The sequence below is a fragment of the Condylostylus longicornis genome, unplaced genomic scaffold (assembly GCF_029603195.1).
Source record: "Condylostylus longicornis isolate FDR11 unplaced genomic scaffold, ASM2960319v2 ptg000155l, whole genome shotgun sequence".
Classification (NCBI taxonomy): domain Eukaryota; kingdom Metazoa; phylum Arthropoda; class Insecta; order Diptera; family Dolichopodidae; genus Condylostylus; species Condylostylus longicornis.
The window spans coordinates 22,342-161,229 of NW_026578123.1; the positions used below are offsets into that span (position 1 = coordinate 22,342).

At 28.5% G+C, this 138,888-nt stretch overlaps 1 protein-coding gene across 1 annotated transcript; it reads left to right on the plus strand.

Annotated features, from left to right (window-relative positions):
- The first annotated feature begins 24,826 nt into the window (after positions 1-24,826).
- Positions 24,827-109,528, plus strand: LOC129615955 (neuropeptide CCHamide-2 receptor-like). The gene is made up of 7 exons (XM_055531397.1): positions 24,827-24,952; positions 73,143-73,532; positions 89,755-89,974; positions 93,409-93,590; positions 102,955-103,148; positions 103,265-103,385; positions 109,072-109,528. Exons 2-7 carry the CDS (start codon positions 73,291-73,293, stop codon positions 109,520-109,522), a joined length of 1,410 nt encoding a protein of 469 aa, XP_055387372.1. The 5' UTR covers positions 24,827-24,952; positions 73,143-73,290; the 3' UTR covers positions 109,523-109,528.
- Positions 109,529-138,888: the final 29,360 nt, after the last annotated feature.

Genomic DNA, 138,888 nt, shown 5'->3' on the forward strand with positions numbered 1-138,888 from the left:
TTTTTGTGATCACTGGGAGTCCACAGAATCTGCCAATATATGATAATAGGCTGTAGCAAAAATATTTTTGGAGATATTTAAAAAAATCTTTTGCAAAACTTTAAACGCGTTTTCTGGCTAAACTAGAAGAGATAGAGCGATTTTACGTGTTTTTTGTGATCACTGGGAGTCCACAGATTCTGCCAATATATGATAACAGGCTGTAGCAAAAATATTTTAGGAGATATTTAAAAAAATCTTTTGCAAAACTTTAAACGCGTTTTCTGGCTAAACTAGAAGAGATAGAGCGATTTTACGTGTTTTTTGTGATCACTGGGAGTATCACTGGGAGTCCACAGATTCTGCCAATATATGATAATAGGCTGTAGCAAAAATATTTTTGGAGATATTTAAAAAAATCTTTTGCAAAACTTTAAACGCATTTTCTGGCTAAACTAGAAGAGATAGAGCGATTTTACGTGTTTTTTGTGATCACTGGGAGTCCACAGATTCTGCCAATATATGATAATAGGCTGTAGTAAAAATATTTTTGGAGATATTTAAAAAAATCTTTTGCAAAACTTTAAACGCGTTTTCTGGCTAAACTAGAAGAGATAGAGCGATTTTACGTGTTTTTTTGTGATCACTGGGAGTCCACAGATTCTGCCAATATATGATAATAGGCTGTAGCAAAAATATTTTAGGAGATATTTAAAAAAATCTTTTGCAAAACTTTAAACGCGTTTTCTGGCTAAACTAGAAGAGATAGAGCGATTTTACGTGTTTTTTGTGATCGCTGGGAGTCCACAGATTCTGCCAATATATGATAATAGGCTGTAGCAAAAATATTTTTGGAGATATTTAAAAAAATCTTTTGCAAAACTTTAAACGCGTTTTCTGGCTAAACTAGAAGAGATAGAGCGATTTTACGTGTTTTTTTGTGATCACTGGGAGTCCACAGATTCTGCCAATATATGATAAAAGGCTGTAGCAAAAAATATTTTTGGAGATATTTAAAAAAATCTTTTGCAAAACTTTAAACGCGTTTTCTGGCTAAACTAGAAGAGATAGAGCGATTTTACGTGTTTTTTGTGATCGCTGGGAGTCCACAGATTCTGCCAATATATGATAATAGGCTGTAGCAAAAATATTTTAGGAGATATTTAAAAAAATCTTTTTCAAAGCTTTAAACGCGTTTTCTGGCTAAACTAGAAGAGATAGAGCGATTTTACGTGTTTTCTGTGATCACTGGGAGTCCACAGATTCTGCCAATATATGATAATAGGCTGTAGCAAAAATATTTTTTAGAGATATTTAAAAAAATCTTTTGCAAAACTTTAAACGCGTTTTCTGGCTAAACTAGAAGAGATAGAGCGATTTTACGTGTTTTTTGTGATCACTGGGAGTCCACAGATTCTGCCAATATATGATAAAAGGCTGTAGCAAAAAATATTTTTGGAGATATTTAAAAAAATCTTTTGCAAAACTTTAAACGCGTTTTCTGGCTAAACTAGAAGAGATAGAGCGATTTTACGTGTTTTTTGTGATCATTGGGAGTCCACAGATTCTGCCAATATATGATAATAGGCTGTAGTAAAAATATTTTTGAAGATATTTAAAAAAATCTTTTGCAAAACTTTAAACGCATTTTCTGGCTAAACTAGAAGAGATAGAGCGATTTTACGTGTTTTTTGTGATCACTGGGAGTCCACAGATTCTGCCAATATATGATAATAGGCTGTAGTAAAAATATTTTTGGAGATATTTAAAAAAATCTTTTGCAAAACTTTAAACGCGTTTTCTGGCTAAACTAGAAGAGATAGAGCGATTTTACGTGTTTTTTTGTGATCACTGGGAGTCCACAGATTCTGCCAATATATGATAATAGGCTGTAGCAAAAATATTTTAGGAGATATTTAAAAAAATCTTTTGCAAAACTTTAAACGCGTTTTCTGGCTAAACTAGAAGAGATAGAGCGATTTTACGTGTTTTTTGTGATCGCTGGGAGTCCACAGATTCTGCCAATATATGATAATAGGCTGTAGCAAAAATATTTTTGGAGATATTTAAAAAAATCTTTTGCAAAACTTTAAACGCGTTTTCTGGCTAAACTAGAAGAGATAGAGCGATTTTACGTGTTTTTTGTGATCACTGGGAGTCCACAGATTCTGCCAATATATGATAAAAGGCTGTAGCAAAAAATATTTTTGGAGATATTTAAAAAAATCTTTTGCAAAACTTTAAACGCGTTTTCTGGCTAAACTAGAAGAGATAGAGCGATTTTACGTGTTTTTTGTGATCACTGGGAGTCCACAGATTCTGCCAATATATGATAATAGGCTGTAGCAAAAATATTTTTGGAGATATTTTAAAAAATCTTTTGCAAAACTTTAAACGCGTTTTCTGGCTAAACTAGAAGAGATAGAGCGATTTTACGTGTTTTTTGTGATCACTGGGAGTCCACAGATTCTGCCAATATATGATAAAAGGCTTGTAGCAAAAAATATTTTTGGAGATATTTAAAAAAATCTTTTGCAAAACTTTAAACGCGTTTTCTGGCTAAACTAGAAGAGATAGAGCGATTTTACGTGTTTTTTGTGATCATTGGGAGTCCACAGATTCTGCCAATATATGATAATAGGCTGTAGTAAAAATATTTTTGGAGATATTTAAAAAAATCTTTTGCAAAACTTTAAACGCGTTTTCTGGCTAAACTAGAAGAGATAGAGCGATTTTACGTGTTTTTTGTGATCACTGGGAGTCCACAGATTCTGCCAATATATGATAATAGGCTGTAGTAAAAATATTTTTGGAGATATTTAAAAAAATCTTTTGCAAAACTTTAAACGCGTTTTCTGGCTAAACTAGAAGAGATAGAGCGATTTTACGTGTTTTTTGTGATCACTGGGAGTCCACAGATTCTGCCAATATATGATAATAGGCTGTAGCAAAAATATTTTTGGAGATATTTTAAAAAATCTTTTGCAAAACTTTAAACGCGTTTTCTGGCTAAACTAGAAGAGATAGAGCGATTTTACGTGTTTTTTGTGATCACTGGGAGTCCACAGAATCTGCCAATATATGATAATAGGCTGTAGCAAAAATATTTTTGGAGATATTTAAAAAAATCTTTTGCAAAACTTTAAACGCGTTTTCTGGCTAAACTAGAAGAGATAGAGCGATTTTACGTGTTTTTTGTGATCACTGGGAGTCCACAGATTCTGCCAATATATGATAATAGGCTGTAGCAAAAATATTTTAGGAGATATTTAAAAAAATCTTTTGCAAAACTTTAAACGCGTTTTCTGGCTAAACTATAAGAGATAGAGCGATTTTACGTGTTTTTTGTGATCACTGGGAGTCCACAGATTCTGCCAATATATGATAACAGGCTGTAGCAAAAATATTTTAGGAGATATTTAAAAAAATCTTTTGCAAAACTTTAAACGCGTTTTCTGGCTAAACTAGAAGAGATAGAGCGATTTTACGTGTTTTTTGTGATCACTGGGAGTCCACAGATTCTGCCAATATATGATAATAGGCTGTAGCAAAAATATTTTTGGAGATATTTAAAAAAATCTTTTGCAAAACTTTAAACGCGTTTTCTGGCTAAACTATAAGAGATAGAGCGATTTTACGTGTTTTTTGTGATCACTGGGAGTCCACAGATTCTGCCAATATATGATAACAGGCTGTAGCAAAAATATTTTAGGAGATATTTAAAAAAAATCTTTTGCAAAACTTTAAACGCGTTTTCTGGCTAAACTAGAAGAGATAGAGCGATTTTACGTGTTTTTTGTGATCACTGGAAGTCCACAGATTCTGCCAATATATGATAACAGGCTGTAGCAAAAATATTTTATGAGATATTTAAAAAAATATTTTGCAAAACTTTAAACGCGTTTTCTGGCTAAACTAGAAGAGATAGAGCGATTTTACGTGTTTTTTGTGATCACTGGGAGTCCACAGATTTTGCCAATATATGATAATAGGCTGTAGTAAAAATATTTTTGGAGATATTTAAAAAAATCTTTTGCAAAACTTTAAACGCGTTTTCTGGCTAAACTAGAAGAGATAGAGCGATTTTACGTGTTTTTTTGTGATCACTGGGAGTCCACAGATTCTGCCAATATATGATAATAGGCTGTAGCAAAAATATTTTAGGAGATATTTAAAAAAATCTTTTGCAAAACTTTAAACGCGTTTTCTGGCTAAACTAGAAGAGATAGAGCGATTTTACGTGTTTTTTGTGATCGCTGGGAGTCCACAGATTCTGCCAATATATGATAATAGGCTGTAGCAAAAATATTTTAGGAGATATTTAAAAAAATCTTTTTCAAAGCTTTAAACGCGTTTTCTGGCTAAACTAGAAGAGATAGAGCGATTTTACGTGTTTTCTGTGATCACTGGGAGTCCACAGATTCTGCCAATATATGATAATAGGCTGTAGCAAAAATATTTTAGGAGATATTTAAAAAAATCTTTTGCAAAACTTTAAACGCGTTTTCTGGCTAAACTAGAAGAGATAGAGCGATTTTACGTGTTTTTTTTGTGATCACTGGGAGTCCACAGATTCTGCCAATATATGATAATAGGCTGTAGCAAAAATATTTTTGGAGATATTTAAAAAAATCTTTTGCAAAACTTTAAACGCGTTTTCTGGCTAAACTAGAAGAGATAGAGCGATTTTACGTGTTTTTTGTGATCACTGGGAGTCCACAGATTCTGCCAATATATGATAAAAGGCTGTAGCAAAAATATTTTTGGAGATATTTAAAAAAATATTTTGCAAAATTTTAAACACGTTTTCTGGCTAAACTAGAAGAGATAGAGCGATTTTACGTGTTTTTTGTGATCACTGGGAGTCCACAGATTTTGCCAATATATGATAATAGGCTGTAGCAAAAATATTTTTGGAGATATTTAAAAAATCTTTTGCAAAACTTTAAACGCGTTTTTCTGGCTAAACTAGAAGAGATAGAGCGATTTTACGTGCTTTTTGTGATCACTGGGAGTCCACAGATTTTGCCAATATATGATAATAGGCTGTAGCAAAAATATTTTTGGAGATATTTAAAAAATCTTTTGCAAAACTTTAAACGCGTTTTCTAGCTAAACTAGAAGAGATAGAGCGATTTTACGTGTTTTTTGTGATCACTGGGAGTCCACAGATTCTGCCAATATATGATAACAGGCTGTAGCAAAAATATTTTTGGAGATATTTTAAAAAATCTTTTGCAAAACTTTAAACGCGTTTTCTGGCTAAACTAGAAGAGATAGAGCGATTTTACGTGTTTTCTGTGATCACTGGGAGTCCACAGATTCTGCCAATATATGATAATAGGCTGTAGCAAAAATATTTTAGGAGATATTTAAAAAATCTTTTGCAAAACTTTAAACGCGTTTTCTGGCTAAACTAGAAGAGATAGAGCGATTTTACGTGTTTTTTTGTGATCACTGGGAGTCCACAGATTCTGCCAATATATGATAATAGGCTGTAGCAAAAATATTTTTGGAGATATTTAAAAAAATCTTTTGCAAAACTTTAAACGCGTTTTCTGGCTAAACTAGAAGAGATAGAGCGATTTTACGTGTTTTTTGTGATCACTGGGAGTCCACAGATTCTGCCAATATATGATAAAAGGCTGTAGCAAAAATATTTTTGGAGATATTTAAAAAAATATTTTGCAAAATTTTAAACACGTTTTTCTGGCTAAACTAGAAGAGATAGAGCGATTTTACGTGTTTTTTGTGATCACTGGGAGTCCACAGATTTTGCCAATATATGATAATAGGCTGTAGCAAAAATATTTTTGGAGATATTTAAAAAATCTTTTGCAAAACTTTAAACGCGTTTTCTGGCTAAACTAGAAGAGATAGAGCGATTTTACGTGCTTTTTGTGATCACTGGGAGTCCACAGATTTTGCCAATATATGATAATAGGCTGTAGCAAAAATATTTTTGGAGATATTTAAAAAATCTTTTGCAAAACTTTAAACGCGTTTTCTAGCTAAACTAGAAGAGATAGAGCGATTTTACGTGTTTTTTGTGATCACTGGGAGTCCACAGATTCTGCCAATATATGATAATAGGCTGTAGCAAAAATATTTTTGGAGATATTTAAAAAAATCTTTTTCAAAAGTTTAAACGCGTTTTCTGGCTAAACTGAAAGAGATAGAGCGATTTTACGTGTTTCTTGTGATCACTGAGAGTCCACAGATTCTGCCAATATATGATAATAGACTGTAGCAAAAATATTTTTGGAGATATTTAAAGAAATCTTTTGCAAAACTTTAAACGCGTTTTCTAGCTAAACTAGAAGAGATAGAGCGATTTTACGTGTTTTTTGTGATCACTGGGAGTCCACAGATTCTGCCAATATATGATAACAGGCTGTAGCAAAAATATTTTTGGAGATATTTTAAAAAATCTTTTGCAAAACTTTAAACGCGTTTTCTGGCTAAACTAGAAGAGATAGAGCGATTTTACGTGTTTTTTGTGATCACTGGGAGTCCACAGATTCTGCCAATATATGATAACAGGCTGTAGCAAAAATATTTTTGGAGATATTTTAAAAAAATCTTTTGCAAAACTTTAAACGCGTTTTCTGGCTAAACTAGAAGAGATAGAGCGATTTTACGTGTTTTTTGTGATCGCTGGGAGTCCACAGATTCTGCCAATATATGATAATAGGCTGTAGCAAAAATATTTTAGGAGATATTTAAAAAAATCTTTTTCAAAGCTTTAAACGCGTTTTCTGGCTAAACTAGAAGAGATAGAGCGATTTTACGTGTTTTCTGTGATCACTGGGAGTCCACAGATTCTGCCAATATATGATAATAGGCTGTAGCAAAAATATTTTTGGAGATATTTAAAAAAATCTTTTGCAAAACTTTAAACGCGTTTTCTGGCTAAACTAGAAGAGATAGAGCGATTTTACGTGTTTTTTTGTGATCACTGGGAGTCCACAGATTCTGCCAATATATGATAATAGGCTGTAGCAAAAATATTTTTGGAGATATTTAAAAAAATCTTTTGCAAAACTTTAAACGCGTTTTCTGGCTAAACTAGAAGAGATAGAGCGATTTTACGTGTTTTTTGTGATCACTGGGAGTCCACAGATTCTGCCAATATATGATAAAAGGCTGTAGCAAAAATATTTTTGGAGATATTTAAAAAAATATTTTGCAAAATTTTAAACACGTTTTCTGGCTAAACTAGAAGAGATAGAGCGATTTTACGTGTTTTTTTTGTGATCACTGGGAGTCCACAGATTCTGCCAATATATGATAATAGGCTGTAGCAAAAATATTTTTGGAGATATTTTAAAAAATCTTTTGCAAAATTTTAAACGCGTTTTCTGGCTAAACTAGAAGAGATAGAGCGATTTTACGTGTTTTTTGTGATCGCTGGGAGTCCACAGATTCTGCCAATATATGATAATAGACTGTAGCAAAAATATTTTTGGAGATATTTAAAGAAATCTTTTGCAAAACTTTAAACGCGTTTTCTAGCTAAACTAGAAGAGATAGAGCGATTTTACGTGTTTTTTGTGATCACTGGGAGTCCACAGATTCTGCCAATATATGATAACAGGCTGTAGCAAAAATATTTTTGGAGATATTTAAAAAAATCTTTTGCAAAACTTTTAAACGCGTTTTCTGGCTAAACTAGAAGAGATAGAGCGATTTTACGTGTTTTTTGTGATCACTGGGAGTCCACAGATTCTGCCAATATATGATAAAAGGCTGTAGCAAAAATATTTTTGGAGATATTTAAAAAAATATTTTGCAAAATTTTAAACACGTTTTCTGGCTAAACTAGAAGAGATAGAGCGATTTTACGTGTTTTTTTGTGATCACTGGGAGTCCACAGATTCTGCCAATATATGATAATAGGCTGTAGCAAAAATATTTTTGGAGATATTTTAAAAAATCTTTTGCAAAACTTTAAACGCGTTTTCTGGCTAAACTGAAAGAGATAGAGCGATTTTACGTGTTTCTTGTGATCACTGAGAGTCCACAGATTCTGCCAATATATGATAATAGACTGTAGCAAAAATATTTTTGGAGATATTTAAAGAAATCTTTTGCAAAACTTTAAACGCGTTTTCTAGCTAAACTAGAAGAGATAGAGCGATTTTACGTGTTTTTTGTGATCACTGGGAGTCCACAGATTCTGCCAATATATGATAACAGGCTGTAGCAAAAATATTTTTGGAGATATTTTAAAAAATCTTTTGCAAAACTTTAAACGCGTTTTCTGGCTAAACTAGAAGAGATAGAGCGATTTTACGTGTTTTTTGTGATCACTGGGAGTCCACAGATTCTGCCAATATATGATAACAGGCTGTAGCAAAAATATTTTTGGAGATATTTTAAAAAATCTTTTGCAAAACTTTAAACGCGTTTTCTGGCTAAACTAGAAGAGATAGAGCGATTTTACGTGTTTTTTGTGATCGCTGGGAGTCCACAGATTCTGCCAATATATGATAATAGGCTGTAGCAAAAATATTTTAGGAGATATTTAAAAAAATCTTTTTCAAAGCTTTAAACGCGTTTTCTGGCTAAACTAGAAGAGATAGAGCGATTTTACGTGTTTTCTGTGATCACTGGGAGTCCACAGATTCTGCCAATATATGATAATAGGCTGTAGCAAAAATATTTTAGGAGATATTTAAAAAAATCTTTTGCAAAACTTTAAACGCGTTTTCTGGCTAAACTAGAAGAGATAGAGCGATTTTACGTGTTTTTTTGTGATCACTGGGAGTCCACAGATTCTGCCAATATATGATAATAGGCTGTAGCAAAAATATTTTTGGAGATATTTTAAAAAATCTTTTGCAAAACTTTAAACGCGTTTTCTGGCTAAACTAGAAGAGATAGAGCGATTTTACGTGTTTTTTGTGATCACTGGGAGTCCACAGATTCTGCCAATATATGATAAAAGGCTGTAGCAAAAAATATTTTTGGAGATATTTAAAAAAATCTTTTGCAAAACTTTAAACGCGTTTTCTGGCTAAACTAGAAGAGATAGAGCGATTTTACGTGTTTTTTGTGATCATTGGGAGTCCACAGATTCTGCCAATATATGATAATAGGCTGTAGTAAAAATATTTTTGGAGATATTTAAAAAAATCTTTTGCAAAACTTTAAACGCGTTTTCTGGCTAAACTAGAAGAGATAGAGCGATTTTACGTGTTTTTTGTGATCACTGGGAGTCCACAGATTCTGCCAATATATGATAATAGGCTGTAGTAAAAATATTTTTGGAGATATTTAAAAAAATCTTTTGCAAAACTTTAAACGCGTTTTCTGGCTAAACTAGAAGAGATAGAGCGATTTTACGTGTTTTTTGTGATCACTGGGAGTCCACAGATTCTGCCAATATATGATAATAGGCTGTAGCAAAAATATTTTAGGAGATATTTAAAAAAATCTTTTGCAAAACTTTAAACGCGTTTTCTGGCTAAACTATAAGAGATAGAGCGATTTTACGTGTTTTTTGTGATCACTGGGAGTCCACAGATTCTGCCAATATATGATAACAGGCTGTAGCAAAAATATTTTAGGAGATATTTAAAAAAATCTTTTGCAAAACTTTAAACGCGTTTTCTGGCTAAACTAGAAGAGATAGAGCGATTTTACGTGTTTTTTGTGATCACTGGGAGTCCACAGATTCTGCCAATATATGATAATAGGCTGTAGCAAAAATATTTTTGGAGATATTTAAAAAAATCTTTTGCAAAACTTTAAACGCGTTTTCTGGCTAAACTATAAGAGATAGAGCGATTTTACGTGTTTTTTGTGATCACTGGGAGTCCACAGATTCTGCCAATATATGATAACAGGCTGTAGCAAAAATATTTTTGGAGATATTTAAAAAAATCTTTTGCAAAACTTTAAACGCGTTTTCTGGCTAAACTAGAAGAGATAGAGCGATTTTTTTGTGATCACTGGGAGTCCACAGATTCTGCCAATATATGATAATAGGCTGTAGCAAAAATATTTTTGGAGATATTTTAAAAAATCTTTTGCAAAACTTTAAACGCGTTTTCTGGCTAAACTGAAAGAGATAGAGCGATTTTACGTGTTTCTTGTGATCACTGAGAGTCCACAGATTCTGCCAATATATGATAATAGACTGTAGCAAAAATATTTTTGGAGATATTTAAAGAAATCTTTTGCAAAACTTTAAACGCGTTTTCTAGCTAAACTAGAAGAGATAGAGCGATTTTACGTGTTTTTTGTGATCACTGGGAGTCCACAGATTCTGCCAATATATGATAACAGGCTGTAGCAAAAATATTTTTGGAGATATTTTAAAAAATCTTTTGCAAAACTTTAAACGCGTTTTCTGGCTAAACTAGAAGAGATAGAGCGATTTTACGTGTTTTTTGTGATCACTGGGAGTCCACAGATTCTGCCAATATATGATAACAGGCTGTAGCAAAAATATTTTTGGAGATATTTTAAAAAATCTTTTGCAAAACTTTAAACGCGTTTTCTGGCTAAACTAGAAGAGATAGAGCGATTTTACGTGTTTTTTGTGATCGCTGGGAGTCCACAGATTCTGCCAATATATGATAATAGGCTGTAGCAAAAATATTTTAGGAGATATTTAAAAAAATCTTTTTCAAAGCTTTAAACGCGTTTTCTGGCTAAACTAGAAGAGATAGAGCGATTTTACGTGTTTTCTGTGATCACTGGGAGTCCACAGATTCTGCCAATATATGATAATAGGCTGTAGCAAAAATATTTTAGGAGATATTTAAAAAAATCTTTTGCAAAACTTTAAACGCGTTTTCTGGCTAAACTAGAAGAGATAGAGCGATTTTACGTGTTTTTTGTGATCACTGGGAGTCCACAGATTCTGCCAATATATGATAACAGGCTGTAGCAAAAATATTTTAGGAGATATTTAAAAAAATCTTTTGCAAAACTTTAAACGCGTTTTCTAGCTAAACTAGAAGAGATAGAGCGATTTTACGTGTTTTTTGTGATCACTGGGAGTCCACAGATTCTGCCAATATATGATAACAGGCTGTAGCAAAAATATTTTTGGAGATATTTAAAAAAATCTTTTGCAAAACTTTAAACGCGTTTTCTGGCTAAACTAGAAGAGATAGAGCGATTTTACGTGTTTTTTGTGATCACTGGGAGTCCACAGATTCTGCCAATATATGATAAAAGGCTGTAGCAAAAATATTTTTGGAGATATTTAAAAAAATATTTTGCAAAATTTTAAACACGTTTTCTGGCTAAACTAGAAGAGATAGAGCGATTTTACGTGTTTTTTTGTGATCACTGGGAGTCCACAGATTCTGCCAATATATGATAATAGGCTGTAGCAAAAATATTTTTGGAGATATTTTAAAAAATCTTTTGCAAAACTTTAAACGCGTTTTCTGGCTAAACTGAAAGAGATAGAGCGATTTTACGTGTTTCTTGTGATCACTGAGAGTCCACAGATTCTGCCAATATATGATAATAGACTGTAGCAAAAATATTTTTGGAGATATTTAAAGAAATCTTTTGCAAAACTTTAAACGCGTTTTCTAGCTAAACTAGAAGAGATAGAGCGATTTTACGTGTTTTTTGTGATCACTGGGAGTCCACAGATTCTGCCAATATATGATAACAGGCTGTAGCAAAAATATTTTTGGAGATATTTTAAAAAATCTTTTGCAAAACTTTAAACGCGTTTTCTGGCTAAACTAGAAGAGATAGAGCGATTTTACGTGTTTTTTGTGATCACTGGGAGTCCACAGATTCTGCCAATATATGATAACAGGCTGTAGCAAAAATATTTTTGGAGATATTTTAAAAAATCTTTTGCAAAACTTTAAACGCGTTTTCTGGCTAAACTAGAAGAGATAGAGCGATTTTACGTGTTTTTTGTGATCGCTGGGAGTCCACAGATTCTGCCAATATATGATAATAGGCTGTAGCAAAAATATTTTAGGAGATATTTAAAAAACTCTTTTTCAAAGCTTTAAACGCGTTTTCTGGCTAAACTAGAAGAGATAGAGCGATTTTACGTGTTTTCTGTGATCACTGGGAGTCCACAGATTCTGCCAATATATGATAATAGGCTGTAGCAAAAATATTTTAGGAGATATTTAAAAAAATCTTTTGCAAAACTTTAAACGCGTTTTCTGGCTAAACTAGAAGAGATAGAGCGATTTTACGTGTTTTTTTGTGATCACTGGGAGTCCACAGATTCTGCCAATATATGATAATAGGCTGTAGCAAAAATATTTTTGGAGATATTTTAAAAAATCTTTTGCAAAACTTTAAACGCGTTTTCTGGCTAAACTAGAAGAGATAGAGCGATTTTACGTGTTTTTTGTGATCACTGGGAGTCCACAGATTCTGCCAATATATGATAAAAGGCTGTAGCAAAAAATATTTTTGGAGATATTTAAAAAAATCTTTTGCAAAACTTTAAACGCGTTTTCTGGCTAAACTAGAAGAGATAGAGCGATTTTACGTGTTTTTTGTGATCATTGGGAGTCCACAGATTCTGCCAATATATGATAATAGGCTGTAGTAAAAATATTTTTGGAGATATTTAAAAAAATCTTTTGCAAAACTTTAAACGCGTTTTCTGGCTAAACTAGAAGAGATAGAGCGATTTTACGTGTTTTTTGTGATCACTGGGAGTCCACAGATTCTGCCAATATATGATAATAGGCTGTAGTAAAAATATTTTTGGAGATATTTAAAAAAATCTTTTGCAAAACTTTAAACGCGTTTTCTGGCTAAACTAGAAGAGATAGAGCGATTTTACGTGTTTTTTGTGATCACTGGGAGTCCACAGATTCTGCCAATATATGATAATAGGCTGTAGCAAAAATATTTTTGGAGATATTTTAAAAAATCTTTTGCAAAACTTTAAACGCGTTTTCTGGCTAAACTAGAAGAGATAGAGCGATTTTACGTGTTTTTTGTGATCACTGGGAGTCCACAGAATCTGCCAATATATGATAATAGGCTGTAGCAAAAATATTTTTGGAGATATTTAAAAAAATCTTTTGCAAAACTTTAAACGCGTTTTCTGGCTAAACTAGAAGAGATAGAGCGATTTTACGTGTTTTTTGTGATCACTGGGAGTCCACAGATTCTGCCAATATATGATAATAGGCTGTAGCAAAAATATTTTAGGAGATATTTAAAAAAATCTTTTGCAAAACTTTAAACGCGTTTTCTGGCTAAACTATAAGAGATAGAGCGATTTTACGTGTTTTTTGTGATCACTGGGAGTCCACAGATTCTGCCAATATATGATAACAGGCTGTAGCAAAAATATTTTAGGAGATATTTAAAAAAATCTTTTGCAAAACTTTAAACGCGTTTTCTGGCTAAACTAGAAGAGATAGAGCGATTTTACGTGTTTTTTGTGATCACTGGGAGTCCACAGATTCTGCCAATATATGATAATAGGCTGTAGCAAAAATATTTTTGGAGATATTTAAAAAAATCTTTTGCAAAACTTTAAACGCGTTTTCTGGCTAAACTATAAGAGATAGAGCGATTTTACGTGTTTTTTGTGATCACTGGGAGTCCACAGATTCTGCCAATATATGATAACAGGCTGTAGCAAAAATATTTTAGGAGATATTTAAAAAAAATCTTTTGCAAAACTTTAAACGCGTTTTCTGGCTAAACTAGAAGAGATAGAGCGATTTTACGTGTTTTTTGTGATCACTGGAAGTCCACAGATTCTGCCAATATATGATAACAGGCTGTAGCAAAAATATTTTATGAGATATTTAAAAAAATATTTTGCAAAACTTTAAACGCGTTTTCTGGCTAAACTAGAAGAGATAGAGCGATTTTACGTGTTTTTTGTGATCACTGGGAGTCCACAGATTTTGCCAATATATGATAATAGGCTGTAGTAAAAATATTTTTGGAGATATTTAAAAAAATCTTTTGCAAAACTTTAAACGCGTTTTCTGGCTAAACTAGAAGAGATAGAGCGATTTTACGTGTTTTTTTGTGATCACTGGGAGTCCACAGATTCTGCCAATATATGATAATAGGCTGTAGCAAAAATATTTTAGGAGATATTTAAAAAAATCTTTTGCAAAACTTTAAACGCGTTTTCTGGCTAAACTAGAAGAGATAGAGCGATTTTACGTGTTTTTTGTGATCGCTGGGAGTCCACAGATTCTGCCAATATATGATAATAGGCTGTAGCAAAAATATTTTAGGAGATATTTAAAAAAATCTTTTTCAAAGCTTTAAACGCGTTTTCTGGCTAAACTAGAAGAGATAGAGCGATTTTACGTGTTTTCTGTGATCACTGGGAGTCCACAGATTCTGCCAATATATGATAATAGGCTGTAGCAAAAATATTTTAGGAGATATTTAAAAAAATCTTTTGCAAAACTTTAAACGCGTTTTCTGGCTAAACTAGAAGAGATAGAGCGATTTTACGTGTTTTTTTGTGATCACTGGGAGTCCACAGATTCTGCCAATATATGATAATAGGCTGTAGCAAAAATATTTTTGGAGATATTTAAAAAAATCTTTTGCAAAACTTTAAACGCGTTTTCTGGCTAAACTAGAAGAGATAGAGCGATTTTACGTGTTTTTTGTGATCACTGGGAGTCCACAGATTCTGCCAATATATGATAAAAGGCTGTAGCAAAAATATTTTTGGAGATATTTAAAAAAATATTTTGCAAAATTTTAAACACGTTTTCTGGCTAAACTAGAAGAGATAGAGCGATTTTACGTGTTTTTTGTGATCACTGGGAGTCCACAGATTTTGCCAATATATGATAATAGGCTGTAGCAAAAATATTTTTGGAGATATTTAAAAAATCTTTTGCAAAACTTTAAACGCGTTTTCTAGCTAAACTAGAAGAGATAGAGCGATTTTACGTGTTTTTTGTGATCACTGGGAGTCCACAGATTCTGCCAATATATGATAATAGGCTGTAGCAAAAATATTTTTGGAGATATTTAAAAAAATCTTTTTCAAAAGTTTAAACGCGTTTTCTGGCTAAACTGAAAGAGATAGAGCGATTTTACGTGTTTCTTGTGATCACTGAGAGTCCACAGATTCTGCCAATATATGATAATAGACTGTAGCAAAAATATTTTTGGAGATATTTAAAGAAATCTTTTGCAAAACTTTAAACGCGTTTTGTAGCTAAACTAGAAGAGATAGAGCGATTTTACGTGTTTTTTGTGATCACTGGGAGTCCACAGATTCTGCCAATATATGATAACAGGCTGTAGCAAAAATATTTTTGGAGATATTTTAAAAAATCTTTTGCAAAACTTTAAACGCGTTTTCTGGCTAAACTAGAAGAGATAGAGCGATTTTACGTGTTTTTTGTGATCACTGGGAGTCCACAGATTCTGCCAATATATGATAACAGGCTGTAGCAAAAATATTTTTGGAGATATTTTAAAAAATCTTTTGCAAAACTTTAAACGCGTTTTCTGGCTAAACTAGAAGAGATAGAGCGATTTTACGTGTTTTTTGTGATCGCTGGGAGTCCACAGATTCTGCCAATATATGATAATAGGCTGTAGCAAAAATATTTTAGGAGATATTTAAAAAAATCTTTTTCAAAGCTTTAAACGCGTTTTCTGGCTAAACTAGAAGAGATAGAGCGATTTTACGTGTTTTCTGTGATCACTGGGAGTCCACAGATTCTGCCAATATATGATAATAGGCTGTAGCAAAAATATTTTAGGAGATATTTAAAAAAATCTTTTGCAAAACTTTAAACGCGTTTTCTGGCTAAACTAGAAGAGATAGAGCGATTTTACGTGTTTTTTTGTGATCACTGGGAGTCCACAGATTCTGCCAATATATGATAATAGGCTGTAGCAAAAATATTTTTGGAGATATTTAAAAAAATCTTTTGCAAAACTTTAAACGCGTTTTCTGGCTAAACTAGAAGAGATAGAGCGATTTTATGTGTTTTTTGTGATCACTGGGAGTCCACAGATTCTGCCAATATATGATAAAAGGCTGTAGCAAAAATATTTTTGGAGATATTTAAAAAAATATTTTGCAAAATTTTAAACACGTTTTCTGGCTAAACTAGAAGAGATAGAGCGATTTTACGTGTTTTTTGTGATCACTGGGAGTCCACAGATTTTGCCAATATATGATAATAGGCTGTAGCAAAAATATTTTTGGAGATATTTAAAAAATCTTTTGCAAAACTTTAAACGCGTTTTCTGGCTAAACTAGAAGAGATAGAGCGATTTTACGTGCTTTTTGTGATCACTGGGAGTCCACAGATTTTGCCAATATATGATAATAGGCTGTAGCAAAAATATTTTTGGAGATATTTAAAAAATCTTTTTCAAAGCTTTAAACGCGTTTTCTGGCTAAACTAGAAGAGATAGAGCGATTTTACGTGTTTTTTGTGATCACTGGGAGTCCACAGATTCTGCCAATATATGATAATAGGCTGTAGCAAAAATATTTTTGGAGATATTTAAAAAAATCTTTTGCAAAACTTTAAACGCGTTTTCTGGCTAAACTGAAAGAGATAGAGCGATTTTACGTGTTTCTTGTGATCACTGAGAGTCCACAGATTCTGCCAATATATGATAATAGGCTGTAGCAAAAATATTTTTGGAGATATTTAAAAAAATCTTTTGCAAAACTTTAAACGCGTTTTCTGGCTAAACTGAAAAAGATAGAGCGATTTTACGTGTTTCTTGTGATCACTGGGAGTCCACAGATTCTGCCAATATATGATAATAGGCTGTAGCAAAAATATTTTTGGAGATATTTAAAAAAATCTTTTGCAAAACTTTAAACGCGTTTTCTGGCTAAACTAGAAGAGATAGAGCGATTTTACGTGTTTTTTGTGATCACTGGGAGTCCACAGATTCTGCCAATATATGATAATAGACTGTAGCAAAAATATTTTTGGAGATATTTAAAGAAATCTTTTGCAAAACTTTAAACGCGTTTTCTAGCTAAACTAGAAGAGATAGAGCGATTTTACGTGTTTTTTGTGATCACTGGGAGTCCACAGATTCTGCCAATATATGATAACAGGCTGTAGCAAAAATATTTTTGGAGATATTTTAAAAAATCTTTTGCAAAACTTTAAACGCGTTTTCTGGCTAAACTAGAAGAGATAGAGCGATTTTACGTGTTTTTTGTGATCACTGGGAGTCCACAGATTCTGCCAATATATGATAACAGGCTGTAGCAAAAATATTTTTGGAGATATTTTAAAAAATCTTTTGCAAAACTTTAAACGCGTTTTCTGGCTAAACTAGAAGAGATAGAGCGATTTTACGTGTTTTTTGTGATCACTGGGAGTCCACAGATTCTGCCAATATATGATAACAGGCTGTAGCAAAAATATTTTTGGAGATATTTTAAAAAATCTTTTGCAAAACTTTAAACGCGTTTTCTGGCTAAACTAGAAGAGATAGAGCGATTTTACGTGTTTTTTGTGATCACTGGGAGTCCACAGAATCTGCCAATATATGATAATAGGCTGTAGCAAAAATATTTTTGGAGATATTTAAAGAAATCTTTTGCAAAACTTTAAACGCGTTTTCTGGCTAAACTAGAAGAGATAGAGCGATTGTAAGCGTTTTTTGTGATCACTGGGAACTCACATATATTTGAGAGGAGAAAATTTTGCTTTTTTTTTTGAAAATGATTTTCGTATTTTGTCCATTTGCAAACGAATGCAAACGAACATTTCGTAACGAATGTATCAGTTTTTTAAACAGCACTACAGGCGACCAAGTTTTTCTCAAACCATATAAATAGTTTTTTAGGGAATATTTCTTAAAAATAATTTAATATTACGTTAACAGCAATATTTTTATGAATCAGACATGTACACATCCATTCGCATTTTATGTAAAACGTATAACATACGGTGATAAAACCAAACGTAAATAAAAAATTTTCTCTTACTCATCTTAAGTACACGACAATTTCTTGTATTTCTCATCATTTTATAAAAGCTATCACTGTCCATCTAACTGTATTCTTTAATATCGTACTATCGTGAATTATGTAGCATGTATGTAGATAAGGTACGTTACATAAATATATGCATATACATATGGTACACGTTATGTTTGTATATTTAATAATTTCGAAAGAAAATTTTTTTTGTTTTACTTGGACATGATTTTTAAGTTGGCTATCATCACCTTAAAACCTTTAATATTTAATCTTAAGTGGATATGTATAAAATAAAAAAAATAATATTGAATAAACATTTTCATATAATATTTTTTTAGAATATTTTGATTGCTATATAAATATATTTACTTATTCGTTTTGATTAATGACAGTTAATGTCAAACTTATATACGAACTTTCGAAGGGTATATTAAATTTGCCTTACTGTTTGTAACGCCAAAAAAAAAAATGTTCTGAGATATAGACACAAGTGCATGCTTTTGATCAGCGTCAAATTCTGAGTCTATCCGATCGTCCATCCGTCTGATCCAACAATAACTCAAAAACTAATTGAGTTAAGCTTACAAAATCCGAAATAACAGTAGTGAATGTCGGAATTCTATTTAAATGGGATATGATCGAGGTACTGGTTCGAGTAGCTGCCATACAACTTCAAAATTTATTTGACTGTATTTCAGAAATTATTCAGCGCATAATTTTAAAATTTTCGGCAAGCAAATATATTGCTATGCCGGTTAATTTTTCGACTGTTTATGATGGTTATCATAGTACGGCTTCATAAGTTTTTTACTCATAGTCCCGAAACTATTGAAGCTACAAAACTGAAATGTTGAGGAGAGTAATTTGGGGATCTGGCTATTATTTTTAGTATGGTAACTACCCCATATATATATATAAAATTTTGCTATATATATAAAAATCAAGAGGTTGTATAAAACTATATGTGATATTTAAAATCATTTATTCGTACGGGTATCGTAGAGTTGACACAGTCAACTATATCTGCCCTCGTTTTTTTTTTTTTCATTTTCAAGACTTAAGTTTTATGTAATGTTGAAGAAAATTCTGAAAATATTTTTATTTTGATTGGAAAAATAATAGTGACAATAAACTCGAATGATGTCTGAATTTTTTTTTTTTTGAATAAATGCGCAAATTCATGCTAAAATATACGTTATTGTTTTTTATGCGGGACAAAATTGATATATTGATAATTTTATTATGTTTTTAATACTATCCACTTGCTTGTTTCTCCATTTGTACGCCTGTTTACGAAATTGTTTCAAAATTTAAGAAAGATAATTACAATGAAGGTGAAATTATACGAGAAACTTATTTTTTCTGCTTCATTTCTTCCTCCTTAAAATATCATAATACGTCAGATTCCGAAAAATGCCAATTTTTGGACAATCTTCTTAATAAGACAAATTAGTGATTAAAATTAACCAAAATGATTGCAATTTCTAGAAATTAATTAAACATTTTTTTTTTGATATGTAGTCTCGCAAATTGTTCGGAACCAAATATGATTTTACAAACATTTAAGCAAGGAAGTAATGTAGCATAATCTTGAAAGAATTTCTTAAAAAAAAAATATCGAGCTTATCTAACAATATTATCTAAGGAATTCAATTAAGAACTTTATGTATTATCAAGTCAAGTTCAATTAAATATAATTATGTATATAATATAAAAATCATATACGTTTATTTTCAGGAAACTTTTTTATATAAATTTTCATATTACAATTTGTTTCGATTATTTTAGCATTCGATATCCTCAATTTTTCATTTAATAATTTACAATTATTATATTGAAAATTATAAAATAAATTCATACCACATTCTTCAGCAATTTCATTCATATCATTATTTGAACATAACATTACCACTAATGGATATCCACGTAAATTTGCAATATTTAATGATTTATCAACAAGTATACAAGATATATTGTGAGCATTTAAATCTGGATGAAATGATTTACTATTATTTTCATTAACAAAAACATGTGCAATATTAAATATTCTATTTGTATTGAATCTATAATAGGAAAACAATTATTAGCAAATCTATTGTTTGAGCCTATATACGAAATAAGCCTCTATAGAAGATAATTTAATAAAATATATATTTATTTTCATATACATAATATGTATGTATATAAATAAACAAAAAATTCATTGAAAGTTTTAATAATCAAATTTAAACGTGTAAATCAGAATTATTTGCGAAAATTAAAATTCTAAACAAAATAGATTAATATAGGAATGGAAACTATCACACCATAAAGGTAAACTAGAAAGTCTATTTATTGAAAATATTTTTTATAGAATTTTTTGTATATCTAGAATATATACACATGGCACATGCTAAGAATAATAATGTATATTAAAGGGATTTTGAAAATTTCACTTTTAATTAATTTACCGCGGCACGTTCTTTCAAATCATTATCAAACCAATAAATCAAATGGAAAAACACGAACCAAAAAATTTACATCTCTATGCCCCAAAATCCTCTTTTTAGTTTTTGATTTTAGGCTCTTTGATATATGTATGTATGTATATAAAATAGAGAGAATTAATTCCACTTTTATAAGGAAAATTATAAAGAAATAAAAAAAAACAAAAAAATATAAACTAATTTTTATACTTACTTGGAAAATATCTTGGAATTATTAATTAAAAAGCCCCATAATGTTATAAAATCTTTTGTTTTCGGACATTTAATACATTCTGAGAAATTTCTCAAAAATTTTAAATCCCATTGTAAAATTTCTGTATTTATAATTATCCCAAAAGATTTTAAAATATCGGTATTATGTGTTGGTCGCCCAATAAAAAATGTTATTCCATGGTCAAGTTCATTACGAATAAATCCAATTAATGATGTATTGAATTGATTATTTCCAATAATTAATTTTTTTCTAAATTTTTCTTGTACTGCTAGTCTATCACAAATGTATTTCATTGCTTTATTTTTATCTTCTGATTTCAATTTATTAATTCGTACTAAAATAAATTTAATAAATTATTTATTGTATAATTGTGAATCAATTTTAAAATTAAAATTCTGCATACGCGTTACTAAGCTATAATTACGAATTTTAAAACAATTTGAGAATAACAAATTTATATTTTCCACCAATTTGTTGTTATATGAAAATTTTACTGGAAATTTTGAAATTTTTGAAAGCCAAAACATTATTAATTGAGTAATTAATTTTATTTCTTTTACAATTTAATTTTTAAAATTTAAATGACAAAAATTTGAAATTAAATTGGCCTACATTATTTTTTTCTTAAACAACAATAAGTAAAAAAAAAAGGACTACTTTTCTTTTAAAAATATAATATTGAAAATTTTATGTTAGGTGCCTTATAAGTAGGAATAAGTTCCGAGAAAGGCAGCAAATATATTCGAATGTAGCTAAAAATGGGTTACCCCGAAATCCCGAAATATTTTGTTCCGAAGATGAATGCTTAACGAAACGGTAAATAATTGTAGTCATATAAGCTACAATTGAAGAGAAAATAAGATCTGAACAAAAAACAAAATAAAATCAATTGGATTAGCTACACAAGAATTCTAAAGTTCTTTATATAAGATACGAAAGATTATTATTAGAATTTTAGATAATGAATTTGTTGGAAAGACCGCGAGGCACTCTACATTGAGGTACTTTTATTATTTTAACTCGAACATAATTTAGATGCGTAATTATGCATTGAATATCAAAAATTTCTTATACCTATGAGGTTCGAATATTTGAATATGTGTGAATTTGTCTCTAAGACAAATTTTTTTTTCTACTAGGTAAAAAAATCCCGAAAGACGAAGAAGAACGCCCTGCCTTTTTCCTCCAAAAGTGAGGGGACGTGATTCCTACCCTAAAAAATCACCTAAACTCTGAACGGATAAAACTGGTCCTACAGACCATTGCTATTCCATTGCACGTCAGCGCTAACTTGATTTTTCCGTACAGGAAGAAGGTATTTGATCTTCCATAAAGGAAATTGGTATTTCGTGTTAAATCGAAAGGTCCTGTTCGTTTAAGTCTTAATGTCATAACTCCATTGTCTAGCAGCCGAGCTGCTTCTATATTTTTATGCTGTTCTAGACGTTATGCTTTGTAACATAACTCCTAATTTCATCTACAACCAAAGGAACTCCTAACTTCCTGTCAATGTAACTGTTACGTATATACTATGGCGCATTTACCATGCCCCGTATAATTTTATTATGGAAGATTTGAAGTTTGTTAATGTGAGTCTTCTTGGCAAAACCCCACAGTTGTCTAAAACAAATAAAACATAAAATTTTTTTTTTAAGAAAAAGGTAGAAAATTTAACAAAGGTTTTATGAAATTTTGGAGAGTGAATTTATCGACCTTATAAAACTTATCGGTTTTATAAAACCTTATTACTGCATCTTCGAAATATAATAATGTGTACAATATGACTATTCATTAAGTGTAGAACTATGTCGAAATATATTCTGTTTGGTATCTGACATTTATATTTTACAGCAAACATCGGCAAACTTTTGTGGGTTATGGGCAAATATCTACTTTATGAGTATGAGTATATGGACCATTCGAATTTCTTACATTACCTACTTATAAGGAGAAATGATATTTTCAACTGACCTTATAGATCGGCTCTGTTTCGACAAATACTGAATTTGTATGGAATTTTATGTACCCATACCTATTATCTATGGCTGAGTTCTTGAATTTTTTTAAAAAATTTTAATAGTTGCAATCCAATATATTATTTTCTTGCAAGCAAAATGATGAGCCGTATCTTAAAGTTAAATGAGCCGCATGCTACCCATGGACCGGACTTTGTCGACGGTTTTTTCACAGCATATAATTGAAATCAAGAAGAATTTATATTCTAAACTTTATTTCGCGGCATATTTTTAAACTAGATTTTCATTAATTTCAATGTAGCCCGCTATATTCATCTCTCTAGCAATAGTGTTTTCACTTATTTCATTCACATATTGAAAATAACAAATTTTTATATATATATATAAAATTATCCTTCTTCGATTGTTATACATTTATAACGTATATAATTCTTAATTCACCTATGTATTATCTTTATATCTATACCATCGCATGTAAATATATCCAATGTAAAAGCACGTGATTTACAAAACATGCGCTTAAACTAAATTCCACATTGTTTACATTTTCTTCCTTTTCATTACTATTTCCATATTTTCCACGTATACGCAACAATAAAAATCTTATGAATGAAAATTCATTCATCATCTGTTTAAGTAAGTATACAATATTACTTTCCAATAACGGTTAACGGTTTTTTTTAACATTCCAATCTGATTTAAATAAATTCATTGCATTTTGGAATATGACTTATGTTCCACAAGTCCTTAATTTGTTAATATATTAAAATATCCTTTTGAATATCAATGGAAATGGATAATAATTCCAAAAATGAATTCATGATTTATTGTGATTCATTTAATTTTCCAAAATTCATTTGTATTCATTCTTGAATCCTTTCCAAAATTTTATATACACAATAATAATATGTGGATCCAATGTAGTTTATTCCTGTAATATAAAAAGTATCGTCACTTTTAAACAAAATTAATATTACCTACTATCAAAATATTTCTATTATTCTTTAGTCTTTTGCAAGAATGCATCTTATACGGTTGTCTTTACGGAAAATATTTAAGAAATCTTATAAAATTATCAATATATTGGAAATTTGTAAGGATATCGGTTAATAATAATTTTCGGAAATATTTAAATTAAATTTTCTTTTTTTTTGTTTTTGGGCGAAAATTAATTTTAAAGTGAAATCGAGAAAAATTAAAGGGCATAGTATTATGTCAAATAAATTAGAGTATTTTTCTTAAAAATCTCTATTGAATAGATAAGAATGTTAAGATTGTGATTTTAAAGAAGAAATTAAGCAGTATATTTAAAATTATTAATAAGAATTAAATTTGAATCAGCTGGGGTGGGGGTTAGCAAACAATTAAATGAGCAGAAATTCAAATTTTTTTTTGAAAATCAACATTATTGAATTGGGAGCCTCAATATTTCGTGAATTATAAGAAAATACAAGAAAAAAAATTAGAAAACAAAATAAAATTTTATAAATTAAAATGAAAAAGTAGTAAAAATTCATTCTGAAAAAATAACAATAAAAAATAAAGCCAAAAATTAATAACCAAACGATTATTTAAAATACCGTTACCTTTATAATACACCCATCTATACACATATATACTTCGAAATAACTGTAAGTTAAGGATTTAAAAAAACAAATAAAATTTATTACTTTAACCTTAAAGGATAACAAAAAAAAAAAAAAATACAAAAGTAAAAGCAACCCGAATTTGGCGTTCGTTTTTCATTTACTAGCGGGGTTCTTACTCTTTCAAAAAAAAAAAAATTATTTTTTTTTTTCTGTGTATATTTTTAATTAAAAATTATTGTTTTTTCAATTAAAAGTAACCTTTTTTTTGTCTCTTGTTTCTGCTCTTATTGTTAATGTTGTTGTTGAATTGCTTTGACAAGCAGTCATCTCTTGTCATTTATTGTTATAATTTTTGTTCCATTTTAAATTAATAATAAAATTTTAAATAAAATTAACAGTAAAAATTATAAAAAAAACTATTTCAAATGTGTATATGGTTTGTGTGCGAAAAAGACAAAAAATAACAAGTAAAAATAAAATGGTGAAAATTTTATTTGAGTAATTTTAAGTTGGTGGTGATTTTATTAATAAAAATTTTTATGATTAATTTTATAGCGGGTTCAAAAATAAAAAAAAAAAAACAAATTATAAGAGAAAAATAAAATTTAATTTAATTTTATTTAACAAATTAAATATTGGTTATACTACTGTATATATATGTGTGTATAGAATAAAATAAAATGAAATTTATTCTGGTGAAATTTTAATTAGTTAAAATTTAAAAGAAGAAAAAATTCTAGATATAAAAATAAAATGATTTTGGGAGAAATGAATAAAAAATAAAGGTGAGTTTATTTTAATTTTTTTTTTGTTTTAAAAGTGCATAACAAATTATTACATTAAATTTACCGTTTCTTAACCCATTTCAAGAACGATATCGCCTGAGTTATGTCGCCGGGTGTATACTTGGTAACAGGATTGAGTACATATGTAAGATATATGAGAGGACTACAACTCTGTTTTGAGTCGAAATATTCGTTCGCCCATATTTTTCTTTAGTAATCTGCAATCTATAATGTGCAGCCCATTTAAATTAATTATAGTAAAAAAAATTCCTGGACTATTTGAATTGTAGAACTGCTTGCATTATTTATATTTTTACACAGAGAATAAATTTAATTAGAATAGCCATTATTACTACTATATCTTATGAATTATATTTGCAAAATTTCATAAGAAATAATATTATTTATATTATAATCTAAGCTTGTTGTGCTCTGTATTTAGACATTTTAAGAATATGCTATTTTGCCTTATTTAATTCGAAGCGATTTTAATACAGCCTAAACTTACTTGTTATACTGAAGAATTATACTGAAGAAAAAATCGCAGGACTTCTATGGTATTTCTCAATTTGTTTCAATTTTTATGACGCGGTTCTTTTGTCACGACCTGCCCATTTTGAACAATAAATTGAACTATAATTGACCTAATCTATATGAATATATTTTACCATAAAAGCAAAATATGAGAGTAATCCTGTTATTTTGGTACAAATACAAATAATATGTAATCAAAAGTGTAAAATTTTAAATGTAAAAAAAAATATAAAATTATTAATGTAAAATTTTATACATATATAATCCGAGAGAGGCCAGGAATATAAAATTTAATTTATATCTGTTTTGCACAACATATAATTATATTTAAATTCTTACGCTTGCATAATGAAATTTCTATTAAATTTTTTAATAAACCAGAAATAAATACCAAAAATCTAATAATATTTAATAAAAATATTTTTAATTAACAATTTCAATAGTTGCTTTTAAAAACAGAAAAGTAAATAATTTTCATTTCCTGGTATGTTCTTGGGAAATTTAATAAAAGGCAAAAAATTTTATGGCAAAAAATTTTACTACATTTTGTATATAGTGCAGAAATCAAAACAAAATTCTATTTCTATATAATCTCCACAATAGTTTTTAAATTTCCGAAATTTTCTGTTTTTGAGGATTTCTTTTGTAATTTAGTATTGTAATCTTATTTAACCTTCATTTATAGATTTCTTAATATTATAGATTAACTATAAAATTTTATTGATGAAAAATAATAAAGGTATTAAAAAAAAAGGAAAACCCAAAAACTAAAATACATTTGGGAATAACCGCAAAAAAAAAATCAGAACTTCAAGTTCCTAAAAGCAAAATGCAAAAACTAAAACAAGTAGAAATTCTTGAGTTAAAAAATTAACAAGTTTGTTTTTGACTATAAAAGGATTCTAAACATAAAGAAAAATGGTTTTTCTAAAAATTCGATAAATTTATTTTTTCATTTTCTCATAAATTATGGGATTAACCCGGAAATATTTTAGTTATGTACGAACTGTGCCTAAGAGTATACGAATCGAACGAATTAATATAGATTAGGTTTCAATATGAAAACATTTACTTTGTGTTTATTGCACTCTTGTCTTCAAGATAAATAAGTTCTTTTAGTATAAAAGAACTTATTTTTTTAAATAGGTGATTGTAGGCGAATATATTTTAAACTATACGCGGATATCTTGATTCTAAAACCCGTGACCGTAATTGGTACTTCATATTGTTGATTCAATAATTTATGCTAGTTATCTACTAGAAATTAAAAATTATTGTTACAGGCTCAAAAACTTACATTTTTTCTTGACAACAATTCTTAATCAAAAAGGTTGAGTTTATTATTCAATATTTCTCCTATTACTCCAAAAGTTAGGCAATATCTAATATTACTCCTAAGCTTAGGCAACTTTTTCCTTATTCTTAAAATATTTACAAAGCAAACAAGCGTTGATTTGCCATTCTGCATCGGATATTGGGATTTCAAGAACTAGCTCCTTAAACAATAGTGATTGCAAACTTACAAATGTTAAGTATATATAATAATTATGAATTGATTATGTATATGTGACCTCAAATGATAAGGTAATAATGTCAAATGATTTTTAGATCTAATTTTATTAATTTAAACTTAAATAGTGTAAAGCTACCTACCTTATATTATTAATTTTAACAACTATTACTCCTAAGGGTAGGCAATTTTTTCCTTATTCTTAAAATATCAAATCATCTTCGTGTTTCGAGAATTCTTATTTTATTTTGTTGCTATTGATGGACAATTTAAATTCTTGCGTTAATAAAATAGCACTTTATTGGCCTAGTAAAACAAAAGAAGAAAAATTCAACTAACCGGAAATTTAATTTAGTATTAATTTAGGCGTTATAGCCTACATACAAGTTGTATTTTCAAATTATTAATTTTATTTTTAAAGATAATAAACAAAAAAAAAATTGTTTTTATCAAATTTTCGCTCCTATTGTAAAGAGGCATTGATCTTCTATCAAAAAATAGATTAATTTCAAAATTTAAATCGGATTAATTTTAATTTTTTTCTTTTATATTAATTGTCATGTAAAAATAGAACGATTTTATAAAAAAAACAGGAACAAGTAATCAACGGAAACAATTAGGGCTTGTAAAATGGTACGTCATTTCCTTTAAACACTTTAACGACTAGAACTTATATTTATGGTCGTAATTTATACCGAAATAATAAATAATTCACTATTGCATACATTTAGGAAATGTATTTTTTTATTAGTATTAGTATTAACAAAGAACGTTTTCGAATTGATTAAGAAAGTCGCTTGCTGGTAAGGCTTTTAAGAGTCTAAATAATTTAAAAAATATTGTAATTGTAATATAGCGGCTGAATTTAATATTTAATAAATTATTATAATAATAAATTATATTTATAAATTAGGGGATATAGAAAAATTTTATTTAGGAAACAAAATTCACAGAATCTACAGAGACTTTATTAGTTTTCTCAAGCACTCTGCCAAAAAATTCGGTAAGCAGACGTGAAGAAAGATAGATGAATACGCAAAGTAATATACCTTTTCCATATATATACTTTTTTCAAATGTGTTAGAAATATTATTGAAGATATTAAAAATTCTCACGTCTGATAACATTCCAACACCCATGTGAGGGAATTTTTTACAAATTTCAAGAAAAACGAGATTAAAAAAAAAATATTTGAAAATTTTATCGTACATTGAACTCGTCCATTTCAAAATTAATATTTCATTCAACATAAATTTCATATTATCAAAGGAATTAACGTATAGAATAAAATAAAGTGGGCAAAGATTCTCTCACTTCATATAAGAGTTTTCTTAACAAAATCAAATTTTCTTTTTTTCATTCTAATTTTAATAATGTCCTTTAGATTTAACATCATTGTTATATTCCGGTTTCAAAAATAATATTTTATAATGATGACTCGAAGTAATTTAGAACCAGAAAAAAAATGAAACTTTTTTCCGAAAAGTTATACAAGTAATTTTAGAGTCAATTTTATAAATGGATTAAGGGTATTTAAAAAAGCAAAAAAAAAAAAGAGAGATTTACTCCGATATTGCTTAAAGATTTTTTTTTTACAAATTTTTATTGTTCTCTTTTACAAATAAATTTCATTTTATCCTGATAACTTTGAATATAAAAATTTTAATGTACCTATATAACAGTAATATTTTATATTGTATTATACTCTCTATAAATGTCTAAAAGTGTAAGGTGTCTATATAAAAGAAAATATCCTGTTGATTTTTTTTTTGTTTTTTTATTATTCAGAAGAATTAAAAGATTTATTTAAAATTTTAATGGGGTGTAACAAAATTATATAACGATTATGTGTAATATCTATTTAGAGATATTATGTACTTTGAAAGGGCAACAATGATGATAAGCCATCGTTGAAATTAGTTTAATCACCAAAAATAATTGTTATTTTCTACACTTTTTGACATTTTATTTTTTTTTTAAGAAAAATTTATTATATTTAACCCTAAGTTAGGTGCATCAACAAAATTACACATTTAATCTCTAGGGGCCTCTAGTGATTTCATTGCTATAACTGATTCAGAAAATCAAAACATAACTCTTAATTTAATCTTAAAATAACAAGAAAAATATTAAATTTTTCTTAAAGCTAGTAATTTTTACTTTAGCCGAGTTAAATGTCAAATCCGAATCCGAATTAAGTCCGAATTATCACCCAGATCTTTTGCTTTGAATTCGAAACAAAATACTAAAAGTTGTTTAAAAAAATTTTAAGATTTTGAAGAAATTTACTTTTAGAAAAGAACGTTACTTAACGCGGTTGTGCGGGGTCAACACCCAAATGGAGGCATAGAAATGTGTACTAGTATATACTAGTTCAGGTTCTGTTCACAACTAATTTTTGTAGTTGACAGAAAATTAATAATAGATGAACTAAAGGCAGGTTCGAAGTTTTCTTACATATTTCAAAACTATGATTACATAATATGAACCTAAGTAAGGTTTATATTGGAACCTACATAATACACCTTCATTTTTAATAAATTTTTGATTACTAAGGACCTTGAGTAAAGTACTGAACAAAATAAAATCTCAAAATGTAATCTATAACTTCTACTTCCCAATAATATAAATCTGTATAATTCAATAAATTTTTCACAAGAAATTAACTCGTAAAATTACGATTATGTGTAATAAACTCCTTTCCTGTCCAGTGTTGTTGTAACCCATTCGGCAGGATGTCATTAAAATTTTTTCCAATATACATTTAAAAATCATTGTATATACAATTTTTTTATCGAATTAAAATGTGTCATCATAAACGCCAGTTAATTTCCAGCATTTCCTATATTTGAACAATTAAATTTAATTGAAAATTTTTTTTTTTATTTTTTAAAATATTCAGACGATAAAAAATATTGCAATACGTAATTGAATTTATTGAATGACCTTGATTTTTTTTTTACTCGTTTTACAATAAATCTTTAAAATGCAGCGGAAATTAATTTTGTTCATAAAATTTTATAAGTAATTTATTGTTGAGGAAAGTGCTTATTTTATATGTAATATATTTGAGTATTGCCATGCCAATTTAATTATCGATAATATAATAATATAAGTGTTTTGATTCAGTTAATGTGATATTTTAATTTAAACCAAGAAATGAGAGTCTACAGCTACTCATTATTGGATATTCAATAAAATTCTTTTAGGTTAACTTGTGAAGTTAAATTAAAGCGGAACTCGTACTTTTTCAACTCAAAAATATTTTTAAACTGTTTAAGCTCTAATCCAAGTTATCCCTTATTAACCAATTTACTCTCAAATATATTTTAATACTAGTTTCAATATCTTTCCTCTCTGCTCTTTTTTCAATTTATAAACTTGAACTGTAAATATTAGCATTTGAGTTGTTCAAATAAGAAAATTTCTCTAATAATTTCAAATAAAATATTGAACATTTTTTTATCTGAGTAAATGAGTAAATTACTCAATTACAGTTTTTGTTTATTTATTTTATCTCTGTTTCACCTATTAATTACATAAAAATAATAATAAAATAAAATAATTTAAGTGAACTCAATCAGAAGATTCTTTTCCCATATCTCCAATGTATATGTGAGTTTTCACTGAATATATACCGTGTATAGGTATTAGACAATGTGAGTTTCTTCTTTTAGGTAAGCAAACTCACTGACATGATGATGATTTAATTTAAAGAAAAAAATCAATTAATTAATGCCACAAGAAATAATTTAAACCCTCCGGAAATAATTAAAAAAGATTTGAGAAAAAAAAAAGGAAAATACAAATATCTTGATAACAATTTAGAAGACGCCCGGGAAGCATGTATAATTAATTTTTTTTTATTTTATTTTGGCAATGATTTTTGTAAAAGAGAGGTGAAAATAATTAATTGTATTTTTTTTTATTTAATTCTCTTTAAGTAAGAGAGTTATTTTCTTTCGGTATAAGGCAAAAATTTAAAAAAAAAAATTCATGAAAATAAAATTCAAAACATGAGGAAATTTTTCTAAAAGTGAAAAACAAAGCATTTAACGTTAGTTACAGGTTGAAATTACCTGAAATTTTTAATAAAAAAAGTAGTAAAAAATTTCGTTACGGACTAACTTACATAGTCCATGAGTTTAAATTGACCCTCTACGACAGTGTGGACCTGTCTTCAGAAGGAGGGAGGATAACATACTTCTTCTTGGGCCGGAGCCCTTCTGCCGAATCGGACCACTTACTATTTGTTGAGAACGAACAATAGAAAACAATTCTTCGGGGGCTGCATGCTACGGAGCTTCTGAGAGACTATGACCAGAAGCGATTTAAAAGATTTTAGGGATCTTTCTCTATCAGGTAAGAATTATCACCGTGTAGTGTAACTACAAACCTAGGGGGCACCTCAGTGGGCTGGACCTAGTAACTTAAAAGACGTACAGGTTCTGTGGGGAAAAAGGTCAGACTTCAGTACATCTTCTGGAAGAGTGTGAGAAGGTTCTTATACGTGGTCGCGGTGCACTATTACCCCGGTTTTACAAGTCTATAAATTTAATGAGACTCGTAAATAAAAGGCTTTCGCATATCAAAATGGTATGTGATAACATCAAATTTCTGATGTCAAGTTTCCGGTGAAAACTAATTTCTCCATAAATAGCTTAAATAGACTATTTTTATGAAGATACTAGGTCTGCCGGTTTGTTTGTGTATTCGTACATGTTAATTTCGGCTTAACCGATTTTGATCAACAAATATGTATACATAATTATTTTTAAACGCAACTTAGAAAATCTTATTTCTTTTGATTCGTTACTTTGCAATTGAGAACATTTGTATAATTGATTTACAAATTAAATCTAAAAAATCGTAGGTGTCTTGTTGCTCTAACAAAGTTTTTTTTTAAAAAAATTTTTAATTCAATTTTCAGTTCAATTAATTTAATTAATTCCAAATATTTTAAATTTCTGTGATATTAAAAAATGTTTGCCAGTAATAAAGAAATTAAATTGATAAAAAATTTTTTCTAATTAATTTCCCATGGGAATTGGGGAAGGAAAAACGTTCATTTTCGATTAAATTTTTCAAAATATCACAAAGAATTGCATTTGCAATTGGGACATTTTTTGAATGAAAATTAATTAAAATTAATAATTTTTAAAAATTTAAGTTTAAATATAAATAAAATGGTGGTTTTCATACGTTCCGCGTATGTTTACATATTAATTTAAATATTTTTATTTTTATGCGAAATTTTCGAAATTCAATATTTATTTTTAATATTAATAACGAAAAAACAAAACTCAAACATTCTATTGTGGTAAAAATTGTGATTGTGTACATTAAGGATAATAACGTATTCGGAAAGTATGTAATACATTTTGCATATAAGGTACTCGGCATGGTATTATCCATTACCCTTAGGTCCTGGAGTTTTTAATATTTAAATATTTACGTATATTTTAATTATATTGTTATATGTATAATTTAGCCACCTCACTCACCCTACAACCGAGCAATTTTCTGTGAAACAAAGAATTTCATTTATTAATATTTTGGTTTATACGAAATTATAAACATGCACATTATATGGTTTAAGTTATATAATTCCATAAATTTATTAGAAATATTATGTGAAAAACAATATATGTCAATAGTACATACGTTTTGCTTTAATGATTCAAGATGAATTAGAAAAAATTTTAGGTATTTTCCGGAAAATAATTTTCCTGTTGCATCCATCATGTTTATCATTAATTTATAACTCATTTTAATATTGGTACAAGCAAAAACTTACAATTTTGAGCTTTAAATAAATTTAAAAATTCAGTATTCAAGAGCAATACCCAAGCCAAATTGTTTTTGTCTTGGAAGATTTCACCTTCAATTCAAGTCGTATTATGGACGCTTCAATAAATCAAACCAAATTCAAATAATCAAAATTTTTATTAGAGAAAAAATAAACTTTTTAGACTATAGATTTTAAGGGAATCGAACAGTGGCATCCACCTCATCACACACAGCTCATCGTCAAGAAAACAATTCCGATTTGTTGTTTTTATGTTTCAAGTACAAAACTAGAACTATCTGTAAGTGAATTGAACAGAAGTTCCTCAATGTTGAAAAAACCCTATTCAAAAAACGTCGTTGAGTTAGTAGCGGGCACTCAAACAGGCGCTCGCTTCAGTACCCAACTAGAGCTATCTGTAAGTGAATTAGATAGCAGTTCCTTAAAGTTGAGAAAATGCTGTTTAAAAACAGTTGCGATATCGGAGAGCTAGTACCGTATACTCAAAAAGGTACTTGCTTCAACAGAACATAATATATTACCTTTTCTTGAACTCTGAACGCCTTCAAAAGTGGAATTCATCTTTAGGCTGAACTCAATCTGAAATTGGAGAGTCTATAAAATTTTTCGAAATATATCTAGTCTCAAAATGTGAGAACGACACATATTTATTTGTAATACGCGAAAATTAAACAATAAGACAAAATTATACGGCGATGCTCGTACTACTGTAATTTAGAAATGAGTTAAGCATGAAGACTGTCAAAATAAATTTGAACATAAACACAAAAAACATACTAGCTATATAAAACTTATGTATCCAGGTAATAATATTTTATTATAAAGACTGTAATCCGATTATATACGAAGATACGAAGATTTTCAATCAGCTCAAAAATCATTAATTTTGACATATCACTCTTTGCTCTAGTGTCTTATACTTAAAATACATCCTTTTTTATATAACTTTTTTTAATAAATTTTATATTACTCACAAAAAAATATATTTTTATGAATCCAATAATTTGTTCAATGTCGAAACTTTACATTCAAATTCACTTAAATGGAAAAACAGTAGTAAGAATGTATGTATAGTAGGTTTTTCACCACCATTACAACGTTAATATTAATTTTTGTTTTGTTTTTAGCTGGAAAAAATTTATTCAACCAAAAAATAACATTTTTTTTTTGCATCCAATTTTGGTATTTTTAGTGAATTTTTTTCGTAATTTCTTCAATCCATTAACTGTTTTTAATTTAATAAAATATAAAAATTATTATGATCTTAATAACGTTTTTTCTTCCGTTATGGTTATAATATGCATTAAAAAAATTAACAACAACACAAACCGAAGAAAAATTATTAATCCAAATATTCAATTGTAACCAAAAACCAAAATTCTATAATAAATTTTTCAATTTATGAAGACGTTCTGACATTCCAAAAGAAGAAGAGGAAATTTATTATAAGAATAACGAAAATTTTCAATAAATTTCAGCAACATTTAGTATGAGGCCCCTATAATGAGCGGGAGCCTCTCAATTCCAAAAAAGTTTTATAAGAAAATCATTTTGTATATAAATCGTCGTCCATTAAAAGTGTTGATAGCAAATAAAATATTTTTATGCTTAATATTTTGTATAAATGTTTCCAAGTATAATCATTTTTGTGGCCTTATAATGATGCTTTTATGATTAAAAATATTAAATTTTTATCTAAAAAAAATATCAACATTAAAAAATATAATTGAAAATTTTCATTCAGGACCACATAAATTAATGCAAAATTTTTTCCAAAAATGAAATTTAACAGTCTTTTGTTTTAGACTACTTGTTTAATCCATTAGCGGACTATGAAATTAAATTTTTTTTCTGTACACTTTAAGAATTTCAAAAATTCCAAGAAGAAGAAAATTATTTAAACGACATTATTATAGACTTGCTTGAGTATAAAATGGCGTCGATATAAGGAAACGATAAAAAAAATTGAGTTGATTGTGTCAACTCTGTGATACTCGCATAAATATTTTTTCAGAATTTAATGATAAAAGTTCACATAAAGTTTCTTCAACAATTTAATGGAAAGTTGCTTCTATAACTAAACTTATTTTACTGAAGTTTCAACACTAAAATTTTTAAAATTTAAGGTTCTTCCTAGCTGCACCAAGGGCTATTTTTTCTTGTCAATGCCACTGCTTCATGGGTCAGGAGCGGCACGCAGTCATTGTATACATCCACAACATGATAGACGGGAAATACTCGCACGACTTGCCCAAGATGGTCCTATATAAACCATAAGCCCGGACACATACAGCTTCCATGTGACTTCGCCAAAGGAGCTTGGAATCAAATATCGCACCATACCTGTTGGAATAGTTGCTCAGTTACTAAATTGATGATTGTTATATGCTTTACAATTTCTAAGACATTACTGAATTATTTTGGAAAATTATTTTTATTTTGTTACAGTTACCGTACATACATGATCGGATCCGAATTAAATAGAGTCCCTGCCTCATAAGCAATTCGTATAAGATTGGTCAGCCTGGTTTAAAGTTTTTTCGAGTAATTGCTAGAATTACCTCTCAGATGTCTATATTTTAGCCCTATAAATGGAGTAGTAAATGTATAATACCACTCGAACACTCGTTCGTTTTGGTATAATGAGAATTTAAAATTTTTGGATGATGGTATTGATTTTCATTTTTAAAGCCGTATTAAAAAATTTTTATTATAAAATTCTAACAGTAAAGTTATCTATGATACTCTTATGTATGTAAAGTGTATTTTAAAAATTCTTTATGCAAATCACGTAAATTTGGTATCTTTTTCACAAAGTCACATATTTTCTTGAGGATCTATTAAATAAATTTGACTTTCTTGTTTTTATTTTTTTTTTGTTATATAAGATGCCTTGCTAAATTTCATTTATTATCTAAAATTATTTTAAGAAATTTGAATTAGAAATTTCAACATTTTTTCACACTAAATACTTACGTCCCATGTTATACAATTTAAGGTTTGTTTGAAAAATTTTAATTGATGAATAAATTTACTATTGATTAAAATCTATATTTAAAACACATATGTATCTAAAACACATTATAATGTACACAAACAACATATCTAAAACACATAATGTGTTCAAAATAAACTTGACCTGCTCAATACAAAACAAGACATTTCCGAAAATTTTCTACAGCTATAAGTATAAAGTTATACGAGTATTAACAAAATAAATATATTCACCTCTTATTTCATCTAATTCATCTCATAAGTTTTGTATCCATACTATTTCTCCTTATTTGATAAGCATTAGAATCACACTCCATGATGAGCTTTATAATTATTCTCCCTCTTACAATCAGCCTTTTTTATAGTTTTTCTCCTGGGTGCTCCTTGTTTCGCTTCCCAAGAAAATATAAACTGTTGAATAAATGAGCCTTGTAAATCTTGTAGATTCGTCAAATCTGTACTTATCTAGTATCATGTTGCTTGGGGTGAGTTATAGGACGGAATGAAATTTATTTGAGCGGTCGATTTTTAAGGCGTTCTTTGCCACATTGAAATTTTATGAAAAGGTTACTTTACAGTTGCTGTAAAGCATGGTTTTAGTTATTCCGCTATACTTGCATATAGTTTGGGTAGGAAGCCCATGTTGAAAATTCGAAGACTTTATAATAAATCTTCAGTTTTTTATGATTCTTCTTTCATAAACAATAAGTTTTTGCGAAATAATAAAGAAATAATTTTTGTTCAAAAAAAAAAAAAATTCTATTGAATTTTGACATTTTCAAGAAAATTTAATTGCGAAACCTGAAACTTTATTCGCCATTTTTTTCTATTTTTTCAAGTTTTGAAATTATCAAAACCTCAAATTGTTTGGAACTTTAAAAAATTTATTTATCTGGAGATAACTTTGAAGAACCAGATTTTTTTTTTGCATTTGCATCTTCTTCAATTTTTTATCGCTCATTTGAAATTTAAATATCCTTAGGTAAATTTTGCACTATAAAACACTACAAAAAAAAAATTTTCTCTTTACTTTCGTAAAACTATTTGAAGTACTTTCTTAATTTCAAAAGAATGAAAAATCTTTATTTCGCGTAAAAATTCAATCAGAAATTCTAAAAACGAAAAATTTTGCGCATTTACATTTTGAATGGGAAGGGGTAAAGCAATGAGAAAAAAAAATATTAAAGTTCGAAGTTCTGAATAAGCACTAAATTTTAATAACTATCATTCTATATAGATAGTAACCGTACTGTTTGACATTGTAAAGAATTTATTGTATCGAATGGTATCATATATGGGAGGACTCGTTTAATAATGCAGAGCGAGAAAGTATATTGAGCTGTGTATATAGACGAGTGCATAAATTCTAAAAAATTCTGCTCAATTCTAAAATAATGAGAGTACCACTCTCAGTATAGCCAGTAAAGTGGTGAACCTAATATTTCATTTTAAATTTAAAGAAACAGTGCTAATAGATGTTGCAACACTGAGAATACCCCAGAGTTGCCATATTCAATTGTGTTTCTCTTTGAATTTTTTTCATGTTTGCATCCATTTCATTCTTTTCGTTATTTTCATCCTCTTACCAACTAAAATTTTCGTTCTCATTTTTTTCTTTTTTCATTAACTAACTTTCACAATCTTTGGGTATCTGTTTCATAACTTTTGTTTTCTATTATTAAAAGTAAATTGCAACTCTATGATTTTCCCAAAATAATAAATTTCTTGTTCTACTAAAATAATCTTTCTTAATTATCAGATTTTTTATTGAGTGAATCGCTAAAAGAAAATCACCATTTTGTTTATTTTGTTGAAAATTAAATTTCATTAGTGGAATTTACTGGTACAACAGTAATTACAAAAATAATTGCTGTTTAAAAACTTGATGGTGTACCATAAGAACTCCTTTTCACGATTGTTGTATGCTGGTTGGGGAAGGTTTCACTCTTGTGCAGGAATTAGTGCTGTTTTTTTAATTAATAATGAAAAAGTATAGTTTATAATTAAAATTGCGTTTTATGGAAATATTGAGTGATTGAAGTTTTAAAGAATTATGATTTTATTATTTTTGTATACATACTTTGTTATTTGAAAAAAATTTCTAATGATTCATTAAAAACATTAAATGAATTTATAAGAAATTTTTAATTCTACAAAATTTATTTAAAAATTAATTATATTTCTGGTAATTTTATCGTTATGTTCAAAAAATATTGCTACCAAATATTGAACAATAAATAACATTTCCGAAAGATGTTTACAATGGTAGCAGTAATGACAGCAGACACAATTGCAACATTTTATTAAGTAGTTAATGTAAAAGAAAATGATTCGCAATTAATATTTACATGCGGCAAGTAAAATATTCCCACTGCATAAACGCACTGACACATCAATAGAATGGCGGGTCGATATTTTGCTAAAAATAGTTTATCTACATTTTCATATAATACTGAAGAGTATTGCCGCCGAAAACTCAACATACGAAATTTTGTGCCATCACATATCCTGTCTTATTACGTTATATATAACACTGTCATTAAATAGAGAAATCTGGGAAATTCTTATATTAAATCCTGCATTTAATTTCGTTTTCCTCAATTAGTTTTAGAAGAATTCTTACAAAAAAATTCCCAAGTTAAATATATGATTTAATTATTTAGAGTTTGACTTCTCTGTTTTTGCGTCACTTTATCAATCATGTGGGAATAGCCGGAAAAAATTTGTAAATAGAATTCAATTTTGTATTAGAAATTCATTTATTTAGGAATAATAGCTCTGGAATTTCAAAAAATAACTTCGGAATTAAATTATTAAAAATTTCGCATTTATTTCCCATATCAAAAAGAACAAAAAGAAAACCCCATCTACCGGAATTTTGATACGTAAATGCTACTCTCTCTAATAATAATGAAGTAGTTGGAAGTTTTATACACACCCAATACAATTTTAGATTGGAACACAATAATGATTTAATTTAAAAAATAGAACGCAAAAAAAATTTTTAAACCTATGTTATGTAAAATTTATTTTCTCTGAGAATATTTTCACAAACCCCCAATACCTACATATAATAATTTCGACAATAATTTTGAGAAAATTTACGTAATTTTCTAACTTTAAAATAAAATATAATTATAAAATTTTATTACATATTAGCAATTCACAATAGAATCATGTACATTATAATATAATAAATATTTACAATAATATTATGTAAATATTTTTGAACAACAGCAATATTCTTTATTGTTTAAAGAAGCACATTTAGAATTTCCATATTATATAAGTATGTACCTATGTATATAATTTAAATTATTAATTTATTTCGAAAATATATTCAATATACATACGTATATATACAATTTAAATATATTATGTATTTTATGTATATATAGATGTAAAAGTTATGTAATCAATAAAATTATATTGTGAATAATAAAAAATGTATTTTACATTATTAAAGTAATTTTCATTAAAATTTATTAGAAAAAAAAAAAAAAACAAAATTTATACAATAACTTGACTTGTTTTGTGTTTTTTGTTTATAAATAATATTAAGCTTCCCCTACTCCCTACCCGCTCTACCTCACACTCGTCTTCACCCAAAAATTTAATTGTTATTAGAATATAATGAGGTATTTTTTATTTTATTATTTTTCAAATACATTATTATTGATAATGTGAATAGGAGCAGGAACCTTGTTAAAAGACTTGTTAATAATAATTGCCATATACAATACTTGTAAATAATTAAATTGATGTTTTTTAATAGGCGTTTATAGGATCTGAATTTTTGTTTTTTTTTTAATAACTTATTCCAAATTAATTAATTATTATTTGAATTTTATCAAGATGTCAGATCAGAAGAGTGAACATGAAGAAAATTAATAATAATATATTAAAATTAATAATATGTTGATTTTTAACCTTTAAATCTATAAACAAAATTTCTAATTTGTACGTCTATGAATATATTTATAGGTTATTGAATATTAAGAGCCTTCAATAAGGATAATTAATTGTTTTTCATTAATAAATAAATATTTATAATAGAAATTGATTTTTTTTTTGGTTTTTTCAATTTGAATTATTTTATTTAGTGTGTGTGTTTTTTTTAAGGTTCTTATGTTACCAAACGTTCCATTATAATTTGTTTGTTAATGTATAGATATATACGTTGTGTCTTGCATCGCAGATCTCTTATTATACTATAAAAACCTTGAAATTTTCTAAAGAAATAATTATGCTAATATTCAAATGATAAATTTGATGTGGTCAGTATATAAGAGACTGCATGGTATATTTTCATAGTTTAGCTTTTTGAGGGACTAACAAAGCTATTCTTATACCGGAGCACTTCTCCGGAATCGGGTCGCATACTGTTCGAACAGATCTAAGAAAAGAATCACGGAGGAGGCGGTCAAGCGCTGGAGAAATCTTTTGGAGTTACGACAGTTCAAGGAGCTTCTGAGAGACTATGACCAAAACCGATTTAAAAAAATTGTAAGGTTGGGAAGGAATTATGTAAGAATTCTCATTTATCAGCTTCCGCTGGTAGGGGAAGAATCAGAGAACGGATACAAGAAATCCTTTCTATGGTGGTAGCGATACGCTGTACCCGTTTGTAAAAATCTGCGATTATGAACACGACCTTTAAACATTTATTTCGAATTCTAACCAGAGTTTGTAATTTTCTAAAATAAATATATAAATTTCGTTCTTAATGAAGGTTCATGATATGGGATCCCTAAAATTTTCGACTCAAATTTGGAATTTAGATTTTCAATTTCAAGAAACGCCATTAGTTAGTTCCTTAGAAATATGTATTAAACATATCAAAATTGGCCCTTGTAATAAAAATTCGACTTTTGAGCCCTAGTATTGCTGAAATATTTTCCAGTTTGTTGTATTAACAATCTAATTTGTTTGTATATCTCTGAGAAATATATTATCGTGCCATTACATAACTTCCCTTATTGTAAATAGAGGAACAAAATTAAGTATGAAATATTTAGGAAAAGAAAATTTTTTTTTTGCCACAATTTATGGTAATCTGATTTTAAGGACATTATTTTTATTTAAGATTTAAATTGTTATTAGATTTGGTCTTTTTTTAGATCTTATATAATTTTAATTTTTTTAAATACCTATTTACATATTATATAAATAGTGTGGGGTAATTTTTTTTTGTTATTAATTTATAATAAATCCCGAATTATTTCATTCTTATTTAGTTTTGTTGTAAAAAAATTCCAGGAAATAGGTACAATGTCTAGGTGTTGATGAAAATAAAATTTTGAAAAAAAATTTCGTATATGGTATAATAATTTAGATATGAGAATGATTAAAAGATTTTCAGAGAGGGCCGGAACTTGCAATCAGAAAACAAATGTTCGAGAATGATAAAATCTGTCCGGAATACACTACATAAAAATGTGAATTGGTTCATACAATTTTGGTCTAACCTAGATTTGGGTCGCATGGCCGTTCTGATGTTTCTCCCTCGGAGTGACATCGAAGCTGTGATAGGGGTCATAACTGGGCACAGTCTGATTAACGAATATGCCAGCAGGATTAAACGCCTTGGTAAGGATCTCTGAAGGATCTGCGGTGACGAGGAAGAGAAGGAAATGGTGGCTCATCTTCTGTGGTCATGTCCGGTTTTGGCAGGGGGGGGGGGAGGGGGAGATATAATGAATACAATATAAGTTGGTAATATTTTGAGATAAAATTAGTATAGAAAATTATTATATAAATTAAACCATTTAAGGCTTACATTTTATTCGAATTTTTAATTAAAATTAAATTTTTTAATTTACAACAAAGCAATTTTTATTTAAATTACATTTAATTTAAATTAAATTTAAAATTTTATTATTCCGATTATTGTTATTATTTTATTTCAATAAAATTAAGAAAAAGGTCGAAAAAAATTTTGCTTATTGAACCCTTCGTAATCATTTCAAGGGAATTGATTTAGATTAAATAAACAAAATTACAAAAGGCATTTCTTAATAGAAAATTAATATATTTTTTAATAAAAAAGTTAAAATTAAAGACTAAGGATCCTTATATTTTCCATTTCAAGTCCTGATATTGGTCATCTTATGACTCAAATCCATAGTATGTTCACAATCTTCAAAAGAAATAAAATAATCCCAAAATTTTATTGATTTTATTATTAACATTTTTCCTATTTAACATAAATTTTATAAATCTTACGTAATCTATAGCAGCTTAACACGAGCAGACGTATTTCTATATGTAGTTTACGAATATTTTCGACAAGTCTGTATTATAAAATGAAGGTTACCTTAAAGCCTTAAATTGTACTAATATTTACGATCATTAAAAATTTTTTGCATTATCATTTTTTGTAATTACAAAAATCTTTATTTTATATAAGGGTTTTTTTTTTCCTATAAATTCCTGGAAATATTTTTTTGGGTTTTTTCTATATTTTTAAGATTTTACTTTGAAGTACAAAGAATTCATGAATTACATTTGAGTATTAAAATCATTATATTCACATTATGATTAATATATAGAAAAAGGAAAAACATGTAATAATGCAATTATATTTGACTATAAAAAGAAAATCATCACCTATTAAGATTAAGATGAAAATTAAGATGAGTAAATATAGAAGATGGGACTTAAATATTTTCACAAAAAAAACAGAAATGTTTTCTTTGTATAGTATTCAAGGAGATTCAGGAATAATTACCCATAAAATTAAATTAACAAAGCGATTACATTTACGATATGCAAAATTATAGTGTAAAAATAATTGTTTTAAGTACTTTTAAAACAAGTACATTTAGAGTCTGTTTGTATAACTATAATAAGAATACAATTCAAGAGGTTGTTATAGTCATAGTGTATTTGCTATAAGTATTTATGAACCATGGTACTTGGTGATTTTTTTTCATATTACTTGTAAAATAAAATTGTAAAAATTAACACAAAAATATTAATTTATTTTTATTGATTACCAAACTATAACACTTCTGCTCACAGAGAAGACGGACTTCAAGTAGATATCGAAAAATAGATTCAAGAAAACAACAGTAGTATTTGGTAGATTGGAACCGATATAGTGAAACCGTAATACATCCAGGTCAATCAAAGACAAAATATTCTGTACCCACATAAAATCGATTCTGGTGTACGGCAGTTAAACTTGATTTATTTCAAAATCGAATAACCAGAGGTTGTTCCTCAATGATGTGAAGATAACAAATTTTGGTAGAACAGTAAGATATCCAGGGCAATCAAAGATAAAATATTCTGGTCCACCATAAAATATTCTGTAGTTATAAGCAAATTTTGGGTGAATGACTTGTGAAGAAGCTATTATGCAACCATTCCCGTAGACCATTAAAAATTCATGGAATGCGGAAGCCAAGTTTATTTGATAAAAAAACTCTTTACGATATAGTGTACGCGTTAAAGATTTGTCTAAGACAAAAAAAAAAACTAATACTTTAATATTCCTACAAAACTCTTTAAACTGCAATATACAAAAAATGGGACTGTTTAATAACTGAGTACATATTTAATAAGTATCATTTATTATCATTATCATCATTTAATATTATCATTATTATTAAATCTAAAGACGACTGTTAAAACCAAACATAGTTAAGGATTATAGTTCGTAAACAGGGATAATAAAGTTTTTTGCAAAAATAATCTTCATCATTTTGTTGGCATAGATATATCATAGTTATTAAATTTATATTATAGAAGATTATTATAAGATGATTATCATTATTATTATGAATTTAATATAGTTTCTTCTTTAATAAATTCATTTATTATGTATATTAGTACATAAAATTAAATTGAAAGAAAGAAATGATATATTTTATTATAATAAAATCGTAGACGAAAATAATCTACTTCTTAAGTAATTAACATTATTTTCAAAATGAAACTTCCCATAATACCCTAAATTAATATCATTTTACTCTTCTTTACAAACCTAAGAATAAATACAGGTCTATTGTACAGGTATCATTGCGTTTCTGGCCAGTGTTTAACTTGCCATTTTACTTGAAAATTTAATTGAATATTTAAGGTATTGACCATGCAAGATAGTCATGCAATTTCTTCATGCAGTTTGGTAATACAATTTTTTAGATCAGGTTGGTAATACGGTTTAGTTATGTAAGTTAGTCATACCTTTATGCAAATCATTTGTACTATTATTTCGTGAAGACCGGTCATACAATTTTATTAGATAAGTTGTTTATGGAAATTGGTGATGCTGGTTACTAAATAATATCGTTTTTTCTAATTCTGTTGCTTCCTAATGCTTTAACACATACACGAAGTCTTACTTATTTGGAGAATGTTTCTTTTAACGTTGTTTCATCTATTCAAACGGGAGTTTTTATGTTCTTAATTCACTTAGTTTAAGTTTGTCTGATCTTTGTAAATGGCCCAATTATAAGATTACCATACTATTCGATTCACAAAGTCATTCACATATAGATTAATATTATTGATATCGTATTTACCTACCAATTTCTCTATAGCATTATTCTCGATCTGTTCGTTAATTCACGGAAAATGCTAGAAATTTTGAGTTTTCATAATAGCAGAAGCGGACCGTTTAGAAGAACATTGCATTCTCACAATTGTAGGTCTTTGCATTTTATTTCTATTATTATAAAGTTATTCTTATGGCTAGACTTTTCAGAAATTTTAATATTTTTTTCTGTAAATTAATCATACCTCCCCACTTCTCATAGATGATAACAGTGTTGCTTAATAAATGATTAAACGACGTCTTATCCCTTCATCTTTTCGCACAATAGTTAAACGTTTAATAGAAGCAAATCATTTGTAATAAAAATAATTTTTTATTCAATATAATTTTCTGGCACATGACGTAGATTAGTTTTGCAGTGGAAAGGTCGCAAAGAATTCTGAGCACGAAATATTCATTTACTTTTACTCGTATTATATTGTTTTTTTTTCTAAACTTTTCTATAATAAAATTTATAACAATTAAAATTTTCATGAAATCTCATTACATAAAATTTTATTTTTAATTGAATAGCAAAAAGAAACAAAAAATCATAGTAAAGAAGCGCCAATCAAATATGATTGAAAATTAATTTCCGTTATCAAAGGGAACCTTAAAAAAAATCAAACATAATGATTGAAAATTCTAAAGAATCTTGCTGATTTTATTCAAGCAGACACATAGACTTTAACTTCTACTTTTAAACATTGTTGTTAAACTTAATTAACATAGCAAACAATTGGCTGTCAAATTTAATGTTGATGAAAAATCCTTGAAGATTCAGTCAATATTGAAACCATTACACAATAGAAATATTCAATTAGATTGAAATGAAATTTCATTTTTCTTTACTTTGTTAATCCTCCATATATATGTACATAAAGTTATTTGAATGCTTTCAACGCGAAATGTGTGAGCCGCAAAAATACAATTCGCATTGTGCCATACAATGTTTGAATTTTTATTTTTTATTGGAAACATAAAACATTTCTAATAGAATTAAAAATAGAAAACAATAGCTGCTATATTCGTCGTTGAATGGATTAGAGAAGGTATTGTGATCGCATTAAATTTCACGTATCATTTTTAGAAGATCATAGGTTAAGGCGAGAGGAGGGTGGGGAGAATTGCGGTCGATATATTGACAGGGACATTACAGACTTAAGACTTGTCTCGGGAGGCTGTGATATATGACGCAATCAGTTGACACAAATCAGAAGAAAAACGGGAATAAACAAAATTTTGCCATATTATGCAAATCTTCTACAATTTGTTCTGTTATTCGAAAAGTTTAGAATATTAATTTTCTTTATAAATGAGTAATGAATATACTAATTAACTTCTTTGAGGCAATTTCAAAATAAAGGCCCTCTCTTATTTTACATTTTTAAAATTTGAAGTCTACTCATGTTTATATATAAAATATACCCACTTTTAATTTGTAGTCTTAATTTAAAAAATCATTTAAAAATATTTAAAATTACCCTTTTGAGAAGGTACCCAAAAATATAAGATTACAATTGATTGGTAAAAGAGAATTATTGATGACATAGGTCTTTTGTTAAGGTTGCAAAAAAAATTATATACAGCCATCATTAAAATTAATTGGAATAAATTGGTCTCGCTTATTTTTTATAAAATTCTCTTGATACTGAAAAAGGTTTTCACTAAAATATAAGTACATTTCGATAAGGGCTACAAAGACCCTGTGTTACCTTTTGGGACAAAAATTTTAACAACAAATAACAAGAAGTGAGTATGACAACGGTATTAAATGTCGATTAGCAAAGGATCTTTGAAAAATATTTTTTGAATAAATTTGGTATCCTTATACCTGCACTAATTTTGTTTATTTTTAATTGAATCCAGTAGAGTACAAGTTATGGAACTAGACAGCATTGCCACCCATATGAAACGAGTTATTAAAATCAAAGGGGAGCTACTCGAGCTAAATTAATTTCTCGCCATTTTATATATATAAAATATCTAAATCTTTACTCGTACACTAACGTTCCTATACTGAATTTTGTTACCAACCTAAAAGTATGCAATAGAACGATTTTTTAATAATATAACACTTATTTACACGGAACTTCGTTTAAACAATAAAACCTTATTTATTATTGTTGAAAAAATTGTTTCTACTATATACAAACTACTGATTTGATTCGACCTTTTGATCCGATTTACAAAATCGATTTTAAATGTTATTTCACTTGATTCCATTACTTTCAATATCCTTAAAAAAAATACTACACATTCATATAAACACATTTTGGTTAAAAAAAAAAAACAAATTTATTCCACAAAATTTTCAAAATTGAATTTTAACTATACAAAATATTTCATTTTATAATATGTGTGAAGGTCAAAGAAAATTTTAGAAATTAAAAGCCAAAAAATGATTGTTGATAAATTTTCAAAGTGGAAAAATAAAAATCCGATTAAGTGTAATAAAAAATAAATTACGATATTAGGATTTTATATAAGAACCCTGTTATTTTATTCAATCAGCCTAACAGTAATAATTCGAAACAGTTGAAATGGGTTGTAGTGTAACAAATTCAGAGAATAATCATAATTTTATTCTTCCATTTTCAAATTAACAAAATTTTAGTTTTAAAAACTCGTGTTAAAATTTTTAATAATAAAAATAAATTACGATAAAACTTTTAAATTCTAATAATTATTGCAAGCAAACTTAAATTCTATTCAAATTTAGATCAACTTCAATTTTAAAAATCTTATTTTATATATTTTTTTCAATTGTATTTAAATTTATTTAAAAATATTCTTGTACAAACTTATTTTTTAATAAAAGCAAATAACAACCATTTTTATAACAATTTTAAATCGTATCACGTATTGTACATACAATAATCAAAGTTCAACGAGTGCAATTTTTTAAGATAAAATTAGTTACGTTATTGAATTTTGCTACGATATACTTTTTTTGATTCAGAACTATAAATATAAACGAAATCTGATGTGAACAGCACATAATTGAATGAATTGTGTATTTCTTAAATTTTATTGAAAAATTTTCAATAAATCTTTTGTTATTTGTTTGACGCAAATGGTAGGTATAACAACATTTGCATACACATTTAAAATTTTTAGAAGATTCGTAATTTTCATATATTGTTTTGGGAATTATTTTGCTTAAAAATTATTCCCCTAACAAAAGTTTAGGTTCCGAACCTTGAATCCTCTGATATTTATGTATAAATTTCGTTGTCACAGTTGAAATGAAAAAATTTTAAAGAATTCAAAAGTTTTAAAAAAAATATTTTAAAAATTTAATATCGTCTCGTAGGAAATATACAATTAATGGGACTTAATAGACCCAAAAAATTATCGAGTTTGTAAATCGATATATTACAATATCTCTAAAGTATATTCAAATATTAAATACAACAGTTCACAAATAGGCCGATAAAGGGACCAGTATACTGATAGACCAGGAAATCAGTTGCCTCTCTTTGAAAATAAACTACGCTTCTATATCTTAGGGAATGTCATTCTTGTTGAAAACGTGATGTGCGAAATTTAGTACAATTACAATACCTTCCTTATTTAACACACGTAGGGAGAGGGAGGAGACAGAAAATATTCTATTCAGTTTATTTTTAAATTTGTTGATTTTCTTTAAACAAATATCAAATAAAGATGGAACTATAATATAATATAGTTTATTTTGAGATAGATACATACATACATATGTGTTGATATTCATATACGGGGAACAAGTAGTTGATATACGAAACAACTCAATAACTGAATAATTTCAACTTTTCAAGTTGATTAGAATTGGATTTTTTTTTTTGTGGAAACTTGATGATAAATCTTGATTTTATTTATGGAAGAAATCTAAATTAAGTTATAAAAAAAAAATATTATTCAATGTAAATTTCAACAACTAGTAGCTAGTTTGATGATATTTTAAAATGAAATTTGTATATAAGTGGAAATAAAATGAAAATTTCATATAGTAGGAGTAAATCACATTCAATTTAAAAATCACTGAGAAATCATTTTGATTTGAAAATGAAAAATCAGACAATTTATATTATTTATGTATATGTATGTGTGTACTTGTGTATGTGAATATAAATATACTATTTATTGTTTTATTTAATTTAAATAAATTGGTCCATAAAACAAATTCAATACCACAAAACTAGTTTAAATAAATAAATACCATCAATAATTTCACAATTGAAATTTTTGAAATTTTTTTGGATTTATTCGAAATATTACTTGTGATAAAGCTCTAAATGACCTGATACATGCGTACATACGTATACATAATATTAAGAGCCATTTGCAAATACATATTTACATTTCACCAAACCCTTGGAAATAGATAAAATCCTATAACATAAGAAATGTTTCAATGATTTGTCTGATGAAAATTAAGATAATTTAATGATGAAATAATTTGTCTGATGAAATTTAAGATAATTTATTATGATATTAAGATAAATAATGACACTTTTGGAGGCGCACACCATTTGCCGTTAGCTTATAAAATAGAAAAAACTTAAAATTATGGAAATATAAGGGGTCGAACATTCAAACTCGAATTACGAGTTTCGAGACTCAATAATTTGAGAGAAAATGAATGTGAAAACAAGTTTCTTGCTCAAGCCGAAAGTTAGGTAAGCAGATGCATTAAGCATATTTTAATTGAGGTTAAATAAATTCATTTTTCATGAATTTTATTCAAAATTTGTACATGATTCTTCTAAAATGTACGAACAATAAAATGGTAATTTAGAGGAACAAAAAAAAATTTTATAAGTTTATATGCAAAGCCTTCTCTCCTTAAATTTAGTGAGAAATTAGTGCATTCTTAAGCTTCAAAAAAAAAATTTTCGTAAAATATATTTAATGAGTGAAAATTAAAAATTTATTTTTCAGTTGAAAATTTACCGTATTGTGTTTCTTAAAGTGACGCAAGTGAATTCTTTCCATAACTTGTATGAAATATTAGATTTTTGTTGAGAAATATAAAAAACACTTTCGAATCTTCTTAATATCTTCAAGTTACAAAAAATTTTAGTTATTCTTTAGATATATTTAAGCCTAAAGGTATGCCGTGTAATTTTATAAATAATCCTTTTTTTAAATACGTCACTGCGCGATAAGTATTTCGTGTATTGTAATGTTTTTAATATACACAAGGATTATTTGAAAAAGAAAGCTATTTTAGTATAAGTTGCAGTTAGGTAGATTAATTTTATTGTAATGAAGCACTAAATATTAATTTTGAATTTTATAAACAATTTTAATTATTGAGTATTTTATAATATTTGGATTATATTATGTATAACGTTATAATTATGTATAAGTCGTTCGAATTCATTAGAAGGGTTGTTCTTGATGGAGTATTGTAGGGTTTTGTCCTGCACCTAGTTTGGGTGTACTGTTACGCCCACTTTGCAATCTACAATCTACAATTTATAGCTATCAAATTAAAATTTACTAAATATTTAGGTACTATATTTTGTTACGATAACATATATTCAATTCACTTTTAGGGTGTAGAAGTAAATACAGCCACAATAATCAATAGAATTTTCAAAATTTTATTATAGACACGAATCATTTATATTTTAATTGGTTTGTCCTCTTCTTCTTCTTCCTCTTGTATTAGGCGGAGTGCCTGTTTTAAACATTATTTCCAGCTCTGCCTTTTATTAGCCTTGTAAGGTTGATGTTCAAAATTCTTTTGGGCGGTCTTCGATCCCTTCTCATTTAGCTTACTGATTATGGCTATTTTTGCAGGTTAATTTTAACCCATTCTATTGACAACATCTCTCCGATGTCATTTGTCACGGATATAGCGAATAATGACCGGAATCTTAGATTTTTCTCTTATGTCGGTACTGTGTTTTTTGTCTCTTAGTGTATACCCACATATCCGCCATAATGTTTTCATTTCGGTTATTTACAATAATTGTTTAGTTTTGGACGAGCCACATCTTGATTCGAAGGCATGTTTTGTAGATACGTGTTTTTCAAGCAACATTTATCTATTATTCCATATTACATCATTGGTTTTTGTTTAGAATATTTAATTATAAAGTTTTTACAACAAATCACTTACGAGTTCAATATCCAGGAAAAATCGCAGAGTTCTACCTCATTACATCAATCTGGACTTACGTTAACCTATAATAATTTTCAGTTCTTCGTCAAATCAATTAAATTATACAACGCCTGAGCCAAAGAATATTGCCCTTTTTTTTCATTATTATTTTAAATTTTTTACCGTAAAATCTCATCCAATTTTAAATAAATCTATTATTTCAATATTCTTAAATAATTCAAACTTAAAAAAATCCGAAATTTTGCAAAGAATAAAGGAAAAATGAAAATTTAAAACAAATTTCGTTGGTTAAACCAAAATTTTTCCTCTTTAAGTAATAAAATTAATCTTATACTTTTAATAAAAATTAGCCTTAAAAGAAAAATTCAAAAAAAAAAAAAAATATATCTGAAATTCAGCGATAAGTCCTTTATGAAATTTTCCTTTTAATATAAAACGTACATAGGATATTATTTCTACGAAAAATAAACAATAAACCACAAATTGAGGAATAAAACCACGCCAGACGTTTCTCTAACCCATATTCCTTAATTTATAATATTTTAAGTATATCCAACCAGTACCAAAAAAAAATAAAATTATAAAAATAGAAAAAGGTTAAATAAATCCTTTAAGCATTTAAATTCAAAGAATGAATTTATTTTCATATTGTTATTTTGGCCTTATGTGATTTAGCTCTTAAACCATAATTAACTCTTTTTATAGAATCGGAGAACCTATTTCAATAAACATTTTAATAGATCAATTTAAATGTTATTAAAATCACCACACAATTTCGTATAACATTAGATATATTTAAGCATTATTATGTAGGTATTGTTAAATTCTAGTTATATTGTTAGTGGAATACCCTTGAAATGAGTTCCATATAACATACGTGTATATTGAGTGTAATGTACGTGCCATAGTGTTATGGTATTGTTATAAAGTGTTATAACGTTTTCAATTAACAAAATATTTTTCTATAATAAGAGGATAAGGATAATGGTCTGAATATTAATAAAAATGTTTTTCTAATTTTTAACCCAACTATTACGCTTATAGAAACTTTTACATATGTACATATTTTGCTAGTCATCATTGTGGTGAATATTCAGCCAAGGTTAATTTAATGAAGCAGGAAATGATACTTTCTTTTTTGTTTGTTTTCGCAAACTTGAAGTTGTTGAAGAGAAAACAAAAAATAAAATTTTTATATCATGTATAAAAATTGGAAACAATATCAGAATAATTGATTCACCATAACAATTGTAAGGCGAAGAAAAGTTATTACACTTATGATACATATTTGTGAGTTTGATATTTTTTTTTTTGTTTCTAGTGCTCAAAAGCAATATTATATACAAGAATTACGATACTATTTCTACTTTTTAATAATTAAAAGTCTAGGTGATGTGGTTACCAAGTATCATAAGCTTTTACTTCAGCTTATTTTGAGTATAGAACGATTTATGTCATGAAAAAAGTTTACTCACAAAAGTCACAATCTGATCACAAACCTTACACGCAATTGTTTCCAGGCGGAATTTCTTTCAAAACTTAAGGCGCCGGGATTGACTGCGGCAGGAATGCTGGGTTTAGAAGCGAGGTGTTACTATCTGTGTGCATACGAAAGCTCCCTTAGGGCACTCGAACTTAATGCAGTTGTGGTGCAATAAATTCGACCACTTAAAACCACTTTTTGAGCTGATTTAGATGGCGCTCAGAACGCTTTGTGATGTGAAAGCAGCCACTGTAAGTTGGATTCCCAGGGTAATGAGGTCGACAGAATGAGGACGGGAGCGACTTAAAAGACTGGTCTGTTCTCCTGCCATCCTACTAATTTATAGGAGTGCCATAACGAGAGAGAATAGGATGAGAAACGAGGCTAAGCACATATGAACCTCTGACCGTGCAGGAGTGATATAAGAGCTGAGTAATTTTTGGCGAATGTTAGGGGTAATTGGGGCTTATGGTGGGAGTCGCTGCTTCTTGAGCAAGATGACTATAAGATTAACCATAAGAAGTTTGAATGTCTGCCAGGGGCTATCAGGATATTGTGGCGGTGAAGACTGTAGATCACGTTCTCTGTGAAAGTCCCTTCTTGATGTGCGAGAGATGGCGTATACTAGATGAATGTTTTTTTAGCAGGTGTCTCTTGGCAAGATCGCTACGATTTATAGGAGAAGTGGGTTGGTTTCAGTGATTCAGTGATTTTTCTGTATTCCGGCAGGAATTTTTCATCAATTTTACGTTGGAGGGCGGGTTTTCAATACTGTTGCCGATGGGCCTCTTTTTTGACCTAGTGCTCCCATACGACACCGTTTCGTTGCTTAACTAACTAACTATTCCAAATTGAATAAAATTTTAAACATGAAATTAATGAGTTTCTGCCTGATGTTCACATACAAAATGCAAATATGAAAAAGTGTTATATAACTGATAACTTCCATTTAAGATCTCGGGAGGAAATTCAAGGGTCTTACTTCATTTTATTGAAGAGGTTTTTATAAAGTTCCACAGTTTTATTCAAATAGTCAGCCTAAAATAGGCGGATATTCAATTAATTAGTAAAGACCAAAATTAACTTTTATACTTGGTCATACTTTTTTCTGGAGAGATTTTATCCCAGTAAATCTTTCATTTTTTTCGTTTTAAGAATCAATAAACACAAATAACATTGATCTTAAAAGAATTAATAAAAATATTTTTATTTATTGTTATAGACATATTATAGCCCTTATATCAACTTGAATTACTTACTAATTTCATATTATTATAATTAACTTTCATTTCTATGCTAATATCACTCGAAAAACATAAATAAAGGGTTGTGTACATATCTACATTTTATTTATATTGCCGGTATTGTGTTGGTGTATCATCTAAAATTAATTGCATACATTCCGGATGAAATATCGTAAAATATTTAGTTAATAATGTAGATAAGAAATCGATTTTTTTTTAGGAAATATTCAAATAATTTCTGGGATATTCTTGGAGAAATTTACCTCGTAATGGAATAATTATCAATATTCCATTAGGATAAATAAGAATAAAAGAAAATAAAGATAAACACAACTTCTCAATTCATTTGTGTTTTCCTATGAATATTTTGAAAAAATTCAATGTAGAATGAAAATGTTCTTAACGTTAATATTAATTGAAATTCGTATATTTTTTTACAAAATTTTTCGACCATAAAATTAAAAAACAACCAAACAAAAGATATACCTTCAGCTTATAAAATATCAACATTATTTCTTTTCAATCCTAAAAGGATATTTTAAGGATAACTATAATATTTATTGATGAATTTCCTAAAATATAACGCAAGCATACACATGTTTAATATGAGCATTGTATTTTATGACACACAAACACTACATACATACGTGTAATGTACACCTACTCCTAATGGCTATGTATAAAAATTAATGTGTTATTTTCCTATTATTTAAAATTATAAATAAATTTTATATGGTGTTTTTAAACAGATTAATTTTTCCTATATACAATAGAATATAGAATTTAAAACCTGATGGAATGTGATAACAAAAATAATTGCCTTTTATTATAATTTTTACTACTAACTACTCGTATATTGTATATACATAATGTATATATGAATTTGTGTGTTAGAATATGCTCATTATACTTGATGAAGTACTTACATATTATAATAATTTGTGACGTAGCATGTAACACTATAGATTTTGTATGTAACTAGAATGCTTAGGATGACCAGAATTGCAAAAATATCATCGGAACGGAGCAGTGTTGGCGCATCGTCAAATCACGCTTGGTGCAACGGTGCAAAATTGTCGGGCGAGTGTTTTGTGGGTCTTATCGGGTGATTCTTTTATATGTTTTTGACCATTCTGATGTGGTAGATAAGGAGAGGCGGCGACAAACATAACGGAAATAGATCGTTCAGTGCATCTGCCATTGAAACTGGGCTCAACAATGCGCTCAACAAAGTTATAGACAAGAAAACTAAGAGAAAAGCATAAGTGCTTTGAGCTGGCATCCAGATATGCCGGACTACCGAGGTGCTCTGGCCGATCAACTCAGTTCAAAGTTCTAAGGCCAACATTTATGAATCCGTGTGATGCTTTCATTGCATCAAACTTGTAATATGATTCACTCTTTCGGTTATCACGAATATTTTTAATTTATGCGTAAGCAATTGAAGTTGTAGATTTAAATTACATTGTGAAAATGAGTAAAGTAATAATTAAACCTTTGGTCGTCAACGACAGCAATTGAAATGTTAAATTCAAAAATAGCTACTTAAGTTTTCAAAATTACTTTATTCTGCCTTAAGACTTTCTTTTCTATCATGCTTTCATTTTCAATCATTTTGGTCAAAAAAATATTATCACATTATTTTAAAAAAAAAAAAATTTTGTTCCAGCAAGATTTGTTCTCTGTTTTCTAGACATTGAGTAGGATTAAGTATCATATTTTTGAGTTTTGATAAATTAAGATTTTTTATATTTTTTTTTTCTTACGAGTCTATTTTTAAAAGAAAGATCGCCTCGATTTCTAAATAATCATTTTTTTTTTTCTCTCTTAAAACATCAATATTTTTTGTTTTTTTTTTCTCTTGGAAAAATGTTTTGAGACAAAGGACTTTATTTGGTATTGCAATTCCATATTTTGTATAACTTGTAAATAAAAAACAAAAATTTTTGTGCCTCAAGCAAATTAGTTATAAAATTACAATTTATATAAAATATAATTTTAAATAAATTCGACTTAAAACTAATAGTTTTGTAAGAAAGCACACTTCCTTTGTACAAAATAAAATATTTTTTTCAAAGAGCAAGTCTTCTATTTAAACAAGACTCTTATTTACTCAAAAATATTGTATTACAGGTATTAGATAGTTTTAGGACGGAAATAAAAATTTAATTCATAGAAGGGTCAACGTAAAGTAATGGTCGACACTAAGAAGGTTAGTTAAGACAAATAATTATATTTTTTGTTTGTGAGACATCAAAAGTAGAAAAGTCGGGATTTTTCGGCGTTTGTAAAATTTTAAAAGTATTTTTGGTTTATACACAATTAATTTATTTTCAATCACAATTATGAAAGACCGCAATTTTCAAAGTAAGGAGGGTTTTTACATAAATTTTCTTCCAAAATTTTCAAATTTCTATGAAAACGGACAAAATAAAATTAAAAATTTTTGACCAATTTCATTGGAAATGTTCTAAAAAAGCAAGAACATAATATAATTTGGTAACGTAATATTTTAATGTTGTTGGAAAATTTTTGGAAAGAGTATGATGAAATTGTACTTATTGTAAATCAGCATTCGTTTTATTCAGAAAACCATAATGGAATTTTGAACATATTTAGAGTATTTATTTACTTTTATTAATTAAATTTATATTCCTTTCTTAGAACCATGGAATCATTGAATTTTAAGAATATTTTTACCATTATAAAGTATAATGGGCTGTGCAGCGGTAATAATTTAAGGTAACCTCAGTAATAATAAATTTGAAAAAGTTGAAAAGGGAATCTTTTTCCAATGGTTCGAACTTCCTAAAATATTTAAACACAATATCGTGTATAATAAAAAATGTAAATGATATTAATGAAAATTGTTCAATAGGCGAATGGGTGCCGAATTTGCAGGTTTCATTGTATTATTTTCCCTTACAGTTTTTTAGCGCATGAATGCTATTTCTTCAGTCCTCTCTCACTCATCATGACTCTCCCACTTCTGACAATATTTTCAAATTTTATTCACGTAAACACTGTGCATATCTTCATTGCATATTCAACTTTATTCACTTCGCATTGCATATTCACTTTAAACACTGTGTTACTTAATTTTATCTTAGCCAAAGTTTCATTTGTCTTTCACCACGTTAACAGCATTGGCACTGAAAAATAACTAAATAATTGTCTTAAATAAAATAATAAACTTTAATATGAAATTACATGAAAAGCACATGTTCAACAAACACAATAGACTAATAGACCAATAAATAATGGTGATATCTCAAATGTGAAGGTTATGGAAAAAAAAAATCTACAAAAAACTACAACAAGATGAAGACGCGTGTTCTATAAGCGTAATAAAAATTTACGCATACAACAAAAGATTTAATTTTCATTTTCTTTGGATTACTGTGAAAAGCAAAATTTTTTGATTATTTCAATTCTTGTCGCGCTCTATATTTAATGTAGATTTTTTATTCTTAGAAAAATTGAAATCTTTACAGAAGAATAAATTCATTTTGTATACGAAATTTTTCATATTGTTTGACACATAATAAGTGACTAAATACCATGAATTTTTGGCGCCTAAATTGATTGTTGATTTAAAAAGGTTTCTATTTTTTATTTTTACATATTTATGAAGTTCTTGTTCTTTTTTCTTCAAAATAATTTTTAAGTTATTCAGTCGTTAAATGAGATTCTCCGTCCTTATAGGCCTAAAGAAAAATTTTTTGAATTTATTCAACAGGCACATACACACGCATACCCACGATAATTTTCTTTAACATTTCTATTTTTAACTTCCTTGAATCAATTTAACTAATCTACCTACGTACATTAAAATAAAATTATAAAGGACGAAAAATTAAAAGAAAAAAAAATGATTGGTAAATATTTTCACACAACATGAATGTCATCTTAAATTGAAGATTAAAAAAGGGTAAATGTAGGAGGAATTTGTTTAAAATATGTTTTTGTGTTTGCATAAAACTCTATTAAGTACAAAAATATTATTGACATATCTTTAAGTATACCCTTTTTTAATACCACGTATTAAAATTTTAATTTAAAAAAACAACAAAAAAACACATTAAGAAGATACTTACTTAGCATAGTTATTGAATATTTGGTAAGTAATTGGAAGGATGCCTCACTTCGTCTTCACTATTAAAAATTTCTTATTGTGTTTCAATTTAATTAACTACGTTGCATAGTGCAGCAGCTATAATGTCGCATAGACCGCAGTTGAATCGACATTTATAAAACTTTCCATGATAACTCTCAGAAAGATCTAGGTAGAATTATTCGCCGATGTATACTTAAAGCGAGTGTTGCGTCCCATGTGTAGAATTGAATTGCTCTCCCATTCACAAAAATGGAAAGTAATTTGTTTTTTTAGCAATCAGTGTTTTGAATGTGTATACCCCAATAGTTTCCCTACACCTCCGAATAAGTATCGGATTAATTTATAATAAATGCAGATATATAAATTCGTAGGTTAGGTTGGGCTACGTTGCACGGCCCCCCGAAGGGTACACCTAGGCCCGTTGTGATGCCGCCGGATCCTCCTCCTCTCCTTTATTAGAACCAGCCCGAGCTCCTCAGAAACCGGCCAAGATCCCTAGCATTTACATTCGCTAGGTCGTAGCCCGCCCAAAAAAGTAGGACCTCCTCCTGGAGTTCGAAAATGCCGGACGCGAGCATAGCAGGTGGGTCATCGCTTCCTCCTCCTCCTCGTCACAGCAACTCTTACAAAGATCTTTTGCTGGACGGCTCATCCTCCTGGCATGATCGCCAATCAGACAGTGCCCAGTTAAAACCCCTATCACCGCGGCAATATCCTCGCGTCGGAGAGATATCACGTGTGCGACGCAAGTCTAGCTTTGGCCACAACTTCCTTGCCTTGTCTCGCAAGCTCATCCGCCTTGCAATTCCCCGAGATCCCACTGTGTCCAGGAACCCAAACCAAGTTTAACCCGAACTATCTTATTAAGAGACGACCTACAATCTAGGACCGTTGTGGACGTAGAGGTCTGGTAGATGTTAACACTGCTCACGGACACCACATGCTCGCCAAGCCAGCGCAAAGCTTCCTCAATTGCAGCCACCTCTGTCTGAAAAACACTGCAGTGATCCGGCAGGCGGAAAGAGAGCTCAACTCCCAATTGCTCGGAGTAAACACCCCACCCACCTTTCCGACAAGTTTGGATGCATCCGTGTAGAAATGGATGGAGCCATCCCTGACCGCATCCCGCCAGCTTTGCCTCGACAGGACCGATGCTCCAAAATTCCTCACGAATGAAGACACGGGAGGAACCGAATCAATTGAACCCACCTCTTGCCCCCAGTCCGCAAGAATCGAGGCGTGACCTTTGGGACCACACGACCACTGTGATGCGGCCCCCAAGCGTACTGCAGACTCCGCAGCCATTTGCCCGCCCAGTATATCCAATGGCAGCAGATGCAAGAGAATCTCAAAAGCCTGTGTAGGGGTGGAGCGCAGAGCCACACCAACACACATTATTGCCATCGTCTGAACCCTGCTGATTAATCTTAGGTTTAGGAAAGTGCAGAGCGCCGGCCAACACACCAGAATTCCGTACATCAGAACCGGTCTCAACACCGCGGTGTACAACCAATAAACCATGCTTGATTTCAGGCCCCACCTCTTCCCAATGGCTCTCTTGCACGAGTAAAGCGCCATAGTTGCTTTCTTCACTCTCTCCATGATGTTAGGTCTTGAGTTCAGCTCTGAATCCAGAACCAGTCCCAGGAATACAGCCTCCCTGCAAAAGGATAGACGGATTCCGCCAAGTTTCGGAGGAGTTACGCCCAGAATGTTATATCTCCTACTAAAAATTCGTAAATTCGTAAGAGTATCCGAAAATGTTATTCATAAAAAATTTTATAGCTTTTGACACATATTATCTCTTGTTTGTTTAAACAGCAAGAAAATGGTTGTGCTATTATGTAATGATGTATATAAAGAAATTTTCATGTGAGAAGAGTTGCTGTACCTGAAATAGAAGAAAAAACTCATAATGTTCTATCATAAATTTGAAAATTTTGAAGTTAGTCCTTAAATTAAGAAAATTTTTTTATGAGTCATCATAAAATTGTCTTTGTCTCTATTCTCTATGTATTCAAACTATGTATTCAAATTATTTGAAATTTGATTTTGTAAGTCTTAATTTTTTCTATTGAAACTGCTATAATTGATTACAGCGTATTCAATTTCTTTGTGAAAACTTTTTTTTTATATAAAAAGTATGTCTAATGTATTTAATTTTATTTTCTATCATTACCGTTTCCACACAATACCTTCGTTCATTTTGATTGCTTACAGCACATGTGATGTTTTCGAATTAGTAGAACGGGTTAATTTCTAGTTTAATGAATTTTCTACATTTTGTTAAAATTTAATAAAGTAAATAGTTTTATTTACTTTTTTAATTATGTGATATGTCAACATGTATGTATAGATAAATATTTTATATATACTAACTGATTATTATGGTGTAACGAGTTTTAGTCTAATTTTACCAAAAAAAAAAATACTGCTGTACAAAACAGTGGCCCGCTTAAAATTGATGTTCATCGGAAAGGGTTTGTTATTCATTCGGAAGCCTCATCACCCTACGTAGGCGCAACACTTAGATTCATGCAAAACCCAGAAATAGAGCTTTCCTGTTCTGTTCAACTCCAGGTTAAGTTGAACAGGACGGATAAATCGACACGGTCTTCCAGTGGAAAAAAATTTTAGTCGAATTGGTTGCGGTATGAAAATGTTCACTGTTATAAACTTATTTAGTTAATAAACCTCCACATTCATGTTTAGTTATCATAGGTATTCTCTTCTAGTATCTTGCTTTATTTTCTAGTGGCTTCCTTTACTTCCTCTACTTGCTTAGTAAGCTTATTAGTAAAATTCATTAGCAAATTGAACTTACATATGAAATTTCAAGAAAGTTCATCATCTGTTTCTCTTAGTATTTTCGAAATATAAAAGTGAACTTTAAAAAGGTATCCCGGGAAATGTTAATAATTGTATATATAAATTGTCTTCAAAATCAGTTCAGCCATTTCCCAGATTTTAACAAAACTTGAGATTTAGATGAATTCAACTGAACTTAAATTCATGGACGGATATCTCGGATAAGAATAATTATTTTGTTTTACTCCAGCTTCGAAAAGTGATTTTCCGCTAAAAATTTTAATTGTATGCTATACACCCCTTAATGTATGTGAGTTATTAGAATAAATAATATTTATATTGTAACAAAATTACTCTTACCATATAATTATATAAAACCGGTAGTAGAATTTTCTTACTTATTATATAAAAATCATACCATATGGCAATGATAAATTAACATGTCGCAATTTATAATGCTCTTTATTTTATTTCCTTACGTTCTTGTAATTTAATATTTCTCTTAGTCTCTCTCTCTCTCTCAATTTTCTTCAAATAAATCAACTCGTTTAAGGAAGATGCTATAATATAAATACAACAATAAAGAGGAAAATGACGGCATAATTTTAAGTCATATGTGATGAATAAAGCTGTCTATTATCCTTATGAATCGTGATAAAAAGTGAAATGATTGTGGCATATTTAATTTTTTTTATTTTTTCTCTCTAATATATGTATAATGTTTGTGTATATGTTTGTACTCTGTACAATGGTATAGAGAAGCTTTAATATTTAAAAGAAAATTTCTAGAAATAAAAATGGTATAGAAGAATAAAATTTTACTGTAACATAGGTTTATGTTGTTAGTGAAAATTTTGAAATTATGAGAGATGGAAAAGGACAAGAGAAAAAAATATGGTGTGAAAATAATTAATTACAATAAATTATTGTACAATTTTTTTCACTTGAAAGAGTAATTAAGTTTACAATTAAAATATTTTTCTCAATAGAATAAAATCATTTTCGAGAAAACTAACCCTTCAGCACATTTCTAAATAACTAATTTTGGAAAAAAATCGCGCTTATAAAATTCACTCCGACTTAGCGTCTGTCCATTCATAAAATCTCAATTTACGTTACCTTATTAAATACTTCCACTCTTTTATGTTATCGCGTGTCCAAACAATACGGTAATTAGGAAAATTTTGCAAACACACAATTATTTGAACATATATAACTATAAAAGCCTATAAGCAAACATGATGGGATGATTTTTCTCCTATGCTAACTTACTCCTCGAAAGTTTTCGATACAAGAATTAGTTCAGATTTTTTTTATTCAACTTGAAAGTAGAACATTAATTCTAAACCGTAATTCTTAACAATCGACTTCAATACTGCTTTCGGAAATAAAATAATCATAAATGTAATAACTTTTACATAAATAATGGAAGTCTTTCCAAAGCATGTTCAAATGAAACGAACCGTCTATTTCGTACAAGTATAATTTTAAGGAAGAAGTAGTTTTATAATGTCAGTTTTTGTATTCTAATGATTTGTTCTATTACCGAAAAATTTAAATATCTTGGTGTTCTATTGTGCAATGATAACCGTGTGAGAAATTACATACAAGAAAGACTTCAGGCGGGTAACAGATATTACTGTGCACACAAAAAACTAATGAGGTCAAAACACTTATTCGACGAGTAACAACAAATGGCCGCAAGACCTTAACATAAAATGACGAAAACTTTCTTCTCAGATTTGAAAGAAAAATATTACGACAAATATATGAACCAATTAGCAAGCAATAATGAGTAGAGCTATATGCACCTACACAGAACGAGGACATAGAAAAATTTATAAAGTCCCAACGAATAACATAGGCCGGACATGTTGTAAAAATGCCTGAAAACAAAAATCAAATACACTGCTAACAAGAGCGAGAGTACGATTAGATAGACGAAATAGAATTTAACGTGAGAAAACAAGAAATCATAAACTGGAGGACGACTGCAAGAGATAGATCAACTTGGAAGGCAATAGTGAAGAAGGCTAAAGTTCATCAAGGGCTATAAGAAGGAGAAGAAAAACGATTTGTTTTATGCAGTACGAGCACATTATTCTTTATTAATTCGAAGGGAGGTGAAATATAATGATTATGTCGGATGGTCGAACTGTCATCAATTCCAGTATATAAGCACTTCTCTTTTTAATTAGACAAAATATAACCGCTTTCGTACTCACATTCTAATATTTTTCATATTATATAATATAACCTCACTACTATGATTTGTTCCACTTTAAATATTTTACATAAATTCTATCGAATGATGAGGATTTTTCTTAACTCCCTATTATAAAATAATATATGAACAAGAAATGAATTTATTGCAGTGTGTAAGTAAATGATTTGTGACTCATATGGGAAATTTATCTATAGATCCACATGATGTTCTCAAAATATTTGTATGAAAAGCAATAAATTTGCATATTGTATTAATATTAACGGTACATTCAAAATTTATATTAAAAAATATTGTTTTAAAATGATTTCCCGGTGATGTTGAAAAAATTTATTTATTTTGAAACTGTCAAAAACACGTGAACATATAAACAAACAGTGTTTACTAAAAATTTATTGTGCTCAACTTAAGCGTTCTTATTATTTTGATATCAATTTATTCCGATATTATTTTAACAGTTATTCTTTTAGAAAAAATTATGTTACCCTATGATTTAGTACATTGTCTTTTATTTTTTCTTTAAATTATTTGAAATAAAGCAAAGGATACGACATAATAAATCATTCTGAAAATATGAATGTACGTGTGTTTGCGAATGATAGTTTTATGAATTTTAAATTATGAAATTATTGTGCAGTAGAAGAAAATTTTGACATTAAAATGTTAGAATTACAGAAATAAATTTTGCGTTATATTACGTTCGTGTATTAAAACTGAATTCCATAATTATGTCCTTGGATTTTTGTTCAAGAATTAAATTCTTCAAACCTATGGAAACGTTTCCGAGCGTATTTCAGGACGATGTGCACCAAATTGAATGGAGCTTATACGATTCAATCTCGAAAGGAGGTGAGATATAATGATTTTGTCGTATGGCTGAACTGCCATCGGAGCGCTAAATTCTCTTTAATTCTAATTCGCGGCATTATTGAGTTTTCTTGATAAAACTCAATGAATTTGGTAGGTGCGGACGGAGCACTCTATGGTGGGTGCCAGGCCATGTGGACAAAGAGGGGGGCTAGAACACCTCTCCTTGGGTCACAACTCTTTTGCTGAATCGGACCACATACTGGTTCGTTGGGAACTAAGAGAACAATTAAATAGAAGGTTTCCGGAACGCTGGAGAAATTTTCCGTATAAGAAGCTTTTAAGGAGGAGGCGGAGAGGGTATAATAGATTCTAATATGTGATCGCGGTGCACTGTTACCCCGGTTTTACAATTCTCTAAAATTAAATTCAAGACTAAATATTTTACCCTATGTGTTTGATCGATCAAATTTTGAAGTTTATTCTACCATGGATAACAAATTATTTATTAATAAAGTTGTATAGTATAAATTGGCTAATAAATTGCCAAAAATCATTCTTTAAGACATGTGGAAAAGTAATGCAATTAAATTTTTGAATCAACGTTCTTTGCGTGTCCAAAAATTAAAAAAAAAATCCATTTTAATCTACACTTAACTAAAAACAGAAAGCCATTAGGTTTTCTATGATTGAAGATTTCCATGAAAATATTTACTTTTATTTTTTTCTAAATAAGAAGAAAAAGGCAAAATGGAAAATTAATAATCCTTATAGGAATTTTAATTTTCTTAAAAATTTGAAATGTTAAAATAATACGCGATAATAAAAGCATATAATAATTTGCTGGCGTGCGTCACATTCCTTTTAAATTTTTTATGATCATTGTTTTCCTTTTTGCGACTGCTTTGGATATAGGGGAGGTATCGTGATGGAGTCAAATTTTATATGTTTTATCTGTCAATTTTAACTTATGGTGGAAAATTCACTGAATAGTATTGGAAGAACATTTATAAATACGTTCAGTCCTTTCGCTAAACTGGGAAAATAGATCCTGGGAAAATAATATGAGTTTGTGAACAATCAGTATATGGTTCAGACACTAAATGAGATATTATTAATATGCCCTGAAATCATATCCGATGACATTTTCAAGATCTTTTCTGGTGATCTTGATCTTTAGAGAAATAATTTCTAGAATGTTTATGTCAAAATTTATACGGAGTTCTTTAAGATTAGTTAAATGAAATATCACATTTCTTTATATTTCACATCTTTTTTTTACCGTTCGGCATTTGGTTCAATGTCTGCTATGGATGGTTTGCTATAGGGTTATATTTTTGTTTGCTTATTCCAGTTTCTTCTGAAAACGTGCTTACGACCTGAGTTCTAGACAGTCAATTTTTGAAAAAAAAATATTAAATGCCTTTTATGTTCTCTTCACCAGTGTTTTCGATATATCAATGCAGTTCTTTGACTGCGATCACTGGCAGAGCTATTATGCGGTTTTCAGTATTAGAGTGGTTTGAAAGGTTTTATTTATCAAAAACAATATTGTAGACAGTACTTTGCTTTGGATAGCTGTACTGCAGGTGTAATTTTAATGAGTCAACGTACCTCATAACATGTTAATGAAAACTTTCTAAACTGTGATAACTTATAGACTGGTGATTAAAATAAGACAATTTTATGAAAGCTCTTGTGATAAATCCAACAATCATAATTAATTCCAACAATTAATTAGAAAAAAATCCTCTAATTTTCTAAAATAATGTTGTAAAATACTTTATAACTTTACAAGTTGCAGGTACACAATACATGATGACCTTTAAAAAAGAATATTTTTTTGTGACTACGTCCAAGTAAGATTTATGATTGTATTAAAGTAAACAACATTGGATTGGATTTCATGTCAAATGTTTACTAACACGATTTTTTTAATTTTTTGTAATTTATCTGAGACATGCACAATCTGAGACCTTGTAGAAGCACAATCAGAATAGAAGCAGTACATTTTTATAGTTAAAGATGTTAAAAATAATAGCCATTACTCTGTTGTACTTGTATCTTGTAAATTCCAATTACAAGATAATTTAGTTACAATTTCAAAATTATACAAAAACAATACATTTTTGTTTTTTCTCAACTCAAGTAAAATAAATTGTTACAAGTAAAATTTTACAATGATTTACGTTTAAAAATTAAAATTGTACCACTTGACATGGATTTGCACTTTTTTACACTACTGGAATGGAAAACGATTCTCTGTTGTTTGTTGTCGTTTTTCATCTTAGTTATAAATGGTATATGGTTTAAGATTGTCTAGGGATAAATGAAATTACAAAAATTTCTTCAGTTTTTTAGAACTGAAAGACGTGTACGCATATAAAATATTGATAAATATTAAGAAACACCAATTGCTCGTAAAAACATAAATGACCACACTTTTTCTTTTAATAAATTTATTCTGTCAAGCTAAGTGGTAAATTTTATTTAGAATTCAACGTGACGTCCAACGGCCTTTCTCACATTAACCTATAAAATTTTTTTGTAATTCGCGGTACCATTTATATGAGCACTATTCTTAGGTCACAAACGAAACCATATAAGTATCCTATGTTAGTTATCGTTCGGCTAGTAACAAATGGACACGATTGACGGTAGTTCAACTTGCAATTTTCATAAACAAGCACTTCATTATGAATTGATTAAAAAATCATTCTTTAAATCTATTCAACTCTTATGGATTTTATTTGCCTTAATTTTCCATGTCCAACACTATGGCTATATTATGCATTAAAGAACTTTCCTAACAAATTTTAATAAAATCTCACAAAACAAACTTTTTGCACTATTAATAAAGTGCAAACAATTTATTTTCACAACGAGACCAGATTACAGACAACAGGAAAACACTTTTTCCAAATTAATATTAAAATTTTTATTTTATTAAAAAACATCTCTTGAGGCACAGTTATGACAATCGCATAACAATATAAGCACACAAAGCTTTAAAAATATCCTTTATACAAGGATTTTTTTCCTCTTTCGTATAGGTAGCCCAATTATTTATGGTTATAAGCATAATAATGTTTATCATTCACGTTTTTTTTTGGTGATTTTATTGCGACCACCATATACTTTAGTAATTTTATTTGGAGTATCACGATTTTTGTAACTGCTGTTGTAATTAATTTCATTTAATTCAGGAATTTTTTCTCTACTTTGTTCTTCTTCTTTTTTTTTACGAATTTAATGACCCATTTTTGATTACAGAATCCTTTAATTGTAAAAAATAAAACAGAATGTAAAATCATCACTAGGACTCCTGAAAATAATATTGAAAATAGGCGTCTATTATGACACACTCACACATTTTTAATAGTGTTGATTTTTTGGGTTTTATGAGCATTTTCTATAACGTAAGGTGGTTGGATCACAGGTACGTTTAAGTTTGTTGTTTAAGTCTACTAAAAATTTTATTTGTCAATATTATTTTTATGATACAAAGAAATCTTGGGACCGTACTTCAATGACTGAAGCGACGACAGATCTGCTACTGTATGAATAACGAAGTGTAAGTGGTCTGATATATTGCCGGAGCAGGGGGTTTTTATGGTTCCTTCTGTAATTTTGTGTCACTGCAATGGCGCAATTCGAGAGACCCACCTAAGCAATGAAATTAAGAAATTATACGAGTTTTTAACAGTATGTTCTTAAAGGAAGCTAAAAAAAAGGAGGTTTATAGCAATAAATTTTTTTGGAAGAAACATTTTAATAAATTTTTTCTATTAATTGATTCCAACTGAGAGAAATGACATTAAGGGCTTTTTTTTTGAACTGATTTATGAGCAAAAAAGGGTCAACTAAATCATACCCTCAATGATAATACAAGTAATTTAGAATATGAAAATTTTCGCTGTTTCATTTTAATTTTCACAAAAATTTTATATAAAAAAAATCTTAAATTTCGATAGCAAAATAATCCGATGCGGACAGCACAATTGTAAATGGTGATTTAAATGATTGTCGATTGTCAATTAGCACCCGACATTAATAAAGAACAGAAAAATGTTGAGAAGATTTTGAGAAAAAAAGTGTTGCAATTTATCATGGTGTTTGTTAGTTCAATACGGCAACTTCCATGTCATTCAATTTACATCAACTCAACTGTTTTTGCTGTTGAGAGTTCCCAAATTTTTCAAATCCCGTAAAAATTATTTAACGTCAAAACTACTTTTGTTTTTCCTTCAATTTATGTTTGTATTCACAGGTTTCATTGAGTCGAATACTTTATACTGCAATTGTCATAAATAGAACACAAAATATAACAATCTATTGCACAGTAATAATTTTAATAATAAAACAATACCTTCCCTACTGTCCTTCCAATGTGCTAAATGTAGAGCACACTGGATAAGAGAGAATAATTTTTTTTTCTCATCCATCAAAATATCAAGTCATCCTGAAAGGAAAACTCCAAGGCATAGGTAAGCCACATTTGTGTCCATAAAAGTTGTCATTTAATTTATTTTTATATTTTTCTATGGGGCTTATTTAATATTTTTCTAGTGACCTTTGTTATACTCCGAATACAAAGTAAATAAAATTTCATATTTTATACAAAAATTTTTCTAGTGCAAGAATAATTTTAATTAAATTTAAAATATTGAAGAAATGCCCTAGGTGTAAGCAAAATATTTGCATGTAGTAATAAAAATTAACATTATTTTTCACATAACACTTGTGGTGCTAAAGATAAACTATAGTTTTTTCAACATAATTTCTTGTTTAATCTATTAAATTATGTAAAACCACCATCTTATCGTTATAATCAGATAATTGACCTTTTCAACTATAATAGCTCAAGATATTTTAGTAATGTGCTTTTGCTTTTCTTGTATTAGAATAATCATTGCTTTTAATGGGATAATTAATTTAATTTAGTTGGTTATACTTACAACCAAAGCTCATATAACAAAAAAAAAAATTAAAAAATAGCCTCAATCCATTAAGCAAAAACATTAATTTTAATGGCGACACTTACCAGTGCTCCATATAGTAAGCACCTTTTGAAGTGAAATAAATACTAACACAAAACACACGTGTATGGTGGTAATAAGTAATTATATACAAAAAAACCAGTGAACAAATTTAAGACAAATAAATTAATATTCGTAGAAGTGAATAATTCTATGTCTATTGTCGTATTGTACAACATGTTCTTGTCGTATTGCAAAATTTAACAATATGGCAATAGCTTGTACTTTGATAAAATTTGAAAATGATTATTAAATAAAAAGTAAAGAAGAAGAGCCTGTAATTGCAAAACTAACATGAAATTTAAAATAATTTTAAGATAATAGAAAAGATAATATTTTAAGATAATAATAGAAAAGATTTAATTATACGAGTTTTGTTGAGCACGTTATTAACGCATGTGTGACACACGTACAGTAAAAATATACCCGTACTCGCAAAAGTTATTTGTATAAGCAAAGCTATATTCGAAATACACAAAAACTAAATTTATTTCAAATCCTTTCGAGGGATGGAAGTTGATTTATAATTTAAGAATTGAAGAAAGAGCGAGATGCAGTACCTATCACTCATTCTTGTGGCTTAAAATTATTACTATGGTTCCATAACACTGAACTCAATTGAGTGTTCCTTGAAAACCATACATTTTTACCGGGCGTACCTACATAGGATGGGGATGTTGAGAAGCCCTGAATGCAGGGACTGCGGCGTGGCGGACTATCTTTCACACTTTTTTCGAATGCAGCATTGTAAAAATTGAACGTCGAGGCTTAGAAACGGCCATCGGAATAATAACTCCAGAGAACATCGTGGGACGAATGCTAGAGAGCGTGGATAATTGGATCGTAGTAGCGAAATACATAAAAATGTTGTTACGCAAGAAAAAGATGCTGAAATATCTGGAGGAAGCCGACGAGATAGAAACGGCATAATTTAGAATGCGTAAAAATAAAAAAAAAGAAGGATTAAAAAGGAAGATGGGTGTCATCATGAAAGAGAGCAGCACGGTCCAATCTGAAGTAATGCGAAGAGCGGTCCAGGATTGGATCCACCGTGGAATGGTGGTTGTTCTTGTCGGTAGGAGTCCAACAGTATTGAGATGTGCGGAACCATCTCATTCCCCATTAAGGGTTTCACCTACTTCTCCACGTGGAATAAAAAAAAAATTAAGACGATGAATTAAATAATGGTTCACATTTGCAGCTCCTAATTTTCAACAATAAAATTATCAACTAAGATTACCAATTCATCATAATAAAATTTTCGCGAAATTATGGTGAATTTAATGATTATATATAGAAAGAAAATTATTATTAAATCATGGAAAATGTGTTTTACAATTCTTTTTAAATTTAAAAGTCTTTTGGAAGAAAATTTTTCAAAAGAATAACAAAATTTAAATTAAAAAGAGGAAATTTATCGTTTTTTTTTATTCATGTTTTTTCCGTTTTAATATTAAATTTATTATAAAAGTTTTTTTTTCGTCAAAATGAGGTTTATTTTCCCATCTGATTTGTTATACGATAATGTCAAATAAGATTTGATTAAAGAGAATGGGATTGAGCATCAAGGATTACCATTGTGAATGTTCATACATTTTTTTTTATGTTTTATTTAATTTATGTAAATATTTTGTGTCTTTATGGTATTCTGAAGCTTTACACGCATGTTCATGTTTGTTTTAAGTAATGTAATGTGTTATGTATGCAATAAAATTTTGTAAATTGTTGCATGTAATACGAATTCACTATAATTGAAAGAGAGAGAAAAATTCAAATAAACATTTTATAATGGAGAATCAGAAAAAATGTAATTTAACTTATATAATTATTATGAAAGCACATATAAGCTCATATAGACCTAGATATATAACATACAAAATTCCATTGAATTATGGAACATTAAAATTTTTAACCACAATTGCTCAAAATGAAATTCTTGTATAAAAAATTATACATTACAAAATTGTTAAAATTGAATGAGCAGATCATGAGCTCGAGCGAAAATTGTGTAAACATAAAACAGGTGCAACATTTTAAAAAGCCATTGCCAAGTAAGTAATGAAAAAATTTTATAATTTTGAGGTATAACACTTGTGTTTAATTCATAAAATACCACTGTTCAAAAATTTAAATTTTTGCACCTTCTTAGGTTTGCAGTTATAAGATGCACCTTCAAAACAGAACTTAAAAATGATGTGTCTTAGTTTTCAAATATGAGTTTGCCGTCTGTCAAAATCTACGACTTGATATTCTCTTTAAGTTGTTATTGTTGTTGTTTGACCAACATCTTCATGGTGGTTCTCTGCATCTCAATCAGGTTTCTTTGAGCGGTATTAGACAAAATATTGCACTTGCTAAGGTATGAAACGTAATTTTCCATACTGGTTAATTGTAGTTCAAAATGTTTCTTTTATGAATCTGTTCATATACTCATTTAATCATCTTCATTAGAATTCTCCTATAAAACGTTATTATTTTCTATTTCATTCTCATATATTGTCCATTTAAAGTACAATTAGCATTCAAAACAAATAATAGCATTAAGTACTAAAATTACAATTATGAGTTTAAAATATAATTACTCTTTTAATAATAATTACCGCTCTCTGACCAAAATTATTTAATACACAATTTAATTAAATAAAATACTCGCCGTATTTACCGTTATGACAAAAATGTGTAAAATTACAGAAATTTTATTAAGTACATTAAAGAATTTCACTTAACCACACTTTATTTTTCATTTTTATGACATTTCTACTCTCTAAAGTCTCTTAACTTTATAACTACATTCTACATTGTGAAATCTTAATTTTATTTTTTTATTTTTGTTCGAAAAAGAGACTCTAGAGAATAAATTTTTTTTAATGAGTAAAATTTAATTTTCTTACTTAATTAATTTCAACATAAAGACACAAAAGTAATTTTAGGTTTTTAAAAAAAAATAACAATTATTTAAAATTCAACAACACATTTTTGCTTCAAATTTGAGTTAATGAGATTAACAAAGAAGAGAAAAGGCATAAGGTTGACTTTAGAGTTATAAAAATTAAATTAGAGAAAATAACAAAGAGAATAAAATTTTAAGAAAAATTCCTTTAAATGTCTTACGAGTACTTTTTGATTGTCACTCAAGTTTTATGGATGAGTATTTTAAAATCCCGTTAAATATTTTGTTTGTGAGATTTTTATGTTAAATTAAACTTTATTTTTGCTTTAAATGAGAATATCAAAGTGTTTATGATTATGAGATAGAATGTGGTTTGGAAATAATGTATGTTAAACAAACAGTGTCTGGAAAAATCAAGCTTAATAAAATAAAATAAAGCTTAATTTCATAAACCAAAGGGTTCTTTTTTAAAGAAATAGAGTATCTCATTGGCAACTTTGTCATTATAAACGTGAAAACAGAACCGAATGAGAAAGCAGCAACAGCGTTAGATTTCCGTTCTAAACCCAGAAAAAAAACGAAAATCCAAAACAAATTGAACAGTATTTTTCATATAAGGTCTCACACACATGAAAACAAATAATATCAAAAAAAACCTCCAGCAGTAAAATAGAAATTTAGGTTATTTTACCGCCGGAAGTGAACTTCAAGTTACCGCCAAAGGTAATTTCTATTGGTTCTGACCAGTATCTCTTAAATATGTGTCTTCTATATGAATTCGGGCATTTCGTCGCGGAAAATCACTCTTATTCGGTTGTGCCGCGGAAGCACTCTTGCTAAGCTCAAAAAGCCTGTCTTTAAGAAATCATTATTCATCAATTACAAAATTACAATCAATTACGTAATTTTGAAATGAAATTAATGTACTACGCAACTAACCAAAATTTCACTTCAAAACCATAATAGATAGTAAGTATAGAGACTAAAAAAGAGTAATCCTTTCAAAAAGCATTATAGTAAGCAGCATAATCGCATATATGCCATCCAATCCTATTATAAACAACTTAATTTTTACTCTTTGCAAATAATTTTCTCAATATTCTTTTTTTTTTGGCAAATTCTAATCCAATTTATTACATTCGTTTATTTGTTTTTTTTCTTTCTTCCTCTTAAAATCCAATGTCGGTGCACGTAAAAAGGTTTTAGTAGATCCTTTTTCAAAATATCCTTCTCTTAGATTTTTATTCTTAAATTTGCATTATTATGATTTTTACACATTAAGCGGCATTGTTCATTCGAAAAATATATGATGAATTGAATTATCTCATAAATGTCATCATTCATCCACCAACCACTTTGTATTCTTTCCTCTTTGCCTTCCCTGTATTATATATATGTGTTAATATATATATATGTTATTAATACTATAGAGAGAGCCATTCCATTTACTCATTTTAAAACGACATCTATATTTTTATATCATAATTAAAAACTCTTTAACTAAAAGTGTATAAACTTATAGAGCACATTGAGTGGGCAAGATTATCATGATTTTATATTTTTAGTTGCATATAATTTAGAAAATTTTTCAACGACCATATGTTACAAATAATATAAAAAGTATACTTGAAAAAAATACAAAGAAAATAAAGTTAAATAACAAAAAATCGATAAATTTTCTGCAGTGAAAGTTTTTGTTTCTTGAAAGAGAAATAGAAAGTGTTTAAAACTTTTTTAATTTAACAAAATTTAATGGTTTAGAATAAAATAAATAAAATTTCAAAATTTTACTTGCTACATCGTGATTGAATTTAAACAACTGGTTACGTTCCAAATATCTAAAAATTCCAAAGCAGACATAATGCGAAATATAAAACGAAAAATTTCTTTATTTCACATAAAAAAAAATGCTTTTAAGGCGGCAAATAATTTTATGTGAATTACAAATTATTCACATTCTGTGCGCCCCATCCAAGTTTAGGTTAACTATAACTTCCTTTTATATATAAAACTGTCAAATATTCACACAAACATTTTTCTAATCACTCAAACTTTTTTTTTCCTCTTCTCTTTACAGAGTCATCATATTTCATCAATCTACACGAGTAGAATAATTCTTGCTCAAGAATTGAATATTATTCTGATAAAATATTTTCCTAAAACAAATATAAGGAAGAAAAACCCAAAACAAAAACACAGAAACAAAAGAAAAACAAAAAGTAGAAATGCTGGAGGACACGTTAATTACTACAATCAATCAACAGTTGAACATTTCAACTGTAAATAATTCAAATAAAGATTTAGATGAAGTTCAATATACCAGTGATTATGAACCATATGAATCTCGTCCGGAAACTTATATAATTCCAGTACTTTTTTCAATAATTTTTATTGTTGGAGTACTTGGTAATGGTACACTTATTATAATCTTCTTAAGGCATCGTGCTATGCGAAATGTACCAAATACGTAAGTATATATGAGAAGGAATTTTCTTCTTTTATAAAAAAATTATTAAAAAAAATTTGAGGAAATATTGGAAAAATTTATCTTAATTTGCAAAAACGAAAAAAAAATTTAATCATAAATAAAATTTAATCTTATAGAAGAAAATTTTAATGTGAAAAATGAATTTAATTTTTCTTTTGACAGCATTGTTTTTTTTTTTTTTGGATTTTCATCAATTTAATCAAATTTATCTTTAAAAAACCTAATTGACAGTAAAAGGTTTATGAAATTAAATTTTGGAGAAAATTTCACTTTAAAAATACTTAAATGATTTCGAGTTAAAAAAATTACTTTTAGAAATCTTCCATCCTTTACTAGATAATTTTTAATAATGAAAACGAGAATAATTGAACAAAACTATTCAAGTAAAAAATGGTGGTAGGCAGAGGTTTTTGTATCAGTCGCGCGATATGTGTACAAATAATTGATTTTATGAGACAAACAGAGGTGCTTAAAAATAACCTATAACCAATGATTAATATTGAACGGAACGTGGAGAATAATTTGCCCATAATTTGTTCATGTCTCTGTAACATAGTTGATAAAGTCATCCGCCTTAAAAACGGAAGATTACTGCCTCGAGAAAAAAGAAGAAAAATCTTTTAATTATTCTATCTCAACTGCTTTATGAAAGTCTGCTTATGTGCTGATCGCGGTACACTGTTACCCCATCTGTACAATCTACAACTACAAATTATTATTAACTTGCATAGGTAGATACAATTTATATTGTTATTTATATTGTTATTAACTTGTATAGGTATATAGAACGGTGATGGAAGGCTCTGATGGCGGCTGTTACTAGTGACTACTATGGGAGCTGCCATGCTAAGCCGAGGCGGAGCAATAGGAAGTGCCCGTGGTGGAATGAGGAGCTTTGAAGGCTTAGACTAAAGACCAGAAAGCTGTTCAATAAGGCCAAGGCGTCGGGTTCGTGGGAAGAGTATAAAAACTCACTCACGAAATACAATAAAGAAATTAGGAAACCGAAGAGAGTTTCGTGGAGGGCGTTCTACAAAGGCATTGATGAACTCTCCAGCAGTGCACGCCTTCACAGAGTACTTTCCAAAAAGTATGCCAGCGGGTTGGGCCTAATGGAACGGCCTGATGGCTGCATGACTGAGAACGGAAAGCAGACGTTGGAGCTTACGGCGTCAACGCACTTTCCTAACTCGGAGATTCTTCTGAATCACTCAAATGCGGTCATTGAACCGAGGGTATCCTGGCCCAGGAGGGATGACTGGCAACGATCCCGTCTGGTCTTCACGATGGGCAGGGTAAGATGGGCTGTTTCTCTTTCAGGCCCTTCAAATCTCCAGGTGATGACGGGATATATCCTGCATTTTTGCAGAGGGGTTTCCAACATATCGCCAGAGCACTATTGGAAATTTTTCATGCCAGCTATGCGTGGGGTTACATCCCTCAGGTATGGAGGGTGGTTAAAGTGACGTATATTCCAAAGGCGGGTAAGCGACCAAGCCACCACCCAAGGTCTTTCCGTCCAAGCAACCTTACTTCTTTTCTATTGAAAGCAATGGAAAAAGTGATTGATAAATTTATACGGGACGATTCACTGGGAAGCAATCCCTTGCATGAATCTCAGTACGCCTATCAGTCGGGAAGGTCTACTGTACTCGCTCTGCAGAGTTTGGTGGGGGTCCTTGAAAATTCACTGGAAGTGCGGGAGGTGGCAGTTGGCTGCTTCCTTCATATATAGGGAGCTTTTGACAACACCCCACATCATGTCATCTGTGAGTCGTTGCACAAACAAGAGATTGATGCGTTAGGATTATTAAGTCCGCCATAGCTGACGATACACTCTTCATCTCCGCTGCAAAAGGGTGTCCGCAGGGGGGGTTCTTTCGCCCCTCCTGTGGTCCATTGTAGTGGATGATCTAATCGCTGCTCTCGGGGGTTCCAGGGCACGTGTCTGGGGATACGCCGACGATGTGGTCTTCGTCGTACAGGGAAAATTTGAGAGCACTATTTCTAATCTTCTACAGCAAAATTTACGTGTTGTGGAGAGGTGGTACGAAGGCGTTGGGTTAAATATAAATCCAAGCAAGAGCACTTTGGTCGTCTTCACCAGACGCAGAAGCTGGGATAGATTAACGAGCCCAATTCTGTTTGGTGAACGTATTAATTACTCTAGGGAGATGAAGTATCTGGGGTTAAACCTGGATGATCGTCTCTCCTGGAATACCCATATAGATAGATTTCTCGAGAGGGCTACGGCGGCATTGTGAACGTGTAGGAGCTTCATCGGGGGGACCTGGTGAGTCAGTCCCAGGATACCACTGTGGCTATATACGGCTCATCGTCACCTACGCGTCGATTGTATGGTGCCGTAAGGCTCAGCAGGCTAAGCTGGAAAAGCTACAGAGGCTGGCCTGCCGAGAGACCGGGGCATGCGGACGGGTCCAAAACGGAGTCGGGTGTTGGTTCAAGTTGGACACGCGTGTATATGCAAACCTTGACCCGTATTGCACGGTGCTCCAGGCCGAAATATATGCAATAGAGATCTGTCTGAGAATCAATTTAGAAAGAAGGTATAGAAACCGCACCATCTATGTGTTCTCGGACAGCAGGGCTGCACTGCTGGCGCTTCGTTCAGCTCAGGTTACATCCAAACTGGTCTAGGGCTGCCTTGCTGCACTTATGGAATTGGCATCAGAGAACAGAGTCACGCTCATTTGGGTGCCGGGCCATAGTGGCCATTCGGGCAACGAAATTGCCGATGAGCTGGCGCGGAAGTGTTTCTTTCGGCGTATTCCAGAGGATTCCCCGCAGAGTTGCAGAAAATTGGAACGACATAATATGGAATTAAAAAATTAATATGTATTAACGTATAGAAATCAATATAACTACTGTTTACTTTCAATATTCAATATTTTTTACTACGTATATGTCACAAATAACGAGCAATAAATACTTGGTTATACTTTAAAAATAAAAGCATACGTATTTTACTTTTTACTGCACAATCCAGGATTGAACTAATCCCGAAATGTCATCTTGCGGGAAAAATTTTACACTTATTGCTATTGTGAACTAATAACCCGTAGCATTTTATTTAGAAAATCTCATATCGCAGTCTATAAGAACCATCAATAATGCTAGCGACAACTTTTATATGCTCAACTATATCATTATCAGTAAGAAGATCAGGCCTGTAACCTTCCAATTCTTGTAAATGATGAAAAATAATTTACGTTTTTTAAGTAATAATTTAAGTATTTTAACTTATACTATGACCATAATTTACAATACGTACAGATACGGTTACAGTATCCGCGGTTAACATAAAAAATACAACATTTAAAATACTATTTGACCATAATTTTCAATATAATCATAAAACAAATTTAAAAATCCTTAAGAAAATAATTTCATTGAAAAATTTTTCAAAAAAGAAGTTCAATTTTACTTTATTAAACACACACGGACAGAAGAAAAAAGGAACTTTTCAAATGTTACCCTATATCCGAAATTGCAAACAAATTAAAATTTTTGCTTCATCAGTTTTTTTTTTTTTGACAAAATTTTATTTTATTTCATTACACTTTAGAGGTTTCAATTAAAAAAAAAAATCTAAGTTTCAATTTTCTTATGAGAAACTTTTTAATTAAACTTTCTTTTGAATTCATTTTGTGTCGCAACTCCATATGGTAGAAAAAATTTTCAATTTAAAATTTTATTCTTGAATTTTAATTAAAATTTTTTTTATATTTGTATTTATTTTATTTTAATTTTATATGTCCTTTTAAAAGGAATTATTGCTTACAAAAAGTACTTACGAAAACAACAGTCGCATTAAAATTCAATTAGAATTTTCAAGGGACCAGCTAATTGCATTATGGTATCTCAGATTTTAAATTATAGAAAATTGAAACATATTATTCATTTGCTAATCATTTTTCTCCTCCAATTTAATATCAAATGTTCTAGGTTCCATAATGAAAGCTGGGAAAATCGGGCTCTGCCCAGTGCAGATTTTGCGGGGGTGGTGATGAGACTTCCGTGCACGTACTTTGTGACTGTCCGGTACTAGCTGTCTGGCGGCGCAATTGTTTTAGACAGGGTTTCTTAAATGTTCGGGAACTGCTGTCTAACTCCCTTAGGGATATCTCCGGTTCCATACTTGGAACGGGGATATTGTAGGAGGGGCATGGGGAGGCTACAATAAGTCGCGAATGGCTGCGGTGGCCCGTGGGATACTCCTGCCCCACTCGGCTCCCTTAAAAAATCTACAAATCTAGTCTTACAGGAATGAAGTATCCTGTAAGACTGAATGGGAAAGAGGCAGGAGTTCCCCTGTTATACCATGTGATTTCATTATAAATTACAAATCCTTATAGGTACTTTCCATTCTTTGTAATTGTAAATGTACTCTTGAATGTATCAGACGTGATCCTGAAAACTGAATTTGTACTGATCATAGAATCCTTATTATTTTAAGCAAAAAAAATTTGAATTTTCAATTTATTCTAATCAAAAAAATTATTGAAATGTGAACAAAATATTTCATATTTTTTTTTTTCGTTTTAATTATACAATTTTCCTGTGATTCTATCTTAACAATTAATGTATATAGTGAAACAAGTGAACAGATGTGAAAGTTATTGAATTTGAAAATTTCATTTATTGATGGCTATGACTTAAACAAAATTTATCATTAGAACTACTTTCAATTGTTATTGGTTGCCGTATCAAAAAAAAACAAATTTTAATTAATAAATAAAAGTTTAAGTACTACCTCATGTTTTATTTCTCCTTCCAAAATAAAAACTTACTGGAGCAGTTGCTTACAATTTCAAACATTATAAACCCGGCTTAAAACTAGGAAGAAATAAATTCTTACCGAAATATACTTTTCAATCTCATACATTTCATTTAATTTTCAAATGAAAAGGTTTCAAGACTCAAAATTTTTTTCCTGTCAAAGATGCTATCGAATTCCGCCCTACTGTTGGTTAAAATTATGTCAATAAAGTCAATTGAGAATTTCCTTAATTTTATGACTTCGACGTTTACTTGACGTCTTCTATTGAATTCGGCACTGACGGGAAAACTACAGAGAAGGGATATTAGAGCAATTTACAAACTCGACCCGAATATGAAGAATTAGAAACAATTTAGGAACTTTGAAAAAAAACAATATTTCGCAAAAAAATTAAATAGTGTTCGTAAACAAAACAAAATCTTTCCGGAACTTTCAAAGTTACTAACGTAAAGTTTACTTATTTCAACACAATTTGCTTCCCAGCGGAACGAACTGGAGACCTATTATTGTTCAGTTATTGTTAATTTCTTTTCTTAGCTCTTATTTTTAATTCATACTTTTAATTTACTAAGACTCAAATTTATTGATTCATAAGCATTAAAATTCGCAAAAACTATAGAAAATTAATATTTTTTCTTAAAATAAGTCCATTAATCTTCTAATTAATATTCAATTGAAAAACTTGGACACATAATATTTATTTTCCATCTAAATTTTTAATATTTTCGAAAAAACAAAAATATTACAACAAAATTGAAAATTATTTATTAATATTAGGAGATAGAGGGAAATAAGAAAATTTATGCAATTTATATGTAAGTACATATTGTAAAAGCTGTCCATTACAAATGAAAAACCAAAAAAAAAATGTTCTCATGTTCAAAGATCAACAATTTTAGATTGTATATAATAAACAAACAACAAAATAAACATGCTTATACAAGCATACATATATGGCCAAACGAACCGTGAACATACATACATACATAATATTCTACAAGCACCTTATAAATACTCGGGTTGGTAAGATGTGTATATGTATATGAGAGGTTATATGCTTGAAATATATTATAATGGATAACGCTTTTTAAGGAATAACAATTTAAGACATACAAGTAAGTGCTTTCTTATTTCAAGGCAATAATTCTTATTGACAGTAACAGTAAAGTGAAAAAAAAAATAAATGTGAAAAAGTAAATAAAGATATGTTAGGTTCGCATACATACAAACCTTGCTTTATCACAGATAATAAATGGAACAACATAAATTGAAAAAATTTTTGTGTAATGCGAGACTGAACGATTTTAATTCTATGAAATACAAGAAAATAAATAAATAAAATAAATAAATAAAAAAATATTTTAGACTAGGGTAGTGGGGCTTTTCGATTTAACACTGAAATTCAATAATCTACTTTAAACCCCCCTATACAGAGGAGGCCTTCAATTTACAATTTCTTAAATTTTTAATTCTTAATATTTATTTTTTGTTTTCTATCATTTAATACAAAGTAAACAACAATAAACTGTCGGTGATTCTACGATTAACCTAGCATTAATATGTGTATGATCGAGTACGTAACATAAATAATACAATTTTATATTTCAACAGTTTTGTTTTTGCTTTACCTATAACGATGCTGGGTCATTGACCTTTTTTCTCAGAATAGATAAAAAAAAAACAAATTTAAAAATTAAGTATTCGCGATTTTGGGAAACTTTTAGAAATTTTACTTCAATTTCAACACTAGGTGAGACTAAATTAAGCTAATGCGCCTATCCCACTTATCTAGAGCATCTTGAGCCGTTGTTGTCTTCTTTCCCCCTCACATATTTAAACTAAGCTGAAAACTTCAAAAAATGGTTAGGGTGCTCTGAGAGGAGTGAAACTTTAGAAAATTTGTGCCTGAATTTGGTCAAATTCGGACATGAACATAATGTGTCATCGTTTTTTTCTTTTTCTCATTGCTGCAGTCTTTAAACACTTCGTTTGCTTAGTGAGTCTCTAAACACTCCGTTTGCTTACTCAGGTTCTGCTTTTTTTTTGAAAATGATTTCTTAAATATGTGCCCTCTCATTGGGTACATGCCGTTATTGAAGCAACGCAGCCGGAAAATTTCTGTAATTTGGGTTAAATGACCTTCCAATAATCACAGTGAAGTCTTTTATAAAACTTAACTGAGAACATTTAAAACTTAATTGAAAATAATTGTTTATTGAGTTGGTTCGAAAACAAATCTTCGCTTTTTTTGATAGAAAAAAGATGGCAACTCTTAGCGGTTGAATCTATATATCTTCTTCCCTTGTAAATTGGCAAGTTTCTTAAACTGAACTAACTCTAATATAGGCACATTTAAAAATATTTGATTTCTGAATAAAATTTCCTTTTTCGAACATTTCCGTTTCGCGTACGTTGATACAAAACGTTTTTGATTAAATTTCGTTTGAAAATTTCCCATAAATTTTAATATTTCGGCTTACACACACATTTTACACAATATTTTTACATCATTAAAAAATAAAGAAAATTTAAACAATTTTATAAATAAATTTTTATAATACCGAAACCACAATATTGTGCAGTAATATTAAATTTTTTTTTCACTTCAATTTAATCTTTAGAATTCTTAAGCTTTTGAGAAACGATTGAAAAATTAAAATAGATTTTGTCTTTATTATTGTAAACAAATTGCAAGCTGGTTCCATTACTCGTGTATTGTAAGTAAAAATGTAAACATATCTGCAAGTAAATATTAAAAAAAAAAATCATAAAAATATTTTCAAGAATTCGCAATATTTCGTGATATTTTTGTTTTATTATTTTTCTTTTTGAATAAAGAATATCCTTAAAATTCATTTTACGTATGCGGGTTTATATATGTACAATGTACAAATAAGCATTTCTCCTTTCTCTTTTTGAACAAATATTTTAAAAAAATTGTGACAAGTAATGAGAAGCCTCCATACATTTAATCGAAAGTCATTACGGCAATGATCCTTTTATACACACTCTATAGCATACCGAACTACTTGAAAACGGCTCGAAACTAAATGAACCAAATATCATTAAATACTTTTTTTAAAAATGTTTTCCGAAATTGCACTCTAAGCAAGTAAGAGAACCCAGCCACCGCAGTACTTCGCGGTTTATTGTGACTCCTGGTGCCTTTATACTATCACTGTTTTAAATACAAAAGATATCTCGAAAGGAATTGGAAAGCCGTTCCCGAATGTTAAGCAAACCACGTTCGAATGAATTCGGATATTAGTACCAGGCATTCGCAAAGGATATATAAAGGATACAGAAGCTACACAAGAGTAAGCCCGACTTTATATCTTATCAGACAAGAGGTCAGCCGTACATTTCTTCTGCATCAGGTTGTTGCCCGTATTTTCTACTATGGCCGGACGAATAATAGTAATGGGACCAAATGAGAATTTTCACAAGTGTACTGTCGGGCGATTGTAAAGCACACTTCAGCAAATTCTTCAAAAACTGGAATATTTATTCATAATATAAGTGATTACTTGCTATATTACAGCGATGGAATTGCTCACTGGCAAGCTCCACAGACTTGATGAAAATAAGTGCTATTACATTATATTTCTCTCTTAGAAAAAGGTCATAAAAAATTCTCACCGTGCATCGTTAATACCATTGTCTGCGTATATGTACAGAATGTTTTCCAAAGCCACATTTGAGGACAAATTACCGATTAAATAACATTTTAAAAATACCTATGTAATTGTATTGGAACTTTTATCATGACACAATTATACACTTAGAATTTCATATTTACATTATACGCACAACAGAATAATATTAAAATTTTTCCACGAAATACCAAAATGCGGGAATATTTTTATTTACACAAATGTGGACTTTTATTTGCTGTTGCGATACCTACACAGAACAAAATATAAGAAAATCAAATGAAATGAACGGAAGGAAATTTTCTTTCACCTTTAAGCATTTCATTCAATTTCAAACACACAGTATAAATTTATGTATTATGTATGTGTGTATAGATTTAAGATATGAAAATAAAATATTATGACTTCTAATTTTAATAAAAGAATTCATTTTGTTTTCTTTGATAAAATTGAACGATAAGTTAATATTGTGTACACTTTATACAAATTCAATTGCTGTTATTAAGGTAATTATCATAAATAACAAATTTCAAGACACGATTATCATAATTTTCATAATACCTTTTGAAATGAATTAATGCTGTTGATTTCTGTAGGTGAAACATTTATTATATTTAAATAAATTAAGTTAAATATAAATTTGAATTTTATTGTGAATAAAAAATTCAAAATTTTTTTTTTTGCACCCAAAACAAAAAATTTTAAATCTTTTAAATTTAATTTAAAACAAAATCGTATTCCTTTTTTTAATAAAAAATATTGTTCTTTAATATTTTATTATGAGTTTATTGTGAATTTATTGTGAGTTTATTATGATTTTATTATGAGTTTATTATGAATTTATTGTGAATTTATTGTGAAATTGTAAAAACGTTTAATAAAATTTGTAATGAATTTTTTCTCTGTAATTGAATTTTGGTATAAAAAAAACCATAATTTAAATTACGAATTGAAATTAAATTGAAGTTTATTGAAAAAAAAAAAAATTAAAAACTGTTGTTGAATTGTTAACAAGGCCGAAATTACGTCAAGATTTACAAAGTCTTTATGTCACAATTTATGACATGGTAGAAATGGTTTCGGCACTTATTTAAAATATAATACAATTCAGAATAATATTTAAAATTTCAGAGTCATTGAAATAATTATTCCACATAGCTCATAATTAACACGTTTTTCATAGCACGAAATTGATATTGTGTTAGGGGGCTAAACAATAAACCAATATTGGAATTACCCTACTTCGTTGTAATGAAAAATCTTGAATTAAAATCTATGACTTTATTCTTAAAATCATGAAAATATTTTCAATCAAGATCAATGCAAATTGGAATTTTCAAAAATGTCTAACTCTCATTCAAGTTCAAGTTCAACAGCATATGATGTTATGCTTTAAGAGCTCGAATAATTGAATTTAAAAGTCCAACAAAAAAAAAAGTTATTTAATGTTAATTATTTAAAAGGACTTCAAAAATTTTTTGTCTATGAAAAATATTACGTGACTTAGAAATTATTATGAAACCTGAATACAAATTAGGAAAAAAAATGCAATTGAACCATATAGAATTTCTTTGAACTTATTGTTCGGTAGCTCTATATTAACATAACTTTTTCAAGTTTTGAAAAGATATAAACAAAGAGAGATTTATAATTAAGACGATTATTGGTAATTACTAATTAAAGATTGCTACCATTAAAACAATAAATTAAATGAGCTCTCTATGACTTGTTATAGCAATTACAATATAATTTTATAGCTTTGTTCATTTAATTTTATTGAAAATTCTACTTTAAATTAATTAGTACATTAGATAGTTAGAGACAGGATATGGCACACTCAACGCTATTCAAAGCACATGATAAATCCATCCTAGTCGCTTGACAAAATTCAGCTGATCACCCACAGTCGCCCCCGAAAGCTCATCCAATTCAATCAAATCGATATCCTTCCCAAAATCATCTTCTCTCCCTCATCAGAGCAAAGTAGTCGTATAGCACTTTGATTTAGTCAAAAAATTTTCTGATAGCAACACATGTTTAACCCTAGCTTCCAATAATTATATTAATTTCTCAATAAATAAAATATTCACAATAATACAACAAATATCACCAGAATTTGTAAAGATTTAAAATTTTTCAATTTAAAAAAAATTACACTAGTTAATCTTTATTTTAACTCGCCTTCATCATGTTAAAAGGATTTCATTAACCCCAAAGAAACTCTTCAAAAAAAAAAAAAAATAAATCGAGGAATAAAAAAATTCGAAATTAAAAAAATTTTTATATGTAATTTTCTATCATTGGGACTTTAATATTCGAAATTTTTTATTTATTTTATTTAAGCACTTTTCTAAGAAAAAAAAAATATACTGATTAATTTGTCTCCTCCGCCCGTAAACAAAACTTCTATACACTTAAAAAAACAAAACTTTTAAAAATTTCGAACACATGTAAATCTTAATGAAGAAATAATTTTTTTGGAATAAAATTTCAAGTTATTCAAGTTACGGTTCCATAAAACCGTGAAAATTAAAGTTTTCGAAAACTTACAGTGCTCAAAATCATACCTAGTTTGTGAATTATGAAGGGCGATACTCTATATCGTGTACATCATCATAAACTATTAAGAAACAGCATAAACTGTTGAGGTGTTTATTACTATTTTAAAAGTAATTATTCTGCTACACGTAAACTCTTATTTTGAGTCATAAACTTTATCACCATGTTCTAGCAAAATAGAACAAAAATTTCCGTTCAACTTTTCTCTCTCACTCTCTCTCTCTCTCTCTAGATTAGTTAATTTTTGTAAGATTTTCATTTTCTAATTCAAAATATCCTTTTACAGCTTAACTAATTTTAAATGGCACTTTTATTATAGTCTAGCATTAATTTATTATAATCATTTCAATATTTCTCCTAAATTTATGCAATTTTTTCCCCTGAATTTATGCAATTAAACGCTGCTTTTATTATTTCAAAATAGACGTTTCGAAACATAATTTTCTAGAATGAAATTTGCTATTTCACAAAAATTTACTTTGATCATCTCTATATCACAATCTATACTCACCATAATAAAGAAGAAACAAAAAACAATTAGTTGAGAAAGAAAACTTGTGAGTGAAAATATGAAGGACAAAATGTCGATAAACTTTTTGTTATTTTTTTTTATATTAAAAATTCTTAATAAATTCTTATATATTAATAATTTTTTTCATAATAAATCAAAAGTTATGACTTCCGAACAAAATCAAAATTACATAAAATCATATTTGTAAGTAATTACACTTATAAACACACTAATATTCACAGATATTCTCCAACTTAAAATAAAAAATGAAACTTTAATAAATTTTTTTAATTTTATTAAGAAAATCCCAATGAACAAAGTATTATTTCTGGATCTTTTCTGGAAACAAAAGAAAAACCACAAAAAGTCCAAACTTAACAAAAGTTTTTGTTATGTAGAAAACCAAAAAAATTGAAACTCTTTGGAAAGGTAAAGTTTATTTTACCCAACAGCAAAAAAAATTTTTTTATGTGGCAAAAAAACAAAAAGAAAAATTTCCTCTTTTCTAAAAGTACTAAAAGATCCCAAAAAAAAAAAAAAATACAAAACGAAACCCCTTCAGTTAGAAATTAGCATTATTTATAAATTTTATATTTATGTTTTCGTCTACCGTGTTTTCCCTAGTAACTGTTTAAGTACCTCTATGTATATGTAATCAATAATTATGTATAGGCCAAAATAAATATTTGTAATACTGTAAAACACATGTACAGGGTATTTTATTAGTGTATACTTGATAAACAATACCAAATTTTCTTGAAAACAAATTTGATAAATGTTTCTCTAGGATTTGATAAATTCTAAGAAAAGGAAAACAAAATAAAACAAAATTGGAATCCAGATAAGTGAGCGAAAAATAAGGAAGCAAGATAAATGCACAAAAATTACCAGGGTAAACATAAAAATCCCACTATCGGACATATAAGGTATTTGGATTTTTAAAAATGATTAATAAATTAAATATTCACACCGTACTCCTTGTTCACTCAACGGGATCACTCACGGAAAAAAATATTCACTTTAAATTTTAATTTGCTCGAAATTAAATTTTGTGTTACTTTTCTTATATAAAAGAAAATTAGAAGAGTATTTTATATTATACACAAATTTTAAAATATCAAACATAAACATGTCTATCAAACATGTATTATTTAAGACGAAAAATTCAAATTGTGAATGAAATCACAAAATTTTAATTACATATTTGAACAAAGTGACAATTATAATTTAAATAGCATTCTAATTAAAAATGTCTTCTCCTGAATTCTATACATCTGTTTTATATTTGAACAGTTTTAATCGTATCATACAGTTGTATCATACAGTATTATATGAGTATTTTTAAATTATGCTCATTTTTAATTTCTTCAATCGTTGAGTAAATTTCGCTTACTTGATATTTTGTTCAAAAGCCTTATTCTTATTAGAAAGCCTCGTATTAGTCCGAGTTAAAGCTTTAATATAGAAAATATATAATTGAAATATTTGTTGGAAATGTTTGATACTAAAATGTTATTTGTATGAACAGCAAAATAAATTTAAAATTTTCAATAATAAATTATTAAAGTTTTCCCATTAAGTGTTATAAATTTTTAATTTATTTTGTTTTGCTCCACCATTTTTAGTCAAATTACGAGTATATTCAATTATTACAAAAAAAACAAATAGCCAATATTCGGAGAAATTATTGACATTTTATTATTTTTTTATTTCACATTCCAATGTCGGGAATTTTTAAATTTAATATCATGTTAATCATGTTATTTATTTTAATAAAAATGTCAATATAAAAATATTAAATTTAATAGGTTTCCAAAAATAAATATGCACAAATATTTTTTATTTTGCAATGAATGGCATGACGTAAAGGCCATATCAAACCATACTCGTAGTACATTCTGTGGTTTTGTATTATAGCCCTTCTGCTGTCATTTCAACACACCCCTGCCAATATTTTTTTCTGAATTTATAGGTGGTTTTTATGTTAGAGAATAATTTTTCAAAAATGAAAGAATATTTTCAATTTTCAACTTTCATTCAAGTTATTTCTAGTGGTTTCTGGGTTAGAAGTTTAAGTACCTACTATATATACTTATTAAGTTGTTATGATGGCAAATAATTTACTTGTATATTTTATGAGAGTATGTACATCTTGTCGTAGTACGAAAATTTTTTGTAAAGTTTTACTTTATTACTTTTATTTTTCTATAATATTAAAAATTCTTTTAGGAAGTCATAAATATGTTGAACGAATAGAAAATTTATTTTGGGGATTACCCTGCATCAATATTTTCTATGTATGTATGTATTGAAAAATAAAAGTTATCCTTTTTGAAACTTAAATTATAGAAATATGAATATTAGTTCCTGTATATTGGAATAGCTTTAGAAATTTGTCGTTTTTTTTATTTTGTGAAAGAGAGAGATAATAAATTATAATAAAAGGTTACCCATGATTAGGTTGTTCACTTTAGGTTTTTTTTTTTTGCCTTTTTTATTACAGTAAAAGCAGAAAATGTGATCATTTAAAAAAGGACGAAACATAACTATGTATACCTAAATATTTCGTGTTTATGTAAATGTATGTATGAATATGTTTATTAAAAAATAAATATTTCTATAAAAGATTATCTTTATGAAATGACCCCATCATAATGTATTTACAATATTCTGTTTACCATGACTATTTTTTTATTGTACTCGTATTCCGAAAAAAAATGATGTTCATAAATTTGTTTTTGATGGCGCCATATTAAAAGATTAAAAAAATTTTTTATATAAGTAGACAATATTCTTGTGACTCATTGATTTTCTCATAAAAAAATTAGAATTATAAAAAAATACTATGAAATTATAATTTCCTCATTATGAGTATAGGCTTTTGTTTTTTTTAAATTTTCCTTAGAAAATTGAAAATCATAGGTTTGAAATCAGTTGATAAAAGGTTTGTGTTAAAATTTTCAATTTTTTTTGATAAAATTTTTTATATTCTATGGAAGATGGTGATTTAACAAAATATTTAACTGATGATCCGTTAAAAAATTTTGCAGGGTCATGGGGCAGAATCGTATAGAGTCAAAATTTAATGGTTGAAATAATAATTAAAAGTGAATACAGCTATTTTATGTCTTCCATTGAGGGTTTACATGGTGTGTCTCACTTCAAGAGAAATCATACTTTCATTGCGGGGTTATGAAAGTATAATCTTCATAATTTTGAGCTGTTTTTTCAATTATATTCAAGAATAGTTCACATCAGCACGATTATTTATCAAATTTATTTATCAAATTAAAATTACTTGGATTTCTAGGTATATGATATATTTTCCAACTAGTTTATCAAAAGTTTTCAAGGAAAATTATTTGGCTGTAATGTGACTGCCCGAAAAATCTTAAACTAATTCTGATCTTGGGTTCAATTTCTCTCTCTTCAATAATTCATAATAGAACCGTCATGTGAATTTTGAAAAATATTTAGAAAACTTTTTCGATATAGAAACTCAAATTTATTAAGAAATATTTTTGGCATTTGTGTGGCATTTTACTTAGAAATATTTTTTATAACCACACCATTACAATTTTTATAATTTCATAAAAAATTTTTGCAACATAAATACTTTAATAAATCACAATTTCATCTTTTCATTTTCATCTATTTAATTTTAATTATAATAACTTTTTCCTTTATGGTAACAGCAAATAAAAATAAAAAATTCTCTTTTATAATTTTTGTCTTGAAAAATTAAAAAAACAAAAATCTTAAATTCAAATTCAATAAAATTTTTTATAATAAAGTCAAAGTCACAAAAATAATTATTGAATAAGAAATCTTTTGATTCCCTCCGGCATTACAATAAAAATAAAAACTGAAGCAAAAAATTTTATCCTTTTCAAATTAGAAAAACGGCGTTAGACTACAGAAATCCTTTTTATTTTTTCTTGTAAATAAATTAAAGGCGCAAAAAAAAAAATCTCATTAGGATACAAGATTTTTCTTTATTTTCAATATACTCGTATTTTGTACAAAATCAGTTAAATTCAATAGAATTTAACATCCTTTTTTTTTTATTTTCATCACATCAAAAGTATAAGAAGAAAAATATTCCTATTTCTTGTGTATGTGCGGGTGTGTATGCGTACACTCAATTGAACATAGAAAATAAATTAAAATCTTATGCATCTCATTGATAATATAACAGTTCTCTTCTCATTAATAAAAAAAAAAAATTGAAAATCAATAAAGATTTGTTGCCTTCACATATCTTTACTAACGCAAATCTTTTCAATAATTACACATGATTCTTACAATATAAAAGAAAATTAAATTATTTTTACTTTTTTTTTGCCTTTCCAAAGAACAAAACCTCATTCTTTAAAATATTTTTTTAATGTGTTTTAAGAGAAAAGAATACTGCCACAATTTGTTGGAAGAAAACAGAAAAATAAAAAACAAATTAATTACAAAAATAGATTTTTCCATTTTATATTTAAACAACGGAGTGTGGGGAGAGGGCGCGGGGCAAATAAAAATAAGTTAAGATTTATTACATTTTCTCTAATCGATTGTGTGTGTTTCTGTACTTTAATGTATTAAATTAGCCCTCCATCTTGTACAATCTATAATATAATTTTAAATTTTATTTATTTATTTTTTTTTTTCTAATTAATTGTATTTTAGATATATTGTATCATTGGCATTGGCTGATCTATTGGTTATATTAATTTGTGTTCCATTAGCATCAATTATTTATACATTTGAATCATGGCAATGGGGTGTTGCATTATGTCGAATATCAGAATGTGCTAAAGATATATCAATTGGTGTTTCAGTATTTACATTAACAGCATTATCAGCAGAACGTTATTGTGCAATTGTAAATCCACTTAGAAAATTACAGGTAAATTATATAATTACTACAGCTATATTCAAAAGATTTAATTCAAAAACAAATTTTATGTAATTACGATTAAATTTGGTGAAAAATAATTAGAAATCCCGTAAACATATCCGGTTGTTTTTAATTGTTTTATTATACAAATGCACTATTTTTATAAGCTTATTTTCTAAAGTGAATACCTACCAGTTATTTATGCATTACCAATTACTCGTATGTATTTACAGTAAAAATTGAAACCGCCTAAAAGTATGCAACATAGTAAAAACTTTATTTCTATAGCAATTCTATAAATAATTTTTTAATTTTTATTATCAAATTACGGGACAAAAATAAAAAAAAAATTTTGTAATTTGCAATTGTTTTACTTTCAATTGTATTCAGCCGTTGAACAATGAGGCAATAAAGATTTTTTTTTCTAAAATTTTTTTCACAATGTGCGTTTACATAAGACTATTGTTGTTGTTGTTTGTTAAAAAAAAATTGTTCTAATTAGTTTCAATTTGTCCATCAATGCGGCTGATTACAAATTTTGGAAAAAAATTCCTTCAAAAATTTTACCCTAATTGGGAGAGTATAAAACTCAACATAGTCCTTAAAAATGCTATTTTCTAAATGAACTTTTTTTCCTAAATGTATGCAAAAAATACTTGTAACCAATTCATATTTTTTAACGAAAATGTACTTTTTTAGAAATCTAAGATTTCTAAAGTTAATTTAAATTTTCTATTTCCTTTTACTTGTCGTTTCAGAGCAATTCCAATTCCTATAAACTATATACACTTTTTCTTTTTCCTTTTAAATTTAATTTAAATTAATTGAATTTACTTAAGAACAAAACAATATTAGAATAAGAAATGTTTAGAAAGGTTACCGTTTATTTTGAGGCATCGATTCATTAATCGACATAATGTGATCTTATTAATTTAGTCATCTCGAACGGAATGTTCCGTAATAAATTTGATTATGAAAGCGTCAAATGATGAATTTTAATTAGAATTAATTATTGTTAAAGAAACGTTTTGGCAAGTTCAAGCAATTTGCTGCATTTTTTCTTAGTTAAATTTTATTTATACACAATAGAATGCAGAAATTCGAGCGGGGTCACTCAATAAAGTCTCTATGAGTCCTGTGGGCCAACTTTCACTCTGCTTTGTCCTCACCAGAGAGAAGTCGGTAAGTCACTAGCCGAGCTTTCTTCACTATATGGAGGTGCAGTGGGGGCAACCCAATCATCACCTACAACGCAGCGGTACGAGCCGTTCGCATTGTACCGGTCACTCCCAGAAGGACCGACCTCTGCAGCTTTTCCAGCTTGGCCCGCACACCCGCTACACCATACAATTGACGAGTAGGTGACGATGGTTCTAGCAAGGACCATATATAGCCACTGTGCTATTCCGGGAGTGATCTCCCAGGCCCCACCGATGAAGCTCCTACACGTCTATAAGGCCGCCGTAGCCCTCCCTATAACTCTATCCATATGGATCTTACAGGACCGGCGATCATTCATGGTTACCCCAAGATACCTCACCTCTCTAGAGTAGCTAATACGTTCACCAAACAGAATTGGGCTCGTAATTCATCCCTGCCTGGTGTCTGATGAAGGAAATCAAAGTGCTCTTGCTCGTATTCATATCTAACCCAACACGTTGGCACCACCTTTCCACAACACATAAATTTTGCTGTAGAAGATCAGAAATAGCGCTCTCAAATTTTCCCCGTACGACAAAGGCCACATCGTCGGCGTATCCCCAGACACGTGCCCCGGAGCCCTGAGAGCAGCGATTAGATCATCCACTACAATGGACCACAGGAGAGGCAAAAGAACCCCGCCCTGCGGACACCCTTTTGCAGCGGAGATGAAGAGTGTATCGTCAGCTATGGTGGACTTAATAATCCTATCCTGTAGCATCCGATCAACCCATCTGCTAGTAGTCGCATCAATCCCTCGTTTGTGCAACGACTCGCACATGACATGATATGGGGTGTTGTCAAAAGCTCCCTCTATATCAAGGAAGCAGCCAACTGCCACCTCCCACACTTCCAGTGAGTTTTCAAGGACCCCCACCAGACTCTGCAGAGCGAGTACAGTAGACCTTCCCGACTGATAGGCGTACTGAGATTCATGTAAGGGATTACTTCCCAGTGCATCGTCCCGTATAAGTCTTTTTCCATTTAATCACTTTTTCCATTGCTTTCAATAGAAAAGAAGTAAGGCTGATTGGACGGAAAGACCTTGGGTGGTTGTTTGGTCGCTTACCCACCTTCGGAATATACGTCACATCCATGTCTGAGGGGTGTAACCCCATGCTGGCACGAAAAATTTCCAACATCGCTGTGGTGATATGTTGGAAAACCCTCTGGAAAAACGCAGGAGATTTGTAGGGCCTGCAGCAGAAAACACCCACTTTTATCCTGCCCATCGTGAAGGCCAAGCGGGATGGTTGCCAGTCATCCCTTCTGGGCCAGGATGCCCTCATCCACGGAATTTCTCTTTGCTTTCCTAATTTCTTTATTGTATTTCGTGAGTAAGTCTTTATACTCCTCCCACGAGCCCAACGTCTTTTGCCTTATTGAATAGCTTTCTGGTCCTTAATCTAAGCCTTGAAAGCCTTTCATTCAACCACGGGCACTTTCTATTGCTCCGCCTCGACTTAGCGCGGCAGCTCCCATGGTAGGTACTAGTAATAGCCACCGTCAGGGCCTCGCTGGCCAGTTCGATATCCATCACCGTTCTGACAGAAGTAGGAATGGATCCAATTCCATCCATGAGGAGCGTTTCGAATTGAAACCAATCTGTGGATTAGGGCACCCGATACCTTTCTTCTGCCAGCCTCCCGGAAACCATGATATCAAACCTAATCTGAACCTAATAGTCGGACATGGACGTCTCATTTGGGACGGCATGTCTGTGTATGGCATATACATGGGTTATATCAAGGACCACTTCCCTAATTGCATTTATGAATTTTGGCTTATTGGCCTAATTTATAATCGTTAATTTATTGCTATTATATAAATTCAATATATGCTCACCTCTTTTATTTATATCACTGCTTCCGCAGACGGTGTGCTGGGCATTGGCATGACTTCCTATTATCAGCTGGAAGTTCCTATTATCAGTAGAATGTGCATTTTTGCATTTTTTGCATTCCTCCTATAAATATTCAAAAATACAAAATATAATCTCTCGCTAAACTCGCTAAAATTAATCAAAATTAAAAGTTTTTGCAATATTAAATGATTATTTTCCACGGTAGAAAACAAAAACAAAAAATTGATAAATAATTTTTTTTTTATCCGCGGATTAAAAATAAATTTATTTTTCAAATTGTTTTTTTTTTTTGCTTAAAATTGTAATCTGCTTATTGAATCCAATTAATTTTATCCTGTTTCTTATTTTCAATTTTTTCTTTTTTACAAATTTATGATAGACACGTCCATTGACAGTTCTAACAGCAACACTAATATGGTTATTAGCAATTTTATGTGCAACACCAGCAGCAATTAAAGCTGATATTGATGAAGCTGAAGTTCCCGGTGTTAATGGAACAAATCGTACAATTTATTATTGTACACCATATGGTCGTGATAGTTTTCATAGTTTTTATGCAAAGTAAGTAAAAAGTTTTTTTTTTTTTATCTATATATTTTAATTTAATATTTAATTTGTAAATAAAATTGATTAGAGTGTGTTCTTTTTATTTTTTTATAACGTTTTGCTTATCGTCAAATATATTAACTTAATTACGAATTATAAGGGAGGTATTGCAATTATAGAGAATTTTATGTATGGAGTTTTCACCAAAACTTATCCCGGTTAAAATTGTTAGTGTGTTTGTAAATTCGTCCACTCTAATTGGGTTGAGCCATAGTTTTCAAATGAACTAACATTACAGTTTATCTCGAGAACAATATCTTTCATTTTTTGGTTTTTCCCTTTATTTATCCTTACACTCCGATTCCTATGAATTAGCTTTTAAATTAACTTATTTAAAATATCAAATTGTTTTGAGAATACTACTTCATATAGCGTATTTCATGATCTAATGACATATTTTCGCACATCCCTGTCCGATCCTTTCACTAAAAATTTTTAGAATACATTGGAATTCGCTCGATAGCATACTGAGCACATCACATTTTTTTTATATATTTCAATAATTTTGTTAATTAAAAACATGTTCCATTATTATAATTATGATATTTAATGCATCCTGTAAAAAAAAATGCAAAATTTTTTAATATATATTTATATTCATATATACTTATGTATATTCCGTAAGATATTTATAACAGAACTCTTTCGTCTTATAGTTTTATAAAATATTCAATATAAAAAGTGAGAATAATTCATGAACTCTAATTGAATATATTAAAAAAGACGAAAGAGTTGTTTGAAAAAGTTAATTAATAATGTTAGTTCCAAGTTAAAATTAGTAATGAACGTATATAATATATTATAGAAATAATTATATTAAATTTTGCTTAAATATTTTATTACTCTATTATGAAGCGAATTCAGTATAATGTCTATGTATACTTGTGCAGTTTTAAATTTTGAGCAGGAAAAAGGATATAGAACAATAGTTTATATAAATTAAAATTGAAATAATTATTAAGTTTTCAGATATACATATATAGGATACAATTATAGCTATATGTATTTATACAACTTATATAAATTGCATTTATAAAATATTTTCAGCTGATTTTAGAGAAAATTATATAATTTATTTAAGCTTTAAATTATTTTGTTCTAAACAAATTGAAAAATATTTAATTTTTAATAATTTTCATCATTATGTCTAAATATCTATCCGCAGAAGTTATACATATATACTTGTACATATTTCAAATATGTTATAAATTATGAAATTTCAATTATAAAATTGAATTATAATTGAATATGGTATAAGCTCAAGTGTTATCAATGTATACATTTTCAGAGAAGATGTGGGTAACTGCAACATGCATACAAATGCAAAATTTTATAGAATTTAATTAAAAATTGGATTAATTTCAATTATGTTTCAGATTTTATTGGAACATTGGGATAAGATTTTATAACAGCTGACTGGAGTTATAGGCAAATAAAATTGTCAATTAACTCAAAACTGTCAGGCAAATCTATAGAGTCATAACCTAGATTTCTGTCTATTTTTAACGCACAGTTTACAAAGAAATTACATTTTAAATTCTACTTTTGGGCCACTAAGATTTGCCCTATAAAAACTTTAAAATGAAAGCCAATCTCAAATTGGTCGGTTAAATATTACAGGATTAAATATTACAGGATTAGTAATTACAGGACCAGCACTTAAATTTTACAGGATTAGTAAATGAGGTTGAACATGCATAAAATTTTATAACAAATCTCTGTTAATGCACAAATTATTCAATTTCATTCAACGAACTCAAAGGCGAGTCACCATTTCGCAACCATAAGTTGAGTTTAATGAGTTTCACAAACGGAAATCCGGAACAAATCACAACTTATAAAATCTGCTGGCCTTATAAAATTTTCATAAAAATTTTCATAATAGCATGCTTTAACAAATATTTTACCACATAGTTGATTTTAGATCAACTTTCTACTTATTCTGATCTTCTACAATATAATAATTATGACTAAAAAAATTATAATAATAAGTATAACATTATAATTGTGTCAGAATCCGTAAATTAATTTCAAAATCTGATAAAAAATTTTAAATTAAAATATTGATTTTGTTTGATTTTCAAAATAATATCTAGAATTATTATGAAGTTATTAATAAAATTTATTCCACATTATTTGTACATACACACATACATATTAAAACCATACAGTTATACATGTGAGTAGATTTTATTTTTTATTATTAAATTTTATAAAAATTAATAAGTTCATATTGAGTGCACTACTCGCTTATTAATTTAACTCAAAAAATACTTAAATTAAATTCAAAACCATTTTGGTTCAAAATTTTAATAAAAATTCACAAAATTTTCCGTGCACAATAATATTAAATTTTTTTTTTCTTTTACTGAGGTATAGACAATTTCGCACTTAAATTAATTTTCCGAATTAATTCTACGCATATTTTTTTTGAAATTGCAAATTTTTCTTAAGAAAAATATAATGTTGAAAAATCGAATTTGTAAAAATGCTAAGTAAAAGTATCCTACTCATCACCAGTGAAAAAAAAACAAAATGTGATGTGATTAGCACATAACCGACTACAATGTATGCTGTCTAGATTAGCAAAAGTATTCCAGAAGGTTATGAAAATGCGTTTTAAACACTTCTTTACAATGTTAAGGACACTAATAAGCTTTTGGTTAACATTCCTAGAAAAATGTAAATTTGGCGCTTTGAAGAGTTTCTTATTATGCCGTCTGATTTATACGAAAAGTTTTTCAGTAACTTCTGGTAATAACCAGAGCTCAAATATTAAATTTCTAGAAATTCCATCAATTCGCTCCGTAGATATGGCAAAAATATGTAAAATCTCTCCCCAGATCAGTGTCCGAGCCCTGATCTTTCCAAAAAATTAATAGGTTCATTGTTTTAATTCGAGGTGTTAAATTTAGATATTAAATTTCAATGAAATCAGTTGATTATTTTTCGTTATACACGCAAAATTGTATATTTTGCACGTGTAAAAGTCCAGTTGCTGACACCTAATTTATTTCCAAAAGTTAGGAGGGTCCGCGTAGGGTTGCATAAAGCATATAAAATTTTAATTAAATCTGTTCAATATTTTTTTCAAAATGATCAAAAACGCAAAACAGGCGCGATAAATCCAGTTCCCAAATCCTGATAGTGGAAATAAACTTACATACAAAATTTCATCAAAATTGATTCAGCCAAGCTTGAGTTACATGCGGCACACACAGACAGACAGACCAACAGGCTGCTAAAAATAATTTATTTACACTTCCCTACAATGGAGAAGTGCATTCCCACCGATAGGTTAGATTAGATTGTCGCGGCTCCCCGAAGGGTACACATAGGCCAACTAGGCCGCTGTGGTACCGCTGGATCTCTTCCCTCCCGCTCCTCATCTGAACCAGCCCGAACCTTTTAAAAATCGGTTCAAATTCCTAACTTTTACATCCGTCAAGTCCCTAGCGTGCCCGAAGAAGTAAGGCCCAAGGAATCTTTGCCTGGAGTTCGCTAGTGCCGGACATGAGCATTGAAGGTCACCGTTTCCTCCTCCCCCTTGTCACAGCAACTCCAACAAAGATCGTTTGCTGGGCGGCCCACTCTCCTTGCATGTTCGCCGATCAGACAATGGCCCGTCAGTACCCCTACCACAGCACTGATATTCTGCCTTCTGAGAGAGATGAGATCCCTTGTGCGACGTAAATCCAGCTTTGGCCACAAACTCCTTGTCGCGTTACACGTTGCTCCATTAGCCCATCTAAGGTTGGTGCGCTCCACTGCCGCGTTGCGAAGCAGCAGCCCTAGGGTTCTTAGAGGCATGCCCAAGTTCTCCTTTTCAGGTGGAATCTCCAGAGTAGTTCCATGCCTCGCAAGCTCGTCCGCCTTGCAGTTGCCCGGAACCCCACTGTGTGCGGGGACTCAGACCAAGTTTATTTCGAACTGCCCTGCCATCTCATTAAGAGACAACCTACAGTCCAGGACCGTTCTAGACGTGGAGACCTCAGAGCCCAGTGCCCTTATCGCGGCCTGGCTGTCAGTGAAAATACTGACGCCACCAGTCGATACGATGTTGCACCCAAGCCAGCGCAGAGCTTCCCCAATTGTGGCCACCTCGGCCTGAAATACACTACAGTGATCCGGCAGACGGAAGGAGAGCTCAACATCTAATTGCTCAGAATAAACTCCCTCGCCCAACCCGCCATCGAGTTTGAATCCGTCCGTGTAAAAATGTACTGATCCGTCGTCAGTACCTCCCTCGTTCAGCCAGGCTTCCCTAAGCGAAATCGAGGTCCCAAAGTTCCTCGTGAATGAGAGCACCGGGGCCACATAATCAGTTGGCCCCACAGCATGTCCACAATCCACAAGAGCGGAAGCATGCACCCTCAGGGGCACAAGACCACTGAGATGCGGCCCGCAAGCACACCGCAGATCCCGCAGCCATCTGCTAACCCAGCACATCTAATGGCGGCAGATGGAAGAGAATCTCGAGAGCCTGAGTAGGGGTGGAGCGTAATACCCCACCAATACATACCATCGCCATTCTTTGAATCTTCCTTATCAACCTGAGGCCTTCCGCTGTGTGGAGGGCTGGCCAGCACACCAGAACGCCATACATCAGGATCGGCCTCACCACTGTGATGTATAGCCAATAAACCATGCTTCTTACATGAGTAAAGCGCAATGGTTGCCTTCCTTACTCTCTCCATAACGTTGGACCTCCAGTTCAACTTTGAATCAAGAATTAGACCCAGGAATCTAGCCTCCCTGCTAAAGGATAAGCGGATTCCGTTGAGTGTCGGCGGAGTTATTGTTGGTATCTTATATCTTCCACTGAAAATAACCAATTACGCCTTTTGTGGGTTGATAGTCAACCCACAGCCGACAGCCCAGCCAGACCCAAGGCTCAGGGCCCTCTGCATCAGCCCACTTAGGGTATGAAGGTGCTTTCCAGACACCGCAACAGTCAAGTCATCAGCGTAAGCTATCACCTTGTAGCCCTCTCCCTTCAGGCATACCAGTAATTGATTAATTACGAGGTTCCAGAGAAGAGGAGAAAGCACACCTCCTTGCGGGATGCTCCTGCCAACGGAGCGCTCAATGGATGATCCCCCAAAGCTAACCCTGATGGTTTTTCCTGACAGCATGTTGCCTATCAGAACAATCAGAGAGCCATGAATCGAGAGCCCCGACAGCGCCTGAGTGATAGCAAGCGACTCGACATTGTTCAATGCGCCCTCAATGTCCAGGAAGGCAGCCATCCCACCGATAACTCGATATGCAAAATTTGTTGCCATCACATAACCTACCTTATTGTTTACACAATGCAGTCGGTAAAACTATTGATAATTTCAAAAGTTCCACGTTCCCCCCCCCCCCCAACCTTTTCCTATAATATAATATTGATTAATTAATTTTTTTTCTGTGTAGGTTTTGTTTGTTTATTTGTACATTATGTTTGCAGTTCACAATATTAAGTTATTCTGTTGTTTCTTATTATTTCCTTACCTTTTATTAATAACACATTTTATACACATGTTTGTATACATATACATGTGTATTTGAGTATATTATGATTTTTAGCCTATATTTGTACATTAGTTCAGCATTATATTGGTTATTTCGTAGTACAGGTATTCTGATTTTAAAACAAGCGGCGATATTCAGCTCCTATTGGTTTTTTTAAAGTCTAACATTACATCGATTTCAATATAATATCCATGAAAGTTCATTGCTTTAGAGGTTTATATTTTATTGACAATATTGTAAATGCAGACACATTAATCAGATATTATCATAAGAATAATCTGTCCAAATATTTTAGCTTAACTACAAATATTGAATTTTAAAAATTTACAACAGGCAAAACAAGAAATTCCATTTCGTGTGCGTTTTACATTATTCATAATCAAAAATTTTCACAATGCAGCAGAATTATAAGTAGAGTAATGAGGGAAATGATGTGATAGCACCAAATATTGCATGTCAAGTTTTCAATGAAAATGACATTTCTCTGTGCATAGAAACGTAAATAAACAACTTTGGGGGAAATGTCACTCTGTATACCTGTTGGGGGTGCTTGTTGGTGCACTGCTTTACCTACGTTTCGGGTAAACCGATTGTAATGTGCCAGATCTCGGAAATTTTATTGTGAGCCGATGTTACATTTTTTACCATTTCATAGTATTTGAGTCCTGTTTGTCTGCTGTATAATAACTGTCGAACTTTTCAAGGCAAATTAGAAAAGAGAAAGTGATGTAAGAACAACATTTATTGAATTTGAATGTTTAAACAAATTTTTAAAAAATATTTTCATTACCTTGTGCTGCAATTCCGCTAAACTAGAAAATACACTATGCAGTCAGATATGTGCTGACCTCATCAGATTTCTTTCGTATACTTACAATAATTTTTGTCCACGAATTCAACAATTTTACAACCGTAACTTATAAAATCAAACTTTCATTGTTAGAGAATTTTGAATTTATAATGAAATTTTGTATGTATAAGAAATTCAAAACGTAAAGTTGCCAGACACTGTAATTATATTTTTTTGAAAATTGTTATACAACAAATTTTTTGTTTATTTCTTTGGTACAAGCTAACGAACCATAGATTTTCAGTATTACCATCGATTTATTTGTAAGAGACTTTAATATGCCAACATTAATTTGTAAATTTTAAGGTTAAATGAAAAATTTATTTTAGAGATTTAACAAAATTTTTACAACAAAAATAAGTACATGAGTCTAGAGCTAATTTAAAATAATAATAAGAAAATTATATAGTCGGAATATTAGCCTTCTTTGAAATATAAATTTGTTCACATTCCTTTGATTTATTCTTAACATATCGTTTTGATAGAGTCACATTAACTCGAGTATAATCCTTGATATTGTATATTTTCTTATATAATTTTATTAAAACTTCATTCTATTAATCTTATGGATCATATGAAATTTCTTGATTATAGAAAAAAAATTTAGATCGGATTCAAAATTGTAATGGACTTAAGTATATTTTGTTTCTTGAAAAGAAATTAGAGAGTCCTACAATATTTTCTTTGCGTCACAAATTAAATTAATTTTCTTTATAAAAATCCCAACTAATATAAAACCCAATATGTACCATTAACCTTATCCTTATATGTTAATGTTAAGTCATCACACATAATCACAATAAATCACCTTAAAAATTAATTTAATCAAAAAGAAAAATAATAAAATTTGTTTTTTTTTTTTTGAGCAAAAATCAATTCCATCACCTTAATATGGGTGAAAAGTTCAGACTATACGAAGTGAAATGAAAATAATGGGTTTAAATATCTAGAAATGAGTGTATAAAGGTTAAAAATCAGTCCTGTATAGAAGTACATTGATAGATGGGTACATTCCAAGGGAACTATGAGTATGGGACAAGAGAACACAAGTAGACTTACATATATGTAGGTAATAAATGACAACAAAAAAATATTAAACAAAAAAAACGGAGACTCTGTAGAGACGTGTTGTAACAAAGTGGAACACATGAAAATATTTAAAGATTTTTAAAATCTTTATTTTTTTTTGTATACACGCACACACCTTTCATAATATATTGATGATCCTTACCTTGTATACTAATAATTTTTACAACATGAACATCTATAATATGAAATCTTGTTTGTTTTTCTCTAATAGTTAATCTACGATGGTTGTATCGAAGAATAAAATCAATCCTTGATTTGACAAAATCCCTTGTGGTATAAAAGAAAAAATTTAAAAAATTTTCTTGAATTCTTTATTGTCAAACCAAAACGTGTAATATAAATTTTGCATGACATTTTCCAATTTCTACTTTCTTATTTTTTTATTTTTTTTTTTTTTGTTCTTTTAATTTTTATTCGATAAAATATAGAAGAATAGAAATTTTTTGTATAATAAAAATTTCAAATGTCAAACAGAGTTATTTGTATATTGGACAGATAGTTAAACATGTTATATACCTACATATATGTACATATATGTTTGTATAATAGCCGGTGCACGTATGCAATCGTACATTATTTAGCTTTGATTTTAATATTTTTAATAATTTCAAAATTAAATTCCAAAATAAAATTTGTACGTAGATAGAAGGACGGACAGAGTGAGACTAATAAGCATTTCGTTCTTTGAAGAAGTGCTAATATGAAAACAATTAAACTGTAAACAATTGTGTCAAATATATTTGCAGTCCATCCCCCTTGCGTCCCGTCCCGCATTTTGACAATAATTAAAACTAGAGTTTGTGTTAATCAGTGAATGAAAAGTTGGATCTACACTTGGGAGCTTCTATTTAAGTTTACTAAATTATTATTTAATATTATACCTTTTTTTCGCTTTCAAGGCATCTGAACCTTTATGATCGTGTAACTTTGAAAGGCAAACGAGTTTTCGCATTGTAATATATTGCTTGCTTCAACGGTTCTTCCAATTCTACCAAATACCAACTTCACTGTCTTCATTTTTATTACCTTTTTTAAGTAGACTGTGACAGGGCAATATCCAATTTTGGTTAATGTACCAAGAATTTCATACTTGCACGACAAGATGCCATTTTGACAGTTGCTGCAGGCGGTTTTTCTACTCGAGGTTGAATTTAATCGCTTCTCGCGGGGTTGAATTTAATTTATTCGAGGCAGGCAATCAAAATGATTCTTACAAAATTGCTAATATCAGATATATTGAATACAATTCATGTTCTTAAAAAATTTAATTGACAACCGTATGATTGTCAAATGCAAAACATTAATCAAAGAGAGGAAATGACAGAATTTTTGTTTTATATATACAAATATGATTAGAGTAAAATTTCAATATTCGTTCTCATCTATTTGTTTTATTTATGACTCATGCATACCTTTATTACTTGTACATCACAAGCTTTTACCTAAAAAAAAAAAAACATTTTAATATGACACATTTCAATTCGATTTCTAATATTTATTTGTATTGTGGACATCAATTACACAGAAAAAAAAAAATAAAAGACAGTTATTATACAAGTAACGTCACAGTAAGTTTTAGTTGATTGTTTTAAAAGGATATTACATTTTACACTAGAAATTGCATACGTAGTATACCAATATGAAATAAACTATTACTATAACTATAAAAGGCTATTGTGACCCAATTTTATGATTAGTCTAGTCAACTATATTCATAAATGCACCAATATAGTAAATGCATTAATTTATTAATAGCGCAATGCAAAAGAAAATAAAAAATTTCTGAATTAATTACACCATGACACAATTATTATTTTTTCATTTTCTACAATCTTTTTTTTTTTTTCATATATTTTATTATAGGTCTGCAGTCTGCTGTAAGGCTTTTATATATTATTTACTTCCGTTATCAATAATAGCAGCTCTATATATTATGATGGCAAGAAGATTACACGTGAGTGCAAGAGAAATGCCGGGAGAAATGTCCGGACCACAAAGTCGAGCACAAGCAACTGCAAGACGACATGTAGCTAGAATGGTTATTGCCTTTGTATTGAGTAAGTATATGAACTTACTATAATAAAAATTATTTTGTAATTAAAAGAACGAATTAATGAATAAATTTTTAAAAAGGATACATTGAAAAATGAATTTATTTTTTTTTTTTTTACAGTTTTTTTCATATGCTTTTTCCCATATCATGTTTTTGAAGTATGGTTTCATGTATATCCAAATGCTCAATCAGAATATGATACATTTTGGCATATTTTAAGAATTGTTGGATTTTGTACGAGGTATAATTTTATTTTAATAATTTTATATTAGCTTAGAACTGATTATATTTTGATATTTTTATTCAACTTTTATAAATTCATGAATTTTGCATAATTTTAGGGGTAAAAACAATATTTTTGACCCTCTTTTCAAAAAATTATTCTATACAAATTTAAATGACTTTTTAACAATTTCACTGAAATATTTAAAATATTTATTCACATATTCTTTTGAATGACTTGATGGGTGAAAAACATGAGGGCTTTCATTTTTGACATTACTATTTCAGCTTTTTTTCCCCTAACAATGTTTTACTCCCTCCTAACAGTGATTTGTTCAAGAAATTTTCAAGAATGTTTATAACCTGAGCTCGATTTTGAAATTTTAGAGTCAATTTTTTTCAAAGCTTCTATCTTTTACACAAAATGTTCCGAAAACTTGTTCATGCTTCGATTTTTGAATGATTTCTGCTCGATTTTCAATAGCAGCTTACTTCAATTAGGTTTCTCTTTTTATACAAAATACATTTTGCACTACTAATTGAATTATAAGAATATTTTCCTCATTATTAATTCAAGTGGGGAATATGAAATTTTTATTTTAACTTTTAAAAATTGTTCGTATCCTTGGATATTGTAAATTATAAAATATTTTTTATAATATTACTTTCAGTTCCCTTTATTTCACCTGAAAATATCTTTCATTTTCTTTATATACCAAAAACGTTACATGTTGTCGAAAACATGTTCAAAAAAAATTACTATCGAATATTTAATACAAAAAATTCTTAAAAGCGAAAGAAAAATTGCTGTCAGAGGATTGCAGACTTTTAAATTATTAAAATAAAAGAAAAACCAACAGCAAAAATTTTGAATATTATTAAATTTTTTAATAAATGAATATTCTACGCGTATTGCACTTGAATATACCAAGCTGCATAATTTAATCTTTTATACAATATAATAGTATATACGAGTATTGCAACTATATACAAGCATAGATACTAGCTATTTATACTTAGAATTAATATTAGAATATAATGGAAATGAAAATTAGCATACAAAGTTACACGTCAATCATATTTCATATTTATTTAAAAATTCAAACTGAAATGCTATTATCCTTGCAATCTAAATTAAGAATTTTTTTTACAATATTGGTTTTTTGTTTTTTTGCAGTGCATACAGTTTTATACCGTGCATTTTAAAATTTTAAGAAAATATTCATAAAATTAAATTATAAGTTCAATTATTAATTATTGATAACAAGAATATTGTCAGGAGGAGGGGGTAGGGGAGACGTTGCAGCTAATTCAAAGCTCTTCTGTTTAATTTTTAAACTACAGAATTCTTAGTACTTTAATCAATTTGATTTAGTTAAGACGTGTGTTATTTCAATATGTATACACGCCACCGTATATCAGAACCAACTTTAAACTGATTGTTCGGATATGCTTTCATACCAATTGCAGCCTACCAAATCGGCTTTTGTTTTCTAAGGCCTATTTTCCGATTTTTCTTGAGTCCACCTTCAGGGATTATTAAACCGCTCAAAGACTCGAAACTACTAATACAAACTATTTCTGGGCCAACAATAATTGAGCTCCAGGCTCCTGCTGCTTTTTATTCTCACAGCTTTAGTTTTATTGATATCTACTTTGAAACCTACACGTCAGGCAATATTTACGAGATGATCTCATTTGCTCAGCATAACACTCATCTCGTGACAGAGAAGACAGATGTCATCAGTATAATCTATGTCTTCGAATTGTTGAGTCCGGCTCCAAATTTCTCTCTCTATGAGGTATAGTTGAGGAAGTTTCCCTCAACAAATTTTATGACGATTTGTAATAAACTGTACAGTACAATATTTACATTTTAGACAACACACATTCAACTAAAACTCGTATAAATTAGAAATATATTAAAAGAATTTATGTCCTCTTTATTTTATTAAAGTGTAGGGTATAGATGTCCTTTATATGCATATAAACTAAAGTAATTTTTCGTATGAATAAGCATAACATACTGTTAATATTGCAGTTTTTTTTTTATTAAACGTCCATTTTATATTATATAGAGAATTTACATAGTATTTTTAAGTAGAAATTCGATTTTGTGAAAAAAAAATTAAATTTTAATTATATTTAAGCTGTAATAAATTTTAAATCGTAATCAATAAAATTAAATTTAAGCTGTGACCAATAAAAATTTTCAAAAATTTCAATTGCCTAAAGCGAAATTAAATATTTCAATTATTTATTTATTAATGCCTAAATGAATAATGCCTGAAACCTCCATTCTGTAGTTGTATATTATAATGTTGACTATATAAAAAAGCAAAATATAATTTTCTGATGTTTAAAAGTATAACAACTTTTTAGTAAATTTTAACACACTATAGCCCTTTCATTAGAATAATTTCTCACTAGAATTTTTTGTAAAATTTTATGTAAATTATTGTGAATATTTAAAAGTTTCAACTATGTAGGAAGGTTTGTATACTTGGTAGTTTTCTTGTACCAAATTAATGAGTTTAAGATTTTACACTAATAAGAGAATGCATTTTCTCCATAGCTATATTGCATATATTCTATCACTGAAAATTGCTTAAAAGTGATAAGTTGTGAAGAGTCACTAAAAAAATCATTCACTCTTTTATAAATTTAATATTTTTTCATTTAAAAGAAGATTCGAAATTTTTATATTTAAATGGTTTTGTATATCTTTTATAAACATAATTATAAAATTATTTTATGTAACTCATACCAGACTTAAAGAACAGATTATTCAGCGTATAAACTATATACCTTCGGATACACGAAACGAAAATATTTGACATTTCATCGAGGTTTGAATAACAAACACGCAAAAACAAGAAACCTAAATAAACGAAAAACATTTCATTTTTTTATTAATATCGGACATTTATAACGATTTGTACACTGTAAAAAAAAATAGGTTGAAAGTTGTTAGAAAAATTAAAATAATTTGTACTTACATTTATTGAAGAATCTTCCTTAAGTATAAATCAAATTTTTTTTGATATACTTGCAAATTTGCAGTGGTTAACTTGCTAAAGCTATAAGCAAACAAATGATATTACTCATCTAATCATCTGAAATAGTAGTGAAATTAATTTTACTTCAATTATTTTACTTTTTTATAGAAAAATCTCATTTATACTTATTCTTATTGCCGTGTAAGTTCAATAAGTAGTTTCACAGTGAACTGTGCCATATATTATAGTTGTAAAATGCCAAAAGTTTCTTCAGTCTCAATCCAAGCTTTTACCTTTATTCCTCTTCAAAATTTTTGTACAATAAGTATTCTTGAAAGTATAACAAAAACTGCTGATATAAAATTATCATTTGACCTGTGAAATGGCAAATATGGTTTAAAAGGATGATGTCACACATCGAAAAAAAAAATTACGAACTTTATTGAGATAATTAATCCAAAATTATTGAGATAAATTATTGAGAGGCTATTACTCGAATATGGTCAGTGTGATATGAACCAATAATATAAATACCGTTATGTTGAATTATTTTTTGTCAACAACTGGAAACTGTTACGGATATTTGAAAGACTAATTTTTTTCAATCTAATTTTCTTTAACTAATCGAAACCCTCTCTCCCGTCCAAACAATTTTTTTACTAAAAATCAACGAGGAGTCAATGCTCAGAGAGCTGTAACATCAAAACCGGACCAATCTGCACATACAATGACTTTATTATTCAACCTGCGCTACAAACTACAACTTTGATCAGGTTTTTCTTAACAAAAATATTGTATTATTTTTACATAAAAATTTTTTTCTGTGTATTATAATATTCTTCCAAATAGACACACATAAATGTCCTTGTTTTTGGGCAATAAAATCGTCACATAATTATCATTTTAACATTTTGGCAAAATTTTTTGTTTACTCAAACAAAAAATTCACGCACTCCAAAATTTGTGTGTATGGAAGAGTGTGTGACATAAGAGAAACTTTTATGCCAGTATATGACATTTTAAGAGAGAATAGAATTAAAATGAAGACAAAAAATAAATATTAAATTTTATCATGCTTTTTGTTACTCTATGTTCTCTCTCATATATCTCAATACTAATTTTTGTTGAAAATTAATTTTGTAAAAAATTTAATGGATAATTTATGAATTTTCTTTTGCCATTTTCAATTCACCCGTATACAAGTTATAAGAGTTTAATATTTTTTACTTTGTACATTTGATCTACAAATTTTTTATTTGCCTATATCAATTTTCACCTTTATACCTAGCATATACATTAAAGATTCTTGTTAATGTAAATATAGCTATGTATACTTATTAAAAATGTATAAAGTGTAAAATTAGAGAAATGAAAAAAAAATTTTTTGAGTGAATTTTCACTCAAATAAAAGCCATTACCTTCACTCCATTTATTTTCATTTATTCTTAAAACAGAATGTACCTTTGTACCCTTATACCTTTTAAAACCAAATAAAATATATATACAAATATCTTACATATAATTGTGTATATTGTAAATGAAAATATTTAGTTTACATTTTGTAGAAGAAAAATACAAGAATTTCTTAATACAAGATGAAAAAAAAAAGAAAAATCCCACTTGTAACATGTCATCAATGCTCTCCAAGGATATGCCATCCATGCTACAAGCAACATATCTATATAAACAGATGAAAAATCTTCAAGAATGGTTAAAATAAATTATTGAATGTGGTAAAAAGTAAAAAATCTGATGTGATCAGTACATAACCGACCGCATTGGAAATAAGGAAATTCGTTAATATTTTTTCCTTATATATACAGAAAAGTCCACTTCTCGAGTTTTGATATATCCCAAAAGTTGATCAATTCGTGCTATAGCCAAAATAAAATCACGTATAAAATTTCATCAAAATCGAATCAGTCAAACTTGAGATACACGCGTGCACACACAGTTCGATAGATCGACAGATCGACAGAGAGACTGACAAACCGTACATCTCTCTAAAAATAGTTTATTTACGCTTCCGTACTATAGAGAAGTGCGTTCCCACTGAAAACACGACATCCAAAATTTGGTGCCCGACGGACCAGCAGTTCGACATCTCTCTAAAAATATTTTATTTACGCTTCCCTACTATGGAGAAGTACATTCCCACCGAAAACAAGACATCTGAAATTTGGTACTTGACGGACCAGCAGGTTGACATCTATGGAGAAGTATAAGACTTACTATGGAAAAGTAGGTTTTCAGCGAAAACTCGACATCCAAAATTTGGTGCCATCACATGACCTCCCTTATTGTATGCAATGTGGTCGGTAAAAAGCATAGAAAAAACCGCAAAGTAATATTTTTTAAAGTTTTAGAAAAATATTTTTTTTTTTTGGTTTTTGAAAAAAAGTCATATACTTGTAGATATTTGGGAAAAAAATGTCCTTGTAAAAAATACCTTGAGGCGTGAACTTGTTCCTTTTTTTTATCCCATTTCGCTATTTTTTTTAAACAAATAGGGTTTTTTTCGTCTCTCTGTAAAATATACAAATATTTATTTCAAAAAGTCAATAATGATTAATTGAATGGTACGGGTACCTAAAATTACTTACTAAAAATTTATTGTCATTTCGTCCTCACAATTTTATTAAAATAGCTACTTTTTCTTAAATTCAAAAATTTTTTCTAAAATTTGTTATTTTTTTTGTTTTAAAGTTTTCTAAATTCATGTGTTAATCCGGTTGCATTATATTTTATATCTGGTGTTTTTCGTCAACATTTTCATCGTTATTTATGTTGTCGTCATAATGCACAACCATCATTTCGTGGACATCATTCAACTGGTGCTGATACTAGTTTTATGTCAGTACGTCGTTCAACAACAAATAATTATCGTAATTCATCTGTATACATTAATAATAATGTTAATAACTATCATAATAGTTTACATCACCATCACCATCATCATCATCATCAGCAGCAACAGCAACAACAACAACAATTTCAAAAATTACAACAACAACAACAACAACAATTACAACAGAAACAGAAAGAACAATTAGAAAAACAAGAGGACCAAGGATTACAATTACAACATACTGTTATTAATAGTAATGGTACTGGTACATCACCACCAAAAAGTATTATATTAAATGAGAATAGGTGAGGAACAGTTACCATGCTTCAAAGTGATTTTGTATAAATTAAAAAAAAATAATTGAAAAAAAAACAAAAAACACAATGGCAATAATGGTAAAATTGAAAAAGAAAATTAGAGAAAAAAATTGAGAAGCAAAACAAAAGAGTTACCAAAATTAAAAGAGTTTCTTCAAATAGGGTTGGAAGAAAAACAAGTATAAAAATTGAAATAAAAAGCAATTCGATGTTGAGATTGAGAAACTAATGAAAAAAAATTTTTTTTTTGTTCCAATTTCAACTTTATCTTTTTGTTTCTTGCTTCTTAAAATTCTCTAATTTGAAATATTTTTTTATGCAAATCACAAAAAAAAAAACACAAAGAGAGTGAGAGTGTGTATACAAACGAACAACTAAAAACGATACAAAATATGACGAAACATTTTAATTTTACCGAAAATTCTCACTTTGAAGCATGATTTTTTAATTTAAAAATAAAAAAAAAAACAAAAGAGCAAAATAATAAAGCAAGCAAAAAAGAAAAGACATGCCAATTTCAAAATAAAAAAAAAATATAAAAAAATATTTTAAAAATTGCAATTTAATGTTGTACTTGTACATACAAATTTACGTTTTCTATATATATACATATATTAGTATATAAGTGTAGTAAACTCTCAAGTACTTACATTACATACTTAAGTATGAACAAAGAAAAATCATTTGAAAATGATGAAAATTTAGAACTTTAAGGTTAATTCACTCGTATTGGTTCCTTTCATTTTATTTCGAAGCTGACTGACTTGAATTTAGCTATTAAAATTGGTTCCAATAGAATTGAAAGAAGTGTAATTGAGCGCAGAATTGTAATACGAGTGAATTAATTTTTAAATTTATGTATATAGCTAATTTTCTTTTGAGAAACGTAAGACAAGAGATTTATACTTTTTAACATTTTTCCAAAAAATTTTTTAAAAAAAGTGGTTATTAGTTTCACTCTGTCCGTCCGTCCGTGAACATGTTTACAAAACTTCTACACTCTTGAAGATAGGAAGCTGAAAAACGTAATATGTACATAGACTTTTACTAGAAACTTATTTCGGTACAAGAAAATTTATACCTATCTCCCCTCCCTCTAAAATATATGCCACTTCTTCATCCCGCCCCCCCCCCCCACACAAAACTTTAAAAATACCATTTTTTAACTATTTATTGTAGTGAAACCATAAGCATTTTTCAAATTTTGCAAACTCAGAAAGGCAGCGACATGCTTCTCGCGGCATACTATAAAACAAAATGGCCGTTCAAATTTACCGTTATCTAAAATCGGTTTTTTGAAAATTTTTGATGTCGTTTTTCTTCTAGACCTCAGGTTGTAAAAGTCTGAAATTTTAACAGCTAACAAATAGTTTATTTCGTTAGAAGAAATTTTTTTTGCAATGTGAAATACCTGCGTAATTGTTTCTGTATAACACTTCCACCAATATAACACTTCCAAATTTACTAGTCCGTTATAACGTTATTTATAAATTTATTATATCCAATAATATTACAGGCAATTTACATTAAACCATAAACGCAACCCACCAAATAAAACCCGACCAATAAAGCTCACCAACGCACTACAATGAAAAATAATATTGTTGAATTCCCTTGGTCTAAATTGCCTTAAGTAATCTATAAATATGATTGTATTTATATGAAATTTTTTATTACATTTTTTATGATTCAATTTTAATTTTATACGCAATGGCATGATTTAAATTTTTATGATAAAATGCGCATTTAAAAAGTATGTCAGAAATGATTTTTTTTTTGAGTTATAACTTATACCTATAAATCATTCAACTGGAAATAATTAATACAATATAAAAGAAATAATAATAAATTTATAATAAGCTCTTCTAAGGATAAAGTAATTTCGAATAATGAAAAATACACAGGATTTTTTTCTGATGTTTGGTTAGAAATTGCCAATTTTTAGTGATCACAAAATATGTACAGTCAGAATCCAAAATATTGCTTATTGAATAATCAATATCAGATTTCGTATAATGATTTCCCCTAAATTTATGCAATATTTATCAATATTTTTTTTTTTTGTAATGATTTAGAGTAGAGATTTTAAGCTTAATTTGTTAAAGAATAAAACTTATGCTATTATAGACAATCTATGGATTTGACCGATTTCCTTTTTTCATTTCTCTGTCTTCCGTTTCTCAAATTTTGCTTATTATACAATAAATTTTATATTATAATATTGTGATTACTTGTGATCAGTATAAGGTTAAAAAATTTTCCATTATAAATAATTAAATCACCACAAATAATTAAATATCCTCTAAAAAATATTTAATATTGCTCATAAATAAATTAAAATATTAGGATTATAATAACATACTTACATAGCATATTATTTAATTAATATCATATTTAATAAGTATATATTAGATTATTACATACACATGTATGTATATTATGTTAATATATATGAATATAAACTGTGTAAATAATTATGTGTAAATTTATTAAAACGCAATTTGCACTACACAAAATCTATAAATCTAAGTGAGCAAAAATACGAAAACAAAAAAATTATAAATGTATTTTGTATATATTAAATTAAACTTGTAAATATATCACAAAAATAATTTAAAAAATTTTTTTTAAACATACATACATACATACTTATAATAAATTAAAATATGTTAAAATATTACAAAATATTCAGTAGTAGACACAAATAACGCTTTGAGCTCCAAATTAGAAGTGGAAAGCAGAAAAAATGTGTAAGAAATTTTGTTAAAGCACGCTAAATGAACTTCAACTTTACAGGAAACTTAAAAAAATAATGCGATGCGTTTCACAAAAATATTTATGCGTTTATTTGAATCTTCGATTATTAAATGTAATAAAAGAGTATCAAAAATTAAATAGTGCTTTCAACCAAAAAGGCGAACTCTGTTGTATCACTTCCAAATGGCGTGCGTTGTGATTTGCATAAATTCAGGAGGATGTTCGCATTTTCATTTAAAATAACTTCAGGAGGAAATTTTGAATAATACAAAAGTTTTATGCAATACAAGAGTTGATAAAATAATATCATCTATGTTAAGAGTAGAAAGTTGATGAATGAAAATTTAAAGTAACATCGGTCAATACGACAAAAACGTAGTTGGAAGGGAAGGAAGATATTTGATTATGATGAATCTGATATAATTACGTATAATACTGTGTCACCGGCTCTCTTTAAAATTATCTGTCAAAAAATATTTTCCCACTATTTTTTTAAATTCTCTCTGAAATTAAAAAATTTCTCTTCTTAGTATTATATTAAGTTTTTATATGGTAATAGCCAATATTTATATTTTATGGTAAGAGCTGATTTGCCATAAAAAATTTTTTTATGGTAAGAGACTATTTTTTTAAATGTTTAATTTTTTTTAGAAAAAGAAGAAGAAACGGCAAACGAAAACTACGATTTTCTTGGTCCTTTCGAAGAATTTAATTTTTAAGTCGCTTTCCTCACTATATGCAGTTGGAATATCGCTCAACACTTACTCAGTATTATAGGTTTTTAAAATTTGCAGTTGACAAATAAAGACACTCCAAGTAAATATTTTTAAATCCTTATATAAAATAATTTAGAGGCATTTTAACGCCAATTATGTCATCCAAGTCGCATGAAATAAATCGCTCTTTTAATTTTCAATAATCTATTAATTTCATCTTCGTTAAAACTTCGTTTACCACCATAGTCAATCTATTAGCAGTTAAATAATAAGTTGAACTAAGCCGACTTGACATTGACATTCACAACTGTTATAATTTATGTGATAAGTTTCAAAAACAAAAACACACAACAGACGCAATAGCAAACAAAAATCTTTCGATACAAACACATTCACAAAATTTAAAATCAATAAAAATTATAATTCAATAAAAGATTAACTGTACAAAATAATTTTTATGTTAAAAATTTTGTTACACACAATAAAATTGATGTTAAATCAAATTTCAAATTTTATATTTCATTCTACAGAAAGAAATAATAAAATATTTTATTAGGATGAAAACATACACGCTTAAGAATTATGATAATTTAAAATAAATTTCACAAAAATTATTTTTATGTAAATTTTAAAAAAAAAATTTTTTTTGCAATAGAATATTAAAAAAATTCCTATAAATTTGTATTTGTTTTAAAAATTTCCTTTTTTATAGTTATAATATCGAAAAGTACTAGGGATTATTACAGCTCTTGGCATGGATTCATACAACTGTTATGAGATAGAAGTGGAATCAAAGGATCAGTAATAATTTTATTGTTACAACATTCTTCTATATATTATATACAACTATATATTATTTTCAGAATATTTAAAATTAACATTTTTATAATATTTTTATTTCTTATATACAATATATAACGGTATACGAAAATATAACATTTAAAAAGGTATTTATTTTGAATAATAAATTAAGTAACTTAAAATAAAAGTGATCCAACATCCGAAAATTATAATTCGAGCGAAATTCACTTTAAATTTTCAGAAAAAATTTAATGTGTTGCCTAATTTTAGGCGCAGAATATTAATATTTGCAAAAAATGTATAAATATAAATATTTTGTATGTGTTTGTTTTGTAAATAATTAAGTGTTTTTAAAATGAAATAGAATTTCAAAATCTGACTCACTGATTTCAGCGCATTTTAGAAACTTTGCACTAAAATCATATTTGGTAAGATTAAGCTGGGGGGCTTAATTGAACCAACCACATTTACATTTTCTTTTGATTTAATTTCCTAATTTTTTAAAAAGACTACTTCTTTATTATTATATAGTTTATTAATCTTCCGGCTCATGGTGCAACAGACACTTTTGAAATTTTGCAAAATAGAAAGTGGTGGGTGCAATAAAGTCCTAGTTTTAAATGCCATGACCGTTAGACCGTTTTTTAAGAATTTATTAAAATTTTCCCAAATAATTTTTATATAATTATTTGGAAAAGTTCAATTCGGTGTGTTGGACCACTTTGCTCTTGAGCAAAATTTTTTGTTTCTAAGAATGTTTTTCTGGTCCGTTTAAAAATTTTTTTTTTTGATATTTTTTTTTAGTTTTCTCTCTTTTCGAGGTTTTGAATGCAAAATGAATTTTAAAATATTTTTTTTTTAGTTTTGTTTTATTCTACAAAAATTCAAACAAACAAAAAACCAAATTGTTTCTTTGCTTTCAAGTAAGTGACAAGAAACGTCTATACATACACACATACATTCATATATTTTTAGTTAAAAATAACCATCATTTTCAGGTTGCTATCTAGGTAAAAGTGTATATTATATTAGTATAGAAAACCAAATTCACGAAAAATAAATATAGTTAAAATTGAAACGTTTTCAAAATTATACGAATAGAATTTTAAACAGGGCCCTTAAAATTTCATTTAAATCCATAATTTGTGAATGTATTGCGAAATATATTTTAAATGCTTCTTAACAATTAAATATTAAATGGTAATTGAATACCATAAATTACACCATCAGGAATGTAGATGTTTTACCAAAATTAATTATATTTCAAATTAAGGTAAAGTGTTGGTAAAGCCGAGTAATTCAGGTCATATTTACTGTATATTGTATAATTTAATTAAAAAGCATATTGTTTCCGATTCTAAAAAGCATATTTCATAAATTTTTGTAAAATATTAAAGGAAAATTTATTTAAGACTCGAAATGTACTAGTGCACATTTACAAAAAAACCAAAAATCAAATAGGAACTAATATAGTAAAAGTGCTGGAACGAATGACTTTATTTGTTATAATATATACGCCAGTGACTTACCGCTTTCTAGGCGAACGTTCTACCTACTGAGTTGGGCTGAGCTGACTGAGAGCTATAAAAAAATTGTCAACAAATTGTTCTTCACATTGTTTTATACTGTAATCTACATGATTAGCAATTATTGTTCACATATGAAATGCTACATGTAATCTTCTATTTAAAACACGCAATCACAAGAACTTTGTTTTCTTTTAATATTATTAATATCAATTCTTATAAGTTAACTTCTTAATACAACTGCAGAACAAATGGATGATGTCAAAATTAATGGATTTTTACTTTTTATATTTTTAATATTTTTTAATTCTTCTTAAATTTCAATTAATAGAAATTACTTATTCTGGCTCATGGACCGACTATTTGTAAAATTTCTGAAAATATCAGAAATTATGCAGGTTATTACCATTTCCAGCCAATTTCAAAATCATAGTTTTAATTTAATTTTATATATGTATAAATGGAAGTAGTTTCAGATAATTTTATATATAAAATTAATTTTAAGGAAATTTTCTCTTAAAGTGAGTGAAATATCCATTATAAACTCATATATTTTAGAATAATTTGATTTTGACCTTTTTGGTTTTTATTCTTAGAAAAATATTCCTAATGCTTGAGGCTCTTTTACCTATTTTGAATTTTTTTATAAAAAAAATATGCAAATATTTTTCAAATTTTTTTTTTTTTTTTTTGTAGATGATTTCCTACCAATTATTTTTCAAGTGTAGTGTTTGTTTGACCACTAGATATAGAAATATTTAAAAAAAAAAAAAGAATCTTTTATTGTACTTTAATAAAAAAAAAAAACAAAGCTTTAAAAAATGTTAAAAATTGCATTTATCTTCAATATGAAAATTTTAATTAAGAAAAACTTAAAGAATTTTCATTTCATTAATTAAATTCAAATAATTTTATTTTTTATATTTAAAAAAAAATTAATAATAAAATTTAAAAAAGCTCAATAAAATTTGAAAACAAAAAAAAATCTTAATAAAAATTTTAAAATTAGTTTTACTACTAAAAAAATTTAAAAAATTAAATATTTAGAAAATAAGGTTTTCAGACAAAAAAAACAATTAATGTGATTTCTTAAAAAGTGTAAAAAACAAAAAAATTAGAACAATTTAGAAAAACTATACTTATAAAAAATAAAAATATTTATTTTCGGTGAAAAATAAATTAAAAAATTTTTATTTCTTAAATTTTTTTTTTATATTTTTCTTCTATTTAAGAATTTGAGAAACAATATTGAATCCATAATTTAACCAAAAATTTTATTTTATATAAAGAATTCCAACAAAATTAACCCTTAAACTCCCCAAAAACAAAATCACGAACCATCTTAGACATACCAACTCACTTATTGTATAACACGCTGACAATAAATTGGCACACCGAAATCATAAACTAATTAAGTATGCAACAAATAAAAATGTTTCAGTCGGTATAAACCGATTAAATTATACCCTGCGCACCTTTTATTGTTGTATAGCAATTACTTGAACCTGTGAACACTATTCCGTAAGAATTTCACAGATATGTTCAACCTATATAATTGAACATACGACCGCCAAATTTCATGAAGGTGCTATGTATAAAAAACAGCCCACAAAAATACACCCAAAGATTATCTTAACCAACAGAAGCAAAAAAAAAAATCAAATTACATTCTATGAAAATTAAAATTATAAGTCATTAACAACAAAATCGCAGTCCAATTTCAACATAAAATCGAAATTACGATAGAAAGTAAGGAGTGATATTCCGTAAGGTTACAGATAATATTATCATCAAGCACACACATTCGAAAAGGCTTAAAGTAGAAAACTAAATTCATATGCCTGTATAAAATCTATACATAGCATATATAAATTTTCGCTAAAATCGGTTCAGCCGAACTTGAGTTACCGCATTGCACGGCCAGACTGGCAGACAAAAAGACAAACATATGTATATTTGAAAATACGAGTAGTTAATTTACAGTTCCCAAGTATAGGAAAAAGTATCCCCGCCGAAAATTCGACATGCGAAATTTTTCTAATAAATTAGTGCTTTTCACCATGTTTAAATTACCACAAAGATAATGAATTTTGTTTTTTGACATTATCGACGCAAAGCTTTGTTTCGCATTAACAACATAATGTTTGTATGTAAAAGTGTGTATATTTTCAGAAAAATATCGTTAACATGAAAACAAAAGGAAAAACAAGAAAAATAATCATCGGTTTCATAAATAAATTTCCAGTATGTTAATTTATTTTTTGGGATAAAGCCCACTATGATGATAAAATAAGAATATTAATAAAAAGCACCGTTTCATGTTTAATATTTTTTAATTAATGTGCATAAACATACCAATATAATTATTGCATGTATGTATAATACTGTACATTTAAATTGATTTGACAAGGTTCTTGACGGTAAAAAATCACATTATTATTGGTAAAATCATGTTGATGTTTACAATAAAATCAATTTAATAACGTGAGAAAAAAGGAAAAAATTTAAAAGAAAATTGTATGAGTCATTCACTTGCTTCATATTGTTTTTGAGTGCTTCGTTTGATTGTACAGATGGTATAGCAGTGCTCTGCGACCAATATATAACAAGCTATTGTGTCACCCACTAGGTTTAGGATATAGACCTACAACACCTCTCTAATGAACTCGAGTTACTTGAAAGGCCCAGCATACCTCAACTCCGCCGGAATGAATACGCAGTAACCCAGTATTTCCCTTCACCTGCGGATTTGGATCCCATCCCAAAAGGTGTATTGAAGTCTGCTCATCCTACGAACAAAAATTGTCAAACCTCCCAAGGAGATTTCTAAGCCTGCAATTCCTCATAAAGATATCTGTGAGATTTCTCCTCTAGTTCTTGGTCAACCCTGTGATCAACTTAAAGTGTTTATAATCGTAGTCTTTCAGAACCATCGAAGTTCCGGAAGATCTCTTCAGCGCTCTGTACGCTGCCCCTACAATTTCTTTTTTAATAATTATCCAAGAACCGAGTGCTTTCAGGGGAGAATTCGGAAAGAAAATAATCACTAAATATATTCATTCGCTTTAAAAATATAATTTAAGGTCAATCCATACATATATTTAAAACAAAGAGAGTAAGTATGTTGGACCAATTTAATTATTCAAGTTACTTTAACTTTAATATGCATATAAAAGTGTAAAACTTAACACTTTTTGTTAAATTTTTAGAAAAAGTGTCTGTGGTTTTGGTTTAATTATGGCTGGTTTTATTTTAAAAGGAAAGATTTTTTTTTTACTTTAAACTTCTATAAAAATAAATTAAGCATATTTCAAAAATTTCAAACAGACAAATTTCCAAGAACTTTCATGACAATTATTCAACATAGCACATGTACACATACAAATACATACATTCATAATAGAAACGTATTTAGAATAAAATACAAAACATTAGTTATAATTTTATTTTTTAATTCATATAAATACGTTCAAGGCATACGAGATGTAAATGGATTTTATTGTAAGACAATCTAGGGCAGAGAAGTCCAAAGTTTGAATTTTAACGCGATCGCTAATGGTTTGGAATGGCTTATTATAACAAAAATAAATTTGCATTATTGTTTTATAATGTTAACCACGCTGACTAATTCATTTGCATTTGAAAACTCAAGGCAACTCTCTAACCATGTTACTATACAATCATCGCAATTTGCATTTGAAAACTCTAGCCATATTACTATAAAGAAACCAAAAATTATGATATTGCATTTGAAATACACTACTTCTAACAATAAGCTTTCTTAAGAGAATCTTTTAATTTAATTCGAAACAATAACAAAAACCGCTAATGTTGTTATTAAAAAGAACAGATAATAGTCACAATAATCAAGAATAAGATAATCAGAATATTCAATTGAAATTTTAGATAAAATTCAATTATTAAAAAGGATTTCAAATAAATTTATTATGCACCTTCGAAACCAGTTGATTTTAATTTAATCATTTAGATCACCTTTAAAAGTAATTTAATTAAATTTATGCATGGTTGATTTTTTATCTTTATATTACATGAATTGTTTTAAAATTTAAGGTTATGTAGTTTCATAAGATCTTTTGTATGTGCCATATATTTAGAAATTCAATTATTATTTTCTAACATGAATGCGCATAAGACAGTAAATGTGATACGAGTAGCTTAATTTTATTCATTATAAGATTATGTATGAAATTCTTATCTTTGTACTACTTTCAGCAAGAAAATTAATGAAAACAGAAATGAATTTCAAAAAGCATCATAATTCGAGAATCATGCTAGAAGATTCTTTTAAATATTTTATTTAATGGTTCTAAAAATTAATAGACCAATGAATAGTTTGGTGATTATGGCACCCGTCCTTTAACAGAAGGGTATCGGGTTCAAATCCTGGTCAGGTCACTATAATAAATTAAATTTAATATTACGTTCTATAGCTTAATTTAGAATATTATAAAATTAAATACTAATATTCCACCAATAATATTCGATATTGCATACCAACAAAAAATAAAACAATAAACACCAATAACCTTCAATATTTAGTATAAAGAAAACAAAGAAATAGGCACGATGCTTGTAGCTTTTCCATTTATATTTATCTTGTTTGTGTTAAGATTTCGACTCCAGCCAATTACAATCTGTTGAACATTGTGTTCACTTAATATTTGAAGAATATCTTGTAGTTGTATACGATCAATCGCTTGTGTGAGGTCAACGAAATATAAGAAGGTTAGTTTATTATATTCAATGAACTTCTCGGCTATCTGCCGTAATGTAAATATTGTGTTAATCGTGAACTAAATGACAAGAGGAAGCTATTAATACGCCTAAGTGAAATAAGAAAAAAAGAAACGAAAAAATTTGTTTTTCCAAATTATTTCTAGATGTATGATATAAAATGATGTGGTTGGTTGATTGATTTAAGTGGCAAGTGCATTCCAGATGGGACAGCATTCAAAATAGCACAAATATATTGTTCTGTCTACACCTTGTGGGTCCTGTTCCGCCCTGTTTTTTTGCATCACTCTCTTCATTCCTGATTTTTTTGCGAGAAACAATGTCACATTCAGTTGCTCGCTCTATCCAACGGTAATGAAAAAGGGTCTCTTATTTGTTAATTCCCCGACAATTGGTATATGACCAGCCAAATCCAAAAAATTTGCCGATATACTCAAATGCACTCAATATTAACAAGACAAAATAGAATTTCATTAAAAGTCAGTTTATTAATCTAAAACGAAAGAAATTAGGCTAACATTATCAAAGTTTTTGTACATATTAAATAAGAGATTTGATGGTTAAATGGACCAAAATTTATTCCATTGTTATCATTTTATTTGTCTTCTTTAAGTAATCGTTATCATCATGAAAAAGGATAATAACCACTCAATATATAAAAACTGAATGAAAAATGTGTAAACACACTGATATTACATTATTAGAATTATATACAATAACAAAAAATAATTTCATGGTATAGACTAGAATAAGATTAGATAGGATAAGATAATTGAAACTTTTATTTGTTATTTATATTCCACAACTACATATGTACAAAGGATTTACGAATTCAATTAACGTAGAGAAAAATAAATTGCAATATAAATGCAGTGTATAATTTTTATACAATTCAATTCAGTTCTATATTAATGAAAGCAACAATTCAACATTTTGTAATACAAGGATACGTTTCATAAAAATTTAAATACAATTTTGAAATCTGTAGAACATATTTTATATGAAGTACGTATGTTAGTTGTAGCAATGTTATTATTACACAAATTACTGATGGCACAATGACAATACGGTCGACGGGTAATCTAATGGACGTACTTATAATTTGAAATATTAAATCTGATGTGTTGCCAATCCGTACCAGTTACCTTATAACCTTCTTATTTAGAAACTGAAAGCTGTGTATTTTTAGTGACTGAATGTATTAGTGTTGAAATGCAGTAGGAGTGATCAAGTGTTGGACGGAAATGCGTTTTGCAAAATAAAAGATATCAATTTATATTACTTATCTCATATGCCAGAATCATAAGAGCGTTGCCATCTCTCCAGTCAAATCTCTCCTCAAATATCATGAAAATACTTAATAAAATGGTGAACAATAATATTATTATGATTACCATGAATATGAAAACAGCTTACGTAATTACTGGCCAAGGGCTTTTAAATTTTCTTCTTGTTTCTTAATTTCAATGGAATAAGTTTCCGAAACACTTTTCACTATAAATTTACATTTTTCAATTTCAATTACTAAATATTAAGTATAAAGTCTTCACTTGTAAACTTTACTCTTCGGAGAATTTCTGCAGGAAGTATACAACAAATTATTTATTTTAAATGAAATTAAAATTAATTTGACTGCCATCCCACGGTGTTCTTTGAAAACAAAAATATCCTTATTTTTTTCTTTCCTTCTTTTTAAAATTTTTTTTTCTGTTTTTACCTTTTAAAAACAAAAATATTTAGTTTTGATTGATTTAGCTTTCAAAGTGTCTTATTACTGTTAAAAAATTAATTACGACATCGAAAATTTTAACCTTTCAAAAGGTTTTTTAATATCTAATAACTCAGTTTTTTTCATTAAATTTAAAAAAAAAAATTTTTTCAAAATTTAAACTTTATCAGAATTTTATTTTGTTGGTTTTTCATAAAAAACAAAAAATGTTTTTTACAACAATCATGAGAACATAAAAAAAATAATTAGACCTTTTTTTTTTGTGTTTTTTTAAAAAGTTTAAGATAAAATTATCAAATTTTCTGAGGTCACTTGTTTATTATTTTTTAGACATTCATTAAAAAAGAAAAATTTCATTTTCTATGTGATAAGCTCATCTACAATAGTTAAAAATATTTTTACTTTCCTTTATTCTCCGGATTTTTGTGATTTATAAAGCAAAAAATTTGACTTTTTTTTTCCCTTAATTATGAAAATTAACTTGTTGTTTTTTATTTGTTTTTGTATCCTAAAAATTTTTATGTAACCCTTTTTTTATATACATCACACATCTTCATATACATCATAATTAATTAATATTACAGTACTGTTTAAAAATCTGTCTTTTTCCTTTTAACATAATTAAATAAATTATTGTTGAAATATGTTACCCACTTTCGAGTTCAAAAGGGAGTTCAAGTTCTTAAAAGGGGGTTTTTTATATATTATTAAATTTCTCTGTTCATCTGTCAAAAGTAATGTAATAGAAGCGAAATTGATCATTGTTTTTAATTTTTATTGATTATCTCAATGACTTCCTTTTAAAGTTTCTTTCCTTTAATTCAATTTCTAAATTCATATCACCGAAGATGACGTATGACGATAAAAATGTATGATAAAAGGGAAATTAGAACATCAGTACAAAGTTTGCACAATACTCGCCGTTGATTGTTTTTCCCTTCTGAAGATAATCAATAAAAATTATCACACGCGCATCTCAAAAAACGGACGTCATAACTTTTCCAGCCGATAAAGTTGTTTTGCCTTCTTCGGAGCCGGTTCTCTCCTACTGGTCCATTGTTTCGACTGCGCTTTTGTTTCAGGAGTGTAATGATGAACTCATGTTTCATCCATTGTTATAAATAGACACAAAAATTCGGTCTTATTTTTAGTAAGCATAGCCAAACAGTTCATTGAAACATCCTCACGATGTTGTTTGTGGTCGATTGTGAGTAAACACGGCACCCATCTTGCGCAAAGCTTTTTCATGTCCAAATTTTCGGTCAATATCCGATATACAACACTTTTTGATAAGCCTACTATATCAGCTAACTCACGCACTTTCAATCGACGGTCGTCTAGTATAATTTTGTAGAATTTTTTAACCGTTTCTGAAGTGGTAACCTCATTTGGTCGACCAGTGCGATGTTTATCTTCACAGCTCGTACGGCCACGTTTAAACTGCGCTACCCAATTTTTAATCATTGCATATGAGGGAGTAGACTCCCCTAGTGTAGAATCTAGTTCACTTTTGATACCGGCTGGATCTTTCAAATAAAAATATTGAATGACATAACGATGACCAATTTTATCCATATTAAAAATTTACTGAAAAGCTTCACTATTAATAGTCGGTAATCTGAAAAGAAAAAAAAAAATAAACAGTTAATCCTTAAAATGATAAGGCTTTATGCCAGGCTTATTTTTTTTCAAAATTTTGGTGTTTTCTTGGTTAGGCTACTTAATTCTGTGACAGCCCTCGTATTTTTTTGAAACATTGGACCCAACTGCCGGAAGAATTCATTGAAATAATATTTTGGCCATGTTTTCTTTATTACCGCACTTTCATTCGAGTTTTTACTGCTGAGCATTAAGCTTATCAATTTAAATAAAAGCAAGGAGAACTTTTGTCTTAGCAGTTCATATATTATGAATCGCTAAAAATATGTTAAAAGATACTTAAATTTAATGCAAAACATTGTTTAATTGAAAATTTGTTAACAAATAAAATTTTATATACACAGAAGAATTTTAAAATTGTAAAGTAATCAATTACTTTATCTAATACAATTACATTATTTTATTTTCCTTATAATAAAATCCTTAAAAATATTATAGTGATCCTGTTTATATTTGATATGTGCTTTGTTTAATAATTTTGCGTAAAACAAAAGAAAACAGAGAAGAAGAAAAAAGGATATTTTCAAATTATCGAATTTGAAATTATTTGAAAGATTTCAAAATTTTATTAATGACTTTTCCTTCCTTATATACCTATATGTATGGATACATTATGTATGTACATTTTCGTAACACGATGTGATTTATTATTCTCTTTCAAATTATCATATTTCCTAATAAGCTAAAAAAAAAAAATTTAATACAAAAGAATATTAAAAAAAATTTAAGTTTTTTCTTATTTCCATGAAAGTAACACAAGTTACTGCTGGGAAACTTTTTCGTTTCGTAATGATATATGATTTGGGATTAAGTCAGAAACAAATAAATCCTGTCAATAGAAAATTCTTTTAATTTTTCAATCCGATATTATTCATAGGCATATCACGATGACATATGAATCAAAAAAAAAATTTAGAAATAAAATATCAAAATGTTTAAAAGAATTTAATATAGAGAAACGTTACATATGAATCGGAAAAATAATAAAGTTTCTATAAAGAAATGATATTGTATAAGAACTTTCATTTGTACATATAGGGTAATATTATTAAAATAGATTTAAAATGAACGATAATTTAAGGAAATAGAATGTAAACGAAATTTGTTACGCAGCATTTTTTCTACATTATAATTGCCCCACATCCATCCTAAAACAATAAATCAAATTGCTGAAATTTATATGAAAATTGGCCAGTCGAAATTGATTATTTCGGTAATAGTAAATAAGGTAAGTGTTTTTAGTTTTTAATGAAGAATTCTTTAAGCAAAAAAAAAAGGTGATCATGAATAAATTCGACCAAATTGTATAAGAATAAATTTTCATTTATTAAATAGGCGATGACTACACTTACAATACTTTTAGGACAGTCAGTTAAGTACTATGAATTTAGTTAAGAATTAATACTGACCAAATCATTATCAATAAATCGTTCTAATTATGATAACTATTTAAAAACAGGACTTATAGTTCAAGTAATTTGATAACTAAAACATTTTTCCAATTAAAACTTTACAAAATTTTGTATTAGAGTTCACATAAAATTTCTTTGTATTGTATTTTGATAAAGGGCTTCTATCCCTTCTTGTTCAAATTAATATCATTTCAAATTGGATAACGTTTAAAGATTCACTTGTACCTTAAAGAAAATAATATTAATTTCTCATGTTTGAATATCAAAATTCCTTTATATTATAGCTTCTATTCAAGAGTTTACCTGGTAAGATGCATGTACAATATTTCAAATTTCAAATTATAATTGAACTCCGAAATTTTTTGAAACGAGCGAAATAACTGAGAGGTTCAACAAAAATTTCTGAAGAAAAAATCTTAAATAAATTAAAATCAAGGTTTTGATAATGACGTTCAAGTTTTACCCTTTGTTATAATATTTTCTTTTTCTTTTGGCCCTTTGTTAAAGTTACCCCAATTTAATATTTTTTTAACTAAGTAGTCCTTTCAATAATACTACTCAAAAACAAAAAAAAAATATATTATTAACAAGAATGCACAATAATTTTACTGTTTCTTTGGTCTCAATTGTTTTAACAAATTTATTACAAAAATAATGTTAAATAAATAATTTTCCAATTACAGATTTTGTTTTTTTTTTTCTCCATAATCCTTGAATTCCCAAATTCAATAAAAGTTTTTGATTTTAATAAACGTTTTCATTTTAATCAAAAATTTTCCATGTAAAGATTAAAGTTTTCACATTATTGTTGGTTTTGTTTTTTTATTAAATTGATATTTTTCTAAAGAAATTGAACTTGAACTTTGAAAGAGTTCGATGAAATATACAAGAGAATTCAACTAAAAAAGAAAAAAACAAATTTATTCTTTAACAGTAAAAATATTTTCAACCAGTTTTTGATATAAGCACCGTTATACAAAAGAAAACATAATCAGATTTATTAAAGATTCTTACATTCTCAAAAATACGTACATGTGTGCATGTTGATATCGAATTTTCAAAAAAAAAAAAAATATTCAAGATTTCCAATAAAATTAATAGCCCAATTATTCAATAAAAAAAAAATATTTCGAACGTTTTTTATAACAAAATATCCCTTTGTGTGTATGTATGTAAAATCTGAGAAAATAGAAAAGATTTACCCTTCAATTGATAAAATATTTGGACTGCAAATATTTGGAAACACGTATATGTGTAGGTAACAGAGGTCGATATAGGTAAATGGATGTTCAAAAAATTTATTTAGGTAAGTCTTCTATTATATTTTCCTAAATACAAGATTAATACAAAAGAACATTTTTTTTTCAGATTTTCAATTTAAAATAAATTCAACAATAAATTTTACTTCAAATATTTCATAATATGAAGATCATGTAGAAATTTTATCAAATTAACAAATTCACCATGGAAAATTTCATAATACGAAATATTTCACCATGTCTGTACTTCAATATTTCACCATGTGGCAATTACCGAACGCAATACGAATGACTTGTACTTCTTCGGAAATTTTATATTATGAAAAACTTCACCATGTTAAAATTTAAAAAAAAACAAACGAACAAATTCATCTTCGGAAATTTCATAACATATTAGGAATAACTTCATCTTTTTTGAAAATTCGTAATAAATGAACAATTTCGCCAAAAGGAAATTTCATAATATCAACAATTTCATAATGGGAAATTTTGCAATACGAACAATTTCAGCGTTAGAAAATTCATTCAAATGAACACGGTCCTAATTTCGTAATTACAAAATATGGTTAAATACAGTAGTTTCTTAATATATCGTCCTTAAGACATGTGAAGTAAATGCAGATTTATAATCACTCTCGATTCTAAAATAGAAATTTTTCCAATTTTATAAATTTTTACTTCACTATAATCTAAAGGGTTTGATTGTCATTTTTTTCAATAACAACCCCCAAAAATATATTTATATTTACAGAATCGTATTGATGATTGGCATTAAATATTGCCAATTTTTCTTTCTACAACTATAAAATTCAATACACAATACTTTTTTCTTTCTCTTTCGCTCTTTCAATATTTAAATAACGTGATGCAATATTCAAAGATAGAATTTGCTGTATTAACACTGATACTTAGGACAACAAGGACAAAACCAAATAATCAAAAAATTTTTAATAATTTTGTAATTTTAAGTTTACTTTTGCTTAGTAACACAAAAAGTACGAAAAAACTTTTAAACTTTGTATAGAGTAGTAAATATTAACTGGCTTATCAATGTTATGCTCGTTACCAGCGCGAATAGAAAACTCATATAAAATAATTGTAAAATATGGATAAATTGTTCGAGATGGTAGTTCAACAAAAATTCAACAAAACAAAATTAAATTCTTTATGATCAAAAAATAATTTTAAAATATTGAAATTTTTAATGGAATTTTACAAAGGGACACCTCATCAAATTTTTAGCGTCATCATCTAGAAGGTCGGCATTATGACGAAAATTTTTCTATAAATTTTGTTTTAAAAACCTAATGCTAAAGGTTAGTGAATGTTTATATGTGATTAACTAAATTGAACTTTAAAAAAATATGATCTTTTTATTGCATGAAAAACGAATTCTTGGAATTGAAATTAATGTCAAATAGGTTTAATCACTCATCCTTGTAATTATTGTACTGAAAACAAATACATAGCATTGACAAAAATTCAATACTCGGTTTATCTTTATCTTATAAAAGTGTCATACAATTCTAAGAATTATATCAACATTAATATTGTTATCCTGTTTTTTTTTTGTACTAAAATCAACTAAGGTCCATTTGTTGTATTGGAATACACATTCACACTTAAAACAAACATCATTTTTAAAGAAAATTTGATTGTATTAGAGAAGAGAAGAGAAAGAAGAAAGAATTTTCATGGTCATTTCAACACCTATACAAATATAATGAAAAAAACAAAATTAATCGACCGGATGATATTCAATTGTTGATTGCTCAATATGGTTTTTCTAAGAAAAACCATATTTGATGAGAAACAGTCCATTTCCGACTGCAATGTATATTTAAGTATTGTAGTGACATTTCACCTACCCGACATTCTCGAAAAGTTCATTACACCATTGGTCCAAATAACAGAGCTGAGTCATACTCGTATAATTTCAAAAAAATTCGTTTCAAATTATATTATAGGTATTCAAAAATCAAGAAGAAATTCTCCAAAAGTTGAGCAACATGAGCCATATTATAAAAAACTTGATTAATCCAGGATATCCACAATTTTTATACTAATATATTGAAATTTCATTAAAAACAGTTAGTCTGAAATTGAAATACAAAAGTTTTAATTAAAAAAAAACCCGCAGGCAGGTACAATGACAGATAAAGAGTCAGAGCGGCGAATCACTAAAGCATATTTTCTTTGATTTCTCCAAAACAAAGAAATACACCAATGCTGGAGACTCCAGCATCCGAAATTCAATACGGTCACAATACTTTCCCTACAAAAACAAAAAATAATAGATTGCAAATTCAAAATTATTGTATTTGAAAAGAATCCCCAAGACACGATTTTCTCTTTCTAGCGTAATTCTAACTACATCCGACACTTTTCATTTGTTAACACTTTTAAAATTCTCTTAAGAAAAATAAAATTTTAAAACTCGAAAATAAAATTTTAGAACAAAAAAGAAAAATCTGATGTGGTCAGCACATAATTGACCGTAATGTGTATTGTTTAGTTCAGCTTAAGTGTTACAGAAGGTTATAAAAAAACACTTATTTCCTGAAAATCTCGCGAATCCGTTTCGGTACAACCAGAATTCAAATATCAAATTTTAATTGGTTGATTATTTCTCTTTATATGTGCAAAAATGTGGAATCGGTCTGCAAAAAGTTGATCAAACCGTGACATAGCGAGATTAAACTCACATATCAAAATCGGTTCAACCGAAGTTGAGATACACGCACAAACACGCAGATCGACAGATCGAAAACTCTCCAAAAATAGTGTACTCACACTTCCTTATCGCCGAAAACTCAACCTCCGAAATTTAGTGCTATCACATAATCTCCCTTATTCAATGCAATGCGGTCGCTAAAAATTGAATAAGTCCTTGTTCAACAATGTAATTTTGTTTTTTTTCTTTCGAATTTCGATACCATTGTTTCGTTTTTAATCAAATCAATTAAATATGCAAATAAAATTTAATGGAAGAAAAAAAGTTAAAGCAATTGTTATATAAACCAAAAGAAGAAAGAGCATAACTACAGAGTTGATCTTGAAAATTCTCACACATATTAGAAGCAATATGGCACATCTTCATACAAATACCAAAATCGTGCTTCGTATTTTCAATGGTTGATTAATGTTTTCCAATGAATTTCGAAATTATGCAAAAGTGTAAAATTCAAATGAAATTCAAATTTAATTTCATAGACCAAAATTTGAAAATTTTGAAAAACACAAAAATGACTGACGCCACGCAAATACTTGTGACTTCGTACACTATTTTGAATAAGCTTTATTTGAATTTAACAAAATTTTGCAGAATGTTGTAGTCAAGATTTTGTGAATAAAAATCGCGTTCCAAACTTTTGAAAAAATATCAACCTCTCCGAGAACAAATTATTTCCTTACAAAGAATTACGAAAATGTGATAAGACCTATAATGTAATTTTGTAAATTTTAAAATGTAATTTAATATGTTTTTAAAAAAGTTTATTAAAAATAATGTTAAGCATTACAATAATTTTTTCGTTCCATTTAAGGATATACAATACACTGCTACGCTGTTGGCCCAATCATACAATGATATACAGAAAAATATAAATCTCTTAAGCGAAAAAGCGAGAGTAATTGGACTACGAGTTAACGTACAGAAAACAAAGTCACTTAGCAGAAATAGCGACCAGTTAACGATTAGCGAAAGCCCAATTGCACTATCATGTAACAAGATTCAACTACCTTGGTAGTATCATTACTACGAGTAATGATACTACCAAGGAGCTGAAGAAAATATAGGAGCTGAAGAAAATATATATAATAGAATTAAATTGGGTAGAGCGACTTTCCGAAAAACGTGGGCAACATGAATTTAACCATAGCTGGTCAGAAGCACAACAATAAGCATCTTAAATTTTTGGATCAAAATAATTTTTCTATACGGCGGCAAAGCCTGGCACACAAACCAGAAAAGCGTCAACAAAGTACAGCTATTGTTCAATAGATGCCTACGAATTATATGCAAGATCTTAATAGGAAAAAATGCAAGATAGGAAGACCTCAAGCAACATGGCAAAAAACAAAAGATATCAAAAACAGTAAAAGATCTACTAGCAAATAATATAGTGCGGTGGACATGCTGTGTGAAAGTCCTTGAGAGAAACAAGGATAAAAAAGATATATAACACTGTAAACTAAACTAGTCCACAGAAACGAACTTATAGTTACTAGTACCAACAGATAACTAGTACTTGTTAATCTACCACAGCGCACAACCCTATGTATATGGTTCGCGCCCACATTACAATAAATCATGTATTTTAAGCTTGCGATTTAACCAAAAATTTTTAAATAAAAAATTTCTATTACTTATATTGATATTCTATCTGTGATTTAAGCCGGTAAATAAATAAATGTCCAAATGTTTAGCATCTATTTAAAATTTATAACGCATTGCTAAATAAGTCCGTAGGATGACATGTAGATGGCGATACAAATACCGAATCCGTATGGTTTTTAGAAAGCGCCAACCTTCAAACGATATCTGTCAAAGTTTCATGACATTCGGATCATTATTTACCAAGTTAGTGTGTGAACGATTGAATCAACTTCTGTGAATTGAAAAAAAAAATGGAAAAATCAGAATTTCGTGTGGTCATTAAGCATTGCTTTTTGATGTGAAAAAACACGATGCAGATGGAACAATGGTTTGATATGTGTTATTTGGACTCCGCTCCATCGAGGCAAATAGCTCAAAAGTGGTTTGCTGACTTTAAACGTAGCCGTACCAACGCCGATGATACTGAACGCCCCGGTCGCCTAAATTAAGCAGGTACTGGAGAAAACGACAAAAGTTGTCTTATCCGACCGCAAATTTTCACAAAATCACAAAATTGAAGGAGAGAAAGCTTTGTTCGAAATAGGTGCTGCGTTTGCTAACACCGGACTAAAAACAACAACGAATTGATGATTTTGAGGCAGGTCTGGCCCCATTTCACCGTGATAAAAAGAATTTTTTGCGTCGCTACGTCACAATGATGACATGGACTTTGTGTACTCCTAATAATTAAAAATTTTGTTGTATCCTACAAAAGGAAAGCAATACAATGCTGATCTGTAAAATTATAAAAGAAGAAATTTTGAAATTTAATTTTGAATGAGAAGACAAAGTTTTCATTAGATTAGCAACGCATCTACTTAAGTAATTTACCTTTTTTTTTATTTTTTGAAATTTGTGCGAGTAACACATCCACTTATATATCACTTATATAACAATCAAAGAAAAACAAACAGAATAAAATAAACTTTTCAAAAAATTTCTTTCACTACACAATAAAAATTACATTTAGGCTTAAATTTACAAATTTATCACACATACTCTATAGAATGTACAAAAATTTTATAAAATAATCTCATTGTATACTAAGTTTTTATAAAAATTTCATTCCAGAATTTTAACAATCCACAAGTAATATAAATATAGCAATTGAAACCTTCTTTAACCTTGAAAGAAAAAATATTTTCAGTGTGATAAAATTACTTTGCTCTAGTTACTAGCAATATTACTCAGTCCTATTACTAAAAATTTTAAATTGAATAAAAAGAATTTTTAACCGAGAATATTATAAAATATAAGAGACATCCGAATCATTGAACCTATAAAGGATTTTTATGTATCGGAAATGATTTTAAAGCATCATTATTTTTCAATAGTTGTGGTTCAACGATTATTTATTGAATTTATGTTTTTTTTCAAAAGTTTTCATTAAAGGAAAAGTTTCAAATAATGTGATTTTCCTCAAAATAAATAGACTTTAAATATTATGGGTACTATGTAAAAATATAGGGATTAAAAAGATACAAAAATATTATTGTTTTTTGATGTAAAATAAAATATTATTTAAATTTCAAAAATAATATTTAAAAATAAAATAAGAAATGGTTTCGGTTTAATGGAAAAGTTTAGGATAATGGATTATTAAAACAGTAAAAATATGTAAATTTTAATAATTTTTAGTAAATTAACCATTAAAGTAAAAATTTCTATTGAAAAATTGCCTCATTCTAAAATATTTTTTTAAAATATTCTTATTAATTTCACTCTATGCCATATATTTGTCCCTATCGAACGACCGTCTATAAAACTTTGCGATAAAAACCAGAAATTTTGTAAATAAGAAGGTTCAAATGAAAAATGTATTTGGTCTAAAACAAAATTTTTATCCTACTTCAGCCGCTTAAATGTCAATTTCTTGCAATTTTCCTAATAATGTCAATTTTTGACAACTTTTTATGCTAAAAGCCAGAAAGTTTAAAATATCAGTTTTTGACAATTTTCTATGCTGAAAGCCGGAAAGTTCAATGAAAAGTCGTAATTATGTCAAATTAATTTCTCAAATTAATTAAGAATTTTTAGTTAGATTTGACATTAATATAAATGTCAGTGTTCTAAAAATTCTAGTTTTGACAATGCAAAAGGCTAGAAAATTCGAGATTTCCGCGAAAATAAAAAGAAAAAGTACTAATTATTTACTAAATTTTCAATTAGTGATTATATTCTCTTTTTGGTATTATCATCATTTTTCACTAAAACGGCAATCCCAATACCTACTAATATTAGTTACATGAAATCTTTGTTTGCCTAAAGATGTCAATAAATATTTAATTTAAAAAAAAATTCTCTCTACCTGTTTTACCCTATGAATTATTAATTTTGCTTAGTTTCTAAGAGAATAAGAAGGTATTATATAGTTGTAAAGTGTGTTTTCATCAAAAATTAAAATTTTATTTCTTATTTAAATTATCTGTATCACCCCAATTCAACTGTTACATAGTGTAGTGAATTCTTTTTCAAATTTATGTCAGTAAATCAAATTCCTCCCAAACTTGCCCTGCTGGATTTCCTCTGTTCTTCCACTGCAAATGCTTATTTTGCATATATATGACGGATCCGGCACTGGGTGACAGAATAATTTTGTGTCTAAAATTTGAAACTGGTATTTAAAAAAAATTTTAATAAAATTAATTTAGAAAGGAAATACAATATTTTTGTTTTAAATTCTTGAAACATGATTACACTGTTCTGTGTCTTAAAATATTTATCATTGTCATAAAATATTTAAAAATTATATTAAAGTTGCCTACAATAATAAAAAAATATGAATGGTGACATTTTTAAATTGAAATTTCACATTTTAAATTTGAAGTTATTGAATTACGAAAATTATTTTTCACAAAATTTTATCACTATTTCCTCAGAATGAGTTTTAATCCCAAGAAAAATATTTTTGTAAAACATTAAAAAAAAGTCACAATTGATTTGAAACGGAAGTGAAAAGAAAGTTCACAATTCAATTTTATACTACTATTGTGTATTTTGGAACAAATTAATAAAGCTGACATTTCAGACACTTTCTAAATCATCATTTCATTTTATTTTTTATTGTTTCGCCTTCTAAATTTGATAAAATAACTTTGATAAGTGCTCTAACAGAGAGCAACTTATTATTTTGCTTTATTGATTGCTTTCCGCATAAAATTTTTTTTTTATGTTTGAAAAGATTTATAAATTAAATTTTTACAAATACATACATACATATAAATAAAATTACTAAATCTGTTCATAGATATGAAGAGGAGGAGGAGGAGGAGGAGGAGAACGGGAGAGGGCCTTCAGTGATTTTAACAAAGTTATAGTGATTACGTGTCAAAAAAGAAGGCCTTTAAATAAAAAAAAAATGTAATGTAAACAAAACAATCATCTATATTTCTACTTCTCTTTGAAATATCAACAATATTCTCTATTTATTATTATTGTATAAACGTTGCGTGTACAAGTATACAAGGTGATTCAACAATCAGTGCCTGAACTTATACTATTGTTCAGGCCATCAAAAATTAATAAAATTTTTGTTCCGAACTAGGTACCAAATCCCAAAAATTTTTTGAGAAAAAGGAATTTTAACGAAACTTTTATTTGTCCAAGTTTTATTTGCTTGTACCTATTCTTCCGAAAAGGATAGAAGCTTGAAATAAACAGTTCTTGAGACCAGATTTTTACAATATACTGCTTCCAAATCGACGAGACTTCAAACCTAGTTCTGAACAAAAAAATTTTTGCTCATTTTCGGTGCCCTAAACGATGGTATGTATTAGCGGACTGATTACCGAATCGCCCTATATGAGCATTACATATACACACACATTAATACATTACAATGAAAATTTCTTTCAATTAATAGTAAATCTTGAATTTTTTGTCAAAAATGTCAAATACATAAAGACTTTAAAAATTGTCCATTTTAAATAATTTTTTCATTTAAAATTTATCGTTTAAAAATTTCAAAAATTGCCGAGTTCTACATCGTGGAGGAAATAAAATTTCTATATTATAGGACATTTTCTGTTTAATAATAAAATTTTATTTAATATTTTCGAACAATTTAAAAATATTTGCCAGTTTTCCCTAAATTTTCTTAATTACATAGTAAATTATTTATTATCATTTTCCTGCAGGGATTTTCGGGGACTAAATTTTATTTTAACCAAAAAACATACTGTAGCGAATTAATTATGAAAACAAAATTAACATCATTTTATCATCATGTTCATTTTTCGTGCGAAGTTTTTTTTAAACAGACAGTTAATAAATTAAAGAGGAAATTTAGATGGAAAAAATTTTTATTCAGTATAGCTATCCTTTATAAAAGTTGATTAAAAGCGTAAAGAACAACGTTGAATAACATTTTTCCGAAAATGGAAAAATAATTTTGGGAAATTTCCCCGACAGTATTTGAAAAGAATTTGAGAAGCTGAATTAATATTTTTGCAATATTATTGTCAAACAAAATGCTTACATCAAGCATTCAATATCATCCAAATTAACATTGTACGAAAAACCGAAAACAAACATCATTTAGAAACAGAAATTTCGCCTATCAGATTACGAAGCAGCTAAGCAACTGAGCTAAATGGTCATCATTTGATAATCAAGGTAAAAGAAATAATGAAGAGTTAGAGTGTATATATTAGTATGTAAAGTACAAAATGGCTTATCCTTATATTTAAAGTGGTTTAGTTTAGTTTCTATGCAACGACCAACAAGACATGAGTTGAAATACAAGCTACTTTTATATAAACTAAATATAGTTAAATGCAATTTAAATTACCAAAAAGTACAGACCTCTTAATGTAAGTTTGAACACCCTTATCAACAATAGGATTAGAACAACCAGAAATAGAATCGGCAGCACTCAACATCTTAGTTATTAGCATATACCACACTGACGGTATCTTAGTAATTATTTTGCTCTTTTATTAGGACCGGGAAAGTAGAAAAATGTCGCCTACTAATTGAACAATGTTAGAATAAATTAATCTTTTCAATTTTTATCCTATATAATATTAAGAAAATTTTCTATTTGTTTACCATTGAATTGGATTAACGATAACCTAAAGCTTAATTGTTAATTTTAGAGTTTTTGTAGCCACTGGATTGACAAGTTGAATAAAGAATGTATCTGATTCAAAAAATTTAGAAAAGTTACTTCCTAAATTATAAACGTAAGCAATATTACAGTACATAAAAATATTATACTCGTATTCAAAACTTTTTTGTATCCAGGAAATTCTACCCTTAAGAGTTGAGTAAGTATTATGACTCTTGGTAGTAAGAGAAATTAGAATAAATCTCGTACTTAGTTATTCTGATGGGTCAAAAACCTACATAGGAGCGGACATAGTAAACCCTAGGACCAAATATCTGAAACTTATATGAACGTGTCGAGCGTCTTCCAATCGGAGGGTATATGCTATTGATATAAATATGCAGTTAAAGCTTGGGATATGTTGTTATATATCATTTTATATGTACTAATAAATTTACATATATTATAATATGCAATATTTATATGTAAATATAGAATAATAATCTACAACAAGTTTAAGACGAATAGGAGCTCTGAATTTGTTTTTAACACTCCCTATAAACAAAGCACAATCCGGAAAGCTCTATGTATCTTGTTTGGCAGTTGCAAGTGAATAACTTAAGAAAAGTGAGCGACGCCGACGTCATTTTCAGATTTTGCACTGAAGTGAGAGAAGGCTCAATTTTTGTGTTGAGCCGTAATTTGCAAGAACAGGAATCTCTATAGAGTTGATTTACAATTCGGAGAAATTTTTTAAATAATGTTGATATCCAGGATCTAAAATTTAAAATGTAGTTTATAAATGGAAAATAATTATCTCCTGCAGTCAATTTCATTTTTTGGGTTTTGAAAATGAAATCAATTTTACTTCTTTTATAAAAAATTAGTTAATTAAAATTCCATGTGTAGGATTTTTGTTATCTCAAACTATCAAAACTATACCCGAAAAATAGAATTCTTTAGAACCTAAATTACTTTATAAGTAGATTTTTTCAAATTTATTCGATTCTGTCTCATAAATTTTATTCAAAAGCATTTTAATTTTCCTAACTACATCTTAATCTTATATTGAGCAGTTCTTTGAATAGCTGAAAAAACTTTAACCTTTCCTCTGTTTGTCTCTTTCTTTTAAATGGAATCTTTAGAGAATTAGAATTATTTTTTCTTACGGTATACAATATGTGATAATAGTCCTTTTATAAGTACAAATTTACACCTAATATTAATTTCCTTATACAATTTCCTTTTTCTTTTTTTTGACGTAAGGAAAATCTAGAGGAAAATCTAAAATTTTCATCCCAAATTCATTGGTATCACCATAGCAAAAATGAAAATTTCTCGTAAAATTTTACCTTTCTTAATTCTACCATCTTCGGGTTTTTTTTTTTAAATCTAAAAGTAATAATATAGAAAAAAAAATTTATTTTTTCATTCATAAGCATTTCAAAAACATACCTTAATCATGACAATTGAAAGACATGATAAATAGGTATGAGACAAACCATCGGTTTGCCGAAAAGCATCTGTTAACAAATGTATTGATTTTTTTTATTTAAGATCAAAGAAAAAATAACAAACTTATATCTATAAAAGGAAGCATAAAACATCATATACAACGGTAATAAGAAGGTATACTGATGCTAAAATCCAAGTAATGAGGTACCCAATTCTTTTCTTAGAACTTTGGAAAATTTTATATAATTTGGCACCAGGATTTAATCGTAAAGCTTTCTAATTTTGTATCTTTTCTTTTTTTGATTTATTATGTTTAAGAAGAGAAGAAAGTAGAAAGAAATAGGAACTACTATAAAACATCAATGAGACTGTTAGGAAGTCTAAATGACTATAATCTTGTTACCAAATAATGGCAATATCATGGCATATAGAATTCATATACACTTTATAAATTCGTACAGCTCTATCATTCCGAACATAAATTTTTTTTATATTTTCATAAGGGACGGCATTTTTAAACTCTATCCAAAACATAAAATGTGTACCTTCAACATTAACGAAAATATGATTAAATTGTTTTCGAAGTTGTATGGTTGATTTTTGAACCGCGAACCCCTAATCATAAAGTATTCTGGTATTTGTTGTCAAAGACTTCAAAATCATCACAATCAATCATCAAGTTATTATTAGAAAAACCGGCCATAAAATGATAAATTGTCCAAAATTCGACTTTAAACATGAATTTGCCAAATCTAGGGGATATAACTGTGGCTACATTTGCCGACGATACAGCAATGTCTGCAGTATGACCTAATGTTGAAAATCCAACAAAAAAATTACAGGAAACCAATAACGGTATGTATAAAATAAATGGACAAATAAGTGGAAAATAAAGCTAAATGAAAGTTAATCTGTACATGTAAATTACCAAAAATAAAACTTTAGTGAACCCACCACAATTGAATATGAATTGTGCTATATGGAATGACTTTGGATGCCATGCTCAGATGGAAAGAATATGTAAACTAGTTAAAAATTTATGATATTCGAATGTATGAAGGCTTGGTTATGTTTAGATTGAAAAACAAGTATCCTAATCTACAACAGCCGGCAGACAACATCAATTTTATATATTAACACACAATATTACCTTAAAAGTTCAGTTATACAAAAATTTTTGATGAACCTTTTCAATTTATCTATACCTTTCACATTACACAATTTCTCATTTTCTTTTTTATAATCTTATACATTCGACATGTTTATATACAATATAAAATTGTAATATAGGTTTGAGTTTATTTTGCTTAACGATAATAAATTAAATAGTTTTACATGACAGAACGCTTCAACTGTTCCCAAATAAGATAATCTTTATTAATGTTATTATTTAAAGAGAAGTTAATATGCATGAAGGTTAAGGTATAATTGAGATTAAGGTGTTTTCTCTTTATAAATTTCACTGTGTAACTTTTTAATTTTATTTTATTACGTATAAAAGTTGTTGTTTTAAATAATCAAGTTACTCTTCATTTTTAAACTTGTAGACAAGACGTGTAAAGTTTCTCCTAAAGTAATGAGTTTGTGTCGTTAAAAATTTGTTTATTTACTCAAATTTCCAACGTAATTTTCTCAGCTTCTTGAGAAAATGACGTTAAGAATTTAACTTTCATGAAAATGTTGAACACGTCAATATTTTTTGACGTGCTCAAATTTTAGACGTCAAAATCACTATAATTGTTAAAGAATAATCAAATACTGTTTAAATTTACAAAATAATTTTCGTGAGAAACAAAATTTCCAAGATTTTGTACTTATTTGATTTTCTTAAAAAAATTTTTCAATCTATAAAAAAAATATTTTT

Coding starts and splice junctions, on each gene's coding strand:
- LOC129615955 (XM_055531397.1), top strand. CDS start 73,291: ATGCTGGAGGACACGTTAATTACTACAATCAATCAACAGTTGAACATT. Junction 103,149..103,264: donor GGTTATTGCCTTTGTATTGA/GTAAGTATATGA, acceptor TTTTTTTTACAG/TTTTTTTCATATGCTTTTTC. Junction 103,386..109,071: donor ATTGTTGGATTTTGTACGAG/GTATAATTTTAT, acceptor TTTGTTTTAAAG/TTTTCTAAATTCATGTGTTA.